Source organism: Pungitius pungitius, chromosome 7 (genome assembly GCF_949316345.1).
Source record: "Pungitius pungitius chromosome 7, fPunPun2.1, whole genome shotgun sequence".
Classification (NCBI taxonomy): Eukaryota; Metazoa; Chordata; class Actinopteri; order Perciformes; family Gasterosteidae; genus Pungitius; species Pungitius pungitius.
In genome coordinates, this window is record NC_084906.1 from 14,421,301 (window position 1) to 14,565,479 (window position 144,179).

General features: G+C 42.0%; 6 protein-coding genes across 13 annotated transcripts; 2 read left to right on the forward strand and 4 right to left on the reverse strand.

Annotated features, from left to right (window-relative positions):
- Nucleotides 1-34,627: 34,627 nt before the first annotated feature.
- Nucleotides 34,628-56,747, reverse strand: xxylt1 (xyloside xylosyltransferase 1). The gene is made up of 4 exons (XM_037469198.2): nucleotides 56,101-56,747; nucleotides 53,766-53,913; nucleotides 48,321-48,453; nucleotides 34,628-43,649 (listed from the first exon to the last, which is right to left on the reverse strand). Exons 1-4 carry the CDS (start codon nucleotides 56,638-56,640, stop codon nucleotides 43,253-43,255), a joined length of 1,218 nt encoding a protein of 405 aa, XP_037325095.1. The 5' UTR covers nucleotides 56,641-56,747; the 3' UTR covers nucleotides 34,628-43,252.
- Nucleotides 56,748-58,100: 1,353 nt separating this feature from the next.
- Nucleotides 58,101-65,347, forward strand: LOC119216396 (serine/arginine-rich splicing factor 11-like). Of its 8 annotated transcripts, none has more exons than XM_037469191.2 (12): nucleotides 58,101-58,461; nucleotides 59,958-60,091; nucleotides 62,367-62,476; nucleotides 62,898-62,987; nucleotides 63,063-63,109; nucleotides 63,217-63,350; nucleotides 63,519-63,600; nucleotides 63,719-63,832; nucleotides 64,028-64,117; nucleotides 64,194-64,265; nucleotides 64,350-64,527; nucleotides 64,659-65,347. In XM_037469191.2, the coding sequence occupies exons 1-12, from the start codon at nucleotides 58,340-58,342 to the stop codon at nucleotides 64,863-64,865; spliced, it is 1,380 nt and encodes a 459-aa protein (XP_037325088.1). In that variant the 5' UTR covers nucleotides 58,101-58,339; the 3' UTR covers nucleotides 64,866-65,347. The 8 variants fall into 8 exon arrangements, with proteins under 8 accessions (XP_037325088.1, XP_062419286.1, XP_037325091.1 ...); XM_062563302.1 differs by having other exon boundaries at nucleotides 58,328-58,461; nucleotides 60,001-60,091; nucleotides 60,343-62,476; XM_037469194.2 differs by having other exon boundaries at nucleotides 58,328-58,461; nucleotides 60,001-60,091; nucleotides 61,356-62,476.
- Nucleotides 65,348-66,164: 817 nt separating this feature from the next.
- Nucleotides 66,165-85,633, reverse strand: LOC119216395 (ankyrin repeat domain-containing protein 13C). Its single transcript, XM_037469190.2, has 13 exons — nucleotides 84,405-85,633; nucleotides 82,873-82,914; nucleotides 78,424-78,528; nucleotides 75,227-75,312; nucleotides 74,312-74,357; nucleotides 73,672-73,738; nucleotides 72,600-72,744; nucleotides 72,385-72,516; nucleotides 71,571-71,732; nucleotides 69,093-69,172; nucleotides 68,661-68,759; nucleotides 68,191-68,291; nucleotides 66,165-68,019 (listed from the first exon to the last, which is right to left on the reverse strand). The coding sequence occupies exons 1-13, from the start codon at nucleotides 84,763-84,765 to the stop codon at nucleotides 67,889-67,891; spliced, it is 1,557 nt and encodes a 518-aa protein (XP_037325087.2). The 5' UTR covers nucleotides 84,766-85,633; the 3' UTR covers nucleotides 66,165-67,888.
- Nucleotides 85,634-86,316: 683 nt separating this feature from the next.
- Nucleotides 86,317-94,191, forward strand: LOC119216398 (cystathionine gamma-lyase-like). The gene is made up of 12 exons (XM_037469196.2): nucleotides 86,317-86,582; nucleotides 87,616-87,697; nucleotides 87,840-87,935; nucleotides 88,101-88,210; nucleotides 88,446-88,580; nucleotides 88,698-88,755; nucleotides 88,903-88,980; nucleotides 89,306-89,458; nucleotides 89,881-90,002; nucleotides 90,482-90,534; nucleotides 91,626-91,764; nucleotides 93,099-94,191. The coding sequence occupies exons 1-12, from the start codon at nucleotides 86,397-86,399 to the stop codon at nucleotides 93,114-93,116; spliced, it is 1,230 nt and encodes a 409-aa protein (XP_037325093.1). The 5' UTR covers nucleotides 86,317-86,396; the 3' UTR covers nucleotides 93,117-94,191.
- A 30,924-nt stretch (nucleotides 94,192-125,115) lies between these two features.
- ptger3 (prostaglandin E receptor 3 (subtype EP3)) lies at nucleotides 125,116-127,068 on the reverse strand. Its single transcript, XM_037469890.2, has 2 exons — nucleotides 126,163-127,068; nucleotides 125,116-125,571 (listed from the first exon to the last, which is right to left on the reverse strand). Exons 1-2 carry the CDS (start codon nucleotides 127,015-127,017, stop codon nucleotides 125,251-125,253), a joined length of 1,176 nt encoding a protein of 391 aa, XP_037325787.2. The 5' UTR covers nucleotides 127,018-127,068; the 3' UTR covers nucleotides 125,116-125,250.
- A 1,117-nt stretch (nucleotides 127,069-128,185) lies between these two features.
- On the reverse strand, nucleotides 128,186-132,283 carry zranb2 (zinc finger, RAN-binding domain containing 2). Its single transcript, XM_037470097.2, has 10 exons — nucleotides 132,115-132,283; nucleotides 131,369-131,421; nucleotides 131,165-131,273; nucleotides 130,881-130,963; nucleotides 130,710-130,786; nucleotides 130,401-130,544; nucleotides 130,139-130,308; nucleotides 129,634-129,693; nucleotides 128,975-129,124; nucleotides 128,186-128,758 (listed from the first exon to the last, which is right to left on the reverse strand). The coding sequence occupies exons 1-10, from the start codon at nucleotides 132,168-132,170 to the stop codon at nucleotides 128,701-128,703; spliced, it is 960 nt and encodes a 319-aa protein (XP_037325994.2). The 5' UTR covers nucleotides 132,171-132,283; the 3' UTR covers nucleotides 128,186-128,700.
- Between the last annotated feature and the right edge of the window lie 11,896 nt (nucleotides 132,284-144,179).

Consider the following 144,179-nt stretch of genomic DNA (forward strand, 5'->3'; position numbering starts at 1 on the left):
ATTGTCTTCCAGGTATGAATGACAAGCAGTAAATATGTTTGATGTTAGTGTTTGCATGTAAGACGATGTGTTTGTCCACATGGTTCAGTGGAAGTCTGTTCCCCTCGCTGCTCCGGGTTCAGCAGTTTGGTGGCCTTAAATCTAAACACACAGCTGTATGAAATCAAATATAAACAATGGAAAAATACAGCAAGACAATATAGCTCGGACTCTGCAGGAAGTCTGTTGGCTTGCCAAAACTCTAACTGTGCCAAACACATAAGTTAGGACATGTTTCTGTGGGATGTTGTATAAACCACTGCGTGAAGCAGCCAACCGGGATCTGAGATCCAAATGAGTGACGTCACGGCAGATGACTCAGACTGTCGCACCAACAGTTCCATGACTTTTTTGATCTTCAAACCATCCAATTCAACACTACTACATTTGCTATGACCTCATCAGTCTAATCTAATTTTAACTACAAGGGAACGCTCCCTTCCAAAAACATGTCAACATATATATCAATACACTTCAAACCAGGATACTCTTTTTTTTAAGTTTGGACATTTGTTATTTATCTTTACTGCCTAGCCTCATATTCATAACTAGTTTAATACACTTCATTTTCCTTCAACCTGCTTAGCAGCTCCACGGCTGAACGAATGCCTCAGAGAAAGAAGGGAAAATTAGATCAACCAAGCCTTCCAATAAGGTCAATGGTACTCGACTATACGATGGGCGTGTTTCATAGCATGCATTTCACATCCTCAAAGGAGGGCCTCACCAAGAACTATTACAATGGATCTGCTCTCTTTAATTGTCTAGAGTAGTACCATACTCTAAACTTTATGGACATCCTTTTATTAATCTTTTTTTGTATCTTTGATGACAATAAAAATGAATTCAGTCTCGCATGTGCACTCATTCAACCTACACATATTATTACGAATAAGTTTCTAATTTGTTGGAGGTTTCACATTTTTTGTTAAGCCATTAGATTCTCTAATTGTCCCAACAACACTGTATACGAGAAAACAAAAAACAAAAGCAAAATTTGCCACCTTCCATTCAGCAAAATTTGGCTTCAAGAAATCGATTAACTGCACTTACTTTTAGCTCCGATTGGACGTACACATAGAAGTGGTGAAATTACACTTTTATAATCTAATAGTGATTCATCAAAAACATGACATGCTAAAGAGAAAGAGATATGTTGGGATTGTGTTTGTTTCATTGAAAGGTGTTACACCTCCACAAAGGATGCAATTTTTCTACCACTTTATTTTAAACATAAATAACATGAAACAAAAAAAAGATTCTCGATGGTGTCCGCTAACACAACACAACTATCAGAAATCCAGCAGGTTTTCACCACTCACGGCTCCCAATGACTTAAGCTATTATTCCACACAGAAACAAACATCACACACATCTCTGACAGTTTTCCAATAGCAAAACTGTACAACTGGCAGAAAATGCCAAACTTTCTTGAGTCCAATTTCATCTCATAGGAACAGCCTGCTGTGTACTTATTTATTTATCAATTCATCAATTGCTTTCTGAGCTCTTGAAGACAGGCCCTGCAGAGTTATATATGCTATTTGGAACCGAATTCTTCAGCCTCAACTAGGTCTAGTTCAATGTCTCTCGGAGATGTTTGGAAGATGTTAGTACATGTACCGTATAGACCTTTGTCTATTGATCAGTTCATTTCCTGCTGTGTCTGAAAACATGTCCAAAGAAACCCTGCTGTGCACCATGACAGCATTTCCTAGAAAAAGAAGCAGACAGATCATGAATATCAAACCATCTAATGTTCATCATCAGTCACATTGCAGAGAGGTCAAACTCAGTGCATTACCAATCAATAATGTTCAGTGTGAGAAGTTTCGTTGCAGTGAAATTAAGAAAATTAAGTTAGTTATGCACCAAAAATCCCTTATCTTGTGATAATTTTTTTCATTGGGTACAAATAATATTTGTTAGAAAGTAAATATTGGACTCCTGATTCCACAATATGCCTCTCCTCCTTTTCATAAAGATGAAGAGGAAAGTCTGGAGAAAGCTTGTTTCTGTGCTTTAAGATTTGCACGTTTTAGATACGGAAGTTGGTTTTCACATTGCAATGGATGTGAAACTGAACCGCAATTTCAAATGCAACATAAGTGTCCTCTTATAAATGACAGACATTCATAAGTGGCGTCCATGTTTCTCTTCTCAAGGGAAATCAGAGCATCTCGTTAGTCAAACAGTCGGGGTACTCTTCCTGGAGACCTACGTACTGCCGAGCTCCGAGTCCTGAGGAGGAAAATGATTCAGGAGAGCTATAAATATCTGAAGTTGGTGTCGATTTAGTTCCACAGAAACAGGTCTGGTTGTTGGTTTAAACTGAGCCCAGTTACTCACGAGACCACCTTCCCTCCATGTATCCCATGTGGCTGCTACAATTCTCCATTGACTAAAGCCATCAATCACTACAACGTCCTTTTCGTAGAATTTCACCACTGAGATGTCTTTTAGGTGTTATGATTATATTAAAATAGGGTTCCACCCATACCGACTACAAAGTGAAAGAAAAGACTTGTGTCCCAACCTTTAGATGGAAGAAATACAACAGCCGATACACCGTAAGCTCACAGGAACATTGATTTGTTAGTTTCCTGTCTTATGGTACAGTCCCAACTGCTTACAAGCTGCTTAAGGAGAACAGGATTATAATCAGAAAAACACAGATATATCAGCCCACATGATTTCTGTTTCTAAATAATAACTTCCTGTGAAACAATAACAGTGCTCCTTAAATCTTAACAACCAGCCAGTGCTGACACAATAATAACCTCCTGTAGCTGCTCGGAGTCGATACTTTTGGAAACACTGAAACAGACATTTATTGTCACAACTACCTGCATTCCTTTTAAAGACATCCGCAGAGACGTGAGCAGCACATAGGGACATCTCCACACAATAAGGATCTTTCCTAAATATTATACATACATATGATCGTTACACTTCCAAATCCAATTATTAACACTTTTTTCTATTTATGTTTCAGAAAAACACTGGTTGTTGTTAATATGCATGCGTGTTCATATATATATATATGTATATTTATATATTCATATATATATATGCGATCACTTGATATTTTGGTTTAGAATCACAACTCACAACGCAGCAACCTGTTAGCTTTTATTGTAAAGAGTTGTCTTTCTTTTTAGAAAAACTGGAAGATAATCTGATTTTTTTTTATCCTGTTGAAATAGAAAGCTTGTAATCTAGGTTATTTTATGGTTTTCTTTTTTAATATATTTTGAACCGTTGTGGTATAATGGGCTTTTTTCCACGATTTGTTTTTGCGTTTGATAGACAAAACAAAGATAGAAGGAGTCATATTGACAAATTCTCTGCTATTTTCAAATAAGCAAATGCATTTTTACATGAAATTATAAAGCAGACTTTTATTTTACACAAATATTTATATGCATATTTTACATATATTATATAAGATACTGCCTTTTAATATGTTAGCTAACAAAATACAATATAATGGATCCTTGCTTTGATCATTGGATATCCTTGATTTTGTGTGATAATAAAAGCAACACAATTCTTTCAATATAACATGTTATAACAAATCTGAAGCTTTACTTTTGCAGTGTTCCTCATACTTTTCAAACAAGAACCTTTATTAGTGCATTTGGCGACCTGCACAAAGGGCTCCATCACCTTTTTCTAAAAATAAATCAGAGATGGGGTAAGCTGCTTCCAAGGAGGCCTTTGTCTTGGATCAATACAGCAGCTCTCAACGGGCTCACATTGACCGGACAACGCGCTCTGGATGCCGGTGGCAGCGATCAGCTCCTGCAGGATGTTCCCTGACCGGACAAGGTCACCTTGAACATTAAAATGAAGAAAAGCCTTAACTAGGGATACCAGAGCCAGTTCAGAACTGCAAATTCATCTTCTTAATGTTTGGCCTTTAGCAGATTTAGACCTCACTCTTGCTCAAGGACTTCAGGACTCAAACAAACGGTCCCGGCTACGTGTGCATGGTCACATACACACAGTAAAGAGATAAAAAGATTCTCCACGTGGTAAACTACTAATAATAGGACCATGCCAACGGGGTTCTTTCGTCCTGTCATTACTCTCTTATAGTTTTCCTGTAATGAAGCGTCCTTCAGTTTAAGTGTTGTCATGCAGTGTTTTTTTTAAATTAATAACTTTATCATACTTTCTTGAACAACTGCTGTAATAAAGTGCCCAACGTAGGACATACTATCTTTACCCTGCCACCTCCATCCACATTATACAGGGACATAGAAGACCTTTAGAGGCTGCATATGGCCAGTGTGTGGTTACCTTCAATGTATCCAATTGCAGGTTACTCTTCTAATGGCAACCATCATGTGGTGGAAGTAAATGAGATGGCTGTGAAGAAAATGGGTTGGAAGCAGATATAGACAGACAGCAGCCTCAGCATGACCTGTTCTATAAGTACCATGCCAGGGTCAGATGAATAGTCTGAAAATAATCTGCAGCTATGATGTTCTTGCTGCTGCACAATCTCTAATGTCGAAAGCATGAAAAAGCATTCATGAAAAAATAAAGACTGCTCATAACGAGCAATCATTCATAGCAACAAGGTTGTACGCCCTCCTCAATGCTACTTTATAATATTCTCTTGGGTAAGCTCAGGCGGTGATAGTGTGCAAACTTCCTTCTCTATAAGTGTGTAAGTCTTTTATTCATTTAGTAATAGATAATTCAGTCAAAAGCATTGTTTAAAATAATCTCTATAAAGGCACAAAAGAAATCAGCTCCATTATCTTAGTGGCAAATATTTGCTTCTTACTTTTGCACAATATTAGATAAACAACGTTAAAAAAAAGGGTATTTTACAAGCAGTATTTAAACTGAATAATTGAGAATGATGAGTGTCGCGGCCCCACACTGAACAAAGACAGATACATTGATCAGTGTAACAAAACACATTGTACAAGTGCATTGCTTTTAGAAGACTAGTGTCTGTTTGACACATCTGTTTGATCAAGCACCATCTTATTAAAAGCACCTGACTTCTGTGACATCTTATGATTTATTAAATCCCCTGGCCACTTGAGAGAGATAATAACGTGAAAGTAAAATCACCCTGCGGGGAGTGAGAGGTTCTATCGGTCAGAGCCAGGCTTCCTTTTCCTCCTAAAGCCTCCACCTCAGGAAAAAACGTAATAGGTGGAAATAAGTCATGTGGATTGCAAGAGAAGAACTGATACAGGTAATCTAGCCGTTTCAATTAGGCTCACCAAGTAGCCTGCGAGGCTATTTTGAGTGAAGATGATTTCACACACCACTTCACGTGCATTTCCGCTGCAAGGAAGTTTATGTCCTAAATGATGAAAGTGCTATTTGGCGTCCAGCCATAGCATGCAGATAAGCCCTGAAGGGGAAGTAGAAATAGGGGGAAGTTCTCTTCTGTTAGAGGTGCCAAATTTGACAAAAAAAGTGTAAGAACAAGGAGAGTTTGACTTTTAAAGCTTTCAAGGAGTTATTTGTTCTTCCATGATGTCCCAAAACACAAATCTGTCAGCTCTCAGGGACACTCCAAGGTAATCCAAAAAAATAAAATCATATATTGATTTTTTACAAAGGTCAAATAAGGAGGACCTTTGGTTTAAAGATTAATCACATTTCTGTAAAGTGGAAGAAAGGAGATCACATAAAACACACCTCTTTCAAGTGTTCTTTAGAGCAGTGGATACTTTAAGTCTACGTGAGAATAACACAGCTGCCGTGGAGTCTGATAAAGCCACTTCACAGTAAAAGTGACATCATCTGGGAGCTGATCCATTGGTCTGGGGTCACACTTCATCACAGTAGACACACATCCCAACACACATCACACACGCATCAAAACATGGGAAACTCAGTAAACGTTTCACAACATTAATCTTTAGGAAGAGACTTCAGATGTGGACTAAACCTCCATTTATCAGCAACTCAATGTAAACAGATCTTTCTGAATCTGCCACATCTAATAATAGCCAAGAGAAAAACTTTCATTTTCAAAACACACAATTAATAGAGTGACTTCTCACTCGTGGGCACAACTTGAGGCGATTCTGTCTCTTTCCAGTGTTGCCATGTGTGACAGCAGCACATCCAGCCACTAGCTGTGATAATGAGTCCCTGAATAGATGATGAGTAATGATGAAAGGAGTTTCTTGCTTGGCCTTTGACCGCAGACACCTTTACGCTGTTTCCCTCATCTCCATCTCACTGAATTTGAAGTTTTGATCAATGAGCCAATTGTTTCCCATGAATCAAATGTCTGTGTCGGACTTCTCGAGGATGCAGACGATGAAGACGAGGGCAGCTGATTGTGAAGGAGTTTGGGGATGATTGATGCGATTGTTCTTTTTTTCTGTGACCGCATGTCACAGAGCCACCCTCTGTTCTCTGTGACCCCTGGTTACCCCTTCTCACCTGCCGTCAGCAGACATGGGGCGGCCATCTTTACTTCAAATAAAAGATTGACAGGGTTGTTTCTCAGTGCTTTATACCTGTGCTGTTGCATTGTGGGTAGTGGGAGAAACCAAGTGTGGTGGGAAAGGAGGGGGTAAATTGTGTGGGGTTAGTGAGGTTTGCTCCCTAATCATCGTTAAAATTACTTGTGGATGTGTACGGTGTTATGATAAAAGCTGTTAACAGAGGGAAATGGGGTAGGCAATCTAGTAAGACCCGGTCTGCACAAGTATCCCATGTTAATGGTCATTATTATCCCCATGTGATTAGGGCCCTAGAATTGGTGGGACCCAGGTGTATAAATGTCTCACCTAGTGGAGTAATCGGGAGGTTGGTGGGCTACGCCTGGTGGGAGCGGTTGCACCTGTGAACACCTGCACGTTACGGCATTGGGAAGGATGTAAATAAAAACTTCATTGGCATACAACGTCCTCCGTCTGTGATTGTGGAGAAACTCGGGATGTCTCTTTGACAAATGGTGTCAGAAGTGGGATCATTATGCCACCCAAGACCAGGCAAGACCGAGGTGCGGGCACAGAGGAGCAGGGGGGAATGGAGCAGGAGCCGGCCAGCTCTACGGAGTTACAAGAACCAGCTGCTGTTGGTAGGGGTGACGCCGTAACTTCGCCTGCTGTGGGCCCAACAGAGGGAATTGTCTCAGAACTGGCGGGCCTGGTTAAAGTCCTCCTACAGTCCCAAGTTGCCCGTGACGATCGAATGGAGCAAGTAATGGCTAAACAAGACCAGCGTTGGCGAAATATGCAGCACCAATTCCAGCAAATCCAGCACCAAGTGGGAGAAATCCAGGCCGGAGGGGACCAAAGGGCAAGTCAGGCCGTGTCTACCGCTGCAAGCCCAGTGCCAACAGAAGAAGGTACGTCGTTTGGAACTATCGAGCCAAGGTTAAACCCCTTGACCAGAGAGGACGACATTGAGCAGTTCTTAACAACCTTTGAAAGAATGGCTACGGCATGCCGGTGGCCCCAAGCTAATTGGCCGATAAGACTGGTTCCCCTGCTAACGGGAAAGGCACGTGGGGCCTATGTAGCCATGGATGGGAATGATGCTGAGGACTATGATAAAGTGAAGGAGGCCATACTTATAAAATATGAGATTAATGCAGAGATTTACCGGCAAAGGTTCCGCTCAGTAGAGATTCGGCCAGACGAGAACCCCCGTGAGCTTTATGTACGATTGAAAGATCTCTTCTCAAAATGGGTGAAGCCAGAGACGTGTAGTATTCAGCAGATGTCTGAAATTATTATCTTGGAGCAATTCATGCGAATGATAAACTCTGACATGGCAGTGTGGATTAAGGAGCGTGCTCCAGCCACAGCAGAAGAAGCAGCCAAGCTCGCAGATACATACCTGGCCGCCCGCCGGGAGACCCAGCACAGCTTTGGAGGTCGAAGTCAAAGGTGGTCAAGTAAGTCTGGGGGGGAAGGGGGTCATGCCCAAGGTATAGTGAGTGGTTTTGGTAAGCAAGGGGATAGAACTAATAAGCAGGAAGTTAGATGTTACTATTGTGGGGAGATAGGACATACAAAGCCCAGTTGTCCATCCAGGAACCTTAAGCACTCGGCTTTCTGTCATGTTCGTCGCCCTTACGGACCACACACTGTATCACCTGAGGCTAGGCAGACATGCACCAGCGACTTTCCAACGTTTGATGGACCAGATCCTGCAGGGCACCAGGGAGTTTGCGGCCGCATATCTGGACGATGTGGTCATCTTCAGTGAGACCTGGGAAGAACACTGTCAACATTTGCGGCAAGTCTTGGGAAGAATTAAGGCAGCCGGTCTTACCATCAACCCAAAGAAGGGTACAATTGCCAAGAGAGAGATCAGCTACTTGGGATTTGTGATTGGAGGAGGAGTCATTCGGCCGCAGCAGGAGAAGATAGAGGCCATTCGAAGTTACCAACCTCCGACAACTAAGAAACAGGTGAGATCTTTTCTGGGCTTGTTGGGATGGTATCGGAGGTTTATACCTAATTTTTCTGGCAGGGCCTCTGTGCTTACAGATCTCACAAAAGCCACCGCGCCCAACAAGGTGGTCTGGACGGAGCAGGGTGAGCGAGCTTTCCAGGACTTACGAGAGGCATTATGTGGAGATTCCGTTTTGCTTAGCCCAGATTTCCAGAGGCCATTCATTCTGCAGACGGATGCCTCTGGAGTCGGACTGGGGGCGGTGTTACTACAGGGAGTGGATGGAGACCGCAGACCGGTGGCATTCCTGAGTCGTAAACTCTTCCCTCGGGAAACCCGTTATTCGACAGTGGAACAGGAGTGCTTGGCCATCAAATGGGCCACGGATTCACTACGGTACTACCTGTTGGGAAGACCCTTTGTGTTAGAAACCGACCATCGGGCTCTACAGTGGTTGGACCGCATGAAAGACTCTAATGCCCGGATAACGAGATGGTCTCTCTCTCTCCAGCCCTACCAGTTTACTGTGCAATACTGCCTGGGAGCCAGGAACAAGGTGGCTGATTTTTGTCGCGGATCCCAGAGGAGGAAAATAACTAAAATGGGTTGGTGACCCCAGCTCGTGGAGGGGTGGAGCGTTGACACTTGGGACGACAGTGGTCGTCTGCAGAAGGAGGAAGAAGTGTCACAGAGCCACCCTCTGTTCTCTGTGACCCCTGGTTACCCCTTCTCACCTGCCGTCAGCAGACATGGGGCGGCCATCTTTACTTCAAATAAAAGATTGACAGGGTTGTTTCTCAGTGCTTTATACCTGTGCTGTTGCATTGTGGGTAGTGGGAGAAACCAAGTGTGGTGGGAAAGGAGGGGGTAAATTGTGTGGGGTTAGTGAGGTTTGCTCCCTAATCATCGTTAAAATTACTTGTGGATGTGTACGGTGTTATGATAAAAGCTGTTAACAGAGGGAAATGGGGTAGGCAATCTAGTAAGACCGGGTCTGCACAAGTATCCCATGTTAATGGTCATTATTATCCCCATGTGATTAGGGCCCTAGAATTGGTGGGACCCAGGTGTATAAATGTCTCACCTAGTGGAGTAATCGGGAGGTTGGTGGGCTACGCCTGGTGGGAGCGGTTGCACCTGTGAGCACCTGCACGTTACGGCATTGGGAAGGATGTAAATAAAAACTTCATTGGCATACAACGTCCTCCGTCTGTGATTGTGGAGAAACTCGGGATGTCTCTTTGACACCGCAACTTATTGAAAGATAAATGAGAGAACATTCGGTGAGATTAAAATATTACGTGACACATAACCCAAGAATGTTTTTAACCCGTTAGGCTGCTCCTTCTTTTTTAAATTTAGTTGTACTTGCTTATGAATTATAAAACATCCTGAGTGAGCTTGCAAAGTTTTAATTGAAACACCCCTGACACATTTGAATTAAAAAATAGTTTGCACATAGATGACATTTATATTTTAAATGAGCACAAATTGATTTAGTTGGTGAAACAAATATTGGACTGTTTGGGTGTGTAAGAAAAACTATTAGAATGAAGCTGAGTCATATTTACGTCTGGGAGCCGCCCAGTACAACCTCATTCCTCTACTGTTGGTCACCATCAAGTTTTAATTCATCGATCATTTGACATACGTAGAGTATCCTCCCTCATATGTTATGAATTCCTAGATGTGTTAACATTCTTAAAATCATTACAATAAACAGTAAACTATAATAAAAGTATAGAAAGTGGATTTATAACACCAGCAGAAATTGAAGTGCTCTGCATTTATTGACCCCTTTTTTTTCTACAATCAAACAACATTTATTATGCTAAGACTAGTCCCAGCTAAACTGCTTTGTTCCAGCAGTTCAGTCTACATGAGGAGTAACCGGGTTTTCCTTTCAGCGCCGCATCATGCAGTATATATGAGATCTGAGTCACGCGGACATTGCGTGCTGAAGGCGGCCAGGAAGCATCATCCTTCCAGTCAGATGATACTTGTGACACAGTTAGCTAACTTCTACCTCAGTTTGGACGCGTGAGCTCGTTCTGGAGGACTAGTCTAGTCTGCTCGGGTGCAAAGACAAAATGTTTGCTGCCTGAACATTATCCATTTGATGCCATCACATAGAATACTAAGAACAAGTTGGACTTACATTGAATCGCTCTGGAAAAAACCTGCACAAAACTCCAATGTCCTGTCTGATTATTATATAGAACATTCTTATTATTATATATCAACCAAGGGGCCGTGGAGAAGTTGCTATTATCACTTAAAATTCCAATACTCCAGTGTTGTTTTGATTTCATGATTGTTGAACTGGTAACATCTGAGATAATGTTTCATTTGATGTGTTCCATTACATTAAGTTTAAAATAATGTCTCATCCCAGACACACGCAAACCCAGATGTTCACAGTCCTCGTTCAAGTTGTTCTCTCTCTTTATTGTTTTTCTATTCATGGTAAGTTTGTGAGGTTAACATGAAGTATGCATGTGTATAAGACTACAAGACTGATGCATTATTTAGTGTTTCACCGTTGGTGCTATTTCCGTTCAGTGTGTGAGGTTGTGCTGGTTTTGAATGATTTTAGGATTTTTAATGATATAAACAAGCAGTCTTGTTTGAAGACATTTATGATGTTATTCAATGTCCCTGTTTATTTGTCTTAAGTACATGTACTAAACTGACATCATTGTGTAATAAACAATCCAGGTATTTATTTGTGAAGAATAAAATGCAACTAGTTGTAAAATCCTGTGTAAATAAGTAATTATATTCTGGCCCCTATACTGGTAAATTACCGAGAAAACCAGTTATCCATTCCAGTAAGTTACTGATATTTGTGAAATTGTTTAGAGTGAACACTCTCCTTTCCTTTTTTTACAACCCAGATATTTTGAGTTGACAGACAATAGTAGACGGTATTGCCAGAAGTGAAAATCCTTGAACTGTTTAGAATATGAGTCAGTTTTTGTTTAAAGACAAGGGAGTAGTTACAACACTGTGGTGTAGGAACAAAAATGAATTGAACAATGAAGAATTACTGGCAGTGATATTTTTGTTCATGTTTAATTACTATCATCTTTCTATCATGACCTAATACCATTTTGTAAAATAAAACATAAATGGCAAATGCTACAAGGAGTTTGGGAAGATACTCTATGCTCATTGCCGAGACTGAACATCGCATTGGTCCGTGTGCGCTGATGTGTCTTTCAGCTTTTTGTGTCACTTCCTGGAGCACCTCATCATCACATAGTGATGGGCAGATTCTCCGTAATGTTTTTCCAGGCGGGTTGCTGTGACCTTCCCAATCACCCGGGAGAAAGAGCTGCTTTTAGGGCCCCTATTTCTATTGAAAATGTGTGGCCTCGTTTCTACTAAAAAGTTGTTTATTGATTTGAGCAAACTCATTATGACAAGGTTGTCTTTTCTTGCCAACTGTTACCCTGACCCAAACTCCCAGCATGAATTATTGGGCGCACGGTATAATTGAGCTTTGTGTTCATACAGACTCATTAGCTGTGCCAAAGATGGGCTTCTGACCGTAATTGATAGTCAACCCGTGTTAATGTGGTCCCTGCAAAAAGTTTATATAAACATGACCGACCAATTACCGGGGAGAAGTGAACCACCAAATCCTTGAACAATGAGGATTTCTATGAAGAGGCTGTTCTCTGACATAAAGAGAATTGTGCAGAAGCCTCACAGAAAGCTTTCCAACAACCTTCAGTCGATCGCTTCCAGTCTTTTGTGTTGATATAAACAGTTGGGGGAATCTGCTAAATCTGGTGCATGGCTTGGAAAATGTATTTCTGACCCACATGAACAACACCCAGATGGGCTGTTTGCATTTCCTCGGATCCATCCCTCCATTCGTCTTCATGGTTCATCACAACCGAGGAACCGTTCCGCCTCCCTCAGGTGTCAGCGAGCAGCAGTGAAGAAAAATGCAGTCCCTCTTTAGTTCGTGCTTGTGTCTGTAAACAAAAGAACAAAAGTGGACTGATATCTTCGGTGTCATTTGAGGATTCGAACAGTAAGAGCCAAAAGGCTTTATGGCTTCAATCGAGTACTAACCAGTTTTCAGTGAGCATATGATTTTAACAGATATGTGCAGAGGTTATACTGTACATGAACACATGCAAAATAGTTGACTGTGTAACAATGTTAGACACATTATCAAATACACTTGCATCCCAAATTACTTTTACGTGTACAAAGACCTATATTGCTGTGAGAAATCAGGAGTAGGCAACAAATCAGATCCAATATTTAACATCCAAAGCAATGCAATATTCCAATGCCCCGAATTATACCAACTTCAATTTTCCTCTCCCTTTTACCTTTTCAAACCAGTGTTGGAATATTTAAGAGTAATGATTGAATGTTTTCATCATCAATTGAATGTGTCTATTTTGCAGGTGTTAATCATTTTATGCTTATAACAGTAAAATTGATGCTGGTTCGTCCATTTACATTTTTGTTGTTGAACTAGTGTGGCTTGTGTACAAGAAGGTAAGCTTGTACATTTCCGAATAATCGGGTTTCACCATCAGATATCTACTTATGTGTTTTTTTTCGAATCCTTCAAGCCAGTGGAATGACTCGGCCTGGGACGCTCATTTAGACGGTGATTCAAAGATTTAAGTTACAGCCAAATGCAGAAAAGGAAGTGAGATAACGGTGGCTTTTACGAGTGCAGGTGAGAGTGCAGACATTGTGTTGATGGATTCATCTGTACCTCTCACTGCATATTCCACAGGGTTAGCACCGGCCCGTTTGAGTGTTAAATCCTTTAACAGTGGGTTCCTTGTTTTATGGTGTAAGTCAACACCTCGGCCAAGCATTCCTGGGGCCTGCACTGATTACCAAACGCAGGTTGTAGGCCTGGTCAAAAGGCCTCTCATTTAACCCAACAAAACTAAAGCTAATACACATGCGGGACTGGCTACCTGGTTTATCATAAAGTTATTATTTGTTTGTTAGAATTATATTCACAGGTAGATTTGAACTAATTAGCAAACCCTTTATGTTATTGAATGAAAACTGTTTGCGTCTCATACTGGATTACCTAATAATAATAATAATACACTGTAAAATGTTGTTTTACATATTTTTGTTTTGGTCAAATATGGTGAAGAATAAGCTAATGTGTGGATCAGTGAGCCTTAGAGATACTCGTTTTTGAGTTGAGTCTGTTTAACTTTCTACTCTTTTTGAATGACTCTGTTGTTGATGCTGTACCGTCAGCATACTGTAATACAGCACTTCCCACAAAGAAGATAAACCTCATGTCTTCCCCCCATGAGAATTTCCTGCCAATAACTTGTAAAGTGTCGAACCAAAAAATATATTTAAAGTTGATTAAGGGGAATTTCCATATCAATTGATTTACTTTTAGATATGGCACCAGACCAATTCAGAGATAAATTATCATGAATCATTTACTTTATAAGAAACCGTGCAAAAGTTATTTTGTTTTAAACACTTTCAGATGTTTTATCAGTCAAAGATATTTTGTTGCAATCCATCTGTCTGTTCCTAATGTTTGCCTTAATTGTTTTAACCTGATGTTTTCTTTTCTTTCTCACTTTTCCTTTCCTTCAAACTCACCTTACCTTGGCACAGTTAACTGCGTAAATATTTGAAGGTGGTAATAGCTGTTACAGTCAACTCACAACCACACACACACACACACACACCCACACACACACAAGGAAACCACTGTCCCACAAAATCAATTTGCTTGACTATTAAGTAGTTTTGACCCAGTCGCACAAAGACGGAAACACGCGGTATCTGACACTCTATAATATAGCCACAAGATGTACTTTATCATTTCTCAACACGTTTAGAGGCTCACGCCCGTGACCTTTGCTTTCTGTTCCTTGCCTGTTTCTGAAGTGAAGTATAAAAAATAGAACATGTCATGGATTACAAAAGCGTGTGGGTTAGTTTTTGGGTACATGCTTTCTTTTTATGGTCTGGTAACCTTATATCTAAGTAATTAATCACTTCCAAACAGGAGTCGGACTATAGAGGACAATGAATTTGTTGAGGGAAAGGTTAACAGTATTGTTTGCATTTAATGCCGTAGAATTGTGTCCACAAAAGAACAATATAATCTAATCATTAATGCACATTCATTTTCCTTTCCATATTTTCCACATTGTAATCTTTTATTTGATCAGTTTTGATGTGCAGGCCTATTGTGTCGCTGTGGACATTTACAAACATCATTTGAAAAGTAACAAAAACAAGAAATAAAGTAGCTGCTTCATTTGTCTTGTTTTGCAACAAGAGGTTTGCACAAAATATGATTTTTAATAACTCAAAAACTTGCCTGGAGGCAAACAGGAACACGGAAATATCAGAGGACACCAGGGTCACAGGAGAAAGCAAGAATAGCACACGCACCCCCTGACGAGACAAAGGACATCCATGGTTTAAGTACACTGGGGAGGTGCATGTGATCGGCCACGAGTGGGAACAATCCAGGGACGAGGCGGACAATCACAAAGGGGGAGGAAGTGAAGTTAACCCTGGGACAAAATGAAGCCAGGACAAACCAACACCGTGACATTCTCAGATTACTTTGGCAACACTTTCACTCCTGAAATGGGTGAATCCTATATTCTCATCAAATCTCTACATACAAGGTATAATTACTCTGGCAACTGTTTTCATTTGAAACAGAAACAAATGCCTGTACGTCTTTACTTTGTTATCTTCATGCACTCTCCGTGCTACAGACCTGCATCATTTGTGTAATGTGCATGCAAGATAATGCTTAAGATTCTAGCGGTCAACCAAGGCAATGCAATTTTTGACTCTGAGGGTCAACAGAGACGATGAATTATACAGGCGCTGACCCTGGACCTGCTGCGTCTGCTCCTGTGTGATATGAGCTGTCCAGGATTACGCCTGCTCAAAACCTGGGGCCTTCAGAGTCGGCCAGCTGTGACTCTGATAGAGTTACTACACAGTATCAGCTCTCACAGGAGCCCAACTGTAAAATAATGTCTATATGGGTTTTGGGCCACTCGCTATAATAACATCCCAAAAACGTCATAGCATAGCGCCCGTGTTGATTTGAGGTGTTACGTAATCCTTGATTAATTAGCTGGCACTTCTACTGCCCCTTTCACCATGAATGACCCTATTAGAAGTGTGGCTTTTCCTGAATAGCTGTTCTAGTTGTGTGAGTCTGTCTGTGTGCTGGCTTTGCTGCCCCTGTGAAACCAGATAGACTTTTGGGAGGATAAGTGATTGGTTTTATAAGACCTTTATTTATAATATCAATATGTCATGTCAATTTCCCATGAGAAGCAGATTAGGCCCATGTATCTTTCCAGAGACAAAAGTCGACATACTCAAATAGTTTTCTTTATTCTAACAGTAGTCCAAACACCCCCTCACTTCTATATGACAAAAAGGCATAAAACCCTCTCATTCAAAAAGTTGCTACTAGTGTCCTTTAAATCTTTTTGTTTATCTTTTTAATGTTATAGTGTTGTTTATATGACATCTTATTATCCCTTGTATTGTTTCTGTTTTTACCCTGTAAAGAATACCCTTTAACACACTATACAAATAAAATGTGTTAATGTCCAACAAATCGCATCATAAAATCTAGTGACATTTGCTTACATTACAGAAATGGCTAAAGGCCAGTTTTTAAAATCAGATTGCCACTGTTGAACGCCTGAAATATCTCTTTTCATGTAATGAATTACTCTGTTGTTGATGTTGTACCGTCAGCATACCGTAATACAGCACCCACATAGCAGATAAACCTTGTGTAGACCCCATGAGAATGAAAAAAAATGTCCTGCCAATAACTTGTAATGTGAACAACACTAATGTGATTCATTTGAATGAAATTAGAAGCGGTTGTTTAATAAATGACTATAAAACATCTATCAACTATAAATCACAGGATTATGGTAGCTAATTTGATTACAACTTGTTGTTCTTTTGGAATTGAATTTTGGCGAAAAGGAGCAACACAAATGCATTTTTTCTTCTTATAACTGTAACACCAGTGATTTACACTTTCGTTTCACTTAGAAACAACCATTTCCTTTTTTCAAACAGCATCATCTTGGTACGGAAATATCGGTTCTCATGACATCCCTAATTGATCTCGCATGACACGCCTACACAGACATCAGTTTGCTATAATACTAAAACTGTCTCTCTAAGCCGTCACAGATATGGAGGCTTGAGTAGCATTACCACAAAGCCCGTTCTGTGCAAGGGTTAGCCGGGTCGTTATGGGTTCGTAGATGTAATTTATCAGATCAAAGTTCATGTTACAGCTGTGTAACATGAAGATGCTGCTGATGAAGGGCGGACAAAGCTTTCTTTTAGGATATTGGCCGGGTGCTAGGGTTGGCAGCTTCTTGTCTCGACATGGTGAGGGGCAGTTAAAGCCGTATGAGGTCGACGGCTACCACACAGACGGGGAGCAGAAGACTCAGAGGGATACTACTTTTTTATTGCCTCCGTGAAAGCATAATTGAGTTTAGAGGCCCGGTCCAGCCAAGTCGGCGACCTCCTGATCTGAAAAGTGGACTGAAGTCTTAAAATACTAGTCTATCTAATGGCCTCTGTTTGCAAGAATCCAGTATGAAGGGAAGTCTATCAGAAAATGACTCCAAAAGAAGCCAAGGTGGACCCACTGTTTGCAGCCAATGTGAAACCTACAGGGTTTTTTTGACTTTTCGGTCCAGATGGACAATAATTGTGTTTCTTATGGTCGCCAGAAAATGTGGTCCCATAAAGTTATACTTATGTTGTTTGCTCAACTGATGCTGTTGTCTCCTTCTTTCACCACTGCTGATATTTTGCACCTGAGATAATTATCTGAGATCTGGGTTTTGTTTAAGAATAAACCCAAAGCCGACTCAACGAAGGAGCCTCATAAAGCAGCAAGCAAGTATTTAATGCCTTGCTCAAGTAAAATCCTGAATGGGACACGTTGCCTGATCACAGGAATATAATTATTGGCGAAGAACGATGAATTTGTGACAGAAAATTCAAATAAAACGGATAAATGAAACATCAACAGAACAGACTGAGCTCCAAGCGACTGTCTATAAAACCAGTCCTCTGTAATGAGGCTGTGATCGGGACTTTGTAGAGCATGAATAATGTGTTACATGAACTTAAACAACTAAACAAGTTCACTTACATAACAAGGACTGTTGGAGTCTCATGTGTGAGTCCTAAGCCAAACACCCAGGGGCATTGGATGTTTGTCCATTGCCAAAAGGCCTTTAGGAGCTTCATTAGATACCAACAAGTCAGTGAAGAAATTAGGGTCAGCTGGGTGGAATCTATAAGAGCTCCAGTGCATCTGATGGTAATTTGATTTTAGGACATGTTGAGTGACAGGGAGCCGGAGATTCAGAGAGACACCGAGACATGAAGTCGGAGAGAGAGAGAGAGAGAGGCCGCGGCTCAATACGAGAGAGCAAAGCTGGTTCCCTTCACGACATCCTACACCCTGCAATCTTATTAAGCAACTTAAAGAAATAGAGGGTCGGGATAAAAGTTCCCATCACTCAGAATGAGGTCCCTCTAAACTCATAAAAAAATGAGGAAAACTCATAAAAATGTAAGTCCCTTTCGAATGGTTTGTGGTGAGAGTGTGCCTCGCCTCCTCTGGGTTCTGTATTGCAGAGGCTATTGATCCTGGCGCTCTAATGCAATCTTTCCAGCCTTCCACCACTTATTGACACAGGCGTTTTAGACTAATGCCCGGTGACTAAACACTGATGTGATCGTGTACAATAAATAAGAACAATTGGGGGAACACGGTAGCAAGGGGAACAGCCGTACGAGATAACAAGCAACATGTGGGAAAAATGAGATCAATTTAGTGTGGAATGCAGCCTTTGTAGGATCAGCAGTATCACCGCTCAGAGGAGACCCAAGCGAGCCGATGAATGCACAAATTAACATGCGCAGATGATGCAATGCCTTTGCAACTGTACCCGTCGACTGCTACACATGCCTTGGAGCTCAGTATGTTTTGTTGCTTACCCAGTACATGAGTACACATGTTGTATCCCTTTTCTCTTGTATGGTGTTTGATGTTGAAACAATGTAGATTGTGTGCATCACACACCATTCAGATTGTATTGTCTCCATTAATAATGAATAATCCTATTAATGAGGTTTCACAATTTTTTTTTTTTCACAATTTTTCACAATAGCTAAAGTTGTTAGCTGAACATCAATGGCAAGCCCATGAAGCCCATGAGGAGGCTCCACGGTGTCATGTTGCACTTTGTTGAAGTTTGGTAAAATGTGACGTTGGCGTGTTCTTATTCGTGGCCCAAAGTTACAACTTGTTATTCGATGCTTTCTTTTTTAAGTGTATTCCTTTTCAGTCGCTTTTTAAAACCAAACATACTCTTTTTTAGATTTCAGGAGTCGCTACTATTGTTTTATTTTAGTTCTTCGAAGTTCTCAAGGGAGAAGAGAGGTGGTGAAAAGCATGAATTTGTTAACTCAATAAAGCCTAATCCATTGCAGCTTTACAGTCATATCATGCACCCGTCTAGTATGTCTTTGTACTGTGTACTTTTTCCATACAGCACTTTTTGTTCTTTCAATAATATCTGAGTTGGCCGGACGTTCACCCCAATTCCATTTGCCGTATTGAGTTTTCTGTCCTCTATTTACATAAAGTAACCTCACTCTCAGCATCCACCCATTTATCCAATCAGCCGGTCCCCAGTCAGCCATGATTAAATGCAATAATCTAAAGGGCTCCAGGGATTTGGTTTATCAAAACTAAAGTGAGCAGAGGGCAAGTGGAGGCAAAGAGGCTGTCCTAGCTACGAGATGAGTGAGTCAGTGAGTCAGTGTGTTTCTGTGTGTTTGTGTTATTGAGTTAGTGTGCTTATGTGTCGTGTGTGTATCTGCGAAGGAAGCCATCAAGGAAAGAAACTTAAAAACATGGACAACATTGTGGTTTAGTCCTTTAGTGAGTTGCCCTTTCCGTCCCGCTAGCATCTGTTGACTTTGGACACTGAACCACAAACTGCTCCTTGCATGAATGGGTGTGAATTAGTTGGGCAGATGCATGAGTAGATGTTACTGTGCACTAAAGCACATGATGCGGTCCGGAGACTTAAACAAATGCAAGTACAAGACCATTTACTAGTAATATGTTATATTGTTATTATTGAAATAAAGATGTGTGATTGAAATTGTGTCCCTTCACCTCGTGCCGTGGTCTTTGAGTCTCAGTGACCGCTGACAGCTTGTGTTTTGAAATCTCAGAAATGCCAAACCACACATGTGTGCTTCAGAGTGATGTCTTCCTTCGGGGATTATTATCCAATGATTCTGTTTCTTGTTCCAAATGTTAACCAGTTATCCTGTTGTTTCTTCTGACTTTCATAGATTTTAATATCTTAAAATCTACTTTCTGGATGGTGGGATAGGTTTAGGGTTGGGGTTTGTGGTGAGTGGTGATGATTTTGAAGGATGAATGTTGATAAATGATTGTGAAGTTTGAAAAATGTGTTTTTGGTATGCCTTTTTTTCAGATTTAGCTACAGTTGTCACAGATTTTGGGGCAGCATCTATATGAAGACATGCAATTGTGCTGCATGAGAGATGCCAAGATCAAAAGGGCCACTCATTAATGTGAGAAGGGAAAAGTGACAAACCACAATTGGCACTTCATTATCACCTTGGAAACTGGAGGCATATTTCCTTCCTGCTGAGTTGAAAGTCCCTCTCCACTTTTACTGCTCGCTCTCTCTCTCTCTCTCTCTCTCTAGCACGCTCTTTCTCTACTCTGACTCCATTGGTTTCATGTCAAATTATCCGTGTGAAGCCTTGACTGAGTGCAAGCTAATTATGACAAAGACAGACACAGGAAAAGAAGGGAAGAAGTGATCAGTCTGGCCAACTCTTCACTTTTCCCAATTACGCTGCAGTCGGGTAGCTGCCCCTGGCTGACTGGAGCGCCAATTAACATTCACAGCGAGAGGCTTTAGGAAACCTCTCTCTCTTAGTCCAGTGACCTGATATCCACCCCTGCATCACTGTACGGTAATGACCAGCCAATGAGAATGATATTTCACCCAGGGAGAGGGTGTAAAGTACAAAACATCCCTCAGGACAGATCTTTGGCACAACATACTGGCTGAATATCCTACATGAGCTCGGATCCCAATTTTGGACAATGCAGCTCACGCAACTGCAGTGCATCGGCAGCCTGTGCCCAATGGTGACTGGCACCATATGCTACCACAGTGCCCCCCACAGGACACCTCGTGGGACTCGGGTTATTTGTCCTCTTCAAGTAAATAACAATAGATCAAAGGTCTGCTCGGTAGCCTCCAACGGTATATTTGCTGGAAGCCTTGAGATGCGGTTGAAAAGTTCTGAAAAGCCCTGAGCTTACATTTAATACATGAATAAACATCCATGCACAGAAGGTTATCCTCCAGTATTTATTTACTTGGTACGTTGTTTTCATCCTGAATGTGAATTTCTACATGTTCTAAAATCTCTGTCTGGCACACTGGAATACACACACACTGGAATACATATTTAACAGAATGAGCATTATTAGTCGAGACTGTAACTGAACCTCATATGTCATTAAATATGATGGACAGGTATGAACAGAAACTCATTACTCTGGATGACCAAGAAATGATTTATAGAGGAGTTCATGACCCTTTTTGTGATGTTCAGGCTCCTATCAGACATGTGTAGTCTGAGCTGTGCACAAAATCCAGGTTTTGTATTACATGCTCAGTGCAGAAACACTTTTTGGCTCACAATCTTTAGAAAAACACATTCAGGAGGACAGCACAACACTTCCATGATAAATAAACTGATATTTTCCTCCTCTAGCACGTGGAATTTCTAACCAACACATACAAACTTTGCATTGATTACTCATTATTTAAATTGTAGTCTCACACACACACACACACACACACAAACACAAACCCAAATCCATGCGCAAACATACTCCCAGATCGTACACCATACACATCAATCCGTACAATTTAATACAGATATGTGTAATTCCAATTTTACAAAATATAGCTTTAAAGAACAAGGAAAATGTTAACAACGGTATTATGTTATTATGCTTTGTAGCTGTTTTACTTTGTTGAAATATATGTTAGTGTTAGTTTTCAATTCTGGTACAGTCATGAAGCCCAAAATGAAAGTTTGACTCATGCCTCTGGTGTTGCCTGGCGCTGACTGACATGATGAAAATAGGAAATTGGAGGCAAGAGCACAAAGTGTTCCCCCGTCGCTGCAGAGATCAGTGTCATCTAAAACACATGTTAAGATGTGGGGAGATGTGCTCTTTCTTTCATTCATTCCTCCACCTACATGAGCATACAGCATACAGCTAAAGATCCATATCCTTCTTTAGTTCTGTGTGTCAAATGTAACTCTTAAATAAAAAATATAAAATAAAATATTATTCCAATGCTTAGGAAAACATATCACACTCACAGAATAAACCATTGGTCTTATTCAGTGGTGTATAATACAGACATATTTTTTGTATTTCATCAGGCCCATATGCTTTTTAAATGTATTTGTTAAATCGTTCATAGTAATATCCAAATCTTGGGGATTAGTGTTATCTTTGATTATCAATTCCATATTTGGAAGTCCTTCAAGATATTGTTTGCTTGCTGTGTCAGTTCTTGGTGGCCCTTTTCGACCAAATAAGGTCCGAAAACGACGACTACTCCATCACGTCTGACCCGCTCCTCCGGCTCAGTCTGACTGATAGTGTCACCGTTCAGCTCCCCCCTCTCCCCCCTCTCCCCTGCCCCGCCTGTCTCTCACTCGCCCCAATCAGTTTACCCAGCACACCTGCTGGTCACAAACACCTCGTCGGCCCAATCGCTCTCACCTGTCCACCTCTACTGCACTCGCTCCCTCCGGCGTTTAACCCCCTCACCCACTCACCCCCTCGCCGCCAGATCGCTCCCCGCTTTGTGCCAGACTTTCCCCGCGTTTGCCCCTCTGACCGTTGCCGACCCCTCCCGTCTGTACTTTGGAAAACCGCCCCAGCCTTCTGTCCCCCGACCACGAGTATTGACTCACACCCCCCCCCCCCCCCCTCGGCTTCCCGTCTGCCGCGTTCTCGTATAGGCAGCATCCGACTGTGCTTTGTGCGTAAGAGATCTGTGAAATAAGGCCTGTCCGCTGCCTCCATCGCCCCGGGTCCTACAGATAGAGGCCCGCTGGTGCGCTTTGTTATTTTATTGAAGCGCTGTAACTATATCTACATTTCCTAAGTGAATGTTTTTTTTATGATGATCTTTGAGTGAGAGGGTGATGTGGTCTGATTACAGCGTGTAGGGTTTGGCCGTGAATGCACTGAATGGGAGAAGGTGTCTATGAGAGTGATCGTATATCGTGTCCGACGGTTAAACAATAACTGAGGCCTCCCAAAGTCCCTTTCACTTCACCGTTGATGATGTACGGGCCGAGGCTTCTGAGACGAATTTTCCGTTTATCACAGTCAAAGTCTCGAGAGTGCTGGGTAATGAAATAGTCTCTTTGTGCCTTTTAATCCCCTGCACAGACCTTGTAGCATCTGTTGGAGCTCCTGCAGCTCTGAGACGTTTTGGGTGAAGAAGTGTAGGTCCGCTGCTGTTGTGGGACGGTTTCTCTGTGTGTGGTGTTTTTGGGAGGCTGTGGGGAGGCACAAGCAAATCGGTATATATACGGGATATGGTCCGAGGAGCGCGGGGCCTCTTGTCCTGTATGTGGCTCCTCGTGTGTCCCTGACGCGTCCATCTGTGTCCTCCTTCATCTTGGTTATCTGGGAAAGCAGATACCTTCTTCCGCTGGAGGGTTTAGATGGTCTGTATGGGCTCACGAATGCGTGCATAAAGGGTTTAGGAGTGAGTGCAGTTCTCTCTCCTCCTCTTCTTCTCGACTCCCCTGGTCCTCCAGTTTCTCTGCCAACACAGTAAAATACCTCTTTCCAGTTACTTTGTAGAACAAATAGCTTTGTATGTTTGATGTGGAAGATATTGTTCAACTTATCTAGAAATAACACTTGGCGGGATATTACATTGGTCTGCATTCTGCTGTGTGTGGTCTCCATGGCGACTCAAGATACCAACTAGTAACTGTCAGTGTCTAGCCCTTAATTTTTGCATCTGACATTAAGATTTGTAGTTTTAGAAAGGATTTACGGAGAAGTCTTCTGAGGCAGAGCTTTCAGTTAGTTGGCTAGATTCAGTTATTTGTTTTCCTTCTCATTTTACTCAATGTCTAGAGATGTATTTTCTCCTGTAGTCTTATGATACGTCAAAGTCTTCTTTGACATATCTTTATGAACATACTAACAAATATCTAACTATCTCTGTGTTTTCTTATTCATCAAAAATGTGTTTCAAAGTTTAAAGCTCTTTCAGGGAAATTAGATTTGTGTGATGTTATAAAAGAAGCTCGTAGGTGGAAACTGGTGCAAGCTGGTTTTTTTGCTCTTTCTCTCTGTCGCTCTCTGCTTGATTTCTTCTTTTCTTTTGACAGGATCCAGGTCACAGAGTAAAAATAACTATTTCCTTATAATGGCACCTTTTCATGGGTTATAGAAAACTGAGTCACAAGGCTAATACTCACTCCTGGGCAGCTTATTCACAAGATTAAAGCAAAGTTTTCCACTAGGATGTCACAATGCAAATATATATAATAAATACATCTCACTTAACACCTACATAAATCTAGTCTCTAATATTATTTTGTTTGCTAAAGCAATTGGTATTTTTCTACATGGAGATTGTGTACATATTTAGATAAATTAGGTGTTTATGGCTCTGAAAACTTGAGTATCTGAGCGAGATTTCTATACATGGCGTCAGTGAGGATGATGGTCCAGAACAGGAGACTTTGTCAGCTGGTCAGCCTGTTTGTTCAAGTATATTTTTAGCCTGTCATCCCGACAGCAGAACCAGGGATTATTATCTCACTGTTATAGGAACCGATTGCCTCCGGAGTGTCACAGGGTGAGGTCAAGTTGGGTTTTTGTCGGCATGTTTTGGTCTTGTCATTTCCGTTTTATTTTGAAAGTAGTAACCTTCCTCTCGTTTCAGGTCACTTGCCCTTCCTCATGTCACCAGTCCAATCGTCTCCCCTGATTCCTGATTGTGTCCACCTGTTTCCCATTACCCTCATGTGTCTTATAGTCTGCGTCTCCCTTTGTCTTGTGCCTGAGTGTACCACCGTGCGTTCACCCAAGCCTCGCCACAGCCACAGGATTTGTTTATACCATTGCCTTGTCTCGGAATGATTACCCCTTTTGTTTTTCCTCTGAGTAAGAGTGACCTTTTGTTTGAGCTTCTTAGATTTAGTTTTAGCGCGCTTTCGAAGCCGTTCGTTTTCCTTGTTTAAGAGAGATTTTAGTTTGTTAACTTTCGTCGGAAACGCTGATAGCTCATAGCCGTTTGTTTGTTTTTTCACGACGCGAATAAAGACGCCAAACCCTCTGCATCTGAGTCCTCATTTTAATCTGGTCCTGACACGGAGACAAGAGAAGGTGATAAAGTGGTGCGAAATTTAACAGCATAGCAACAACATTGAGAGTGACAGCCAAGCCGTTATGTTCTTTTTCTATGTGATTTCGTCTCAAGGATAGAGGGGGTTGAAAAGCTGTACTGAAAGCTCTTACCCTGACACGGTTGAGTGTATTAGACTTAACACCATCATAATTGCCACGTGAGCCGTCCCTTTGAATTTATCACACTTTGGGTTGGAAATTCTACCAGGCGTGTGTGTGTGTATATATATATTTATATATACATATATATAACAACTGATCCTGGATTCTGCCCTATCTGTCAGGTGCGTTGCTGCTTAGGAGAAACTGTGATAGAGATGAAAAAGACATTGTTAAAATGTACAAACTAGCAAAACAAATGATTGAAATGTGCAGCCTGATGTATTTGCAGATGCATTTTTAGAATAAAGTTGCATGTCTTCATGTCCATCAGGTGGTGGGTTAGAGAGAGATAACCAACATACGTCTTTAATGGCAGAACATATGGGAACATAGAAGGGCAGAGATAAAGACAGAAAATATGTAATTATCCAAGTCTTACTGTGAATTGAGGATTTCCTTTTTAGAAGAACAAGCAGCACATAACAGCCGATCAGAATGACTGCAGTGCTGTAGTGACCAGAAGAATGAAAAATTACAAAGAAAGATTTTTCTATGATTGCCGAGCTGGTACACGCACTTTCGAATGTTCTTTTTTGCAGGAGTGAGTGGGCTGGTCTATGGAGGAAAAAAAAAAAGTGAAATAAAACTTATAAAACCGCACTCTAAAGAAAAAGGTGAGATTTTAGTACTTTGGCCAGCTTGCTCAAATGGAATTGCTGCCTTTATTTTTTTTTGCCTTTAATATTTTCAATATTACGACATTTTAGATAATAATGGACTACAAATAAAATGAGAGAGTTCATTTAGTTAGTGGTTTGCCAAACCAAAACCAGCCGTAAAGAATTGGTGAATTTTCGAAAAACAAACTGCGACTGCTTTGAAAAGTTGCAGTTTGTTGGAAAGTGCAGCATCAAACGTCTTGCGTGAATAGGTGGACAAGTGCAGAGGACACAGTAGTAGCTCAGCGTAGACGGGGTTGCTGCATCTGTGAGCGCATGCATTTCAGATTTGGGTAGGTGGGCGGACGGGTTGTCAACCCACGAGCTCGTGTCATGGCCGCCTGCTGTGGCACCCTGGTGTGGAGGGCTGATTGGTCCCCTGCTTCAAGCGAAGATGGACAGAGTGGAAAGTGGAAGGGAAGAGGAAAAACAAGAAAAGTAATAATGATGAAAAATTAAATATATATACAGATGGGAAAAAACATTAAAATGTTCATTGTTTTATTAAAATTATCCAACATCCGACATTTTCACAGTTATTTTCTTGGAAAACATCTTTTTGAGCACATATTAGATTTCTCCCACAGAGGGAACAGTACTGTATCTATCTTTTCTTCAAACTGATTTTTTCTTTCTCCACTAGAAGATCTATGAATCTGTACACAACGGTGTGTGAAATGGCACTAGAAAGGACGACAAAGTGATAACAGAATGGAGGGATGAAGAGAGGAAGGTTATGCAGTTGTAAATGTAGGTCAGCAATTCAGAAATGTATGTCAGTGTGTTAGGAAGGAGTGAAACAACTTTAGAGAGCAGATTGTGAGATACAAACAAAAGAACAAATGGCCAATGAAACTCTAACAGCCGATAAGAGGAATAATAGGAGCGAGTGAAAAAAGGAGGATGTTTGTTTAAGGGAGGGAAAAAGGAGGAATGAGAAAAAGCACAGTAGAGAAATAAAAAGAAGAGTATGTTGGGCTATAATTTATGAAAAATCTATCATCTTAAGGCCCCAGAATTGATTAAGGATCGCTGTGTGCAACCATGCAATTAAGTGATTTGAACTCTTCAATAGACCATTCAGAAGCACTCTCAACCATATGACCATAGGTATTGTTGAAACACATTCAAATTCTTTTATTTAGCCGGTTATTTGACTGACAGTGTAAAATACAGACCCCTGTAGACAGCCGTCTTGTTCTGAGCAGCTGTAGTCAGTTCATTCATGCACGTTATGTAACAGAGACCATTACTAATGGTATTTTTATATCAGAAAACCACTGAAATCATTAAAAGCAGTTGGTCTAATGATGAAAATACAATAGCTAATGTTGATAAAGGAGTGAGTGGCCAAAATTATATTATGAAAAGTGTCTTCTAACCACATTTTAGCTGCACTGCTCGTGTGCCGGCTGCAACGCGGGATGTCTGGGGTCCAGTCTACATAACATAAATTGTATGCAGTCCTCTTTGTCAGCACTATAGGCAGATAACAAATAACACAAACACCTATTACGGGATGCTGCACACGGACATCATGGTACTATTTGAAAGAACTGGGCCGTGTGCATGTTAATGGATGGTCCCATTTGCGGCCCACGGGACCCGTGTAGCTCATTTTGTGCACCATGCAAACAGAACGCGGTGCATGGCACAGTAGACTGTGTGTCTACGTGCTGTACATCCCTACGGCAAGCAAGAGTGTCAGGCATGGGTTATCTCTTTTTGCTGTTTTAAAAGAGATATAGTAATTACCTTGTCACAGTAACTTTTATTTAACTTCCAACATCTTTCTTACTCTGCCTGTTTCACAAAAACATGAATAAATATGTATTTTATCCATTTATTCTTTGCAGCCTCAAAAGGATTACTGTTTTTCATGGAACATGTTAGATTTGCTGTAAATATCCAGGTATGAGATCCAAAGCAAGAAAAGTGACAGCCCAACAAACGGGATGTTTGCCCAATAATCGCTCAGGGAGGCCTGATGGTGTTTTTAAGGATTATAAATCTTCAGTAAACGGCCTGTAAGTGAAAAATGCCAAAGCAAATAGCAAAACAGCCCTTAACCAGGAATCAGGAAACGTTTATTGCCATAATATATTAGACAAACATGGAAATTGTCTTGGCGGTTGGTGCATGACGGAAGAGACCAATAAAGCAAAAATAACTTGTCGGAGCCCTTGTACATAAGACAAATGAGAAAAACATTCAGGAACAAACATGATGTTCTGTCTGAAAGCGAATGCCTGTTGCCCTAACCACTGAGCTGGCATGGAGTGGAATGAGAGCAGCTGCTAACAAACTGGCATTGATAAATTAAACTTCCCCTGCAGTGAAAAGAAGCCATAAATAATGAGCCAGCGTTATGTCACTCAATTAACTGGAAGCCCACCAGAAATCCATTTGCAATTCTAGGAGGAAATGAACACCATCGGCCTTTGAACTGGCCGCCGCTGAGTGCAGGAGACGTTGGGATGAGAATAACCTTGCATCCATGCAGGTAGCATTAGTTTGCAGGGGCAGCTGTGCAGTGTGTGCATTTCCGGCACATAGAGTATGCATTTATGCACGGGGTGCTGATGTATAGAATGTCTTAATAGAAACAAATTCACATGAACCATAATCGGTTCAATGGGACTGCGTGTACCAGTCATAGTAAATCGTAGTTTCTGTGTCTTCAGCAGAAGTTTCATCAGAGCTGAGTGGGTGGTTCGGGCTGGATGGGGTGTTGTGTAACGGCTAAACGGAGGTTAAACAGCGCTGGCAACGTCACTGGGGCAGACGGAGGAAGTGTCACTGCCATGATGGGGTGTGTTGGGGAGGGAGCGGGGGGGGGGCTGTGAGATGTATATCGAGTCCCTTAGCTATAACGCTACCTGCGTCTGTAATGAAAGTGTTAAGGCATTATTTGAAGTAATTTATCAAGAAACAGTGTGCATTACAGAGAGTTAAACTAAGCTGGGCTGATAAGTTATTTGCACTGTTGACTGAGCACACATCCATCTGTGAATGAGAATGTTCTTCTATTCTTAGACACAGAGACAGTAAGAGACAGTGTACAGAGGGATGATAGGTTGTTAAGAGGAAGCACGAGCCACAGAGAACAGCGACTCACAGAGAGAGAGACACACAAAGAAAGACAGAATGAGCGATAAAATATGTTCAGCATCACCACCCACACATTTTCAATCCGCTGCAGCTGGTGCCATCTCCATTATGACGATACGTGGCTGTACAAAATACACAGAACGACATTAAGATGCATCATTGGGGATCATTCTTGTTCCAGTTGCACCACAGTTATGGCACAGTCCTACCAGTATTTAATACATCGATGTACGAAATTGTCACTGGGGTTTTGATTGCATCACTGCGGTGGACCTCATCTCCAACAGCAGACGCACTAGAGACACAAGGTCCAACATCTGGCTGAGAGCAACGCCACCAGAAGGACTTAAACGCTCACCACTCTACATGAGGGCGGAGGATGTGGAGAAGGCTGACAGAATCAAATTTCCTGGGACTCCACATTACTAAAGCCCTCACTCGGTCACTGAACACATCACACCTGGTGAAGAAAGCCCAGCAGAGGCTCTTCTTCCTCAGGAAGCTTAAACAGGCAGGCCTGCCCCTCTGAACCTCTGGTTAATTTTAATTCATGATGCTTGTGTAGGCCTATAAGTATTCCCATGGAGTGATTTTAAAAAAAGTATAGTGTCACCTATTGGCTTAGGTCAATGCAAACATTTTACAGTTAGATGTCCATCTCCTAGCCCTTTAATCTGAAGCTCGGATCTGCACCTCAACACCTCCAATCAGCAGGGGAAACTGGCATATCGAAAGTGGGGAGCAACTTATTCTCTACCAACACCCCCAGTGTCTGGACTCCCAAAATGGGGGATAGGCCTCATCTGATCTTGGCAGCCCGGGTCCATCCGACGGATGGATGGAGTCCAAGCCCCAACGACTCCAAGGAGGGAAAGAAAGAGGGAAAGAAGGTAGGCGCGCCAGAGGAGGCGTCCGAGGAGGGAAGGGAGGGAGCGCTTGCAGATGATCCTCGTCGAGATTGCTCTCTAATTACTGAGAAGTCCACGCACTCATCACACATATGAGGTGCTGACGAAATCTTCTTGTAACACCAATCAGGTATTTGAGTCCATCTGGAGAAATTGTGGCAATTTATTAAGAGCACTGTCCAGCAATCGTTGGGGCTTGGACTCCATCCATCCGTCGGATGGACCCGGGGCCGGGCTGCCAAGATCAGATGAGGCCTATCCCCCATTTTGGGAGTCCAGACACTGGGGGTGTTGGTAGAGAATAAGTTGCTCCCCTCTTTCGATATGCCAGTTTCCCCTGCTGATTGGAGGTGTTGAGGTGCAGATCTTAGCTTCCAAAGGATTGATGGCCAACTTCCAGGCTGAAGTTTGACCTGACAACCAAAGCCAATTCTAAACTATTATCAACAATCATTATGTTCCCCCTACTCTGTCAGTCCCGGCTCCCCCCCTCCCGTCACTCGGTCCTCTCCCCCCCGCCCTTTGGCGTTTTGGGGGCCGGCCCTCTAGGGCCGACCCCTCGGCCGACCTCCGGAGACCCCCACGCCTGGACGCCGTCCGGACCGGCCTCTGGAGGCCCCGACACATGGCCGCCATCCCGACCGACCTCTGGAGGCCCCGACGCATGGCATCATCTGCACTTCCCTTGTGTATTTAAGCCCTGTGCGTCTTGTGTCCCTTTTCGCGTCATTGTTTGCATGACATATGTCGTTTACACCTCAACACCTCCAATCAGCAGGGGAAACTGGCATATCGAAAGAGGGGAGCAACTTATTCTCTACCAACACCCCCAGTGTCTGGACTCCCAAAATGGGAGTGTCGACCCCCAGAGACCCCCACGCCTGGACGCCGTCCCGACCGACCTCTGGAGGCCCCGACGCATGGCCGCCATCCCGAACTTATTCTCTACCAACACCCCCAGTGTCTGGACTCCCAAAATGGGGGATAGGCCTCATCTGATCTTGGCAGCCCAATGTCTTACACACGTCACGTGTACACCACACGCCACAGTCAGGCATTCACTGCCCAACACACTGTCTCACACAATGTCTCACCCACGTTACGTGTACACCACACGCCACAGCCGAGCATTCACTGCCCGACACACTGTCTCACACAATGTCTCACCAACGTTACGTGTACACCACACGCCACAGCCGAGCATTCACTGCCCGACACACTGTCTCACACAATGTCTCACACACGTTACGTGTACACCACACGCCACAGCCGAGCATTCACTGCCCGACACACTGTCTCACACAATGTCTCACACACGTTACGTGTACACCACACGCCACAGCCGAGCATTCACTGCCCGACTCACAGTGTCTCACACACTGTTCCCCAATAAACTGATTCAGACGGCCAAACCTGCAGTTTCGGTGTTATTTTCCCTCCTCCTTCTGGTATGTCCGTTCTCAATGTCCCTTACTAACATCTTCCTCCTCAGTTTTTCCAGCTCAGTGGCTCTGTCTTGCATTCTCCTACCAAAGAACCCTAGAGTTCTTTTCTTCATCCAGAGGCAGATGTCCTCTAGGAGCAGCTGTTCATCCTCCAGTCGCTCCCTTTTAATCCGCTCAGCACAGAGGATTGTCTCCAGAGTCCTGTTTTCTCCATTCAGAGTCTCATACTCTGTCTTCAGAGTCTCGTACTCTGTCCTCAGAATGGTATCCTCTGTCTCATATTCCGTCTTGACCTGGGCAAGTTCGGTTTCTTGGTTTGTGAGGAGACTTCTGCTTTCTGAGAGGCAGTTCTTAAGGGAGTCGTTGGTTAACCGTAGAAGATCTGCCTCCTGACTAACCAGAAGCTTTTCTTCAGAGAGCTTCTGAATATCTGCCGCGTGATGTTCAACCACCTTCTGGACATATTGGAGTCTCTCATTCAGAGTGGAGATTTCCAGCCCTTGTGTCTTGATGGTCTGATGAGCCTGGGTCATTTCTGCCTCATGATCTTTGACCTCCTTCTGGAGATCTGGGAGACACTGTTTCAGACTGGAGATTTCGAGCCCTTGTCTCTCGATGGTCTGCCGAGCCTCAAACATTCCTGCTTCATAATCTCTGGCTTTGTTCTGGAGATCTTGAAGATTTTCGTTCAGACTAAAAATGTTTTGCCTTTGTCTGTCTATTGTCTTCAGAGCCGTGTTCATGTCTGTCGTGTGAAGACTGGAGGGAGATAGAGTGATGGAAATCGTAGAGGGGGAAAAAGGGGCTAAATACCCTTCCTCCTGCGCTTTTCGCCTGATGATATGCTCCTCCCAAAACTCCATTGTGCTGTGAAACTCTGGTGCATTTTGCTTTAGTTTCTCCAGCTCAACGTCGTGATCCTTCATCTTCTCAATGTCACCCCAAGACTTTTGCCTTAACCTGAAACAGGTTTCCTCAAGGACTTTTCGTTCTTTATCCCATGCCACTTTCTCCTCATGGAGCTTGACGATCTGGTTATTTTGGTCAGCTTCAACTTTCTGCATATGAGTGATTTTTTCCAAGCCTTCTTGGATTGTTTGTCTTAAAGACGATTTTTGGAGGTCAGATTGTTTTTCGAGCATCTCCAGTTCAGTCACCCGATCTCTCAGATTCATGATTGTGTTTGAGGACACAGTGAGCTCTTCCATTACAAAAGCCATGATCTGATTATTCTCTGCCATTATTCTGCCTGTGTGTCCGCTGTGTTGAACTCGTGTACTAAGTGTGTGGGTCCGTCGTGTTGAAGTCGTGTACTAACTGTGATCGTTGAACTCGTGATCGTGCGATCAAAACAAAATGGGCAGGTTCTATGATGACGTCTTGGTTGTCATGTGAACATCAATGCGAAAGGGGCGGGGCCTAAGATGACGTGTTGGTTGCCACGCGATCACCAATTCAAAATGGGCGGGGCCTCATATGACGTTTGGTTGACAGTTGGACATCTAAATTAAAGGGGCGTGGCCTAAGAGAGGCGTCGTTTATCACCCTGAAACGGTTTAATTTTCCGCTATTGTTTTTCCTCCGCATCAAACCTGGAAGACATAGCGACTCTGTACTTATTGTGGAAGTCCACCTAACGTCGGACCTTCAAACTGAGTCGTGATTTTGTACTAAATAGCATCCGTAGGCGCAGACACCTCGATGAATTTCATCGACTTCTACAGAAACTGCGTCTGGATGAGTGCCACATCTAGCGGTAGCCGGTGCTAGCCGTTGCCCGTTTGAAAGCTCGTTGGCTCGGATCGGGCACCGGACTTCACCTCTTTCGCATTATACTTCCACGCCGAGGGAACTGTCCCGTGGAGAGACATCGTGTGCATAAGCACATCCAAACACACGTTATCATTGAACAAACGTCCTTAATAATAAGTATCAGTGTGTAGTTAACAATAGAATTACACACACTTTATTGTACTGTATTCAGTGCAGTGAAGGGATGCTGTTTGTTAAAAGTGGCGAGGTCTGTCCCGGACCGGTCGCAATATAGCAGTTAAATGGAAACTTAACATTAGTTATACGATAATAGCCAAACCGTTTAAAAATCTGTTGAAAATTGAGCAAGTTATGGTTATTTAAAAAGTACACTGATCAATGTTAAGGTGAGCGAGCTGACTGCACCAAGACGGCCGCCATCTGCTATTTGATTTGGACCTGGATTTTCTCTTCCCTCCCCTACGTCACTGTTCATCTCAGATCTCAGCTTTCCAACTCTATCATTGACTCATTTTTAGTTGATTAATCTGACCTGTATTGATAATGTTCACCTTGATCGGATTAATGTCAGGAGACCCGTCTGATCCGTTGTGTCTGTTGCCTCTGTTTAGTCTCCTTCCCTTGTGTCTGTAATCCCCTGTTGGCAATTTGTTTTAATTTCCAATTAGGTTTCTGAAGAAGAACTGTAAGGCAGACAGGTTTATTGTGTAATCTCATCACAACGGGGGAGGCTCAAGTACAATAAAGCCCAGTGTAAAAATGATTAAATCAACTATTCTGCTGTTCAAAGACATTTTACACAACACTACATCTTACTGAGACATTTAGAGCTGTTTTTTAGTATTTGAGTTATTATGAATAAAGTCTATTATGTAGAGCAAAGTAACAGTTGTCGATGGACGGACAGCTGGAACGGCACTGCAGGTATAAAGAAAGTCTGTGTTGTGCGTCGGATGGTAGAAAATGTGTGACACCACATGCATGTCAGGTTACATTTATATTAGGATTTGAGACACGTACACACATGATACACATACCAGCAGAGCATTAGAACCAGGGCAGCTTTTTAGAAGACACTGTTGCTTTATAATGCGACCATGTGGTGCTCATATGAATTCCTCATATGCTCCAAGGTCACCTGTGTCCGAGCGAGTTACAATAAATCCTTTTCAGGTGCATCGGAGTTCAAACAGGTACCCTTTTCCATAAAGGGCTTTGCAATTCTCTATTATAACAGTCCACTGCTCCACCGCCATTGCTTATTTTCATTTAATCAAAGCTTGGAACATGAAGGATATATAGCTGAACATTTAGTGTCAGTATTTTCGCCCCTCACCTTTCACCTCGCTGCTTTGGGAAGCCCATTCACCTGATGGAGAGGATTCATTTTCATTAGTCATCCCTCTTGTTACACAGCAGGCTCATTTGTGGTACACAAAGAGAGAAAGAGGAGTGAGATTGGAACATAGGCACACTTGTGTGTTATTGTTTGGACACAGAATATGGGTCAAACTACCAGAGGCCTGAAAGAAATACCAAATGTAATGGGTCCATTCTTCATTTTTTTATTTTGTGCATTTGTGTAGATGTGAATGTTACAAAGACAAAGACATGATTCTGTTTGCATCTGTTTGCTCATCTTCAGCCAGAACACAATAGATTCTAATCACTCAGGTGCTCGACTGCACACATCCGCCTCCTTCTTGCCCCCCTTTTCTTCCTCTTTTTACTTTCAGCGTCATTCACAGCATCAATGTAAAAAATATTAACAAACCCCTGCGTGACATGACCTACATTTCTGTGGCTGAATCAGTCAGGAAAACACAATTCCTTTCTCATTAATAACGTGACAAGTCACATAAGAGAAAAGAAAAGAGGCGACGGTGGCGCGCGGAGCAGTGCAGTGCGCTGGGCGCCGCAAGGTTGGTGGTTCGAATCCTGGCTGTGCCATGTCGAAGTGTCCCTGAGCAAGACACCTAACCCCTAATTGCTCCCCAGGCAAAAATGTAATGCATGGGTTATAATGCAATGTAAGTCGCTTTGGATAAAAAGCGTCAACTAAATAACATGTAAAAAGAGAGAGAAAAATCATTGAGAAAGCTGCATGCTTTGTGGAAGATGTGACTGGTACTAACAAACGACACAGCGTTGTGTCCGTTACTGTTCTGCGAACTCCACTCTGATCACTCTCATTTCAGCGGCAGGGTGCTGGTTTAAGCCCAAAAGCGCTGATAAAATCTATTTTACACGATCTGCCCCACACTAAACGGCACCTGGACACAGTGGGGGAATTTAGATTGTGGACATACAGTAGTAGAGTATTAACAGATAAAGAGCATTTCCCTCAGAAGTTTGTGAAGATTAAAACTGAGCTAAAGAAATAAATACTTGACTACATTTGCCAGAAATCAGAACTATGACAACTCACAAGTTTACTCACAGGTTTGCTACAACAACACTGCGATATGTTCTAGTGCGCCGGCGTGGTCCAGGAATATGTGAGTCAGCTTGGAAATACCAAAATCCCAACTACCACTTACAAATATAGCGTTTTCTGGGGGGTCGGTAAACTGTACTACTAACATAGTAAAAAACAGCTATATTCAACATTGGCTATTCTCGCCTGTAACTCATTTCAAGAGATTCAACATCCTACATCTGTATACAGGCCTAAGGAGTCAGAGATAACATGCATTAGTTTTTTGTGCACAGGGTGTTCATGATGCTCTCCAGATCTCCGGGTTCTATGCAGGAATTCCATCAGCTGTCGTCTTCTCTGTGTTTCTCTTTGAGCACACAGTATGCAAAGCAGAACTAGCATCGTACGAGATGGTCACAGTGTGGGAGGCTGGGGGGTCATAGTTAACTGATCACAGATGACGTTAATTTCTCGGACAGGTAACACCATGACAATAAGAAAGCGCTAAAAGGGTTGCCATGCAAAGTGTCTGTGTTATTTTGTACGCAGCGTTTGATACATGCAGTTTGTCCAATTATTTGTGTGTCCTGTATCAAGATAATAATTGAATAGAGAAATGTAATTTTGGTAGGAAGAAAACTGCTGAGATATTCTAGTAACAAACAAACACTCCCTTAATAGGCATCAATTTGTGCAGAGTCAGTCGGCATCATAAAGGGGCCAACCCGTCAACCTGTCAATTATCACCGATATTTCCCATGTTGGCGTCCGGTGTGGTTATGATGCCTCCCTGTCAGTGATGTCAGTCTGAGAACAGCGTGCGCACAAACTAAAATGGCTTTGACTATTGAATTTGACACAAATGCCAGTGAGTCATCTCCACCATTGCTTTTGGCAGAGACGCGGGGTGTGGACGCTGTCCATCTGGGCCGAGTGAAAAGCCGCGGACACACAGACCGCCCGCAGGGCGAGCAATCATTTGGTGGTGGCTTATAATGACGCTCACAACAATACAGACTGGGCTTCAGTTACAGTTACAGTGCGTTCGTTGCTATGGTAATTCTGAGTGTTTGTGCCAAGGATCTTGTTCAGGAATTGAACACTGATTATTGGATTGATTGATATTCAATGTGTTATTGCAAGAATGCATTTTATATAGTTATGCTCCATTTTCATACAAGAAAATGAAGTTGCTGGCTGGGGAAAAGGGCAATCATAAAGTCAGACTCAGCTCTACATGGTCTGACGACGATCTTAGTGAGATTGAATTGGCTGAGCTGCATTTGGAGGTGAAAGGCAATTCTATAATATAATATCTTTCTTAGCTGTGGCAGATGAATATGCTCAATGTGTGGCGACATGCAAATGTAACAGATTTTCCTTTAGGATTTTAGTCACTTAGAATGCTGATATTATTATTAGCATACAATATTAGCATTCATTTAAAAGCTACAGCTCCGGAGAAATTAGTATTTTTTAAGGTGTATGGAGACTATCAATGTCAGTTTGAGTTCATATCGCTTTTTATAGCGCCATTAACTGTTGTTTTCCACTGGCTTTGCCAAAGGTGTATTGCCACATTTGATCAGGTCACTGATACTCCAAAAACTCCTTGTTATCAGTTGATATTCATTCCAAGTAATTTAGTTTGATTGATAATCTCGATAAAGGCCGATCAAAAAAGCTGTCTCCTGTTCTCACGCACCATTACTGCTGTTCAGGCCATGCTGCAGGATTTCTAACGCTGGAGAAAATACAGATTCTGAATTGATTAAATGATGATCTGTGATGAAGTTGTTCCAGCCGTGAGCTCTGTACTTGCATCATGATAGGAAGTGTGTCACGCTGGTAATATATGCAGCGTTGTTGCCTGAATAGCCGTTAATCACCACTAGAGCATCTCTACTGCTAGCCTGTTCCATCTTCAGTAACACACTAACCTACTTATGTGGTCTGCTGTTTGTGTCCTGACGTAAGGGCGACTAAATAGGCCAATATTCAGTACAGACAGCGTAAGCCTGCTGGTAAAAGGTTTACATACAGTCAAGCCCAAGTTGTTTTATAAGCACAGCTGACCTTTAGCTTTACAGCGAAACACACACACACACACACACACCTGTTGGCCATCTCTTCTTCGTAAATGCAATCTTTTAATCTTACAAAAAGCGATGCACGTGTTTTTGATAAGCATCCGATTTCATACAAGAATTTCAAAATTCAGGGTATGTCAAGTCAGACAATAAAGCATTTAGAAGCTAAACTAACATCATAGAGCATCACCCATGTGCCACTTCACAGTGCACACTTGGGAATAAAAAACCCTCTCACTTTTTCAAAGGGAACTAACTGGATTTGTTCTACTGACTAATGGAGCGTCTCATGCACTTTTAGATAAAAGCCATTTAAACCGTGATGTCCCTCATCTGGGTCATGTCTTTTAACATAACTCAGGACCAAATAAGTTATCTTAATTGATGCTTTAAGTCTGTATAGGGTCTTAAAATAAAACATATTGACTTAACAAGAGAGGGCCCAGTTTGAGTGGAATGATATAAATTTTACTTGATCAATCTCCACTTAACCCACCGGGAGATTCGTTTTCTGCTCAATTACTTTCTCTATGGCGTAAGAGAGTAGAGTACCTAAGAGAGCAAGAGAGTTGAGCAACAGTAGAATATTGCTATGGCTTCCTCCGACTATATTGGACAAGTTGATTGAGAGATAACGTTGTTCTCTACCAGTGATGCGCAAATCCTTTTGTTGAGAAATACGTTTTTATACACAGTAGACATAACATTGGACTTCACCCATCTTGTCTTATGATGAGATTACCACTTCAGATTTCACCATCTGCAGCAGAATACAAGATTAAACGTAGGAAGTAGGGCAATACACAGACCTCAATTCTGCTAAAAAAGAGCCATATATTATGTGGGTCAGTCTCCCGGCCAGTTTTTCACAGTTTGCATCCTCCAGGAAGGTTTTGTGATTTCATATTTTGTGAACAAATGGCTGTGATATGTCTTGGTGTAGCCCTTGAGACCGTCTGCTCATATATCTCACTGTCTGCTCATTGTGTATTCCCTGTGGTGCTTGACGCAACTCCCAAATCCATCTCCTTCGCCCACCTGATCTTGCATAGTTGATCTGGTGTTTTGGACATGATTAAGATCTGAACCAACAAACATATGATTGAAATGGGCTCCCATGTCTCAAGCGTTGTTGGACTTACCATTGTTGTACTTTAAATGGAGAATTATTTCACAGTAGCTGTGTTCAATATTTGCAAACCTTATTTATACTTTCAACTAGTCTGAGAAAGGCTTAGATCATAATGTACTTAAACTTATTCCATAGTACAGGTCGTCACCCAACCTGTGTACAATGTGTACTTACAGCCCTGTAAGTGCAGGATGTAGAAACGAGATTAAACTCTTATCATTAAACTCTAAAATTGCAATTTCGATCTCTATTTCATTAGTTAGCTGCTCAGGTAGAAAAATTATATATTTTTTAAATCATTTTAGAAAATCTGCAAAACTATTTGCACATGGCCCCTGAGATCTCAACGATGGTGTGTAGTTAAGTGGTTCTTGGTAATATTGTTCATCCAGAGATTTCAGGTTATCATGTTATCGACAGCAGTGAATGTCAGCTTGGATAAAAGCATCAAATCTGTCACAGGGACAATTGAGACCTGATGTTTATTTAAACTAATGAGCAGCAGAAACTATGTTGACGCTCAATGGCCAAAATTTCCACCCATTTAATTTTGGCTGATAAGACGCTCTGCTGTCATTATAATCTTCCCTCTTGTTTATCAGTGACAGCTGTTGTGACACTAAGAAGTGGAAAATAAAGCAATCCCTGAGGAACACAGATGGTGACGGTGTTTGTGAGTGTTAATTTTTGACTTTTATGCATCAACAGGTTTGGGTGCAAAATAGGAGCATCATCAACGCAGCCAGTAGAAGATCTCCATTTATGGCAATGTGATCTGCACATCTGCATTAGGTAAATTCACCTTTACCTCTTCTGTTCTCAGCTGTTCTCAATAAAAAATAATCAGAGCAGTAATATAACAGCAAACAACTTGGTGCTTTGTGAAGATATTCTGGATAATTCCCTAAGCACAGAATGACGTAAAACTCCCTCTCCGCGTGTTGTACTGTGAGCTTCTCTGTGTTTGTTTTAATATTAAAGCTTTGTTAGTGCACGTGAGTCCCAGTGTGTGTGTCCCACTAACCGTCGGCGCTCTGCAACGTGCTCATATGGTGCTGATAATGCCTGGGTTTGCATCACGGCTATACGAGTAAGTGGCTACAATCGCGGAAAGGACCAAACCAACAAAAAAACAATTAAACAATTTGGTTTATAGATCTGTGGTGAGACAAAGACTTTGGCAGGTCCGCAGAGTTTGGGCAATCAATGGGAAACACTCTGTTCACATTGTCAAGGTGAGTCAGAGGCATTGGTGAAATAGTGTTGTGAGAAATGGCACACAGCACCGGGGAATCAGACCACAGCTTAATAAAGCAAGAAGGTCGCTCATTGTTCGGCTTTTTTTTTTTTTTAACAGACCGCCCCAGGGAGTAAGTGGTGGTGAGAGACAAACACGGGAGAGAGAGAGAGAGACTTAAAGAGACACTACGAAGTCTCTTTCTGAGGGAAGTTAGGAAGATACTGAACTACATTTTGTCCTGTGAACAACTGTGTCAACAACACACACACTTACTTTCACAAAATGATTCGTAAGCCGCCTGTACCTGGATGTATACGGTCAGAATTCAAGCTACTCACACATTATCACACAAATCATCTGGAGTTCACGCCATGCAAATGCCTTTCCTTTCGAAAGTTACAAACAGTGAAGGCAATACAGTGTTTTGGCACGGCAGCAGCGAGGCTAGCAGCAAGGAGCAAACGATGCTGACAGCATCAAAAGAGCACCTAACAACAATAGTTTACCCGCTTCTAGGACGATGCCAAGGTGCCTTTGAGCAGTGCAGGGCGGCCATTAGCTAGCCTGCGGGGTACAACAGAGAGGATCACATGCACTAAAACGCACGTGCGCACGGATGGACCAGCTACACAAACAGAGCAAAGAGAAGCTCGGACGCACGGAGGGACTGGGGCTTCAGTCTCTGCTCAGGACGCCATTACTCCCCATAGCTTTACATAGCAAATAGTTGTTTGCTGCTATATTAGTATTCAGATCTTCAAATATAGCAATTTCAGTGGTGTTATTCTGAATTGGAAACAAAGGGGGAAATATTTTACAATAAACATTTTAAACCTTAGTAATTTTAAATAATTTTTTGTTTTTGTCTTGTCCCCAAAAAACATCCTTGCTAATGCAACATGGCTACAATTCAAGCTCAGAAGATAGATAGTAAATGTGTCCGTGCCGTCTGCTAGCCGTGCCAAAGTAGAAAAGTCCAGCGTTCCGGTTGGTTCAAAGCAACACTGTCGGAAACAAATGGAAGTAGTTCCCAGACAAAAACCAGGTCGGTCAATTTTTGACTTGTTGCCATGTGCAGAAAGCGTGCTCCTACACTTGCAGTTCTCTTTGCACAGGAGTATCACCATGCTGTGCTTCTGTTGGCTTTGAACGTGTCCCTGACTTAGTGAGTCATGTATGATTAGCCGTTAGAGCAGCAATAGATTGTGCCGAGCATTTGTCTTCACTCAACTGACAATCTGTAGGAGTCTCACTGAGCTCCATATCGAGCCGTTTGTGGTTCTTGGAAAAGACATCAATGCTGCTGCTCCATCAAATCTAAAGCAGCCTGCTGTTTCTGCTGCTCGCCCGAAGGTACATTTCAAAGTGTTTGGCGATGAATCAAGGCATAAGGATTTTTAGAAAGCACGGTACACTGCAAAGCTACTTAGCCCATGACTATCATGCCAAGCCCTACTAATAGAAATTAAGCAGTATAGAAACTGTTCCTGGGGACCAGGCAGTGGAACTTAGTGTAACAAACACCATGTTGTTAATGTTGAAGGTGGGTTTTTGCAATGCTGGATGAAGAGTTCAAACTTTGTGTCTTGTTCGCATGTAGCTAACGTTGTTAAATATCCTCACAAACCTGCACAAGTTGGAGCGTTTCAATGGCTCATGAAAATCCTGAGGCACAATAAAAAGGTAGAAATGCTTGAATCTCCTTATTCCTCATCAACTGTCTGTATTATTGTGTCTGTTGTATAACCAAGAGGATATTTTCAAAAGGGGCAAACTGATTTCAATGCAAACAAACAAAATACCTTTTATTATTAATGCATTTCAGCTTCAGCTGTTAAAATTTCCCTTTTCATTCCAAAGAGGTTTCTGGAAAAAACTACATATGCTGTACATAATTTGATACTTATAAAGGAATTGTTTAATTGGTAATAATTATTAATTGCTGGATAAGGGTGACTATCCCAAAATGACGGAACTAAAGGTACTCTGTTGCTGTCCCATGCGCCAGCCGGAGCAATGGAGATAAGTGCCAGTCAGTAAATTATTCATTGCTGGCATATCCCAGAAGGTATTTTAATTGGATCACAGAAGATCATAGTTATCTACAGTGAAGATAAAAATATACTGTATATATATATTTTCTAAAGAATGAGCTGCCTATAATGTACTATTCAGCAATATATAAATATACATGTTTAGTTTTAGTTATTCTTTTTCACGTGGTTTCAGTTACTTAAACTAAACGGTCAATCAATGGTAAAGGTTTTTGGGAAATTCATCAAATTGCATTTTTAAACAATATATCAATATCAACATAGTTCAAATACAACGTTCTTCTGCAAACAAGTATCCTTTGATGAACAATTGCTAGAGTGTGAAATCATTTGAAGCTACATACATCTGGAGAGGTCTAAAAAAAATCTATTTAATTCAATAAATCTACCAGTCTCGTCAACACAACCCTTGAAGATAAAGATTGTGTTTGGAAGTTTTAAAGTGCAAGTTTTTTTTCAATATGTACTACGGTATAAAAATCCTATGTGTTTTACAGCTATAAAGATTTAAGAATTTTGCTCTGAAAGAGCCTGAAAAAACATTGACCAGTTTCAAGGTGAATTAACAGGAATCATATTGATTTGTAATGTTTATTCCTCAAGGGTTTTCGGTAGGAGGTCTTTGACCCCACTCGCGGTGAAGGGAAGGCCTCCAGAGCTTCACTCTCACTTAGTCTACACGTGTGCGTCCTCACTGATGAACATTGAGTGTTGGCATTGCTTTGAAACCGAGTGGGGGGGGGGGGTTCAGTGAGCACAGCAGGAAAACTCAGAAGTGGGTTAGTGTCCAGATCACCGCTATTTGTGAAGTATAGCCTCAGCTAAACTGCAAACATTGGAGCACAAACAAAAACCATAATTTTTAACCCTTAACTCCAGAGCCCTCCTTTGTATGCACTGTGGTGGTGTGATGTGCCTTAGCGCCCAAAAGGCTTTATAAAAAAGGGGCTGTGTCGGCCAATCACATCCAGGCAAGGAACTGGAAGCTCACTTGTAAAGTGAACAGCGTATTTCCAATCTTCGTTAATTATATTTCATCTTCTGTTTCTTGAGGAAGTGTGCCAACTATTGCAGCTCCTCGCTTTCCCCATGGCCAGCAGGGGGCCGAGTCTGTGGCTACACTGCCATTACAGTGGTCAAGAAAATAAACAGTCTCCAAAAAAGCAGAAAAAAAAGAAGAATTTTCCATTATCTACATTGATTACGTCATAGCCTCCTTTGCTGTTCGGGCATCAATCATCTGGAATAGGAGAGTTACAGTTGCCGTGGTAGATATAGACAAGTCCTTCACAGCGATAATACATCTGAAAAACGTCTCCGTAGCCGTGGTCCCGCCACCACGTGCACAGCTGCCGGTTCCACCCGCAGGCCAGTGAATGAAAGAGTTCCGGGTGCTCCATGCCGATCATGGTGAAGAAGTCCTGGTCCCCCAGGTGGCCCCTGAAGCGATACTGGTCTGCTAGTTTGGCCACGTTGCCCGGCTCCAACAACTGGTTGTAGAGCGCCGAGTCCCTCATAGCACCGAGGTCCAATAACATCACGCCGCTGTTGAAGCCCGGGAGGCCTTCGGGGGGCGGACCACCTACTCTGGTTTGAGGGTTCTCCTTGCGATACTGCCAGAAGGTGTGTCTGAGGAAAGACAGAAAGGTTCACACGGTTCACAAAACAGAGCATTCTAGGTACATCCGTCTGTTGAATAACCTTCACTGATTGTGCGGGTCGGTGGTTCATTAACTTTACAGCTAGTCCTCATCAAACCTCCAGAGCTACCTTTACTGCGAGAACACACAAATGCTTCTTGCATTCTCTTTTTCTGGTGTCACTACTACACAGGGTGCGTTATTTTTCCCTCCCAGACAACAACCAAACAAATATTTTAGATGGCGGGAATAGGTACTTTCTTCCTTCTTGTGTTGAGTACAAAGACTGTCTCCGTAACCCGTCCCTCTGCAATGTTCCGGAACTTGTACAGTACAGCAATGGCGAAATGTCTCACTGATGCGTATGTTTGGGCTGAGGCAACTCTGTTTCGGTCATCGGTTGCTGAAAAAAACGTGTTGTTCCAGGAGTGTCGGAGCATGCTCGAGTGCCAGATGTTCGTGCCAACAGCGCCCTGTTCTGCCAACAGACCAGCTCTTAAGTAGCTGAATGACACACAGCGCTCCCTTCAACAAACATTTGTCCTTTATATGCACAACGATTACTCGTGTCCAAAAAAAAAATGTAAAAAGGTGGCAAACCTATTCTCTATTGCATGTATGTGTACATGAGATGAGATTAGCGCTGGCCAAGCCTGAATAAATCTACTGTAGATTAACAACAATTAATCTAGGAGTGAGTTGCTTTTAAAACAAGTGGGCAATTCATTAGAAAAGAAAAAAAAGATATTGATACAGATAAATGTATGTGGGGAAAAAGATGTGTAAAAAAAGAAAGAAAAAGAAAATCTGATTCATATTGTGGAGGGGACCACTCGCTCAAATCTAGTGGGAGAAAGAGATTCTCTGAGGCACTCTTTGATATTAATGCTGACCTACATTCTGCAGCTGTAGCTTGTCCACACGGTTTTAAACAATCTGTTGGTTTGGTGGCCGGGGACCTGTGGCCTCGAAGGAGCATTTGTCATCTTTAAAGACATACACTGGGTCTACGTGCTCAGTGACACAGTCGGGGGGAGTAGGTCATTAAGGGAACATTGACACTGGCTTCTTTATTACGATGACCCTCTGAGCCACTCTGCTGGCTGTGTTCTGGCTCTGGATGTTTTCCTGGTGGGAGGAGCTGGCACACTCACCTCCCCTACCAGCCCATCTGATTGGAGGCTCCAAGGACACAATAAAAAACAGCACTTCTGGGTCTCTCTCTCTCTCTCTCTCTCTCTCTGGAAAATGTTTGTGTGTGGCCTGCCGTATTGTTGCCAACCTTGAGCCAGGGGGTAAAATTATGTTAGGAAGGAGATGGTGGTGCGTGGGGTAGTGTGATGTGCTGGGAGCCGCAAGGTTGCTGGCTCGAATCCCGGCTACACCATGTGCCATGTCGATGTGTCCCGCAGCAAGACATCTAACCCCTAATGGCTCCCCAGGCAAAATGTGAAGGCCAAATGACATGTAAGGTAATGTTAGAACAGCTAAATATTAAATTTGCTTTTACATGTCATGGTGGCCGTAATATAAGGCTGACAGCAAAGTAGCCTTATAAACCAAACAGTGCCTAGGCTTTTTTTAATGAACCTAATCAAACATTTTAGTACATCCACTTAGGGGATTATGCAATCAGTTGCGTGCATGTGTTCGCCTGGGAGTGCACGACAATCTCTTAATTTTTCGGTAAAAAGCGGCATAATCTTTTGGGTGACCGAATATAGCCGCTATCCCCACAGTCTCTCCTGGTTGCTGTGACTCCCATGTTCTCAAAATAACTTTAAGTGCTTTATCAGGCTGCCTGCTGCCTGCTCCCTCACTCCTGGATGGATGACACAGCTGAGCAGCACAGCGAGGAGCACTCAGTACCCAGAGAAACACTGGGGGTCAAAGAGACGATGCTAAGAGCCAACAGATCTTCCAGGAGTCACACTTCTGAGAACCTACGTGGGAGGAAGGTTGATTTAGATTAATTAAAGAGTTTTTTGCCAGGATTGTTTGACATGTCTTCAATTTTGAGTGGATTGCTTTTCATCAGTCACGCAGTTAGAATAGAGTGTGTGTAGAATAGAGTGTCTCGATGGCAAATTGTGGGTTGTAATTAATCAATCACACAATTTCCTAAAGATCATAAATACTAGGGTATATTTTAACAAATATTTATTTTTTAAATCAGATGATGATTAACCATTAGAGAAAAATGATAAAAATCCCTCAAACACACAGATAATGAAGCAAACTGATTCTATGCTCTGAACAGTTGCCTGGCAACAAGTGGAGGTTGCAGGAATTCAAGAGTATTTCACAAAATCTCACTATTCCTCGAATGAACTGAAATAGGATAAAATCATAATAAAAATCATCAACAAATCAAGACACGTGCTAATTTTTTAAGGTAAAAATGAAAGTGACTTTTATGTGGGAATCCTGAAAACTGCTTTGATAACAATCTACTTTGGATTATTTTTCTTCCATTTAAACCTGGGAGGGAAAAAGCATACAAGTGTGCTTTCTTTTAACTATTTAAAGAAGAGATGCAGTTTAGAGAAAAACTAGACTACTAGAGAAAAATAAGTGGGATGCATCACATAATGGAGGCTCTGTAGACAGAAAAAAAAAAAAAGAGTGTGATTTGTTCTGGCCAATGTCTCTCATTGTGTGTGTTTGTGGTTTGGGTTTTGACACTTATGTGAGTGGGCCTTATCTCTTGGGTTTTTAAAACATTCCAAATGCAGCTGCTGGGAAAGTACATGTGGCATTTTTTCGAATGCAGGATGTGTTCTGAATGCAGCTGGTGGGAGGACGCATTCTCAAACATTACGCTCTGTCTATTAGTACCTAAACAGTGTGTGGGAGCAGAGACCTTTCATTTAAAGGAAAACACTTCAGGTGACATAATAAAATTTAAATATTACTGGTCCCGAGATGTGCTTTAAAACTGTGACATTGAAACAAATCTGATGGTAGAACGAGTTGCTGCACATGGTCATCCACACCAAAAGCGGTATGCAAAGACAGAGAACCAGTTGTGACAGTTAGTGTGAATGTTTTGTTGGCGCTTTTGATTGTCAAACAGGGAGGCTTTGCATGCTAAGATGCACGATCTCCTGATATGTTGCTGTGTGTTTTTAGATGATTGTCTCCGGGGCCGCAGTAACAACAGTAGCAGGCTATTCCCAGGGTCAGTAACCCATCGAGCCGGCGCAGATGCAGGCCGGGCGTACAGATCGGTTTGGAGCTGCTGGTTCCAACTGGATTCTGGCAGGAAAAACTACATTTCACTTCCTAAACTACTTTCGCAGAAACCTCACTCGCCGACATTTAAAGTATGGAGACAGAACTCTGTCGCACATGCACACACAAATACTAATTCCCATTGATGGCTTTTTACATCATGGCATATTACATGTATAGGATTGAGGATAACGTGTTTATGACATTATGCATGATGGATAGCGGATCACACCATTAAAACATATTCCTTTTGGAGAGAACCAGAAGTTGTCATATGTAAGCGATATGAAGATCGATATACACTTAGAACACTGAAAGCGTAATGCTTTAAAACATAATACTATAATATAGTATATTTAAAAGGTAATATGAGGCAAACGTCCACAAACATTGACCTGTACAGAAGTTGTTGCTGGGAAGAACAGTCTTAACGTGCATTCTAACTCCAATGCAACGTTCCGATTTAATGTTTGATTCACAGTTTTAAAAAGCCGTGAGTGGTTTGTCCATCTCAGTAACCAGCTGCTTCTTGAAACCTTTCACTGCATCTTAACAGATGCTTTTTTTTTTTTTTAAACCCATACACAACACACACACCATCACGCGGGCATCACAAACATGTGGTGTGATCCTTTATGCGCAACGATAGCAAGCTAACACGATCGCCTATGCCAAAGTGACGCTCCACTTAAGTGGCTGGAGTGACGTACGCCCACGAATGCCACAAAAACGCTACGTCTGACGGAGTGAAAAGGAACTTAGTCAGTTGCTGTGTGAGCTAACTGCAATTGAGAATGAGGTGAACTAAAATAGACCATGACTAGTTGCATTACATCACTCAACACCACACACGCTCCTACACCTAACGGGGATAGCTAGGCTAGGTGAGTGGCAGTTAGGTGGGCGGGTATTAGCCTGCTGTGCACAGACACACACACTCACACCCTGTTTTGATGCTGTGGATGGGATGGAAAACAGTGACTGACACAAACAAAGCCGACATGAAATTTTGGGGTCTTAGAGGTGAGATGGTACAGTGGCCGTTATCCCATTAGTGGGAAAGCAATAGACTTTTGATGATCTTGCCTTTCAGAGGATCGTTCAGGCAAAATTATGCACAGACCTCGTCAAAAGGAATAAACAAAACGAGATCAGACCAAGCGTTAGATTTTTTGCTACGAACCATCTTTTGATTGCTTTGGACACATTTCAGTCCCTCCTCACGAGGAGTTGTGTGTCTTGATACTCAGCCCTTGTCACAACTACACTAGGATATGTGTTGCAGTCAAATGTTGGACAATTATCTACTTAACATTCCCTGTGTTTCCATATGGAGTTGTGCATTGACTTTTTTTTTTCATCCTAATGTATTTTGTGCGACAAATGTGCATTGCTTCCATCTGAGGTGTTGTGCCACACTGCCTACCTGTAAACTGGCTGCATCTCTCTGGCAATACCTATAACCGCTCCTGGAGGAAACTGCTCAAATTCTTGGAAAAGGTCTCTGATGTTCGTCTTGTATTTCAGGTCCAGGTCAAGCTGCACTATTCGTGTCAGACCTGAGAGAAGAAGGAGCACAACACAGTGGTAAGGCAGCATCACACCGTATCATTCAACATAAGATTTTTATAAACATGTGTAAACTGATTCATAATTATCTTTCAAAGGACGACAAAAAGAAGGTAGTGCTCACTTTTGCTTTCTGCTAAGTACATATTGGCCTTAACAAAAGTGAATCCCAGGAAAATGTCAGTACATTCTGGGAAGAAAGGTTTAGAACGTTGAGCAGGTCTATAAAAAAAACAAACTATAAATGCTTGACAACTGTGAGCGAACATGCAGTAAGTTATTAACACTGTTGTTTGTGGATGAAACGGTAACAGTGTCCAGGATATTCAGCCCTCATCTGTTCATTGTTTCAGCTTCCTGTGTTTTGATGGTTGGCATGGTGACAAAAGGTTGGGAAATGCTCAGGAATGCTGTGCCAGGGAAAATTATTGAACTGATGAAAACAATGGTCAGCTTTAGACAAACTGTCAGATATAGAAGGCTGGTTTACTGGAGAATTGGTGCAACTGGTGGTTAAGGACTAAATAGATGAGAACTTAAAAACAATGATCTGCATGGGTTGCTTGCATCATTTCAGATCGGTTTCAAAGACTCATTAAGATCCAGCAACCAGCAAGTTTAGAATTTGTAAGGCAATTCAAATTCCAGATGGACAAAATGTAATATCATACATTTTGTAAATTAAATACAGTACGTAATAAATAAATAAATAAATAAATAAATGTCTGGCTAAAAATGGTTAATCCTGAAATCCAGGATTATGCATGTAGAGTGTTACAAAAGTGTAACAAGTTCAAATTTACTGGTCAAAAATCCCACTCTTATTATATTAGGTTACAAATGAAATGTGTCCAATGCAGGACTGACTTCAAAATGAACAATGAAGAGTATGATTGTAACTATTGGGAGGTCATAGCTGTGCTACACATTTGCTGCAAAGATCATGTTGGAACAAGTGGTGGAGAAAGAAGACTCAGCAGTGCGGCGGTGACCTGTTTTCGGCGCTCTCCAAACAAGGAAGTTGCCATCACAATGCCTCCATGTGCAGCGGGACAGAGAGGGGCTTTGCCGGGTAATCTCTGAGTGGTCACCGCTGTTTGTTTGTACTAACGGGGATTAACTGGTGACTAAATAACAGGAAGAGAGCCTTGTGCTGTTAAAACACTGTGGTGTGTTTGATGTAAGATCAAGTGCTGTTGGGCCAATGGGCAAAGGTTCATTGTAAAACTATTAAGAAGCAGAAGGGTGTATTCGTTTTTAAGGCTAGACAGCGTTCCTCGTTTACAGTAAGCTGCGCATGACACAAGAAAGAGTAACAAAAGAGGGAAGACAGAAGGTGCATTTCTATTATTTGCATCTTATTCTTGTCCCACCGGCATCTCTTTCAATTCCCCTGTGCAGCAAGTAAAGCGAAGAGGAAAGCAACAGGCTTTTCTTTGTGAAATAATAAAGCTGACACAGATGAATGTCTTCTGCAGCGCTGTCGGTCAATGTTCATTGGTGCTAATTGCTCTTTTACTGTATTGTTGTCCTTCAGTTTTAACGCCTGACATTAGGCTGTTGAGTTCACCAGAGATAAACACGTATTACGCAACAATATTTTAGGAGGTGTTAATTATGTCTAGCAATATGTCAAAAGTCATCTTTAGAACTTGACTATGAAAAGAAATAGAGTTACAGATTTTTTTAGGGCCTTTTCCTGTGTTGTTTAAACAGACCTTTACCTGGGTTCACTCTGTTCCTCCTGGCAGCATTTAGAAAACCCAGACGGACACAGACAAATCGAATGGAAAATAACGAGGGGTAAAAATCCATCTTGCTTAACAACGTTATCGCAGGAATAATGTTGTTAGCGTGGTTTGAGGGGGGCCAGAGGCTCTGGTCAGTAAAACTCAACTCGGCAACAGCAACTAAACAACAACCTTCTTTCAGGAAAAAAGTAGGTCAACCCCATTAAGCCCTGATGTTAGTCTCACGTTAGCGCACTGGTTTCTTGTAAGGGTCATTGTTGTCTTCTTTCTCCAAGAAGCTAAACATACAACTAAAATGTGCTATTCAGTATTTTAAAATGTTTTTTCGGTTTTAAGTAGAATATTTAGTACATATTAGTATGATATGTTTCCAAAAGGATGCCTTTGTCTCGTTAAAACCATGACTCATATTACTCTGTGTGTTCATTAATCATAAAACCGTGTACAGACCTGCTGCAAAAAGGTTAGCAACAGTATGACCAGCTATCCAAGCTACACCAAGACACCGGTCAAATCAATAGAGAGTGTTTAAGGTCAACCCTTTCAGAAACCACTCACTACACCAACAAAGTACTTTAATTGCAGGTGGAGAAATGTAGAAAAAAGAAGTGGGATTTACGTCCGATATTCAAGTTAGAATTTTCCTTCTAGGGATGTCTTCTAAAGTTCACTTCATTGTTTGCGAAAGGAAGTAGACTGTGCGTTTCGAACCAATAGAAAATATTAAAAGGATTTATCTCAAAAGCCATTAATATTTTGGTGAGTCGCCTGGAAATTTCATAAAACTATTGCAATAAATCAGCATTTGTGCCCTCCGTCTGCTGCGCCACTCCACCCGGTGTGGAACATAAAAGGCAGGGTTTCAGGAGGGACTCAAGTCCCAGCATGTTGAGTGACCTCTAGAGGGGAAACAAAACATGGAACGCCTCTCCGCCAAGAAAAACAGTGTTTCTTAGGAACCGAATCATTGATAACATGTTTCCATCGTGCAATTTTATTCCTCATCCTCCAAGGACAGAGGGTGTCAAAATAGAGTGCTCTCTTTTAAAGCCATTAGTCGAATCATCGTCACACGCGGTATATCACATGTGCAATCTTTACAACATATGAAGCAGTTTTGCGATATTTAATAGGTATAGATAGATATTCTATTAGGGTTTATTGACAAAAATAATGTTGAGTACCATAAAGACTCTGTAGTTCTAGTCAAAAAATAAACACAGGATAAGTAACTATTTTAACATTTATTTCGAACGGACACGTTTTCCTCTCCAGGCTGCATAGGTGGCCAAAGGGCTGCACAATTTCATCAACTGCTGCTTCCTTCTATTTTAATAAACTAAATTAAATCTGCCGAAATCTGAACGCCGCCCACCTCACAGGTTAAAAGAATGTTACATCTCAAGCCCTCCCACTTACAGCTGCTATTTTTATTTAGGGATATCACGTTGGTCTTCAATCATAAATGATGTGCCGAATAAAAAGGGTCAGGAAATCGGTCCCCCCCCCCCCCCATCCCACTCCCTGTGTTAGGACAACCGCATCATGCCCTTTAGAGATAAAAGGGTTCTTTAAATATGAATGTGGGACCACAGAGCAGACGGCCTCCGTGGCTGATTGATGAGTATTTCAGGGACTCAACGTGAGACCCTGTTTGCGGCCACAGACGGCCCCCTCTCGCGTGTCTAGCCCTTTTAGGTTTGGTTTGTTTTACGTAAGCCAAGTCAGATCTGTGGCCCCGCGTACGAGCCCCCTTCCTTCTTTGATACCTGAAGAGCCGGATTCGAGTGGCACCCAGTCAGCCAGTTAGTCGGGGCAGCTGGGATGTCTCATGGAATGCTACCGTGTCTGTGTAGTTCTATTTTGGCTTCCTTTTGGGTTAAGTAGTAGGGAGGGAGGGAGGGGGGGTTGCTGCCATCGGTCAGCATGCATGCAGGGGGCACTAAAAGTGGGCAGCAGTGACAGAGCACATCCTCCCTCGCTCGCTCGCCCGCTCCCCAGGGCCTCTGCGGCATGCCACGTGTCTGTTAGATACTGGTTCCATGCTGCCGTCTCCAGCTGTGCACCAGCAGTGCCAGGATGGAAAAAAGGGGAGTATCTGAGTGAATTTAAAATACGGGCTACGGGAGAATGAGAAGAATCCTTTTAAAGTGATGTTAGGAAACATTCAATATTTAAATATATAAAAATATTTATTTATTGCTGCCATATACACTCACCGGCCACTTTATTAGGTACCCCATGCTAGTAACGGGTTGGACCCCCTTTTGCCTTCAGAACTGCCTCAATTCTTCGTGGCATAGATTCAACAAGGTGCTGGAAGCATTCCTCAGGGAGTTTGGTCCATATTGACATGATGGCATCACACAGCTGCCGCAGATTTGTCGGCTGCACATCCATGATGCGAATCTCCCGTTCCACCACATCCCAAAGATGCTCTATTGGATTGAGATCTGGTGATTGTGGAGGCCATTTGAGTACAGCGAACTCATTGTCATGTTCAAGAAACCAGTCTGAGATGATTCCAGCTTTATGACATGGCGCATTATCCTGCTGAAAGTAGCCATCAGAAGTTGGGTACATTGTGGTCATAAAGGGATGGACATGGTCAGCAACAATACTCAGGTAGGCTGTGGCGTTGCAACGATGCTCAATTGGTACCAAGGGGCCCAAAGAGTGCCAAGAAAATATTCCCCACACCGTGACACCACCACCACCAGCCTGAACCGTTGATACAAGGCAGGATGGATCCATGCTTTCATGTTGTAGACGCCAAATTCTGACCCTACCATCCGAATGTCGCAGCAGAAATCGAGACTCATCAGACCAGGCAACGTTTTTCCAATCTTCGATTGTCCAATTTCGATGAGCTTGTGCAAATTGTAGCCTCAGTTTCCTGTTCTTAGCTGAAAGGAGTGGCACCCGGTGTGGTCTTCTGCTGCTGTAGCCCATCTGCCTCAAAGTTGGACGTACTGTGCGTTCAGAGATGCTCTTATGCCCACCTTGGTTGTAACGGGTGGTTATTTGAGTCACTGTTGCCCTTCTATCAGCTCGAACCAGTCTGGCCATTCTCCTCTGACCTCTGGCATCAACAAGGCATTTCCGCCCACAGAACTGCCGCTCACTGGATGTTTTTTCTTTTTCGGACCATTCTCTGTAAACCCTAGAGATGGTTGTGCGTGAGAATCCCAGTAGATTAGCAGTTTCTGAAATACTCAGACCAGCCCTTCTGGCACCAACAATCATGCCACGTTCAAAGTCACTCAAATCACCTTTCTTCCCCATACTGATGCTCGGTTTGAACTGCAGGAGATTGTCTTGACAATGTCTACATGCCTAAATGCACTGAGTTGCCGCCATGTGATTGGCTGCTTAGAAATTAAGTGTTAACGAGCAGTTGGACAGGTGTACCTAATAAAGTGGCCGGTGAGTGTATGTTGTCATTATTGTACTGTCTTCCATCATGCACCAACCGCCAAGGATCTTTAAATCCAAAAGTTAAATCTGTTATTTAACAAACAAAAAATGTGACACAATATGCTTTTTCTTACTTTCAGGCATGATGTGATGCATGGCAACCGACAGGAAGAAGATGGCGTCGCTGTAGTAAGCCCCGGAGCCAGCGCTGAAGTGCTTCTGCATGGCCTCCACGATGGGGAAGAGCTTCTGAGTGAGAGCCACCACGTCATGAAACAACACCTGCGGACCAAAGCAGTGGAATCATGTTAGTACAACAGAGTCCCAGGAATATATAGAACTACGACAAATACTTTGCTGCTACACACCACCTTATAGGAAAGTCTTCTGATAGCACTTCTGTTCTTGATGGACACACAACAGACACCTACCTGCCCAGTGCAACCTCTCTAATAAAACCAAGCGTCTTTGATTATCTTTTAAGGGTTCTGCAGGAGGAAGAATGTGTGCTGGTTTGGGACAAACTGTATATCCAGAGACATGTGTGTAGGTTAGAGGCCTCCAATAAAAGCTGCACAATATAGCTGCCATAAATCAGGCCCAAGTGCCTCCCCAAAGTGTTTCCCCTAGGTGGAGGAGAGTTAGTAGTCAGTCCGCTGGTGCAAGTGCCACGTGCACACATATTTGTGGACATGTCGGTGCAGAACTGCCTTGCGTGGGAGAGAAGATATTCTTTTTAATTCCAGATTATTCCAGAAAATTCCGAGGGAGGCGGGGAGGGGGGTTATTTGATGATAAATACTTCTCACACATTCAGACTGCAAACGCTCAGTGTTTTCCATACGAGAAAGCCAGCGTCGACCAGGACTAATTTACACACAAATCAAGTGTGTTGTGTGACCGAGGGTCCGCAGTAATGAGCACAGCCTCCGGGGCAGTGGGGCTGTGGGCTGTTTTTTGCGAGTGTCATGGGGGCCAGATTGAATTCACCATTCACGCGATGGGGCTAAAATGATTGCGTAACTGATGCCTTAACCCCCCCCCCGCTCCTTTTTAGATGAATAATGAAAAGGAACAAAGCTGAAGTTAAGCAGACAAGAATGCCAACGTGCTTACACACTCTGCCTCCGTCGGCCCCGGGGGCGACCCGTATGTAACTTTGGCAGGACTTCAGTGTGTGTGTGTGTGTGTGTGTGTGTGTGCACTCCAAAAGAGGCAGAGGCTCTTTATGGTGGTGCTTGTGTCGGGGGAAATGACTTCATGATTCATCTTGTCAAACCATGATGTTAAAAAGCACTGGTCCATGACAGTGGATACCATAACAGTTATAATACCACTTGGGGGGTGGGTTGATATGCGTATTATGGAGAACTTTCATTTTCTTCTAATTGTTTTACAAAAGCCCAAAAATGTGTGGGAGAGTTATAAAAACGTGTTTACCCAGGTCACAATGTACTAACTGGAGCCTGACTGACACATGGCCTTCAATATTTTTGCTGAGTTATAGTTTATCACAGATGTAGTAGCCTCAGTGTGCTTGTTGGACCAACTTCTGAGGGAGGACAGTGCAGGGACGACAGGAAACACAGAGAGAGAGAGAGAGAGGTTGCCAGAGTCCAACCAGGAAGTCGTTTGTCGGTTAACAGCTGCGCAATAAATATCTTGGTCACAATGCTTGTGATGCACAAAATAATAATTTAAAAGAACTGATCGGTCAACTTGATCCGACAACATCACACTAGTCGCACATCTTCAACTGTGCGACTAGAACACTTACAGAGTACAGAGAGTGAGATAAACAGGAAGCAAGGTAACCCACAGGCTCCAAACTGCAAATATGCCAAGCTGAGCAAACGTCCGACCGACCCACGCTGCTTTGGGATCAGCGGGAGCCGACACGCAGCTGCAACAACACCAGATGTGGTGGACGATAAGAAATTGCTGATAGAAAATGCCTAGCTGGCGGAGGAGAACTTAGAAAAGCACAGTTAACGTGTAAACAAGTTCATGATCTTGCTGCTCGCTGACAAATACAAATAAAACCAAACAACTAACGCTTGCAACAGAGAAGGGGCATGAGAAGCGCCTCTTTTTAGGAAGAGAGAACATAGGAGACGCAGGGCGTCCCATTAAAGAGGGATTCGTACGACAGGCCAACACTGCCTCCATGTGTTTTAACTTTAAATTGCACATCCAGCTCATTTTGTGTGGGTCTAAGCCTCCTGTGTGTCATAATGGTTTGGGCAGAAGATTACTTGTGGATGTTCTTTTGCATCTGATTTGGTTGCATTTCAGTAGAAAGAAAGGAACTCAATGGAACTCCAGTGATTTCAATTAACATCAAGAACAACATTACTGCAAATAGAAATCATCATTAGACCAAACATCGTAGGGGTTTCTCCTCGTTGCATTGAATTCATCACATAACAGCGCCACGGTGTAGTGCAGACACATTTTTAGACCGCCTACCTCATACTTGAACGTTGCGTCGAGGAGGAACTCCTCCAGCATCCTCTCTCCCAGTTCTCTGCTGGTCTGGTCGCACACAAAGTGAAGGACCAGCACCTCTCCTTCAAAGAAATGTCCATACTTAACCATGGACAACATAGCCACGCGGAACTTGTCCTGCAGGCTCCTGCTCTTGTCCACCTTGGTGAACATCATGAGTGCGTGGTAGCGTTGGTCCCCAGCGTCCGCGCGGTCCCTTTTCCTGGACCTCGACCCCTCACTCCCTCCTCCTACATCTCGGTCTTCCTCGCTTCGCTCTTCCACTCCAGCCGGGTGGGAAAGCCTGGTGTCCACAGTCAGGTCGGCGTCATTTCTGTTGCCGTTGTGGGTGGCCTGGGTCTGCTTGATCCTCTTGGTGGTACTGGAGAAGTTCTGCCTCTCTGAGCCGAAGTAGTAAAAAGCTACAACAGCAAGTGCCGCAGCCAACAGAAGCACGAACTGATAGGACCTGAAAGTACTGATCCTACCCATGATTCTGGCTACCAGCCTTAGGATGCCCATAGCTTCTTGTTGTTGTCATGACAACGGGAGTGTAAATGGGAATACTTTCAACATTTTGGGTATTTTCAGTTTAGTTGGGGGTTTTTTTTCGGGGGGGGGGGGGGGTAGTTACTAACATGCCCCTGTGAGAGAAAGAATACCTGTTTTAGTTTAGAGATGGCGCTGTAGGGCAGTCATACAGGTTGTAAACGTGTGCAGTGGGTTCAATAATGTCATCGTCACATTTAGCTGGTGATTTTATCAGCTTTTAAGTCGTAAGAATGAACCCCACTTGCCTGTCTCACGTCGTTAAGGTGTGCGCTTCCATCTTGCAGCTTGTCAGTCGTGTCACTGCAGGCTTAACGCTACGTGCATGTATCGATGCTACTCTGTTGCTAATGTTACACCGAAATGCAACGACAAGCTACGTTAACGTTCACCGACTGTCGTATCATAATCAAAAATACGTGCAGCAACAAAACACTGCAGCAAACTATTGGCGTGTCAACTGGTCGCGAGGACGTTGATTGAGAAAGCGACGACGTTATTACGTCCCATGGTTAGCGTTGAGTTAAACCCGAGCACATAGCCACCCGCTGGTGGATTGTTACGAATGTTGATAAATCATTGCATGCATTCACCGTTCTTTCGATAGCTACGGCGTTGGCGTTGCTCTGCGATGTTGATGAGCAAACAGGCACTACGCCTATTTGAAGAAATCTAAAAGCAAGCTAAAAGCTAGCAGCCTAGCAACAAAATGCTGTCACGAAACTTTAGCCACACCCACTTTGGCTTTAGCCGCATTCAGAACCACGCCGCCTTTAAGTGTAGTTGGAAAAATGTTACTTTGCACGGCAAAGAAATGTATTAATTGACGCCATTTGAATTTCTTGAGTACTTCTTTTTTGTAAATAGTAAGTTCGGGATTCTCCCTGATAGTTTTCAAAAAGTACTTTAACAACAACTACCAGTTAGGTAGCTCCTACAATAGAAATGTTACTGAAATAGGTTTTACGGGATAGTTTTACGAAAATATAAAACAACTAATCCTAAATGTATTCTACACAGGAGGCACATATTCTTTTATCTGTTTCTGGATGTACAGTTTGGTTTTTTACGGAAAAATTTTATTTTTAGTCCCCTTCATTTATTTGACAGCAATAGCTCTTAGTTACTTTCTATATAAAGATTAAGGTAACACAGCGATAGCAGTATATTTATCTGTCAATAAGTAAAAAGGCATTTCAGTAAATACCACACCATTCATAATTATGGTGTCTTGCATGTTAGACAATTTGTCAGCCAGTGTATGTATATTTTTATAAATCCTTATGCAATGTTTTTAATATCACAAATGTTGATCTCAGTAGCGGAAAGAAAATGGAACCCTTCAAATAAGATGTAAACGTATTTTCAACAGTTTGCATTTCCTAAGGTAAAACTTATTAGTACGAGCTTCTATTCGACACTTGAAAGCGTCCTTGGAAAACGTCGTTGCTTTGCGACATTTCACCAGCAGTATTGTTGATCTCGGCTGACGGTCGATGTTGGTTTGTCACAAGCAAACAATAACCACCTTCCATCCACAGGAATAATGCAAGCTTTTGCAGTTGCCTAGTGCTGTTTTCTCGTAATTATTACCTCGCAAATTCTTTTTTAAATTTTGATTCCAGACTCGTTGCTAGCAGAAAGCTAGTTAGCTTGATTAGCATACGCGAAAATGAATTCTAGCACGCACGTCATTCAGGTGACAAATGTTTCCCCGAGCACAACGTCCGAACAAATGAGGACTCTGTTTGGATTCCTCGGAAACATAGAGGAGCTGAAACTGTTTCCACCTGAGTGAGTATTGTGATCTGTAAAACGTTGTCTTACCAAGCCTGCGCTGCTCTCGCTGGGCTTCTCCCGAGGCCTGTAATGCCGAGAAGGCCTCGCCGCACGGCATGCTAATGCTAACGTTTCCCCGCTTCCTACTGAGCGCAGCAGCAGTCACTCCCCTTAAGTGTGTGTTTTATGTAAGAGATTTAGCCAATTCAATTAGTTACATTTTTTTTCCAAAAACTGCCGGGATACAACTGTAAAGAAAAAAATTACGCACGGCAACCGTGTTCATTATTAATTAACATGTTAGCTGGCCAACACAGTATCACTTCAACTAAGGATATTCATACTTTGGATTACTCTTTTACCACCTACGTTACCTGCCACTAGAAGTAGCCTAGCGATGTCAACTTTAAACGGTTTACTAACCAAATAACGTTACATCTGGTTTGTAAAGATGTTCTAAACACAGATATGGCCGCAAATTCTCATAATTGTGTAACTGACACCGGCATACGGACATTTTTGTATCACAGCATTACGACAATAGACCTAAACATTCTAGACATTGCTTTGTTCAAGCCTTTTTCTCTGCTTTACATCCATGTAAATTGAGTAATTTGCATTTTATTTTTTCAATCTGACGTTTTATAGATTGAAGAAATCGGAAAGTGGGGTTGGATTAACACATATTTTAAATTAACATTAGTTGCAATCCTATATGCTGCAGGGGGTTCATAATGTGGTTTAAACGAAATGGAAATAACACATTATCTAATGTCAATATTGTTTCATCAGTGACTTCCTGTGGGCAATCCCATAGGTTCACTCCATCTCACTTGGGATGTTCATGAGCTACTTCGATCTACAGTATTTTTAATATTTATTCATTAGGATATAATTGTTCTCTGCTTTTGTATCTTTCTCAATTGAAATACACCTGACTTCTCAGCAGGTAGTACATGCCGAGGACTGTAACAACTACACCAACGGCTCAAAGCGTCGGTGATTGGCAGTGATATTTGATTCTCTGATTGTTGATGAGCAATGTTCTTATTAAAACACAAACCTTCATTAAGATGTATTGTTGGTCTAAGCAGACAACGTGCAGGTTATAGCATTAGATTAGATTGTGCAGCCTGTACTTTTATTATTAATGTATGATATATTGCATTGTCAGTCGGTAAACAAACACAACCTCAGCGCAGAGGTGCCAAAACTAATCTTTAAAGAAATGCAGTACACCACCGTAACAGAAAAGATGAGCAGGGGAAACACTAAATGACATACAAAACCTGTTGGTCGTCAAATTCCGCTGCTTTGTACCATATTGAAGATTAAGGGTGCATGTCTAGAGCCTTGGTATCCGATGCAAAGGGGCGTTATTAAATTACCTGGCAATAACCAGTCGTTAGTTGTCCCAGGGGACAAAAACGATCATTCAGGTCAGTTTGAAGAAGGGATGTTGCGTCTCCTTGTTTGTATTCTTTGCACAACATTTCTGTATTTTCTTCCAGTGACTCTCCCTTGCCTGTGACTTCACGTGTCTGTTTTGTAAAGTTCCTTGAGTCTGAATCGGTGGGAGTTTCTCAACATCTGACGAACACCGTCTTCGTGGACCGAGCCTTGATTGTGGTTCCTTTTGCTGAAGGTGGGTGTTTGTTTTATTCTTGTCTCACTCTCATGGCTGTATCTCTGAACATGCATCACAATGTGTAGCTTGTATGATAAAATTGTAAAGCGGTATCGGAGCCATGGTGAGTTCTTTGTGACCCAGCAATATTCGCTAAGCTTTTCAGTGGTTGGCATTTCTAAGTATATAAAATGGAAATGCCAATTGTGTCCATGTCTGACAATTGAGCTGTAAACTTCTCTCTGTTATTTGTGTTGTGGTTTTCATAGTGGACAAGTCATTTGCAGAGAGCCCCTTCCTTGATGGCTGAAAGTGGTCCTCTGCTGCCATCAGGAGATTAGAAACAATAATGGCACCAGGCTTGCAAGCCCCCTTCTCTCTCTGTGTCTCTCTCTCTCTGTCTCTCTGTCTCTCTCTCTCTCTCTCTCTCTCTCCTTCTCTCTCTCTCTCTCTTTTTCTTCCGTGTTCTGCAGTAAAATATTAACTTTAATTTTTCTCTGTTCAAGGGATCTTTTATTTAGCAAAAATAGCCACACAACTCTTTAGCAAAAAAGGGGTATGGACTTGAAGCTTGAACCATTTCAGATCCTCTATTTATATTTGAACTGTAAGAGCCTTCATCATTTATGTGGCATGTGTGTAATTGATTTAGTGCCACATCAGATCCACGAGGAAACACCTTTGTCCTTTTTGATATTTAATGCTAAGGAGGGAGACATCAATCAAGGCCCCACACAGCTATCTGGTAATGTAATCAGCCAAATAAGGGAAGGCTTCCTTAAGTTCAATACTGTCTTGCCCTATTTAAGGTAACCATGGCCCGATTAGGCTATTGGGGTGCATTACAAAAAATATATAAATACCGGATCTGGACGTGGTATTAACAGAATGCTGATTTTTAGATTTAGATGTTGCAGACATCCCTACACCTGCAAGCATGCAGGATACATGCTTTGCATGCTGGGAAAGATTTTGAAGGTGTGTGCCAACGTCTACAAAGTTGCTTTGAGCAGATGTGAATTAGCATATCATTTGGTTATCAAGAGAAGCACAAAACCCGCCGTTGGCATTTACTTGCTCCATGTGCCAAAGCTTTGTATTATTTTATATTTTGCATCTGTATTTCCAAATTTTCACTAACACGCAAGAGATGAAAGTAGTCCGTGCTCAATGGTACAGTAAAGAAAATGCTTTATATTGACCCGCTCAGCATATGACTCCTTCAGAGTTGAATGAATCACACGTTTAACAGTGGTGTTTCTTTTGTTGTTGTGTTTTACAGTTCTTTTTCCTGGTTCAGCCAGCCCTATATACCAGGCCCTGCTGAAAATGCCACCAACAGTTTTGTCTTCTGCAGCCTTATCCTGTTTCTCAAGTGTCCTGTGTGTGTGTTTGTGTGTGTGTGTGCGTGTGTGTGTGTGTGTGAGATATCTCCCTCTGTCTCTCTCTCATCTTTTTAAAATGTAAATTGTCAGATAAAAAAACTAGCCTGTTTTCAGATTGCACCATGGATGATCATCTCCATAAGATTTCCCCTTTTGTATTTACTGTTTGTTTTCTTCAACTTTGGGCAAATTTGTCATGATTTTATCACAGCTTTTGCTGGTAGGAGCCCATAACTGTTTAGTGCAGTTTATCCTTGACATTGTTTTAGTGTTTTAATGACATGCTGTTGGCCAAAAGCTAGCGGTACTGTAGCAGTAGAGTACTTAATTTGGTTGGCAAGTGTTTTCTTTTTTTTGTGGTTGGATTGTACAAAGTTACCTCCGACAAAAGCCCAGAAAAGGTAATATGTCTGAACCTTTTCTGTTTTTGTAATGGTAAGTAATGTTGAAATGTACCCTTGTCTACACCCAAATCATGAACTTTGTTTTCTGTATCTCAATGTTTTTGTGTGCTTTATAGCGAAGCAGCCGGCACGAGTCGCTTGTTCATAAAACATCTAATGAAAGTTGAGAGCACATCCCACGGGACAACTGGCTGTGCTTGCTTACGTTTGGTTCATGACTTAAAAAACAAGTACAGGTGAAAAAATCTTGGCAGTGTTGACCACAGTGTGTTTTGTGACTTATAAATTCATAGCTGCTAATCATACAATCATACTTTCAAAAAAAAAAAAGACAAATCTGGGATCAAGATTTACAGACAAGACAAAGTGCATTCTTTTTTTATTTATAATTTATTCATTATTTGAATACAGCGTAGTTGGACAGAGGTGGCTTGTCTGCAAGTCTTGTGTGAGTGTTCATCAATGTTTGCTTGGAGCAGGTGCTGAAATGTTGTTTTTCTCCAGGAGTCATTCCTGATGAATCTAAAGCTATGTCGCTGCTGGCTCCAGCCAACGCCGTGGCAGGAATGATGCCCGGGGGCGGCCTCCTTCCAACCCCCAATCCTCTGGCAACAGTGAGTTTGTGTTTGACTGAACTGAACGTTTGGTTCTTTTCCTTTTGTGATGAGCTTCGTGACGGTTTGCTTTTAATCCAGCAGGCTTTATTTGAACATTGCATTCCTTACTGTTAAACAATATGTAACACATATATTAGTCTTAAAAATGGATCACTTTATCACTATTTTCTACATTCGGAAAGCATAAAAGAGGCCACTCAAATCGTCTTCCCAGCCATGCGACCCACAGGGAATTCCTGGCAATCTCAAAACTTTCACTGTTGGGACTGAAAAAATATCACAATAACTGTTTCATCAAATCACGCCGCTGATGATCAAGACATGATGGCGTGCTGCGTCTGCTGGATGCTTGACAGAAATCTTCAGTAGCGAGTGCGGTGTCGTCGGCTCCGCTGTAAAGGGTCTGCCTTTGTTTCAGATGGGAGCGACACCGTTCGGAGGTCTTGGAGCTTCCAACATGGAGCAGATGGCTGCCATGGGAATGCAAGGCCCCAACATGAACCCCCAGGTGAGTGCTTGATCAGTCACATACGTGGTCGCATGCGTAAACAAAATGTCTTTCTCATGGTCGTTTCCTTTTCAGGCCATTTCTGCAGACTTCCTGAAGCTCATGCAGTCCATGGACCCCAAGTAAGACACTGTCCATGCTCTCATTAGGGATGTCCAATCCACTGAGGCGAGATAGTCCTGTCTTTTTTGGATGGAAAACAATACTAAATAATTGATTGCCCTTGCAGACTTAATCCATTAGCGGCCGGACTGAACTTGAATGCCGGGCTGAAGAACGATGCCTCCAATAAGGAGATTGAAGAGGCCATGAGGAGAGTCCGAGAGGCCCAGTCGCTCATCTCTGCAGCCATTGAACCTGGAAGTGAGTGCTCCGTTTCCACGTGTCCTCTTCGCAGAAAAGGCAACTTGTTTTATGTAGTTGTGGTTTGTGGTACATTATGATGACTGAAAAGGCTAATGTTCCAATTGAACTACACCCGGTACTGGAATTGTCTCCGGGACACGCTCAACGTTCAACATTGTTTCGCAGATAAAAAAGATGACAAGCGCAAACGTACCCGCTCCCGCTCGCGGTCGAGGCGCCGCCGGACCAGATCTCGCTCGAGACACAGGTGGGGACACACCGGCATGATGAGCTCCGTCTGGGCTTGCGGTACCAGCTGTAAAATGGCATACAGGAGAAGATGTTTTTGCTAGGTTTTCAAATGTGACTCGTCTTCGTTTTGGCAGACGTTCGAAGAGCAGGTCCCCCCGGAGGACCCATTCCAGGAGCAGGAGGAGGTCCAAGAGTCCACGGAGGAGGAGGTCCCACTCCCGGGATAGAACCCGCCGCAGTAGATCCAGGTCAGCACCTGCGTGTTTGTCCTCAGTAGTCAAATCACTGCCTTGTCAATGCTATTGGAAGTTCCATTTGCTTTTTCTAACTTTGCCCTTTCTTACGCCATAGTTGGTGCAGTTTTAACTTTTTATAACTTTGAGAGCTGCCAGTATACCTTTTTAGTTTTGCTCCTGTCAACTTTGCTCTTTGACTTTGATCAGGGACCGGAGGAAGGAGGAGAAGTCTAAGAAACGATCAAAGACGCCCCCAAAGAGCTACAGCAGTGCCAGGAGGTCTCGAAGCATCACTCGGTGAGCAGCCTGAGCCCCATGGTCAAGCAAAGTCCAAACAAGTGTTAAGTTTTATTTATTCAATCTTTTGTCTCAGAAGGCACAAGCGAAGCCGCAGCGCATCTCGGTCCCCCAAGAGGAGGTTGTCCAGGTCTCCATCGCTCAGACGGTAAGATGTCAAACAGCGTTTTACCGGCAATGTATTTAGTTAAATCCCGGTGAAGCACTCATATCCTACGTTTGCCCCGTTCAGTCACAAGAAAGAGAAGAAGAAGGACAGGGAGCGTGAGAAGGACCGGGACAGAGACCGCAGGGAGGTCAGAGCTCGGAGCAGAGACGCAAGAGAACGCTCAGCCAGTAAGAAAAAGAAGAGCAAAGACAAGGAGCGAGACCGGGAACGCAAGTCCGATAGTGAGAAAGGAGATGTGAAGGTATGAGAAGCATCTAAACATCCCACATGATGGCGCTTCCACTTATAGAGCTGTGAGGGGCCTTTACTGTTCCTCTTATCAAACAGCAGAAACGCTACATGGAGTAATCTTTATAAACATCGTCTGTACAGGTGACTCGGGACTATGATGAAGAGGAGCAAGGTTATGACAGCGAAAAGGAAGTCGAGGAGGAGTATGACGACGAGAGGAAGAGCGACTCTGACTCGGCCTCGTCCCCAAAAGGCCAGGACGAGCGGTCCGAGGGCCAAATCCCCAAAAAGTCCAAGTTGAACGGCGATGACCACCACCAGGAAGACATGGAGATGAGTGACGAATAACCAGGCAGCGTTATCTTTCCACTTTTATATTTTTAATATTGGCCACGACGCGTCTGTGCAGCGCCGCAGAACGAGGGGCTTTAGAAGGAAAGCGTCAATTAATTTTGTAAAGACGAGGACTAAAATATGAACAACATGAGACATGATTTTAAATAGTTAATGTACTTTTTTTTTTTTAAGATCCTGTTGTTTTTTTTGTTTAAACTTTGTCTTCCTGACAGTAGACTACAAAGTGTCTGTAAATATTTTACTTGTTTGGTTCTTTTCCTTCTGTGACTGTTAGGTCTCTTGGCACCAACTTCACGGTCCTTTATTTGTTGCTGAACGATTTTGGTTTAACTGTAATGCACGCAGTCCTGTTTCAGATGCCCTTACTATTTACAGCCCATGGTAAGTGTACACTGTAGATTAAAATGTGTCGTTGCAGTCAAGTACGATTTGAGGTTTTCCAAAGGAAACTAATAAAATTGGGTCAAACTGTTGACTTGTTTTTTCAATGAAGGAAAATATTAAAGCAAAAGAACTGTATTCTGTGACTTAAATCTTCACCCGTTACCAACCGCTGTGTGAAAAGACACAACTTTGCCATGACTTCCTGTAGTCATTTTTTCATGGCACACTAGAAAGATCTTGACATTATCACTAAATATATCAGGGCACATATTCCATTTACATTTTTTAGGTTTTAATGACATAGTACAACTTTTATAAGCTGTAACTGTTTTGTATCATGACATGCTATGATCATTTGTCATTTTATAGCACGTTATGACTATTATCAACCTATACGATGCGTGGAAAGAACAGGTTGAGGCATCAACAGCCGTTGATGTGATATTTTTTGTATATACTATGACATTTCAAGACCAACAGTATGGATATTTTATACTATTTTAAGTTTAGTTGTACACTCTGGACTCTTAAATAACATACCATTAATGTTTTGACATTTCTGAAAGACTTTTTGAAATTGTCCTTTAAAAAAACATTTTGATAGATCGGGAATGCAATGACATTCATTTCACGTCTTTAAATACATGACATCACTATGTCCTTTCTGACAGTTTTATGGCTTGCCTTTGACTTTTACCTCTAATCTAATTTTATCACTAATGACATACTTTAATTATGATCTTAATGGTATACTATACAGTACTTTGCTAGTATTTTCCTTCGCATACTTTTAAACTATATTGTGTTGTACAATGTATGTTGGCATACTTATAATATATAAATTGCGTTTACATGCATTTCAATGGTGTTCTGCAATGCGTCACACTAAGTTTAATGACTCAAATTGCTCCTCTTTTCAGCATTTTAAAGAGGTTCTAAAAAGTCACAGTAGAAAGTGATATATTGAAACATTAGTCCAAACTCTTTCAAATATGCGGAATTTTAATGTTAGTACATTGTATATGAAAATAGTTCTGTAGACTTATACAACCGTCTTTGCTGTACAACATGTAGATGGATGACACATTTCCATCTGAAGACATGGAAACGTCAAGCAGCTGAAATCAGGATGGAGCATGAAATGAAACGTATAGCAACATGTCAGTAAGGAGGCACACTTCCAGTTCTGTTGGTTGACCTTGTCCTCATGAAATAACTTAACCAATGTATCAAATCAAATGTACAATGTCTGTTTCTGCTGAAACTGAATAAGGATTTTTAAAAAGCCAAATGTTCCAACAACACTGAGCCACCACGTCATTCTAAACATGAGCACAACATACGTATCAACGGAGTTAATGGCTCATGAACCGTAGCAGCAGCTATAAAACAAGAACTTATCCAGCCAACGTTTGGACTTTGTTTCCAAAGGAAGCTCGATGCTTTGTGCTCTTCACTCAGAAGGTGACGGTTAATCAAACCCGCGGAAGGTCATGAGGTTCATCAGATAGTCGGTAAGGGAAAAAAAAAGAATTAGATCTATTTTTTTTTCCTCAAAATTACAATTACGTACAAAAATATTAACTGCCACCATATCAACAAACTAAATTAACTTGTGATGCTACATTAAAACCAAAAAAACAACTCATTTTACAGAGGAGACCATACAATTACCAACAAAGAAAAAAAAGACATAAAACAAGTATTTACAAAGTGTGCAATGAAAAGCCTGGTTCTTGTTATGACGTAAAAACGGCACGAATATGTACCCACTATACAATCCCTAGTGAACGTTAGCATGGTTGCAGATGGTTCAAAAGGTGTAGACACAATTACTTCCAAACACTAAGAAGACTTTGTGGTACCGCAGAAATGCAGCGTGCCCAGCGTCGCCTCGAGTGAACGGAAAATGATTCAAATGCAGGATTTAAGGTGAACCGCAAGAAGTTCAACTGAATGCAGAGTGGCCGCTGTGGGTCTTTTTAGTGCATTTCCATGCTTATTAAAAGCCATGTCTCATGAACAAACACTAAGGAATTCTGCAAAAGATTTTTATGGTTTCAGCCTCGAAAAAGACTCCATTTTCCAAAAACTGATTTTCACCGCTGTGAATTTCAAATGGTACATCTTTGGGAACACTTCAAAATTCGATATTGTTAAAGAATTGAGTGTAAAAAAAAACACAAAAAAGAAAACGAGTGTCATTATTCTTGTACACACCTGACAGGTGGGTATTAGATTATAAACAAGTTCATGTCAGGTTGAATTTTAAAAGTCTACTTTAGCAGGAAAACGTACCTAAAAAGATTTTTTGGGGGTGGAATTCCTCTCTCACGTCTCCCACAGTGCTTTACCACATTCCCTTTATAAACATTACTTACATACTTAAATACATAGAATCAACCGATTGTCTGTCATCTGCATATACCCCATGTACAAAAAAAAAAGTCAGCTGCTCTGCGGTCACTAACTTTCACTGCGGAGGTTTCCACCTCTGTGCCCCAGAGGAAATCCTCAAACTGTCACAGAACCATTATTTGTTTTTCTTCCAATTTTTTAAAATTTATTTAAAAGTATGTTTTGTAGCATAAAGTTCCCTTTGTCGCAACGTCCGTTTGCGGTCTAAGAGGCTAAAGGTCAGGGAAGCGGCTGGGGTCTTCTTTATAGTCATTGGGTATGGTAAAAATGGACTGCTCAAACTCGTCGTAGCGAAACTCCTGGAAGGTCACGGTGGCTGTGATCGTAGGAAACACGGGGATATCTGCAGGGAGACACAAGCAGGACGGTTCAATACGTTTCATTTTGTTATACCTGCCTGGGCTGGATGTCTCTCTCCGTGCTTTAAAATGAGTTGGGGAGAATATCACATGGGGAAGAAAAAAAAAATCAAGCCCCGTGTAATGCATACTTTTCGGGAACGACATCTGCTTACCCAGTTTGACAGGGAAGCCCGGAGGGAGCTTCATCTGAACAAACTCCCTGAGTTTGTTAAAGTGCTTAAAGGGGGCGATCACCTCCAGAACGTTCAATAACCTGAGCAAAAGAAGAAATGGTTACACACGGGACACTGACAAGAATTAAGCCCACAGCTAAAAGTAAATGTAGTATTTTATTAGTTCTTAGATAGTGGCATATTTCTTTTATTATTGTTTATTTCTATATTCAATGCAACATTATTAATTTAACTCTATCAACCATTTCAAGCCCACGGGACAGAACTGTAACACATAGCGGATAGATGAAATAAACAATAGCAAAGTTTTTAGTAAATATGAAGGAAAAAACATATAATGGTTTGTTTACACAGATCTCTCTCTGGGATAGAGATAATAATCTCTAATTAAATAATAATGGCTTTCTGTGTTTTAGTTATCTGGATACAGAGTTAAAGAGAAGACTCACGATTCGATGCCCAGAGGAAAGTCTTGACTCATGGCTATCGTGGCTTTGAAGTTTTTCTTGCTCTCTTTGCAGACCAGCTCTCTTCCTAAATGGGGAGCCCTGGGCGGAGAGAAATTATAACCGGTCACAATACAATTTCAATAAAGAGCTTACAGATGGTAAATATGAAGAAATCTCCAGAGTGCATTTCTTTTTGCCCAAATTAAAAATGGATGCATTTCATTCAATTGAACTAGAAGGTGTGTCCAAACGTTGGACTGTATTTTCACATCAATTGAAATGTTCAGTCATTTTGCATCAAATTGCTAACAAAACATGAATACTTTTAAATAAACTTTCCATTATTTAAGGGAGGGAAATAAAATAGTAATTTAATCACAAATACAATTTGTCAATTACTGCAACCTTATTATCCTGAAAAAAACAAACTACCTTCCGTTATCAGCAGTAATGTATTCTTCCCAGGAAGCAGTGTTGGGTGAAGGGGCAGTTATAGATTGCCTCCTCGCCGGCTAAAGAGCAAAAACAAAACAAAATAATGATGGAGACCAAACTTCTGCGGCGTCAGACCCAAAAGAACATAAAACAGAGATTAAAATCCACACACACCAGACAAAACAATGATTCCTGATTTAACCGAGAGGAGTCGAACGCTAAGCTTTTCCACCCGTTTGTTTTTATTTATTGAGCTATTAATTAGTCAACTATTCGGTGGCCAATTTATTGCTGAGCAGCAAAACTGACAAAAGTCCCATGATCGCTTCAGTGAAGAAATCCCTAAAATAATATCTGAACCCCTTTTCTATTCCGCCAGTCAGCATTGATGTGTTAGTACACAGCACAGGCCACTAGAGGGCCACCTCGCCTTTTCAGCTCAACACAACGCGGGACACACTACGATAATTCAGGGCACCACTAAACACTCGATATCTGAGACGTGGAACTATTTCAGAGTGCAGTCTAATCTAGTTTTGTGCAGCATTCAAATATACAGCAGCTGTTAACAGCAAGGCCAGCAATGAAAAGCAATGAACATGTCCTCTCGGGTCATTTTCATTTACAGCCAAGATGAATATTTGCAAAGGTAGAAACTTGACAAATTTACAATAATAGGTCATGCATTTAATTTTGTTACAGTTTGCTTTTTTTCTGTTCACCCTCTTCTTTCTTGAGTGCAGTAATAAAACATCTACAACAAGCACCCAGGTTTGGGGGAGAAAACAGAAATACTCATTATATGAATGTTAAACATTAGGGTGACAAGAACAAATTCATCAGTGCTTCAAATCCTTCAATGAATCACTCAAAATATTGTGCTCGCTGAAGAGTGGCCATTCCTCCTCATAGCCAATAATTGGAGGAAAAAAATGATTGGATCAACTGTAAGAATTTGGACGTTCTGCTCTCCGACACCTCGAATTTCTCATTTAATTGACTTTCTGCTGCTGTGACCTCCCTGTTCACACCAGCTGACTCTCTCTTTTGTGGGAATAAGGGCAGAACCATCTGGAGGACGAGACACCAGACCGTTCCAAGAGTCCGCCGTGTGCACACGGGAACACAAACCATATATCGACATTTTAGTTCACCTTTGATCGCACGTGCGCTGCATCATCACCACAGTGCTGTTTTCTCGCTCTCACCCCATGTGCACCCGTGTTGTTGTGACGAGGACAGATTACACATACACGGCCCGCCAAGGTCCGGTATGCGGACCATCATTTCATTGCACGGGAGGTTTAAGCCTTCATCCATGTGACCAACAGTGTCGAGCCCTGTTTAAAAGCCCCCCCTCCCTCCTCTTCATAGAGTCCACAGGCGCAGCTCTGACCTGTCCCCTTCTCTGCTGTAAACACAGCTACGTCACGGCAGATGTTTTTTTTTTGTTTTTTTTCCTCTCACGCTGACTTTCCGTGTATAATTTTCCACTGAGGTGGAAGCGCAAATTATTTCCAAATTGATACAGAGACCTACTAAATTACAGGCTTTTTCCCCTGAGCGGACACTGACTTAAATGAGCGCAAAATACACTGACAGACAACAGGGGACACTGTGAAGAGACAAAGCCCGGCACATAACAAGGGGGGGGGGGGGGGGTAGACAGAAAACAACCAGTTCAAAGAACCCATTGCGTGCAGAGAGGCTTTGACTTTGCGAGCGGCTTTATGGTCAGTGTAAAGACATGAGCTTGCTAAGCAAACTCTGGAACGTGCTATGGCGAGGTGATGGTGGGTGGGACTCATGCCCGTAAACGTGAACACGTGGATTTGCATCTTTTTTTTTTTTTTTTTTTTGCGCTGGGAAGTTCATGCTTAGTGGATAAAAAGGGGGGGGGGGGGGGGGGGATTCTGTTACCACGTCAAAAAGAAAACAATAAAACATCAAAGAAACAACAGCACAGGAATGTTTCAATAAACCTTGCAAAGTTGTTCGACGGGTTGTGGCAGGATTTTTTTTTGTTGGTACCGCAGTGAGAACTGTGAGCTTTATTCTGTCCGAGACTGGTGTCCTACCCCGAGGTTCCAGCAGGACAGGACAGTTTCAGGACCGGGCGGGTGGTTACGTTGCAGATGTAAGTAAACGGGATGTTGAATCGACAGTGAGAGTACACGGCTGCCCTATGACAAAGATTCTCAATGTCTGTGACTATGCGTCTGGCCAATAGAGGGCCACAGAAAAAAGGTCAACTTTAACGTCTGTTGACGTTCTCGTTCCTTTAATTCTCCAGTTCCTGGACATTTTTTTTAATTAGTCGAGGCAGGGGTCAGTAAAGATTTGGTGTCTTTTCGTAGTGGATGATGATAGCGGGGGCATTGTGGACCGAGGCCGTTCATTTGAGTCTCTCTCTGCTTCCTCCCATCACACTGCACAAACGCAAGCACAACAAATCCTATCAGAAGCCCCACTCACCTCAAAGTTCTGCTCTATGAGATTCCCTCCTTTGCTCAGGCTCTCCATGATGGCTTTGTTCCTCAAGATGTCCTCCTCGCTCAGATGCTCCCGTCTCTTCCTGGACTCGAGCACCAGGCCGTTCACGGAGTAAAAGTCGGCCAGAAAGTTTCCCACGCGCTCCTGGAGGTAGAGGGAATAGATAAGCCTTCCCCTCCTCGTTGATTTACCAGCTTCCCATTTAAACACGTCAAGAGGATGGAGAGCAAAGCTCATCCAACACACCGTGGTGACGAACAGGACAGAAAAAGGCTTCTGGGGTGAGATAGCGAGATGGCATAGAGAAACAACATTTACAGGTCAGGCTGAGAATCATCATGGTGTCCAAACTGTTTCAGCCATAAAAGATGGAAATAAAACAAAAGAGGAACAAAAGAAATACTTTTGCCCTAACTATTGCTAATGTATCCACTATATTTGCGATGCATGCATGCAAGAACAGTACAGGTAAAAAGTGAGAGTACAGGCAGTGGTTTGTTATGTAATAAGTCACATCGTGCACTTCCAAGATCAGACTAATATTTTTATGCCTTTTCATACGAGGGCTCGACAGTCTGGGTTCCTCACATGTTAACCGAGCTGAGAACCATCCGATATTTATCTGTGCGGCTTCCATTCCCTACCTTACCCAGAGAATTAATCAAATTCCCAACTTTCCGTCTGGGTCAAGCTACTGAAAATTCCAGAAATTACACATCCAGGAGAAACTCTGTGACCCCCCGCTGACTTTGGAAAGGGTGTGGCGGTGGTGGTGGTGGGAGTCACGGCCACTGACCGTCTTGTCCTCTCTGAACAGCCAGCCGGTCTGCGCCCTGGAGAAGGTGATGGACTTGGTGGAGAGCGTTGCGGAGTACACGTCGCTGCTCATCAGTATGTCTACTTCCTCCTCAGTCTCCATCTCGGACTCCTGAAAACACGGGACAGTGTCGTCAACAACAACACAAGGCACAAGGTATAAAACGCACGCAGAGGCTGTGAATGTGCGCCCACCTCGTGGTGTATCCGCTGGTAGACTTTCTGCTCGTTGTCCAGCACCACGAACGACTCGGCGGGGATGGCGTTGCCATTGAAGATGAAACTGAGGTCCCCGCGTTGACACTTCATGTCTGTGAAGTCTATCAGGGTGGTGTCCAATCTACACACAAACACACACACACACACATGCAGAGGATAGGATTAGAAAACAGGCAAACAAGTCAAATCGCTGCACTGACTTTGGCTGCCACTGAGACATCAGGAGACACTGTGAGTGAAAAGAAGAAACCGTGATGGATGTCGAAACCTTTGCTCGGAGAGTTTAGAGACAAAGTGCATGGTAATCATTGCCATGGGAGACTGGCAGCACATTTCAGGAATCGGCTTTTCCCCGAAATGAGAAAGCAAACCCAGGAGCTTACGTGCTTTTGAAGAGGCGTGTGCCACGGGTATGACAGGCCCGACACGCTGTGGCGCTCCAATGCAAATTGACTTGTTGTGACAGTTTTTTGTTCTCTCTCTCTCTCTCTCTACAAGAGGGTGTTTGGAATACCAAATTAGACAGTCAGGAACAGTTTCTGAAAAACACTGAGACGCTTCAGGTTGATACTCAAACTCACTCTTATGTGCCACGTTGATAGTACAAATAGCAGTAGTTATACTGTAATGATATACAAATAAAAGGCCTGCCAGGGTTTGTCCACCAGTAATTCAACTGGAACCCAAGTGTTGGACGCCGGTGCCGTGGAACACAACTTGGTGGAGTCCTGCTGAACGTTAATAACTGTGACTTTGTGTCAGCTTTCCTCAGGTGACAAAATCCAGCCGGTGTCCTTTGTTAGAAAGCCAGGCAGCACATTACCACATTAATGAGGACTCGGGAAGGAAGAATCATACGGCTGGGTGCCGATCTAAAGAACCAAATTACACTGAAGGTAGAAAACAGGGAGTTATACAGGAGAATAAGGGATGATGACTCAAAAGTAATGAAGTACCTGTCCCGTAATAAAGCAGCTTTTTAATCTCTCTGGCTTTGTCTTCACACTTAGAAAAAGAAAATCACAGCACATATTTTGACTGGACTTGCCTGATGTTGAGGCCCTGCTTGTAGATCTTACAGGCATCTGAAGGTAGGATCCTGGAGAGCAAAGGCACTGCAACATAAAAACAAAACAGTAAGGACGTGTGAAACACAGGAAGCTCACCCAATGTTAATAAGCCTCCTCAAAGCATCAGCAGCATATAGCTCTGTAGAGTAGACGTTAAATGCCAGGTATTTTAACAGTTGAAAATAATCTCACGAGTCTGATGGTTTGAATACAGAATTCAGTTCTGGCTCACACTCTTAGGGCGGACCTTTCATTGACTATGCAGACATATTTAGTCATTCCATATGTTACATCAGCTTCTGAGAACAGATTATGAGGCAAACGTGTAAAATGAGTTCGGCTGGGATGTAGACATTCCTGATATATTCATAAGAAGGAGGAATGTGGACGTTAGAGGATGCTCTGTCAATTCATTTCCAGCAGGGGAATTCATTTTCAGCTAACGTGCCTAATGGTACACATTATAACCAGCTAACTGGACAGACGTTAAGGGATTCTGTGAATTTCAGTCTTCACTATCGTCGAGGATGCATGGTTCATTTCCAGAGTGGTCTGGAAAGAAAAAAAAAATGCTTTCTGCCACTATTTTAAGACGGCAAATGGGGTTGATTGACTCACCCCAGCTCTGGAAGTCCCAGTGAAGCTCCAAGTAAAAATCTCCAAGCTGGAAATGAAGACAAATACATTTCACATTTCAATCACAGGCAAAAATATGGAAATACTATTTAAATTATGAAAAATCTTTATATTTGTTCGACGCCAACCATGTGTTTTGTTTGCGGGCAACTGAGAAGCGATGACAATAGGGAAACCTCACAACTGTTGCAGGGTGGATGCCAAAATGGTGCGTCAAAGACTTTCTGTTTACATGGACCTAAAAATGAGCCGTTATGTCCATTTTCTGACAAGTTGTATCTCACTTACACAACTCAACACTGCCTACTCATTCTGTGAAGGACTTAGATGGAATGAAATCCCATCAGTACCACTGGGGGTCTCAATCTGGCATCTGGATGAAAACGAAACGAAAACCTCCTCTTGGCCTCACCATCCAGGAACTATCCCATCCTGTCACGTCAAACAATACACAACTGGTACTGACATCAGAATTAGGCTTTTACATCCAGACTGTAGCCTGTTATTTTGCGCACTTGCTCACCTGCTACCTGACTCTCTTGTGGGAGGGGTATTGCTGCAAAGTTCACCCAGAAGCTAAAATCACCAGTCGCCTACAGTGCATAATTTCACGTTTGTGTCCAAACTAGTGCTCTGAGTCCTTCTGTGCATGACAACATGTCTACAGTGTGTGTGTGTACATGTGGACACCATGCCACAGCAAAAAGTTAGCCACAATGTTTAACTCCAGGTATTAGGAGTCTGGTGTATAACGTGTGTCTCCTGGCTTTGCTGTGTTAAGATGACTAGATGGAAAAAAGACAACTGACGCGGGAGCGGACCTGAAGGCAAGAGACCCGATGAGCAAAGGACAGCATCCAGACATCGGGAGCAAACAACTGAGGAAGAACGACTCACTTCGTTCAGGGCTTTCAGCAGCTTGGGTCGCTTGTCCTCCACGGTCTCCCTGGACTGTTGTTTCAGCTTCCTCAACAGCGCTGTGACTGAAAGACCAAAAGAAAGAAGACAAAGAAAAGCACGAGTGAGACAAAATGCTTCAATAAAAAAAAAGCAATGCTTTCAGCACCAAACATTAAATAAGCAAATGGATTTGTTCCCATTACAATTTTATTTCCATTTTCTTCGTATTTATTATTCATCCGCCACACTGCTCTTGTTTGGACATAATTGTTTACCTAGCATGCAAGACACAGTCTCCTTAGGATCATCATGATTAGGTGAATGAGGAAAGAAGTCAAAAGAGTGGACAAACCTCTGACTGGTACTGCATAATGTAAAATTCCTACCGCAATGCCTAAAACAACTTTTAAAAGGTCCCAAAATAAATACTGCCCTGAAGTAGTAAACTATTCCGGTAATTTTAAAAAGTGTATGTTTATGCCTGTGTAAGTGCTCTGAGCGTAAAGACCATTATTTTAGGAAAAGTCTATGCCTATCCCATCAGTCATGTGACATGCTAAAGGCAAATATCAGCGGTTTTCAGTAACGGCGGTTTTCGGCATAGAGACACGCTGACTTCCTGGGGCCCGATGGGACCCTCGCAGCAGCATCGGGCCAATCGCTGCACACCGCACGCAGAGATGAAAATGTTCCCAGGAGGGGCGATAAAGGGCAACAAAGGGCAAAGGCAACAAGCCTGGCAGGTATGGAGCTTCCTATAAATGAGCTGCGCTTTTAACTCTCATGACGACCCCCCGGGGTAGAGATCTACTCGCATTCACAAGCATTCACAGCCCTTTAGCCCTTTGGCTGCAGTTTTTGTTTACATGAAGTGACCAGGGTAAAAGGAAAAAGAACCACACCCAACTAGCAAACTCAAATGTTATTAACTGAACAGGATTAGGGACACATAATTGTGGTGATTTAGTAAGGAGGGGATCAAATGAGGACATGACTATGCCACTAATGGAGACCATAAAACCAAAAACAAACCAATGGAAAAATAAGGACAAGGGCGTTTAGTTTGTGCGACCCAGACAGCCCCGTATTTGAATACGACTCAGAGCAATAAAGAACATGTAGCATTAAGTGACTCCTGTGCTCCATGTGCTGAGTCAACATACACTGTCACGTCGTACGTATTGTCTTATTGACAAGCCCGACGAGGCAGGGCCGAGGGCTTGACGGTCTAACATGGATGAATGAGATTACACACACACACACACACACACACACACACACACACCGAGGTCCGGCTGCCAAATAGATGTGGACAGGCTCTCTAGGTGAAGCTCCTCCTGATCCCCGTTGCCTCTCTGCAGGACAACAATAAAGGTACAACCTCACCAGCTGCTCAACCAATGAGAACGTCTTTACACTAAACCCAAACTGACACGCCACGCTGGAGTCAATTCACTGAGGAGCTGGTTAGACGAGTGAGAATTATAATTCACATCGATGAAGAGAGACGGACGGGACTATTTGTATTCACATCTCAATAAAATACAACTATTTAACAACATAAATAGTGTACTGTTTGAATGTTATTGTGTTTTAAAATGGAACATGACCAATACTATAGCTGTAGACGTCTACGGCACAAGCTAGCAACCAAAATACAATATGTAATATTACAAATCTTTGAAATGTGTGGTGAAATACTCAAGTTGTTTGTAAAAGGGGACAAATGGTTACTACATGAATAAAATTAAACCCTTATACCCTTAAACCCCAAATACTCTTCCAGAAGGAAAAGTAATAAGTTGATGAAATAATAAAATTCTAAGTCTTTAATAAGTCAATTTATTTAACTACTAATTATGGCCTTGAAAAGTACAACATTTCCTTCTTAATACTGTCATTCAGAGACACATCTCGTTGCCTGGATACCACAGCGCGGTGATAGCTTAACAATAATCTCTAGTATTTGATCTTCACATTCTAACAGACAAATGTTCTCAAAAGTGAAAAACAATGAAAGACACAAGGTGAGAAATAATGAAAGCCAGCCAGCAGTTTCCCGTCTAATAAACACCAACGTGACTGTGGCTTTTAAAAAAGGCTCCTGACACAGAAGACCCAGCTGTGTGAGTGGAAAGACAGAAATAGCTCTTAGTGAACCAAACACATGACAAAAAACTATTTCGGAGCCAGGTTTGGCCTCATTGTTCAAATGATAAAAACAAAATTGACAAAAGCTCTGGTGACAAATGTGTGTTGCTGAGTTAAAATGTCACAAAGTAAAGGAATAAAGAAGTCTGTGTTAAGAGATGTTTGTCAATTACATTCATGAACTGACTTTACAGAGAACCAGACGTCTAAAACTTAATTAAATGACACATATGGTTTTCAGCAGTGTCCAAACCAGAACATACAGGTTTTAACGTATGTTATCCATTTATATTGTTATCTTATGTTATTTTATTTATCTTATGCACCAACTTCCAATAAATGGCTTTGATCTGATAGGACTTACACCCCCCCCCCCTTTGCCCTGTACTCTGGACACACAATAAATAACAAAGATGTAAAATAGGGTCAAACAGTAACAAGCCCCCCCAACCCAGGAGCAGCAGGTTCACAGTTTACAGTTTTTCCTAGAAGTTCTGTTGATGATTAGGAAGTTAAACACAATAGGTTGTGTAGCTGCAAGGCACAGTGGTCTGTATAAGCCTGACGAGGGAAGGACCTGTCAATGGTAAAGTAAATAGTGCTGCCGAGTTCATTAAGGGCTTCAGTCAATAGAGACCCCACACCTGTCACGGCGAGGTAAGTGGCACTAAGAGAGTTAACGGATGCAGTCAAATTAGTAACTTTAGTCTGCTCAGTGTCAGTACTCAACTATTTCATTCTGGTGGACTCAAACTTTAAATATTCTTGAGAAAATTCAACCGTATTCTGGCTTTGAGCGTTAACATACTCTTATTGTATTCAAATGCAGAATCCGTAGTGGCTAAGCAGATGGGGCAGATACGTTATTTGATCATATTTACATTGAATGGTTCATGTGGAGAGTCATTTCCAGAACCAAATGTTGTTCCGACCCCACGTACCTCTGGTATTACAATACCAGTTCACACACACATTATTCAGCCAATATTCACATGAAAGTAGGCTTTGGTTTCACTCTCGGGCACTTACAGTCGGCTACTTACTCATTTGTCGATCCCCGTAGCTGATGGCCTCGGCAAGGGGACTCCATCCCTGAGCGTTCTTCACCTTCACAGGTGCGTTGTGGGCCAGCAGCAGGTGGGCACATTCTGTGCCAAGGACAGGAAGACAGTCAGATAGTCAGAGGAAGGACAATGATGTGTTGGTCTTCAAATGTTCACAGCACGGCAAAAAAAAAGACTATAACCTGAAACATATAAAGGTTTAAACCGACCCAGACCCCCACATTGCTCATCACTTTCAACGTTGCTATGGTGACGTTCATATTTAGCCTGACAACACACAACAGCACCAAATGAAGCCTGTTGTTTCCGGCTCAGCGGTTCCCCTTTTGCCGTGACATCATTAATGAAATCGTTGGCCGTCTGAGCGGCTCCGTCCGTCTCGGGGCTCGGCAGGAACTGCCAGCCGCACGTCAACGCTGGCAAACCGCGCGGATGCAAAGCAAAGGCGAACCGCTAACGGGCTGCTGCCGCGTGGAGACGCAGGGGGCGGGATCACCGTGGCTGCTTGACCGCTCTTTCCAGCGATCGTTTACGCTGACAAAAGCCACACGGAAGCTTGAACTGCAAGCCTTTGTTCACTGAGCGAAGCCCTTCGTGCCTCGTATACAAATTCAAACTGGTCGCCGCACTCATGTTCAGACTTGTTTCTCCGCTCAACATGAGTATAGAAGTTAGGAGTTAAAAAAGCCGCCTGAAGTGGTGGAGTTAGGGAGCCAAACCTGGCTAGAGATAATGACTTCTGCCTCTTCAAAAGAAGTCACAGTTTTAATGGCACATCACCCCCTCAGATCTACGTACGCGATGATTTATTAATGACAAAGAGGCCAGGGTCTCATGCATTCTTCATGAAAGAGAAGAATATATTTTGAAACTCTTCCTAATTCAAAATAATATCCAAACAACACAATTTATTTTCTTACTGAATTCCCGCCCGGCCTTGCTCTGCTGAGCTAAGCTCTGACCATTGTCCAAACTCAGCACTTCAGAAAAACCAAATAACATCGGCCATACTGCATGCTATTATTAAATAAAGATGCTCCGTCTTCATGCATTAGTCTGATCCGTAGCCTGCCTGGGGATGGAGCAGCTGATTTGGAGAAAAACACAGGCGGCCATGTGCATGAGCATTGGCTCTCTAATGTAAGATATGTATTCCCTCTCGTCTTTGACCGATATATCCACCAGCTAAAAACAACAATTGTGGAATAATCATGATTACGTTAAGCATACAGTACCATTAAAACCACAGGGTATTCTGGTTTTGAGGATTAACCAATTTTTTGTCAAATAAATGAAATGAGTTAAGTCCCGATACCGCACAGACACATGGGGTGTAACATGGGAAATAGCCGTTCCTGATAGTCATCTGCCAGCTTACTTTACAGCCCAGTTGGAAGTTGGGGTAATTTACTCATAGTGTGCTGGGAAACAATTAAAGAGATGAAGGTGATTTATTTTTAAGCCAAATCAAAGGAGATGCCCGGATACATTGACAATTAGCCTTTAACTCTAAAGCAGCGGTCTGCCGTCTGATTCGATCCGTCGCGCAGTCGTCAAAGTATTGAAATCAAGTCTCCCTTTGAGCTTCGGGGTTAATTGCATGTGCAGTAGCATGGAGGTCCTGCGCAAGACACACATACGGTACCAAGTGTAACAGAGGAATGGGGGCGGCACGGCAGGTTGGAGAAATAAAGTGCTAATCTATCGGATCACTACGTGCAGCGGCTACAGATGGGGCACTAGACAAAAAGGCTCTGTGGGCTGTTAAAACCCCCACAAACACCACCCATTCCGATCTAGGCCGAGTACATCTATTAAGAAAAAAAGAAAGAAAGACGCTTGCGTCCTTGCCATCAATCCCACACTCGGTGACCGGATGAAATAGTTGAAGAAACCCCATTGTTGCAGCCTCCGAATCAAAACGGATCTTCTTCAATGTCTCTTGGTTTGCAGATGTTATGCTTTAGGTACATAATCACACTGCTCTCCTGATTTAACAGGCTGCTCTTCTCTTTTTGTTTTGCGATGACCTGATAAAATAAGCATTGTGTGGTTCTTGGGCACCAAACACTCTCTGGGATGTTTGTTATCTCTGAAAGCAATTTGAAACCTCTCGTGGTTTTATCTTTGAGGCCAAAGGACAATCAAAACCCCTGGACAAAGGAATGATCCTTTGAGGGGACACGACAGGAAACAAGCCTCACGAAGCAACCTGTTTTAACTTACAGCTCGGAAGATGGCATCAAAACAAAACCAGGTGTGAAACACAGTTAGTAGCGTACAATAACTTTAGATTTTCGGCGAGTTTCCTCAGAAGAGAATTTGTTGTAGGACAAAAATAATCATTTAGAAAGAAACCAGAGGAGAAGAGTATTCATTGTTGTTGTTCATTCAGTCATCATCAATGATTCTGGTGTTCTTTTAGTATTAATTCTTGGTTTTATCCAATGAGCATATCTTCTTTATCAATTGGACTACCGTGTGATAATTATTTGATTTACATCTCTTTTACGTGGAGCGTTGGGAAGACAAAACAGAAACCTATAAAACAAGTCCGCTTGGGCTACGAGAAACCCATCACTGCTGTTACTAGTCTGGTAAATAACAAACAAACGCCGTGCTAAAAGAGAGCCTTGTTCTCCTGGTCCCAACAGACCCGCCGCACCCAGACTATGACCTCATGCTGCAAACATCCAGCCTGTCTGCTCCGAGCATCCCTGGAGTACTGCAGCTCAGGCAACAACATCAGCAGCATCCACATCCACATCATCATCATCATCATCATAAAATCCACAGCGTGCCATCCGGCCACCTCTCTTCGGCAGTCCACTGACTGGATTACCGATCAACAGGGTCGGGGGGGGGGCTTCCCTCCACTAACAGGAATTGGACCTGAATGGGACATCAATGCGCCAAAGACAGACAATAAACAAATGGGAATGTAGAGCTGCAACTAACGATTATTTTAATAATCGATTCATCTGTCGATTATTTGTTCGATTAATCGATGAATCGGATAAAAAAATAAAAAATGTAAAAACATTAATTTCCAACCCTTTATTGAAAAATAGAACTGACTGTGCACTTCTTAAATATCTTTTGCACTAACAGATTGCTCCTTGAACATCCCTAAGTAAACAAATAAAATGGACTAACACAAAAAACATACACACATTGCATGATGTATACTTTACAGCCGCCAAATTAAATATATTAGGCACAAAATCAGGAATCATCCCCGTGGTGCTCCCGTGCCAGGCCATGTCGCTTTTGCATATCTTACAATCAGACATGTCAACCCTCCCGAATTTCAAAGCCCCTCCCGAAAATATCCCGGACCGACCTTTCTCCTGATTTCCACCCGGACATCAATATTGCTGCACCACCCGTCACTGGGCGCGCTGTTTCAGACCGAACAATAATAAAGGTTACACCTTGAAGTCGAGCGCGGCGATTAGAACGTAAAACTACTGGCGCTGCAAAGAAAACCGCAGCACCCCCCCCCCCCCCCCCCCCGTTGCCCGCTAGGACCCGCACCCCCCATTTCAGTGTGAAATATTTAGGTCGCATTGGCTTCTCTTCCTCCGCATGTTTCAGAACAGTAGTACGGGTCTCTCCGATGTTCTGCTGCGCGAGCGCTCAACTTTTTTTTCTCAGCTCTGCGCGGCGCGCGCAACTTTCTTTTAAAACTCAAACATAATAGTCGCGCGACACAACGAATCGATAATGAAATTCGTTGCCAACGCTTTTAATAATCGATTCTAATCGATTTCATCGATTCGTTGTTGCAGCCCTATGGGAATGCGCACAACAAGTACTCCTATGCTTGAATTGTTGACTGAAAACCCGCAGAAGAGTGAAGGGTGATTCATCTTTCAATAGCGTGTTCTGAAGCCTCCTCGCATTCATATGTTATGCACACACTTTCAGTCCAACCATGGCATTTCAGGTAAAAACAAAATCATGTAAAGACTTGATACACCAAAAGATATTCATGTTATACTCCCAACTCTTACACTTTCGGATTCCACCGTGGGATGAAGTACACAGCCGTGCCATTCGTAAGAAACGTGTTTTTCAAAATCCACAACGATTAAATATGTTTTTTTTTAATGCAGTCAATAGAAGAGAAAGCCACACACACACCAAAAAAAACAAAAAACATCTACAATAATTACATTTTTGACCAGGTGGTATTTCTTAAATCGGGATGGGATTTGTGTGACAAATCCCAAATGTGACGAATGTCTGGTGCTGCTTTATGTGTGCAGACAAATCCACACACTAAAAGGCAGCAAAACAAAAATAAAAACACACAAACGGAAATAAAAACAACAGAAATTCAGACCAGCAGGGAGATTAAATTATAGAGAAGCAGAGAGACGGATTTGCAAACCACATGGAGAGGCATCTTTAAACATTACTCACCTTTGTTTCCCATCATTACAGCAAGATGCAATGGTGTGTTTCCTGAAGAAGAAAAAATAAAACCATAAGAATGTGCCTTAGATCCTGGTCAAACAAATGTTTAAATTAGAAGGCTGGGTCCACTAAATTCTAAAAGATATGGGAAGTATATGCCCATTGAGTGTTATCCTACCATGTGAAGAAAAATTATATAATGTATAAACCTACTGCTCCCCAGAAATATACTGCATTCTGATTTTAGGTAAAACTACAACACAGAAGTCACGGTTTGTCACACACAAGAAAATGTGTCACCCAGCCAAATTAAAACCAATACTCAGCAAGTAGATTCAAAAAGGGGGTTCAACATGCTAAGCATGTCTCATGTGCTTCATTTAGCTATTATTTGCAGCCTGCCCAAATCCACAAAGACACACACAAGTCAGGCCCCCCTTGTCTCTCCCAGCCTGTTAGCCAAATTGACCAGCCAGCTCCTCCTTATTTTCCAGGGAGAGAGTGGTGGGTGAGCTCCAGAGTAAAGAAGGCCTGCCTGGTAGAAGCCCCGATGGGCATAAACATCCGAGCTGTTAAATCATAGAACAGCGATGCCAGATTGTAATGGAGGTGAATGGAATTGTATGTATTATTTAAAAACATAAATGAACATTTGGCAAACACAGATTAATCAAAGATGTGTGATTAACCAATAATACAATGATTGTTAGTTGTAGCCGTTTCAACCAGGACAAAAAAAAACTGAAGGGAATTGGAGATATTGGGTGGTTTGCTACAACAACATTATCGCAAACACTAGATTTAACTCCATTACATGACAGCCAGTGGAGGATAAAAAAATCTGTGCGTAAACACACAGGCGGCTGCCACTGAACCAACGCAAACCCTGGAGATAAAGATGGGCCAAACGCACTGAACAGTCCAGGCTGAAGTTCAAAAACACCACCAGAGGCCAATGCCCCCTCTGACACCTTGTTTCTTTACCATGTCAGAACTTTGATTTGAACACAGACCACATTCCTGGGCTGACACTGAGCACAAGTTTACGCCGCCCCCAGTCTCGGCTCGTGAACCAGAACCACACAATCAGGTTCTTTTGTCAGGCCGGGGAGTGTCTCAGTGGAAATATGAGCAGACTCTGCAGTGCGGCCGAGAGACCGTCAGTGTGAGGGGGGAAAAAGGTCAAACAGTCCCTAAACACAGACAACATCTGGGGACCAACTTCTAAAGAGCAGTTATCAAAAAAAGAGACTTGTTCTACAGGGGGTTTGTGACCGATGGCGTTGGGAATAGCAGGAGGGAGTGCATTGAAGCAGCCATTCTTACATACTTATCATTACTAGTCTTTTGACTTAAAGGCCGCTGTATTTTTGTTGTTGTTGTTTTCAAGAAAACACGCTGGTCCAATATATTCCTCACTTGGGGCCTTGGTAGGGAGAAGCCTATACTTTGAAATCGCTGGATCGTGGGGTGAGTGCTGTGGGGATCCCGCCTTCGGGGGGGGAGATAAACACGACCAGCCCGCTGTACACACTCACCGTGGACATCTTTCTGGGCGATGTTCTGCGTCCTAATGAGGGAGGACAGGCGTCGGACATCTCCTCGGAACACGCACTCGTGCACCAGGAAGTCCGGTCCGGTTGGGATGATGGGGTTTTTGTTGCTGTCATCGATGACGTCCGGTGTTGACAACGTGTTGGTGTTGGCGTTGATCTGCTGCTGGGTGGAGGCGGACTTGATCAACTTGTGGTTGCTGAAGATTTTACTCGCTCGGCTCTTGTTGCTCGTCTTGGAGGCGGTGAAAGTCCCGGTGGCAGCCTCCTCGTCCGGCTCCAGTAAATCCTCGTCCTTGCTCGGCCTGTGATCTTTCCGCACGGAGCGGATCTTCTCTCCGGTCATTTTGTTTCTTCTTTTAAACAGTTATGGCAGCAGAGGGTGTCGCCGCTGACGATGACCCTCCTGGGGCGAACTGATGCTATTCGCCAGTTGGAAGTCCTCGCGTAAACACGCCGCACAACATGAAAAACACACACTTAAGCGTCAACCACACACAGGCAAACCCGAACAAGTAGCGACCTATCACCGGTTGGCTGTGAACACAAAACACTCCACGCAGTCCTCCAATTCGGTTGAACTGTCGTCGGTTGCTGCACAACATAAGCGGCTCCGGTTAACTCGCACGGATGATTCGGCTGATGTCTTCCGCGTCGTAGTATCGCGAGAGTTCAGTAAAGGTTACCGCCATTCACGAGCCGGTACACTGTAAAGCCCTTTGATACGTTTTATGGAAAGTAATACAGTGTTGTAAAATTTTGAAGATATTTTACAGCTATGAAAAATGTAGTTGTTACCCCCCCATAATCTATGTTTATTTTTTATTTAATGTAATGTCAGTAGAAGTTACATACACATATAACCGTTTGAGTTCAAAAATACTATCTGTACAAGACACGCAACTTGAAAAATATGTATAGTACAATACACAACATATTTCAATGTAAGTAATTTTGTCTAGACCCATACAATCAACAAAGCTAATGTATCTATATTCTCAATGATGACGCATCCATACTCTTAGAACAATATTAAATAGTTCTTCCGTCTTGATCCAATGTCTGCGTGTTTATTTACATTTTGATTACAAAATGTTTTAAAGATCACACCGGCAGCACCCCCAAGCACACAGATGGACAATAGACACAGTTAATAATTTTGTTTGTAAAAGAATACTTTTAATGTAACAAAACTGTAAATGTATCAATTACACAATATACACTACAGTTGGAGTAGGTTCTTGTCTCTTTTAGTTTCCATGTTCAGTTTCGATTTCCATTAGTTTATATTTTATTCAGTGTTCTTGTCTTGCTTCATTAATGATGTGTTACTTGACTTTGATATCTATCTGAATCATCAATGTGGCCAGGATTAGGCAGAGAGAAGCAAAAGAAAGCCTTAAGAAATACCAACGAGTAGACAGAGCACTTCCTCCCTCTATGGCTCAAGATTGGAGTTACAGCCAAACGTCTCTGTCGTGTACATTACAAGGAGCAACATTTCACAAAGGAATTCAATGTGTAATTTCATAACAAAAAACGTGGTGGTTAGGTAAATATCCATAATATGGTATTCAGTGATTAAAGAGAACTTCAAGTTGTGTTCAGTATTTTTAGCTTTGAGTCATCATTATTCAGTTTGAGATAGTTTTCTTTGGCATTTATAATAATCACCCGCTAGAACTCGGTTCATAAAGTAAATTTATATTAAAACGAGAGCGGAAAAGTCAAAAATGTCAACGTGAAACACTATTGCATCACTACCGCACAGCGCGAGCGTTCTCACGGGTCACGTGTACTGGACGCCCCTGGCTATCCACCAATCAGGGTCTTCGTTCTCGTGTTGATGGGCCCTGATTGGCTCGCGGCGAAGCGTCTGGCACAGGACAAGATAAAACCGCTTTCTCTCCCTTCCTATAGCATGTAGACGCGCACTCGCTCCCCGTCTCCCCGTCTCCCGTTATCAGCACAAGAGCCATGGATCAGAAGCGCAAACAGAACGAGCAGAGCGATTTGTTCGCCGGCTTCAGTACGGCGTACAAATCGTTCGCCACAGAAGCCATTCACATCGGGCAGGAACCGGAGCAATGGAAATCAATGGCTGTGGTGCCGCCGATTTCTCTTTCTACAACGTTCAAGCAGCTCGCACCAGGAAACCATGCCGTAAGTAGTCCTCATGCCGTGGTTGCCTAATAAGGGCGGGGGCAAGAGAGTGCGTTTAAAACGCACAAGGAGCTACCCTCAGTGAATAATCTCAGGAACAGTAAACTAATTGAATGGCATTAAATGGTATTTACATGGCAATTATACTGAAGTACAGCGAGATTTGGGCATCTTAATGAGTTGTGTACTAAACAGAACATTGTTAGAATACCAATGCCCAACCCCGGTCCTACATCTGTTAAACTTGTCAGCATGTCAGATGTGAATCTTCTTCTTCTGCTTCCTCCCCCCCCTACTTCTTCATTACCTCCTATTTGGCATTTAAATACCACAAAGATTAACTGCCATTTGTTTCTGTCAATTATTATAGTTTTGTCTAGGTTACTCTTTAATAGTCACAATCAAATGCAGAGAGCATTTAAGCTGCAGGCAGCACATAAACGGGCCCTTTCATCCTCCAAGATGATGGGACCCACATTACACCAGTATTAACTTTCGTCAACCCATTCTGTGACATCCGGTAGTGAGTAGGTTGTCGTATGACTATTTCTCAATATGGACGTGTAGATGTTCTCCAGGCGAGTACTGTTATACACCATGTGGGTTTTAGGGAATGTTGGAATTGTACCTTTTTTTTAAGTTACAAAAGCTTCATGAGGTCTTAATAAGAGCTTGACAGAGTTTGCATGAAGTTCAAAACTTGGAAAATGGTTTATGTTTTGTACAACACAAAGTCCTCAAAGTGTTTTGTAAAGTGAAAATAATTGCACATAATGGTTTACTTGCTGTCTGGCGAACAATTTCCCAAACTCTTTTAAATGTCCCTCAAGAGGACTGCAATGATCCCAGTAAATTTCAGAAAAAATATATTTTCAGACACTCATGGTCAAGATGTAATTACTTACAAGTTTTGTGCACACGTACACAAAGACGTTATAAACAAACAAAGGCATGGACATCACGTGACCGGTATGGATGGTGTATCCTGTTAGAGATGTTCATTGAGGTCTTCTATTCCTGTTTTTGATTATAGGGGTATGAATACAGCCGGAGTGGAAACCCCACAAGAAACTGTCTTGAGACGGCTGTGGCTGCTTTGGATGGAGCAAAGTATTGTAAGTGTGACAATTCTAAGTGACGCTCGCATAATCGTGACCGGCATATTTCCCACAAAGAGAAGATACCGTACAACACGTTAATCATGTATTTAGATGATGTTTAACAAGGATTCTCCCCCCCCCCCCCACCTCCTTCCAGGCATTGCGGTGGCCTCTGGGCTGGCGGCCACAGTAACCATCACTCACTTGCTCAAGTCGGGTGACGGAATCGTCTGCATGGATGACGTGTACGGAGGTGGGACACCAGTTTGTGAAATGACTGTGTAGAAAAATAATGACGGCAACATGTGCCATTAGAAACGTCATGGACAAAATGGTCGTTGCTGTGAAAGTGTGTGGTTTGTTTAAAACCAGCTATCTCTGGAACTGTTAACTTAGGTTCAGCTTCTCATTTGCAAAGGCACAAACCGCTACTTCCAAAGAATTGCAACTGAAGGCGGTCTGGAGGTGTCCTTCGCTGACTTTACAAAGCCGGAGCTGCTCAAGGCCGCTCTGAAGGCCAACACCAAAGTAAGTCTAGGACTGTTTTTTTGTCTTGCAAAAGAGACACACCCGAGCACAATATGGTGTATTGTTCTCTTTTTGGCAAAGTTGAAGCCATCATTGTGAATCAGCATTTAGTGTGATGTTTGACCCGGCAGGTGAGGTGTGTGTGTGTGTGTGTGTGTGCGTGCGCGGGCGTCCACGCGCTTGACACTCCCTGCTAGACGTTTGTTTGCTTATACGTTGTTGTCTCTTTGTGTAGCTGGTGTGGATTGAGACACCCACCAACCCCATGATGAAGGTGGTTGACATAAAGGCTTGTTCTGAGGTGGCCCATGAATACAACAAAGACATCGTGGTGGTTGTGGACAACACCTTCATGTCTGCCTACTTCCAGGTGAGAGGGGGACATATTTGCACTTTCTGCTTACTGTTTTTTTTTTTTTTTTAAAAGAGTCAGTTTCCAGGACACAAGTAATTGATTAACGTGTGTGTTTGTCTCGTGCACTCTTAGCGTCCTTTGGCTTTGGGTGCTGATATCTGCATGTATTCAGCGACCAAATACATGAACGGTAGGTTGTGTACATTTTCCCATTTTACTATGATATCATAAACCTGACTCGACTCGAAGCACAAACCAAAGAGCTTCTACTTCAAACGACTTTGAAATGTGGACTGTATTAAAGATCAACCTTTACTGCATGTGTTTGATTTGTCAGGGCACAGTGACGTGGTTATGGGTCTGGCCTCAATGAACCGGGATGATCTGTATGAGCGACTGAAGTTTCTGCAAAATGGTGAGTGCAAATGAAAACGTGTTGCATTGTGATGTAATGTCCTTTTTCTGAAGGTCAGTTCTGTTTCTGTAAATGGGTGCAGGTTAAGACCTTGATCTCAAGAACTTCTAGTCTTGTATAATCACTTCATGTCCTGCCAAGCTGGATTTTTCAACCTGATCTGCATTCATTAATTTAACAACCAAAACATCAAACGTGAGACTAAAGTTCAGCACCATTTAAGGGGGAAGGAGGGGGGGGAAGTATTTGTTTCTGCTTCTTTAGTTTGACTGGTTCTGGGTGGCGTTAAAGCCCTTTTGTTCATTTCCTCCCCAATGTCATGCAGCTCTGGGCTGCGTACCGTCTCCCTTTGACTGCTTCCTGTGCAACCGAGGACTGAAGACGCTACACCTGCGGATGGAGCGCCATTTCAAGAACGCCATGGCCGCCGCAAAGTTTCTGGAGGCAGATGCCAGGGTGGAGCGAGTCATTTTCCCAGGTGATCGCTCGGCACTGGAATGCAGCAAACGTGTTTTGATATGTACCAGCGTATTGTTGGGGCGTGTCTGTTTCACTCGGCCAAATCATGCAACGTTTTATTCACACACACAAACTGTGTGTATATGTGTGTGTGTGTGGCACACTGCAGAAAGCTTTTTGTAACTTGTACGTAGGCATAATCGCTTGATCAGCACACCTACCTGTGGCGTTGTTCTCTGAACTTCTTACACGCTATAAAAACCCACAAACCCTTCGTTTCATGTTAGCGTTGCTAATCATTCACAACGGCTGGCTTTCAGATGCCATCGACCATCCCATTGTGCGCATTAAACAATAAGAAATGCAAGTCAACAAGGGTCCTTTGAGCTCGTTATGCCCCGCTTTACTGTTTTTCCTCATGTTTTCCCTCTTTCAACACAGGCCTGCCCTCTCACCCCCAGCATGCAGTGATGAAGAAACAATGCACTGGATGCCCGGGGATGATCACCTTCTACATTAAGGGGAAACTCGAGCACGCCACGGCCTTCCTCAGTAACCTCAAAGTAATCTAGTCGTGAAATCTTTAAACCTCAGTTTCTGTACTTTGATGAAATGCCTTCACAACCCTTCCCACTTCCAAAGAATGTGCTACAGACATAATGTTGCACTTTGCCAATGTTAGAACTGACATAAACCTGAACTCAATTCAAAGACTGTTTTGTCTGCATCCAAAATCTTAAAATGTTTTCTCCTCATAGACTATCTTCAATAATAGGATTTCTTATTGGCTTCTTAGTGATTTCAAACCGCATGCAGCTGTTTGTTTTGGAAAAGATAATCTAAAGCTGTTAGACTTTGTCACAAGATTGCACTTGCTGACAGACCTCCAAATTCTTTAAAAAAAGAAAAAGGACCTGACCCACAATATCTCTGCAAAAATATTCTGTGTACGGTTACTTGTCTTTTGTGTAAATTCACTTTTTCTATTCCATTTTTGTAGAGTTTTACAAATTGTTTATTTCATATCCTGTCTTTTTTTCAGTTATTTGCGATAGCTGAGAGTCTTGGTGGCTACGAAAGTTTAGCAGAACATCCGTAAGTATCCATGGAGATTTCTAATCTTTACTCTATATATATATATATATATATATATATATATATAATCTTTTGTATTTCAGGGAATTTGTACATTGAGAAAGACCAACATTTTAAACTGGGTCCATCTCACTGGCTAAAGTACAATTCAGATCAAATCCAAACTTATAAAATACTCATAAAAGCATAAAAACAAATGGCCTTAAAGGAACATAAAACACTAGCACCTAAAAGGAAAGCAACTTCCCACTAGATGAAGTGCTTCAGGTACATTAAACCGTTATGCAATCCAAGCGGCCTGCAGTGCTGACCGTGATTTGGTAGGCGGTTGACAGCTTCAGGATAATTGCTCTTCTGAAACCTGAATGTCCTGCTGTTACTGCTTCTCAGTCTTTTGTGATAAGGAAGGAATATGTTTGTTAGCTGGGTGAGATGAGTCTTTTCGAACTTAAACTCCCTGCTAATGTGGCATTTATAGATTTTCTGTAGCAACGGGAGATCACATCCAATTATTCCGATCGTAGTACGCACAGCTATCTTGTGATCTTATTCTTTGTTGTGCTTTCTTATTATAATAGTTGTGGTGTTCCATACAAATGACCTTGACCGAGTTTAGGTGAACCCCCACAGGTTCTGGGAAAGTGCACTCATAATTCCTTGGCTTTGATAACCCTCAACTCCTTGTTGTTTGAAAGAAAAGACAACAAAAACACTAATGTGTGGTCATTGGCAAATTGAAACCTCACGTCAGACGGCGAGTTGGGTCAGGGGTGGGAAGAGTTCAGATTCTGGGAAGCCCCAGTGTGATTGTAGAGGATTTAGGAGAATACCATACATAAGCAAGTAACTTTTTTACAAGTTGAACTACCTGCAACTTCCAATAAACCCTTGCCGAGGTGTCAATGACAGAGTAGCACCACAAGGAGGCAGCATACACCAAGCATAAAACATCCCTATGCGACTCTCTGACTGATAGTGTCTCTGAATTGAGACACTATTTCCAATGTCTCTGCTCGCAATTCTCTTTAAATCAGCAGGATGTCTGTGTTCATGACTCATGTAAGGCTTGGCATTGTCTTATTGTATTTTAGGGCGATTATGACCCATGCGTCGGTTCCAGAAAAAGAGCGGATTGTCCTGGGCATCAGTGACACACTCATCCGACTCTCTGTGGGTCTGGAGGATGAGGAAGACATCATTGAAGACCTGAATCAAGCACTGGCTGCTGCTGTAAGTATCATCCAGCACTGGAGGAGTTCCATAACGTCCCATTTCTTTTACAAATTAACAGTTTAAATTATGACACCACGTTTATGGGGAACTGGAATTACTTTAATGTATGTTTATTGATATATATAAGTATTCACGCTTTAAAGTGCAGAATAATGCACGGCTGTCAAAATGTGGACTAATCGGGCGTGAAGAGGTACCAATTGTCCGGGGACACATTTAGGGAGAGCCAGGCCAGGAAGAGTAAGGGACCAAGATTGAGTTAAGTATGTAGTGGTTGCACACTGTGAACTTTATTAAGTGCTGTGGTGGATCCACCACAGGATCCACTCCATATCCCTCATGCGCCGTCTAGGCGGCTGTCTGGGGTCCACTGGGCATTTTCTTCCATCTCCACATTGCTCAGCAAATACAATGTTAAAATTTCAAAAATAATAGATTATACTTAATAGAAAATGTTCCAGTATTCCCGAGTTTCACTGCTGGTCTTCAGATCCGGCCCGATCCAGCTCAGACATTTCTATTTTTGTTACCTGTTTTGCTGGTCTTGGTGTGTGAGGTTTTATGGCACCTTTTGTCTTTTATTCTGCCTTTAGCAGGCTCACTGTATAAAACAACTTCATAATATTTCGATTGAACTGTTGGCATGCAACGGCTGGTTTGGAATGCATTCGGCATATGAAGATATTTTACGACAATCCTGCCGGGGAAGGAGTCATCCCTAATTCCCCCCTATCAACTGCATTACCATCAGTAGGGAATTAGAGTTTCCTGGAACACCTTTTTTGCCAACTCATGCAGCGGGTCCTTGAACGGCGGGCTGCGCCTCCTCTCCTCAGGAATCAGATAATGTCTCTGAATCTCTCTGCTGCCCATCTGCTGCAAATGGAAATTAAATGGAGACAAATATCTATAATGACTTTGTGGTCCAGGGAAAAGGCACCGCTGATGAGTGGAGCATTTCATTGGACTGGACGGCGGGTCAGATTGGGGCAGGGGTCTAAAATGTACAGAACGAGAGTCCTCTTCTTCGGGTTGTAATCATTTCAAATCGCTCTCCAGTGGGTCATGTACCAAATGTACGTAGCTGTGCTATTCTTCGTCTGTGGTGTTTTATTGATCAAAGTTCTCTGTAGCGAGGGCCCTGTGTTACCCTGCTGTTGACTTGCATTTCTTGCAGACATTTCACATGCCTCAGAGAGTGGATTTTCCTCTTTAAGGATGTTATTCATTTTCAGAGACATGCATGTCATTCATTGAAGCTTTAGTTCTGTCTGCTGGATGTTGAGTGAACATGTCATTTTTATTTTATGTTTTTGCTTTTCTTTTGATAGCACCCAAAGACCAAGTGAGATCAACAGGGGCTGAAGTTGAAGTCTGAGTCGGTAAGAAGACCGGAGCTACCAGAAGTCTCAAATCCTGGCCGATCAACACTTGGTACCTAGTATCAACGCTCTAAAGTTGGAGATCAAACTATCAGCGATCAACTTACAAAATACAAATCCTGCGCTCGGTGGATCATTTATATACCTTTTTAAATGAGAATTGTTTTGATGCCTATTTTACTTTGCCATTATTTGTAATCTAATTACAAATGGATTTGCTATGTTGGAGGGATGTTAATGGGGTGTTTATTCAATGAAGGCTAAAATCATTTAATTATTTAGAGTTAGAAAATCTTTCCAGGAAACTTATTTACTGTAGACCATTCTCCCAATATCACTGCAGCTGTAATCTGTATTTATAATGTTTTAATTATAGCTGGCATAGTTTCCTCTGCGAACAAATGTGTTGATGATCCCATTAGGTTCCCAGACTCAAACAGGCGAAGCTAATGTCCCCATCTACTGTCAAAGAACAACAAATGGGTCTTTTCTGTCAACTTCTGTTTTCACATCCATAATCCAAATCATTTTATTAACAAACAAAATCTCCTTTCAAACATACTGACCAGAAATCTTGTGTTTTTGCTTAAATAATATTGATGATCGATATTATTCTATAAGTATATGCTTGGTCATGAAGAGAAGAATCCTGTTCCTCATGTTTGAGACTAATCCGGACATGAATTAGTTGTAGATAAATTGGTGCCTGAGTGAGTATTTTGTAGGCATGTGTCTTGTTCAGAGCTGTTTCCCTGCAACAACTGAAGGCTGTTACAGGAGTATTTCTCCTAGGTGTTTCTAATAATGCGTTAGGGTGGACTGAAAACGCTAAATTTCCCCCAGGTCTGAAAAAAAAAAAAAAAAAAGTCAGAATAAATGTGTCACTGAGCCTCTCGCCCATAGTCCCATCCCTCCCCAAGAATACGCTTCATTTGGGACAAATCACTTGCGATCAATTGTCATTTATATAACTGAGAAATCACTTGCGATCAATTGTCATTTATGTAACTGAGAAATCCATTAAAATGAGTTTGCAGTAAAAGTCTCCGTGTCTCCTGGCTTCCGCCAGTCCGCCATTAACATTTTATGTGAACCAGGGAACCTCTCAAATGTAATATATGCCTCTGGCTAATGTGTCAATTTAGCAACCGCAATCCGCCTTGGAAGACTTCACGAAACCTGTTTTAGGGGAAAGGTGGTCTAAATGGAAAGTGGACTAGGGCCTATTTTGGATAATATATCTTCATCAGTTGAACCTCAGACATGAGTGCAACTCTCTGATGATACAACTAATGGAGACCTGAGAAGTTTTGGTTTTTGAGAGGTTGTTCAATTTACAAATATTGATATGAAATCATGTGAAATTACTGCAAGCAGTACAGTCATGTCCGTTTTTAAAGAATGACAGTATATTACTATAACATTCCAAAGAGATTAAAGAGGGAAAAGATTCAGTGGTGAATACAGCTGTTCAATTCTCCATTCATAATATTTATTTTACAGATTTGTACAGATTTCTCCCTGTTCTAAGTCTAGGGCTAAACCAGAGGTCTAGCCATTCTTCACAGCGATGCAGGATAACCTCATCGGAGACTGAACTTTTGCAAATTGAGTTGCTGCGTGAAATTACCTACACTATAAAACAGGGAAGGCGACGATCCAATGAGACAACCAAACGAACCAAACCTAAACGATTCCAGCTGACCTTCAGAGTATTACTCTGTACACTTTCGTGGGATATAGCTCGGTTGTAATGGACATCAACATTCTTTTTTTTTTATTGTGTCTGCCACTCCGTGTGTGTTAAAATTGGTCCTGGAGCCCTGAATGTCATTCCTGCCAGCTCTCACGCTGAGATACCATGAACCCAGATTAATCTCAGACGTGTGTTTTAGGAGAGCGAGACTTGACAAGAAAAAGTAATAATAATTTGATAGATCACTTAGTTTCACCAAAGTGAAAACGGACAGTTCAGTCATTCATGAGCAGCCACCCACTGATGCGGCTGCTGCTCGGCAAGCTAACCCAGTAACATTAGCACAATGGCTTACTAGATCGCATAAAGGCTAACCCGATGGCATTGATTGATTCCTAAATTACTAATACAAAGCTACAAGGGGTTTTTTAACAAATATACCGAGCTCCGTGGTCTCCCGACTCAGTCTGTGTGTGTGTGTGTGTGTGTGTGTGTGTGTGTGTGTGTGTGTGTGTGTGTGTGTGTGTGTGTGTGTGTGTGTGTGTGTGTGTGTGTGTGTGTGAGCGCTGGTGTGATTGCATATAGAGAAGCCACTGAGTGCACATAAAGGTTGGTTGTGAAAATGCTTCATGAGTATATCTATTTTTAGCTCTGAGTCAATTATGGCCTTACTGAAGTCCTAACAGTATAGGGTGAAAAGAAATAATTACTTAATTAGTCCTTTTCTCACAAGTGAAAGATCATAATTAGTCCTGTATTGGTCAATTTTGCTGTTGTTCTGAGAAAAAACACAGAACAGCAGACGTTTTGATCATGTACGTCAGCAATTTGAGGAAAGTTGTTTTTTCATATTTTGGATGTTTTCCTGTAGTGTTGTATGACTCAGTCAGTAGATGTCTGCTGAAATACTGCTGCCATTAAAAATAATGATGTTAAGACCGGAAAGGGAAAAACCATTAAGCGCCAGCAGAACAAAAAATATAATCAAATGCACCCAACAAAGATACTGAAATAAACGCTTTAATATTTAAAAACACTCTACAAATCCCACATTAGCTCTCGCTGGCATGTCTCCAAAAAATGTAAATGATTTTAAAATGCCAGTAAAATGATTTACTATCATTATAAGAAGTGTGGCAACCTTTCACTCTCTATCCTTGTTGCAGTAGGTATTAATCCCTGTATCTTACAAGGTTGAGGCTCATGAAGGATGCTGGCGGGAGGCGGACCCTCAAGGACAATACGCTGTGTTTACGTACGCACTTGGAGGACTATTCTATCTGTATTGAGTACAGAGTTCATTAATGCTTGGCATGAGCTAAATTTGCATTCACAAGCAGCAGCAACTCTGGGAAAGTTGCCTTGTTTAATTTCATTTTATAACATCAGTGTGTGACGTGGTGTTGTTCTGAATAATTGCCCTAAACACGTCATAAAAGGATTGTCCCACTGGACTCGTACCGTGAACACTGTAAACTAAACCACCCGAAGGCACCATATGCATAAGAAAACCAACACACTCTGTTTTCTGTTGCAAATTGCCACTTGAGGAAATGTTCTGAGCAGCGACACACGTCCGACCGCCTGTTCTAGATGGATTCGAGACCCTTTGCATTTCTCGCCATGTCAACTTAAAGTCATTACATACGTCATTACATATGCATGTTCCTTACTTGGGGCTAAAATCTGTACTTGCGCGCAGCACGTGCACATAAATGCTCCCAGATGTCATTAATACTCTATGTGTTTGCTCTGCCTCCTCATGGAGAACAAGGTCCAACACGAGTCCATCAAATCATACGGCAGAACCAAGCACATTTACAGTAAGGAAACACGTTGTCCGTGTTAACACAGAGGAGATTAATTCGTCAGCAGATTGAACTGGCTGGAATATTTCCGCTGCCCCCGACCCTGTCGAAAGGAGGGTTTGCGTCATTATTTATACTCTGAGGTGTGTTGAGTTGCCGAGAGAACATACAGAGCAGATTATGCCTTCTCTCCGTCTCAATCTGTTGTTTCATTTGTTTCCAAGAAGTACTTTTTGCTGTAGGAAATTCATCATCCAGTCAGTAAAAATATAAACATCCCATTTGGCCCACTAACAGCAAGAGTTGCTGCACAGATCTTTGTCCTCCCAACTGAGTCAAACTGAGCCAAAGACACAATTCATGTTTTGTCGAATCGGATGAAAATTCTTGAGTTTCTCTAAAAAAGGTGCAATTAGCGAACATCAGCAACTGTTGGACATTGTTCAGAATTCTTGCATCTTCCTGCTTAATTTTGTAGTTTCATGTCTCTTGTTCCTGGGGTTAGCTTCACTTCCTGCTGTGTCCTGTGATTGTCTGCAGTGTCAATGATTGTTTCCACCTGTGTCCAATCTCATGCACCTCCCTTGTGTATTTAAGCCCAATGTGCGCGGTGCCCCATTGTTACATGTTGTTGGTGTTTGTCCCTGGTCTCTGTTGATGATTTGGTTTTGATCTATTAAACACAACATTGTCATAAAAGGTGAATAAAAAGCCCTTTGCCAGAGCAAAGTGTTTATGAAGGATTAATTATTTTTTACGTGATATCTCTAGTTGTGATCCATATTTTGAATTTCCTTGAGTTATTCTTAATTAATTCGAAGTGTTTGCAGCAGATCCAACCGTGTGCGCTTTGAAAAAAAAGCCTCAACTGAATGCATCTGCAGAATAGTTTCTGGATTCAAGGATTTTATTTGCCACATCGTGTAGCAAAATACCCAGAATACAATAATACTTTGCTGTGTAAAATGCTAGTAGGAGATAAAAATAATAATAATGGGAATGAAAATAAAACTATATAAATATTTCCAAGACAAAAATGTATAAGTATATTTAGTGTAATAAATAACTGGCCATGTGTTATCAATTAGGGTGCCTGGCACCTCAGCGCCGCCGAGCCAAGGACCTTAAACAAGTACCAGGCCAGCAGGACCAATGTGTGTCACACTATAGTAACCGTAATAGCAGGCTCTCCCAAGCGGATTAGTCCAATATAGATCAAACAGCACATTGTGCAGTGCACAGGTTTACATGCACACAAACCACTGCTCCACCTGTTCACTTCAAACTCTCCCAGTGTGTCTGTGGCTTCTGGGTCCTCCTTCCTTAAACCTTTGTTCACTAGTCGATATCCTGTCTGGGATGAAACTTTACCTGCAGTTTTCCCTGAACATTGTCTTGTTGGTGAGTAAAAGTGGTAAAATGGTAAAAGAAAACCAATGATAAAAGAACTAGTTTGGAAGTTGTGTTTAATCTGTTCTGCTTTTTCCTCATATAATGCCATATTGTATTTTGACTTGACTGTGTCTAACTAAGGCAGAGGGATATAAAGTAGCTTGTTATTTGCGCTCTTAGGGTTAGGATTAGTGTCTCCTGTTTGTGTGCCGAGGCGGACATTCAGCACAGTGGGCACTTTACTGACTCACTGACTGCACACTTAAAGTAATGAAACTGACTCTGTAGCTACAGAAATGATCCAAAATGAATCTTTTGTCTCTTTTTATCGACTTTCTGCACAAGTGATATTTAAAATGGGATCTGTTTGATGTTTGAAAGTCACTGGTCCTCAACATCTGTGTTGGCAGATACGAAGTGTAGTGGAGGACATGGGACACGGACCTGCTCTCACACTCTCAGGCTTGTCGCATTTCCATCTGCTGATGAGAGAGGCTGCAGATTTATTATGGCCTGATGTCCTTTGAGGGGTTACTACCCCATAAAATCTATGTGGGAAAAGACACACATAAACATTATCTCAGCCAAAGTAGATCAAAATGTTGGATGTTTGGAGCGAGGAAGCCGCAGAGGAAAAACATCAGAGAACATGAAGTAATGGGGTTTCTATGAAAGAGAGTGAGGTGAGACAGAGCAGTGCTGACGAGGCAGGTGGAGATGTGAATGTGTTCATTTGGATGTTAATAACTATCAAAAAAAAAAGATCATATTTTATAAACCCAGACATGAAAACCATTCGAGAAACCGTGATCAAATATTGTGTTGTTAATCATAGCCTAATTGTTAGATTTATCTTTCTCATAATCACTTTGTAGTTTTTAAATCTTTTATCTGCACTGCAACTGTACTGTTCTTCAGGGACACGTTTTTCTGCACTCAGGTTTCTTTTACAAACGAGACACTTGACCTTATTGAATAAAGGTTATATAAATGCATATGCAATAACATGACAGGCATACCTTTCAAAGAAATTGCATGCAAACTGCAAGGCCCGGCCTGGTGTGTCCGTTTGACAAATAAAGAGCACATGTATTCAGCCAGTTATCCCTTGAAATAATCTTCATATTTGACAATTCTTCATCTCACGATTTACACCGAATACGCCAAACTCGGTACCAATGCAAGACGCAATGTGCACTTTATGCAGCGAGGTGTCGAGTTCGTCTTGCTTATTGGAAGATATTGGAGTCGATGACCATTTCATTTCTGCAGCATTTCCTTTTCTGTGTGCAGATACTCTAACGTAAGTTGACATTTAGAGTAAAAGGGCTGTGACAGAGAAGTGAAAGTGCCGCACTGTGGCTGCTTAGAATTGAGTCAGCAACATAAACCCAGATTATTTCACCGTATGAGTTATAGGGCTCCTTACTATATCGGACAGATCTGCACTGGTGTTGAATTTGTAAAAATGCTTTTGAATCTATTTCAGTTTTAGCACCTCTCTATTTTTTTTTACACCAGCAAATACTTGCTAATCTGACACTGTCACAAACCTCTGTCACATATTTCTTTAAAAAATGAACATATGATGGACATTATGGACAATAATGGACATGGACACCTGAGTTGCAAATATTCTGTAATAGTTTAGATTTTGTAGTCATTTGATTTAGTTGAGTATGCCTTATTTTCTCCAATCAATCTTTTTTTCATTTTGGTACAGATGTACAAATCCTGCAAAACCAAAAATGCATACAGATGTCCGATCTATGGCCCACGAAAAGATGACACCATAAGCCAGCGTACCCTTTCCAGCTGCGAGGCCCGCGGTTAAGATCAATGACAAGGGTCAAATATAAAACATGTTTGACTACATTTATTTGCAGGCAGCTTGTACTGAGCCAGTGAAACGTGCACGGCATTCATCCGATGCCGACTTGACTGATTGAAGCCATCTGGTAGAAACAGGTCAGGATGAGGAACATTGATATTGATGAGTTAATGAACGTGTCTCTGCAGCGAGTAGTCAAATATTCAAGGTTTCAGCTTAATTCTAATGTGTTTAAACAAGAGCTCTAGCTTCCCCTGGCAGCAGTACCGCAACTCCATCTGTTGTGGGTTGCAGGTTTTTTATTTCTGGGGAAGAAGCGCAAATCCCCACAACAGTCATTAGTGTCACAATTGATCAGGGATCTGTAGCAATTTAACCGAGCAGTTAGTAAACCTCAAGGTTTATTTTCTACGTGATGCAGTTAAAACAGAGTGCGAGCCATGCAAACACGTGCAGGATTGTCCTCTTGCAGACAAATGTCAATGAGAACGCAACTGGAGGCTTGGTCAAAGAACTCAACCTGGTTGGTCAGATGGAAAAATTAGAATATTTCAAATTCTGTTTCTCAGACACTTTTTTTTAGAAGAACAGCTGATGTTTCATTTAAGAGTATTTCACCAATACACATTTGTTCCTTTACTTTAACTGTACAAATATCACAAGTATAATTTTGAGTTCCCCTTTTACCTTCAAGCCTCAATAAGATAGACCAAAAAAAATGTAATCTAGCCAAAAAAAACAAAGAATTCTATAAAAATGCTGCCAAAAAGGACTTCCCTACTCTCTATTAGCTGTTAGCAAGTTGTGTTGTGATCTGCGATTTCTCAGCCCTCTCTGGTCTCATTTTTTCCAGTGTTTATATTTACAGCAGAAAAGTATGTCATTAATTTCCTGACATCATCACATCACATCATCACAAATGATTCAGCTTTCCGTCTTCAATTTAAAATCATGGACCCATCAGTCGAGAGTAAAACTGAAAAACTGTTATTTAAAAACACGGCACAATCAACTAGAACACAATTTAATATATACATATACATATACATATACATATAAAGACATGGAAATATGTGATCAAAATGATCATCTTCCATTTTTTTCATTTTTAGACACGTTTTTTTAGTTTATAGATACAGACAAATGGAAAGTAAATGTGCATTACAGTTTCCTGGCCAAGAGACTGGAAGTCATTGCGGCGAACATTCGAAAAATGACACCTAGTTTCTGTTGGAAGTGTTCCAATGCATTCTGTCAAATGAAAGCACTCCTTGGTTTTACAGTATGGTGCATTCTGCCATTATCTGATTCAGCTTGTAGAAGCTGTGCCAGTCAGCTTCCATTTGGTTCAGTACAGGCTCATTGCAATTCAGTTCAGGCTCAGGTCAGGAGCATGAGACCTTTTACTGAGACACTTTACATTGCGATATATTTACAAGACACCTTGAAATATCAAGAGCTACAGACAATTGGGGATGAGATGATTCACTGTATTTTTTTTTTCTGTTGGAGTGTACAATGTGTACCTCTTAGCAAAGCTGAGGCTTAAACATTTTGTTTTCACATGCCACTGATATTCCATTGTATAAAATCTATAATACATGGTGTAGTTATACTGCTGCTTATTTATTTATTTTTCTTATGTTTTTATTGATTTAGTATAGACGCCGACATCTTTGAGGGAATGAGATTGCTGAGGCAGCAGCAGCAGGGGCTCACTAATAATGGTTACACAATAACCAAAGCGAATGTACCAAAGTGGCCGTCTGTTTCAATGTAATTGGTTTATGATTTAACTGACAGCCTTGTACCTAACGACCTGTAATCAGAAACGCTGCCCTCTGGTCACAACGGCGACCGACCCTGATGTGCGAAAGCCATTTTATTGCAATTTTTAATAGTTGCTTGTGGAGCATAACATACGACTCTGTGGGCTTAGATAAGCTGCCTTAAATGTCAGTAAATAGTCCCACTTTGCGTATCTTTCTGCAGGAACAGGGAAGATTGCAGTCACGTTTTCCTTTTTTGGAGAATAGAATATTGAAACTGTTGAATTTTCCCACATTGACTTTTCCAGATTAAAACCACAGAGGCTGCAGCTTATAAGGACTCCTGCATCCTCTGAGTAAATAACAATAACAGCTGAGCAGAGAAGATCATTTCATTGAAATAAACTACTTTTAGTTGTTGTTCGAAACCGATTATACGTGGACCATGACTTTTCTCCCTGTGAAGAAATTAGAAAGCTGTCCGCCACTTTGTGATGTCAGGGCATTAGTGCTCTGCAGACATTTCCGTGACCGATGAAAGGTCTGCACTGATTAAAACTGATGCACGGCGGTGGGTGGTTTATTTATTATTCTATCCGGGGAGATTTCTGTGACCGAGTATGAAAACAAAGGTTTGAAAACCATCTGTTTTCACCAGCGCCAAATATGTTCCTCTGGGCTACCGGATTATTTATCTTGAAAAGCCAAAGTGTATCATTTCTTTGCTGCTGTACAATCTTACTGGAAATTTAACCTTCAGTCAGGAATTTTGGTCACTTTGAAGCCAGCTGGTTTTGCTCAGTTCGGACCGGTGTGTAGCTGATTCAATGTGAAGCAATGCTTTTCCCCTTCACACAATGTCTCGTGGTGGAATATTGATTATATGATCCTTGGCAGATCCCTGGAACAGATATTCTCTTTATTCCACCTCTCAGCGCAGCCACAACTCAATGGTTTCAATGTTTTTGTCAAGGTTGCAGGGACCAAAAACCACCGTACCAGCTGTTAAAATATGCTCTGTAACTTTAACTGTTTTTTAAAAGTGTACAATTCATTACATGCTACGATTAAATTACACAAATTGCCCAAGACAAAACAACCATATAGTATATTTAGAGTGGTAAAACAGATGCTTCCCAATCAACATTTACATTGTTACGTTGGTCCAGACCGAGACATCTTAGACCTCAGTGGCTCATGTACACATTCTGGGTTCACATTTAGAATAATTGGGAAGCAATGTGTCCCTATGGTTAAGGTATGATTAGGTCAACATTTTAATTTGTTTAATACCTTAATTTGTGACTAAATGCATGGGGAACTAAAATGCTAAATTAAGACGTTAAACACAGTAACACAGTACATGTTAGCTTTGCCGTTTTGAGCAAATAAGCATGCGACTTTTGCATTTAGCAACTGCGCACGTTTTGGCACAGGTAATGTCTCATATTACTCATGCTGCTGCTCAAAGAATAAAGCCAAACATTGAGTTGACAGAAATTGTTGTTGTTGCATGAACCAAAACATTTTTTCAAATTGATGGCAATCCATTAGCTGATCAGAAAGCTGATGTATTGGATGGGTAATAAGCAATCGTGTTCCTACAGGTGCTCGCTTCTGAACGTCCACCTGCACTGTCACAAGCATCCAAATGCCTTTTTGCATTTTCTTTACAAATTGTGGTGCTTTGCGTTATCTTCCTAACAAGGCACAGTGTCAGACAGCAACACATTTTTATTTCTACATTTTTTAACGACCTCCCTTGTCTGTCAGGTGAGAGCCAGCTGAGTGAGGTACTAATTCATCACATCATGTGAGCAATTGCCCACATTCTTCTGTGGTACCATGATGAGAGTAAAGTAGTTCAATGATTCAACAAGAACAGCAGGGTTCAAGCCCCAGGGTTGGCAAATATCCACCCTTTTGAAGTGAGAGGTTTCACCTTGTGTGAATACCGGTAATACACGTTTTTCATAACAAATGGTGTTACATGAACAATACAAACGTGTGCTGTTAATTAAATAGCTGCATGAGATGTGTATTGTTGCTTTGGATCTCAGGAAAATGTGTTTTAAATGACAATGCGTTGAAAGGATATGTGAGAGTGGTTTTTGAAATATGATTAATCTTATAGTACAGGGAAAATGTTATCTGTTACATTATCGGTTGTATTTGTATTTTTAAAGCACAAAAGCTGAGGCTTTTGTCCAAAGCTGCTTACAATAAATGCATTGATAAATGATTCGAGTCAAGTAAGATACCCGAGCGGAACCTGCTCTGTGAACTATAGGACTGATCAAATAATAACACAATTATTACAGTACATGTCATTTAGCTGATTTTTAACCCGTTAGTTAGGGGCAGGTGTCTTGCTCAAAGACACTTCGAAATGGGATAATATTAAATATTAAGCTTTGATTCAAATGTAATGAACACGTTACAAATATGTACACAAACTTTATTTACGTTCACATTTACACATATTGGTCATGATTAAGTTTTACTAAATATTTTGAATACATTTTCTTTATTTTTAAGTAACCGTAACTCAAATATCACATGCCATTTTGTTCCCATTATTAAAATGATTTAAAGTTCTCTCAATATCTTGTGTCCTGAGTTGACTCATTTATGTTTGATGTGTCTACAGTTCATTTCACAGCTCAAGTTGAGCTTGTCAACAGTACAACTCAGATAAAAATATCCAAGGTGCTCAGAATCCCAATTCACGACCTTGTTGCTTGTACGATGTAGACCCTTTGTCGTATCTCAGCACTTGCAGCGTTACAGCTGTGTTTATTTAACAGTTAGTCGCACTAAGTGGGCAGAAATCAGCAGTCTCCTGGCTAATGTGTACCTTCCAGCTTCCATTAGTGTTGGCTGTGTCCCCGACTAACCAGTGTCAGACTACTTGTGACATAACTGTTGATAATTTACCAGCAATGTTGATGAATTATCAACATTGTCTGCCCACGGTTTGATGTAAAATTGTGCTCATGTATATCTGTGTTTCTCAAACTGTGGGGCGTGGCCCGCTAGAGGGTTGTAAAACAGGTGGTATTACATAGATACAAAATACAAATCCAAGTTACCTGCATTCAGTTGATTTTGATCATGTTAAACATGATTTCAAATGAGTTGCATTGTAAAACTCCTATTGCCAAATATTTTTTCCACAGGATGCACTTTTTTGCAGTCTAACAAAATGGTTGGACATATTTTGAAGGATTTTTCTTCCTCCAAAGTGGGTCAGAAAAGGTTTGAGAACCACTGATGTATATCCTTATGTCACTATTGCACATATCTGTGTAAACCTCTGCATTAGTTTACAAAAGTGTTGGAGTACGAAGCTACTGTAAACTTTGTGTATATGTTGTTTGACACTGTATAAAGTGGCCTGAAAAATCTGCGTTACTAACTTTTGTCTGGTTTGTGTCGCCCCCGACTCTCGCTGACAGCTTCTTGGCTCTTTCGCTTAACTTAGTGACTGCCGGCGGACGCAAAAAGATAACAATCCGCAGTCTGGACTTCTCAAAGGACCTGTGACCTGACAGCATGGTGGAAGGGGACACAAGCACTGCTACTCCATTTCCCATTGGAATATCCCAACATTCATTGAAGGATTGGAGGAATATGTGCAATCAGCTGTCCCTACTGATGAGTGAAGTGAGCGGATTTTCTTTCCATTTGCAAAACAGAAGGAATTTTAAAACAAAAAGGTTCATTCAGTGCAAAACTTTGCCAACATTTTTACACAATTATTGCTCTTTCGATGCAGCTGACCCTAAACCAATGCTTCATTTCATTCATCATGATTATAGTTTTGGCTGCAGAAGATCAAGATCAACAAAGTTAGTACACTTAGATCCACAACATCCTCATATACTTAATGTAAAAGAATAGTGTTACAAGAATGTAATTAGATTATTCATTACTGGTTTTGGTAAATGTCTTGGCTATGAAATACCTAAATCATGTTACTCTTCCGTGGTAATATTACAAGAGATATTGCGCAAGGAGAAAACGCTGCTGCTGTCCTTGTCGGAAACAAGGATCAAAGTTTTTACATCGTTCAGGCATGAATCTGTGAGGGAATGTGCATTTTGTGGTGTTCCTCACCCGTATGTATTAGATGTACGTTTAATAGATCTTAAACGTGCTCAATGTGAAAATACGTCACTCAGTAACACTCAGTGTTGCCACAGTTACTTCGAAAAAGTTTACTGACTACTGATTACTCCTTTAAAAAGTAACTCAGTTACTTTACAGATTTTAAAAGTTAGATTACGAGTTACTTTATTGGTTACATTCAGCAGCAGCCGAGAACACCCGCCGCCTCAACATAAAAATGACAACTGGTGATGTCATCACATATTTCCATCTTTGGCTGACAAATACTCAAAATAGTGATTGTATTTCTGACTCAAAATGCGCATCTTTCATTCTCTCTCTCTCCTGCTGTTGGTGTCGCTGCGTGGTAGGTGGTCGATGTATGTACACGTGAAGGGACCCTCATGCTGATTAGCTTCTACATGGCTTCACTCCCAGAGACGCAAGAAATCAAATATATATATTTTACTATTAATGACAAAATAGTAACGCACAGTGACTTGGACAAGTAACTTTAATCTGATAATTTTGGTCATACTAACGCGTTAGATTACTTGTTACTAAAAAAGGTGGTCAGATTAGAATAACGCGTTACTAAGGCATCACTGCTAACACTGTATTAAAATCTCCTCTGTCAAACTACCACAGAATGTGATCTGGATGCCAAGAAACTCTGCAAATTGTTAAATAATTGCTAAAACCTTAGTTATGATCAATAATCCCACCAGATGTATTGTGCCTATTGCTATGTCGCACTAAAAGTATTTTTGTGTCAAACGTTAAATAAGAGTCTTATTTTGGAGGATATTATCTGTAACTGAGAGGTGAAAATATTTGGTATATATCTTACTTTGGTACAAGCCTCAGTGTGAAAACACAAGGGATTTGAACAAATATTTTCAATTTATCAGATTTCAGTGTTTTGGAACTGGCATATGTTGCCTGCATACTCGAGGCAGCTCTCAAATAAACTAAAGTAAATTCAATCACGCAATCCGCAATTTAAACAGAGTTATTATCCTCTGGCCTCCTTTGCTTTAATAACAGTATAGGCAACATCCGAACAAATACTTCTGGGGGCCATTGTGCCTTTTTGGCATTGATACATGTAATGAGAGATGTGGGCTTCCATCTTTGGCGAAGACTGACGGACAAAGAGTATTCTTCTGCTGCCTGAGAGAAGATTGTTGTTTTTTGTTCGATAGGGAACATTGAAAATTGGCATGGACAGGACACGTCTCCAGGGGGATATCTCACATTAAGTGTTTTCCCCAATTCAAGGAAGTAATACAAACAAATAAAGGAGGATGTCCCGCATTTGTAAAACAGCAGTCCAGACAAAATATCATTAACAAAATTACACTTTCTCTGGTTTCTCTGGCTGCATTGTGAGTTTATGTCTCAACATGAAAGCAGCAGCCAGGACCCGGAGGGACAAACTAAGAGATGAGTAGGATGAGCTCAACCTCCCTGATGTCCTCTAAGAGCTCTACAATTTTCCATTAGGTTATCATTAGTTTAACTTCTGTTCATATGTCTGTGTTTGACAAATTGTAAACGTTGCGGCATCCATGATCTTGGAAATGCCTGAATCAATTTGAGCCTTTTCGGTTATAATACTAGAACCCGTTTCCATTGATTAGCTTGATTGTGTTTAAAGGTGTTTACAAGATTGTTTTAATATGCCATCTAATTAAAGGTGGGGAACAGGTTGGTTTGTTGTCAGAGCGGAGCTGCTGCGATTGATCCCACACTTTGCTTTTCATATGTCTCCCAGGCGAAAAACATTCATCAAGAAGATCCATTTTCCTTTTCCCCCCTCTGAAACCACAGTCGAGTAATTCCCTTATCCAGAGGGTAATTCAATTTTAACGGCAGAAGAAAATTTGGTAAACAACAATGAACATAACACACGGGTTAAACTGACAGACAGAAACTCAATGCCCAGCTATGCCTGCACCAACGCAACCGAGAGTAGGAACTGACGCTATGGAGCCATTAAGTCTGCAGGAGGAGAGGGTCAGGTTGATTAAATTGTCAGCAAGCGCTGAACGTGGGAGACTGCTGCTCATTTCACGCGTTCTACACTTGCTATTTTCATTCTTTTAGCCGTGTCTATGTGTTGTGCATCGCCTTAAACAAGTTTTTACTCCAACTCGAACTGCGATCTCTAGCTGAACCAAGATATTTCTGTGTTTTAATCGCACTGTGGTTGTTGCTTTTGAGCGCACGGGCAAAGGAGGTAATTTGTTGTTTAATTTGTTACCTTGTTCTAATTATACATTTCCCACCTGTGGTGCACTACTCAGCGGGGGGGGGTGTCCCTCACCGTCAGAGAGACACAGCTGTACAGTGACACACATGAAGGGTTTTGTCAGGGCCGGCTAAGCCTTCTCTGCAGGCCTAAACAGAATCAGTTATAGCTCTTTTATGATTACATTTTTTGTCAATACACTATGTGTGTTACAATGATTTTTTCCCATTAGCTTGTTCTCGCATTTCACAGCTCCAGTCTTCACTTGTTGCTCTGCTTCCAGCCTGCAGCGATACTTCCAGTGTAGCTTTGTTTTAAAGAGAGCTTTTATCCAATCAGATTCAACCGATTGTCATCGTCTTCTAAACAATCAGGTCTTGAAGGTGAGATTCTTGGACATTTAAACAGAGTGAGCCTCGAACACCCATTCCCATTCAAACCCACATAGAAAGATGGTCAGAGTGGCTTTCAACTATGTGGACATCTCCTGCAGATGTAACATATTGACTATATATATATATACAGTATGGTTTTGGCATTTACCATTAAAACGAGCAGTGAAGCATTAAGCGTTCAGAGTAAATACTTAAAATATGAAAGATGTGATGCTTCATGCAGATATTGCGTGGGAACTTAGTTCAGCTTAATTTCTGTATCCAGTGTAGCATTAAAGCAAGCATACTGCTTTCATTCATACAGGATATGAGTCGGAAAGCGGAGCTGCTGGACAGCTTCTATTCATTATTCTATCGTCGTACACCTTCATGGAAACACATGACTTTAATTTGTTCTTACCTCTTCCTCTGCCTGTGTGTCTTTGGAAAGTTGTCATCATTTTGTTGCCAGTCAGTCTCAGTCTCCACAATAAAAGCACTTAGTTTTGCTGTAAAACTAACTTTAGTTTCTGATTTCACCTGGAGTGTATTTAATGAGCGGGCAAAGCGTGACGTAAAAACGTGCAGTGAAGCCTCTGGTGACATGTTTGATACCTACAATACTTTTGTTCCATTGTAACTAACACAACTGGTGCTGAATGTTTGGTCCTTCTTAAACCACAATCATGTATTGAGTGCAATTTCACTTGTTTTTGACTAAAATCTTGGTCTACTATTGGAACCATTCTTATGCCTTGAGCTTTTTTCCGCCTTTTATTGTGAGGTTTCCCAGTCATGCTGCACAATATCTCACAACTGAACATATAGTAAATACATTTTTGGCATCTTTATTGCTTAAAGGCTTTTTCTCCCCCCTTCCTTTAGCAGAGTCAGCTCTCATATCAGGTGACTTATTTTTTGAACATAGTAACAAGCCGCCAACGAGTCATCATAGCAGCACTGCTGTGAATATTTTGAATGAAGTAGGAAGGGTTGGAAGGTTGACAAATGTTTGCTGATGTATTAGTTTGGAAATTTCCTTTGTTCTTTTGAAAAACTGGATCCTTACGTACAATTCTCTACTTGAAAATGCCCCTTTCTCAAGTCTTTGCACTATGACTAAAGCAAAATGTTTTCAAACACTTATCTTCTCAAGGGGGCTAACAAGCCTTGACCCTAACTTCTCAAGAAAACCTTCTTAAAACTTGCAATCCACTGTGTGACCATGCACAGAAGGTCAACAAAGAATTGGAGGCTGACCAAAACTGCCCAGGAAGTGGACACGAACTCCACAAGAAACCGTGTGTGGCGGCTCAAATGGGCAGCAGACTTTAAAATTCTAAAGAATTCTGAATCTCATGGGGGTGACGATGCGGGAGACTGACTGTGTTCTTTAACAATCTCAGACTGCTTTTTATAACCATGGTGTTCATGCTACAGGAGAACAGATGTGTGACTAATTATAAATCCGAAAATTCTCAACGTCAAAAACAAAAAAGAGAATATTTACCAGAGAAAAGAGTCTGATTATTCTCAGGAATAAGCTGCATTATTTCATCTGAACTAAGACTACATCCTCCCAGGAGGTCACACCAGGAAGACGTGAGGCAGCAGGCTTCACATCTCACTCACCGTGGGAAGGATGAAAAACACCCGATTCATTAGCAGGTGGTGATAAAAAAAAGACTATAGGTTACATTATTGTGATTAGATGAAATATAATTTCCTTTAGGATTAAGGGATAAAATGGAATATGTTATGAACCATGTAATAAGCAATGCTGAGCCATGCAAGATAATCAAGACACTTTTTTCCTTTTATATAAAATCAAAAGATGAAGCCAGGTGCACACTGTAAGTGTGATATTCCCTCTCTGTGTTTTTCTCACTCACAAGCAACAGGAGCTTGTTTTCACCCTTGAAGAGGATCAGACTCTTTTTTTCGTGCACTTTCATTGGCCCTTTTTTCCATAGTGCAACGGAGAGCTGTGTATGTATATATTTATGCTTGCTGATTGTCTTTGGTGTCTCGGCTCATGATGAAACGTTTCCTTCATGGGCAACGTTTCAACCTAATGAAGAATGTTTGCTTCATTTACGTTATTTTTAATAATTAATAATGTAAGAGACAATATTTAAATCACTAGAAAAATCAACTAAGCCTTTAATATATAAATCACAACCCATCTGAGAAATTAAATGCTCTTGATATATTTCATGAGAAATATTTGGAATTGCTAGGAGATGGTTCATCCTACCTTGTACTTATACCAAGACAATAATATTGGTATCAACTCTTTTAATGTAAAGTTGTTCTGGAGTACATGAATGAAGCAGTGAATTAATCAGTGAACTCACAGTGGTTTATTGATTTATTCCGATACCATGGATTATATATAAAAAGTGGACTTGGTCAACGTGACATCCCTTAGAGGTTTGTGGAATACAGGTTTAAAGCCTTCAAATCAGAATTTCAGCAAAATGAACATTATGCTGCATTTAAAAGATGTAAAGCTGGCCAATAAGACATAAAGTCATATTTACAATAATTTCTGATATCAAGTGGTCAAGAGGTAGGGTGATTTTATTTTTTACTTATTTACAATATCACTTTTTTTCACCCTCTATTCATTTAATACATTTTTCAAATCAAGCATTAAGATAAGTTCCAAACATATTTGATATAATGCACATTGTAATAGCGCTACATTGGTTGGCATTTAAATCTACACATTGTGCAGAGTCCGATCTGACATCTGTGTCATGACAGTACCATCCTCCCTGTTAAAATGACTAAATTTATATCAGCAGCCCAATATTAACAATTATTAGATAATCAAGACAGCAGAAATGCATTTAATGCTGAGAAAATGTGTTTTACTACTTTTCTACTGCAATCTCCCACGGAAAAACTAAAGGGGTGTTCAGGCTCATCAAGATTGCAACCATATGAGTAATGATTGAAACCCATTTGGTAGTGGGGAAAAAAGTGAGTTATAGATGCAGCCTGGTCGATATAATATTATGGAAAGCAAACATAACTGCCACTGGTGAGTGAAGTTAATAGGCCTGTTAAAAATGATCAAACAGCCATGAATCAGGTTCGTCTGAATGGAATGGAGGCGCAGGGAGACGGTTCATCTGTAAATAACCAAAGCGAGACTTGTAATTGCAATTTTCAAGGTTTCAGTATTAGTTCGATTTTTGTCAGCTTCAGATGATCATTTATGATCCAGTAAATATCGAGAAATATTGTGACACGATTGTTGTGTTGTTGCAGGAGTATTTCCACTTACTTTTTTCAACAACAGTTAATATTATAAATGACTTCACAAATCAAGATTTTTATAATATAATATAGTTTCTTAAATATAACGCTGTTTTATTAATAACATTAGCAATTTTCTGCAAAATGTATATTTTTACAATATGGATTTCCGGTTAATAGTTTTGAACTTCAATTTAAGATTTAAAAATCATGTTCAGAGTGGTGTTTGGGTGCTTTTAAACTGTTTACCTCCGTAAAACACCACTGCTCTCAAAAAAAGTGCACCTGGACGCTGTGATGGTCATCAGTTTTAAATCCCTGTAATAAACCTTTTTGAATGATTACATTTTCATTCTGTAGTCAAAACGATTGAGGAAAGAAGAAAAAACTAAACCAACACTGCAGCAGAGCAACCAAGGAGGAAAAGCAGTGCTTTAATAAAGATGTATGAGGTGCTGAGGCTGCGCCAGCAGAGCTGAGGATCCAAAGCCGTTCACGCTGCAGATCAATATACCAGCGGAAAAATCACATTTTTGTGCCTTTTTGGCAGAAAATATTACCACGAGGCAGATTGAAATAAGAGGAAACATTGAGAACTTATGTTTTAGGAGCAGAGCTTAAGGGTCCAAATTTCATCTCCAATACATATTCGAAGCTGCATTCGTATGGTTTTCTTTATTGCAGTGTTTCCCTGGAGAATATGGCTGCAGTAAAAATCAATCACAATTAGGTGGCTTTCTCTGGCTGGATGTGTGAAGTACCACAATGTTTTACAATGGTTCCACACGCTTTGTTACTAAAGCAAGTTAATTACTAAAGTTTCCCCAATGTACCATACATCACATCCACATGAATTTTCGTTTTGTATTCCATCAATCAAATCATTTTCAGCTAGATAGACAAACCTTGATGAAGACATTTTTTGGCTCCCTGAGGATAAATCTTAATATTATGATACGCAAATCACAACATTATTTTTTTTTAACTGGTACTGTAGCCCGGTTACCATTTAAAGAAATTAAACTAAATCTTTCAGCTTTCTAACATTTTTCTCATGATTGTTAAGAGATTCATTGTATTTAAGTATAACATTTCCACTCATAAGGCATATCTCTAAAGCTACATTAACAGGTTGATAGCGTGGCCTGTCAAGTTTTTTAGGGTACATGTTTGACCCAAAAGTTAAGTTTGAACAACCACGAACAACAGCGTCTGACTGCGCAGTACAAACTGTTGGAGGTTATTTAAATTGGCTTTTCTCTGGCTTGTATTGATACTTAATTTTTTGGACATTTCTGCTTATGTGTTCTCACTGGAAATCATACTTCATCCACATTGTCATTCATTGACAGCATACTCCATCTTCACGTACCTTACCAACCACTATATTTGGGGCCATAATGCGTGATTGCCTGAGAACAAATATTTTCGACAGCAGCTGATATTTTGTGTTCAGGAGCTGTAGGATCCTCTCCCGGTTGCTTATCTGACCTGAGCATGAACACACTCAAAGCCCAGCAGCATTGTCTTGCAATACTCTGATAACAACCCTCTGTGAACAAGACCTGTACCATACATTCAACGTATACATTAAACGCATAATCGAGTAAAGTAGAATCTCCCATTGTTACGCCCTCCTCTAAAGTGAGGATACCGTAACTCGCCGTCACACGTGAGCTGGTCACAGGGAGGGTGATGTGAAATAAAGGGAGTGGGCGCACAATCAGGACAACCAAAAACACCGTACCGTTCAAACCAGGTTTATTTTGAACTATAATACGGTAGTGGGGGAAAAGGGGCTGAGCGGAACCAAAGCAAAGAAATGAATGAAAAAGACCCCTAATCTACCTAGTCTAAACACAAGTTTGTTAAACTCTCTAAAAAGTACAGGTGGGTGGTCCGCCCAGATCTTACCTAGTGTGTATAGACAGAGGTTTATCTACGGGTAGTATGTAAACCCCAGGGTCTCTTACCTACACACTCCCATTGTGCGGTCCCCTTTTCCCTGGGACAAACAAAACAAAGAAACTGAATAGCACAAACAACGTGATAACAGAATAACAAAAATAACTTAACCTTCACTAGTTCAAGTGACCAAATATATACATACACCAAAACAAACAGAAATGTCACTTGAACGCCGCTCAAAACAATTGTTCGGTTGCAACAAGTTGTTTCCCGACAGTCCTTCCGCTCTCTCTCTCCAACCGCTCTCCTCTTCTTGTCTACTCCGACCTCCTTTTAAGCCTCTGCATCCTGCCGTTGATTGGCTGTGATGGAAGGTCATTAGTGGCTGCAGGTGGGAGCTGGCAGGGGAGATTATTGGCTGGGGGGGTGCGTCAGAACACCTGTGGGAACAAAATCAAAACACACACACCCCCTCCCACAAGCAGGCCGAGGCACGTAACACGCCCACCCCAAAAAACACAAACCCTTAGTTTGTGTAACAAAACACATACCACCTAACACCATGCGCGGGACAGAGCATCCGCCACAACATTATTGGAGCCCTTTACATGGCAGATCTGCAAATTATATCCCTGGGCCATTATGGCCCACCGCATCAGACGGCGGTTCTGGTTATACATCCTGTTTAGGAAAACCAAGGGGTTGTGGTCAGTAAAGACCAGCACAGGCAATATGCTCGAGCCAACATATACCTCAAAAAACTGTAAGGCTAACAACAGGGCCAGAGCCTCCTGCTCAATGGTAGAGTACCTGGATTGGCAGGGGTTGAATTTTCTCGAGAAGAAGAAGCTGACAGGATGGTCCACTCCGTCGTCATCTTCTTGTAAGAGCACTGCACCTGCCCCAACAGCACTAGCATCCACCTCTAACTTGAATGGTTTCTCAAAGTTAGGGGCTGCAAGAACTGGGGCCCTACAAAGCAACATTTTAGCTGACTCCAAAACAGTTTGACACTTTGGAGACCACTGAAAAGCTATTTTTGGGCTAAGCAAATTGGTTAGAGGAGCTACCACAGTTGAAAAATTCTTACAAAAGGTACGGTAGTACCCAATCATCCCCAAAAACCGGCGTAATTGGCGGCGGGTCGTAGGGGCAGGAAAGCTAGCGATAGCCTCCACTTTGGCAGCCACAGGCCGCACCTGTCCACGTCCAACTTCTTTGCCTAGGTAGGTGACTGTAGCCTTTCCAAAGTCACATTTAGCCAAATTTAGGGTCAATGATGCTTTCTCCAACCTCTGAAACACGTCTGTTAAAGTGGAGATATGGTCAGACCACATGGCGGAATGAATGACTACATCATCTAAGTAGGCAGTACAGTTAGGGACCTCACCTAGTACAATATTCACCAGCCTCTGGAACGTGGCCGGGGCGTTGCGCATCCCAAACGCCATTACATTATACTGTAAGAAGTTGTCTGGAGTGACAAAAGCGGAAATATCAGAAGCACGAGAGGTTAGAGGCACCTGCCAATAACCCTTCAGTAAGTCAAGCTTAGTCACATACGCCGCAGCACCTATGGTGTCGACGCAGTCATCAATACGTGGTAAGGGAAATGAGTCAGGCACAGTGACAGCATTCACTTGTCGATAATCAGTACAGAACCGAAAAGTACCATCAGGTTTAGGTATCAAAATACAAGGAGAGCTCCACGGACTAATACTGGGTTTAGCCATTTGATGTTGTAGCAGATAACTCACTTCTTGTTTCATTGCTGCCCTCTTCACAGCGTTCACACGATAGGGATGCTGCTTGATCGGAGCGGCATCCCGTACATTCACATCATGTTCCAAGACGGATGTACAACTTGGAGCATCCCTGAAAAGGCTTGGAAAATCATTAATTAAGGCAACAACATCCCTTCTTTCTTTTTCATCCAAATGTCCCAACTGGGAGTGAAGAGTTTTTAACAGTTGTGAGTTACACAAGCGTTCACATTGCTGGAGAGTGTTACGTACCACCAAATCATCCTCCTGGTTTTCTTCTGGTATAGACTCTGAATGCAATCCCACAGAAGCCATAGGCACGACAGTAGGCTGTGCCGCTTTATCTGAGGACTTGGGACGGGTCTCTCGAACATGGTACGTTTTTAACATGTTAACATGGCAAACCCGGGATGAGCGTCTCCGGTCTGGCGTCTTAACCACATAGTCTGTTTCACTGATTTTCCTTTTAATTACGTATGGACCAGAAAAACGTGCTGACAAGGAGGAACCTGGAATCGGCAACAGAACTAAAACCTGATCCCCTGGTTTCCAGTCACGGCTAACTGCTTTCCGGTCATATTGGCGTTTCATTCGCTGTTGAGAGTTAGACATGGACTCTTGGGCTACTGCACATGCATCATGCAACCTTTCCCGCATCTGGCTCACATACTCCAACACGTTTTTATCAGCCGAGCCAACTGAGTCAGAAGCCAGTATCTGCTCCTTTAAAACTTTTAACGGTCCACGAACAGTGTGGCCAAACACAAGCTCAGCAGGACTGAAGCCCAAGGACTCCTGCACGGTCTCTCGTATGGCAAACAGGACAAGTGGCACACCCTCATCCCAGTCTTTCTGGGTGTCCATACAGTACTTGCGCAGCATTGACTTAAGTGTTTGGTGCCAGCGTTCCAAGGCACCTTGGCTCTCCGGATGATACGCACTGGATACATTGTGGGATATCGACAATGTCTGTAACACCTTGGCAAACAACTTTGATAGGAAATTGGTTCCCTGATCTGTTTGCAACACTTTAGGAAGTCCAAATGTCGAAAAGAACTTGACCAATGCTTTGATCACAGTCCTAGCAGTTATCTTTCGAAGAGGAATAGCCTCTGGATACCTAGTGGCACAACACATTACAGTTAATAAAAACTGATTACCAGACGTGGTTTTGGGCAATGGCCCAACACAGTCCACTATGACTCTCTCAAACGGTTCTCCTATCACAGGTATAGGGTAGAGAGGAGCTCGAGGTATCGTCTGGTTTGGCTTTCCAGTTAATTGACATACATGACATGTCTTACAGTACCTAGCTACATCGGACTTCAATCCTGGCCAAAAGAAATGTCTCAGAACACGGTCAAACGTTTTAGTTATCCCCAAGTGACCCGACCAATTGTTATCATGAGCTAGAGACAGCACCTGCTGCCGAAGCGGGGTAGGAACAACTACTTGGAATACGGCCCTCCAAGCACTGTCTGCCTTATGGCCGGTCCACTTTCTCATTAATACTCCTTGGTCTAAGAAGTATGCCGTGTCCTTATTTTTCACCTCTTCCGGTGACACCACAGAGGCAAAACATGTATGAAGACTGTGATCCTCTTTTTGCTGTTCAATCACCGTTTCAGGGGTGATTCCTACAAAAAGGTCACTTGATTGGGGCCCCTTATCCACAACGTCCCTGTGAGGGTGAACCTCGTTCAAACGCGCAGGCTCCTGAGGAATACACGGAACCTCACTCTCCACAGCTACTGGGTCAAACAGAGACTCAGGCAAACTTATAACATCATCCAGTCGTCGTGACTGTGCGCGAGTAACCACACAGGCCGAAAACACAGTAGGAAAATTCTTTGACAGATCCTCATCTTCTGGATTGAGGTTAGGTTTATCCAACACTTCTAACAAGGGCGTCACCTTTCCACCTGCTATGTCATTGCCCAACAGCAAAGTCACACCTTTCACAGGCAGCGTGTCCATAACACCAACACGGAAATGTCCTGAAACTAAGTCAGACGTCAAATGGACCCAATGCAAGGGCACGGGCAGTGTCCCCATCTCAATACCCTGCAGCAAGACTTGTGAACCACAAGACGTCTCCGAAGACCAAGGCAGCGCATCAGTAAGAATAAGAGATTGTGCAGCCCCAGTGTCTCTCAAAATTTGGATGGGCCTTTGTTCAGTTTCCATCCCAGATAAGGAGACCAAACCTTTTAACAAAAATGGGCTGTAAAGTCTGTCTGGTTTGCTTCGTGCAGAGCATGCACCGCTTTTCACCGGGTGACTCCTGGAACAGACCAGACCAACACCTTTTGGTTTGCTACTGGAAGTCATCAGTCGCCTGTCTCTGTTGCTCAACACAGGACAGGTGGCAATCAGATGCCCCTTTTGATGGCAATAAAAACACTCCCGCACATCCTTGGGACTGGGTGAACGGTTTGGTGAAGGACGAGCAGGACTTGGGACCGATGGCACAAATGTTCTGTCCCCGACACGAGGTGGCGTGAACGCACTCTTATGTGTCAAGGTATATTCATCCACCAACACTGCGGCCTGAGCCAACGTTGCCACCTTTTGGTCACACAAATGAACCACCTGACGCTCAGGTAGAGTGTTTTTAAAATCTTCCAACAAAATTAACTCTCTGAGACCAGCAAAATCTATAACTTTGCTGGCTGAACACCAGCGATCAAACAAAGACTCTTTGTCTCTGGCAAACTCAACAAAGGTTTGATTCAAGGCCTTTTTGTGGTTCCTAAATCTCTGCCTATATGCTTCGGGAACTAGTTCATACGCGCGAAGAACTGTAGCTTTTACAACGTCGTATTTTAAACTCTCTTCCAGGGAGAGAGCAGCAACAACTTCTTGGGCCTTCCCGGACAGTTTACACTGTAAGAGAAGTGACCACACCTCGAGTGGCCAGTGCAGCGCTGCTGCCACACGCTCAAAAGCAGAAAAATAACAATCAACTTCTGATTCCCTAAATGGCGGTACTAAAGCAATATGTTTACTCACATCAAAGTGAGCCTGAGGCGGAGCAGAAGACGGACTCACACGGGAGCCAGCCTCTAGCTCCAGTTGTCGAATTCTAATTTCTTTATCTATTTCCAATTTCCGAATTTCTAACTCAAACTCTCTTTGTCGAATACTCTCTTTTTCCATTCGCTCCATCTCCAACCTGGCCAGCCTCATTTTGAGCCTAGCAGCGCCATTAGAATGACCTGAAGGAGGAGACAAAGGGTCAAACCGGGGCAACGTAACAGGAGTGAAAGCAACGTCTTTCTCTACGCCATCCTTTGTTTTTGCTTCAGAGGATCCATCAGACTCCTCTCCTGAGGCACCCCTCTCATCCTCTTTCAAGGACAAAATTCCCCTCTCTGCTAACCCTTCTGTTACTAGGGTCAAAAGCTCAGCTTTAAGCTTTTGTTTAGGAACAGGGATTTCATAGTGTTCCGCTATAGCCCGTAACTCTACCTTTCGAAATGTAGCCAACACTTCAAAAGTAGGGGCTTCAAAGAAATCGGCCAATGCCGAAGTCGCCATACTGAAAACAATGTACTACACCAACAACTCACTAAATGTACAGACTACCGACGGATAACAACGCACCAACACATACAACCACACCAAGTTCCCAATGACGTGCTCAGAGTAACGGGTATTAGATCCATGATCCCGGACGAGCCCCCATTTGTTACGCCCTCCTCTAAAGTGAGGATACCGTAACTCGCCGTCACACGTGAGCTGGTCACAGGGAGGGTGATGTGAAATAAAGGGAGTGGGCGCACAATCAGGACAACCAAAAACACCGTACCGTTCAAACCAGGTTTATTTTGAACTATAATACGGTAGTGGGGGAAAAGGGGCTGAGCGGAACCAAAGCAAAGAAATGAATGAAAAAGACCCCTAATCTACCTAGTCTAAACACAAGTTTGTTAAACTCTCTAAAAAGTACAGGTGGGTGGTCCGCCCAGATCTTACCTAGTGTGTATAGACAGAGGTTTATCTACGGGTAGTATGTAAACCCCAGGGTCTCTTACCTACACACTCCCATTGTGCGGTCCCCTTTTCCCTGGGACAAACAAAACAAAGAAACTGAATAGCACAAACAACGTGATAACAGAATAACAAAAATAACTTAACCTTCACTAGTTCAAGTGACCAAATATATACATACACCAAAACAAACAGAAATGTCACTTGAACGCCGCTCAAAACAATTGTTCGGTTGCAACAAGTTGTTTCCCGACAGTCCTTCCGCTCTCTCTCTCCAACCGCTCTCCTCTTCTTGTCTACTCCGACCTCCTTTTAAGCCTCTGCATCCTGCCGTTGATTGGCTGTGATGGAAGGTCATTAGTGGCTGCAGGTGGGAGCTGGCAGGGGAGATTATTGGCTGGGGGGGGTGCGTCAGAACACCTGTGGGAACAAAATCAAAACACACACACCCCCTCCCACAAGCAGGCCGAGGCACGTAACACCCATAACCAACCTGATTAATTGCGTTAAAGTCATGCCGCTGCTCTTTCAAGAGAGGTCCTGGAGGAGCAATTATGTCATTTAGAAAGAACAGACATTTATCTCTCTTAGCATAATTGTCTGTGGTAAGAGAACATTAGATAAATAATAGTAGGAGTGGTCTCCTAACATTCTTCAAAGCCACAGTCCAGACTATAGAAGTTCTAAGATAAATTCCCATTGAATGCATCCTTCAGGGATGCTATTGATGCGACAGATGTTTTATTGTGTGAGTGCTTTGCTGCTTAAGGACGTGGGAATGAATAAATAACTTAAGCAGTGCTTCTTTTAAAACACTCGGTGGTAATGGGGAGATGGCTGTGATAGTAAAGGCCTTAAACATTTGTCATAGTAGAGACACTTCTGCTTCACTAAAAACAAGAATCAATCAATTAAAGAAGCCGACATCGGTAGAGCCAAAGACGATATTTCTTCACCTTTACAAGATAAGAAAAGAGGCAATTTGCATTTCAACTTAAACTTGGGATTTATTTTTTCCTTTTCCTGCAACTTTTACACACACACAAAGTGAGTTTTATATATGTAACTCATATAAACACAACAAAATAGGACGGAAAGTTGTGATATGAAAGTGCCTGTGTCTGTGCTTTCCCCCATAACACACACATCCCCAGTTTATTGAGCTTAACAGCAATAAATAATGGCAGGATCAAGCCTTTAATGTTCCAGATGCCGAGAGTACCCTTACTCAGCAGTAAAATGGCTAAATGGTGTACCAAGACACTGAGCCTTTGGACTTACATTATTCATGACTAATCGATTTAAATGGTCAACGGTTTTTGACAGATTCCTCTATAGGACAATGGAAAGGCAATACCCCTTCATTATTTATGAATATTATATTAAATGGGGATTTCCACTAGTTTACTGTGTGCTTCAGAGAACGTCAGAAAGCTTTTAATAAAGCTCATTAAGGCTAGCTTAAGGATCAGCTGATTGGAGTAAGATTGTAATCACATAAGAGCTCAGGGAGTCAAGACAACTGAAAGTAAAGTACAGTCAGAAATTTTATTTTTGTTCCAATTAGTAGTTTTGACATCAAAGAGTCGGCCGCTGCCCTTGAACATGGCCATATACTTTACAAATGGACTTTTGAGAACATCATCACACTCAAAACAAAATGCTCAGAAGACGGCCTGAGACAAAATGTCCAGATTATGAAGGCAAGTATTTAATGATACAGTTTTTTTTCTTTGATTTACATTCATCACAGCCTTTTCTCAAAGTCCACATAGCTGGCCACAGGTGAAGGACACGAAACCAGAACATTCAGAACGTACAGTTTGTGCAGGTGAATAATTTCATGCAGAATGCGTTTACAGATCAGAGAGCCCAATATTACATTTCATTACATTACATGTCATTTAGCTGACGCTTTTATCCAAATCGACTTACAATGAGTGCATTTCAACCATAGTCGAATATAACCAATATTAGACGGCGACAAATAGACAGGATACAAAAACAAACCTCCTTTCACCGAGGAAGGACACGACTATGAGAGACAGACATGATGGCAGGCCGAAAGCCGGTTGTGTGAACACAATACAGTTCAACGGAGGGACAACCAAGAAAGAGGCAGAAAATCAAACAAACCTGGCACACATGAAGAATGGCTTACAAAATAAAACAGGAAGTGAAAATATTTTGGTGATAATTAGCAAATCAAAAATATTGTAATAATGGAAAAAGCTTTTCTGTTGTAGTGCAATCTTGTATCGGATTAATGTTTAATACTTCTTATGTTTCGGTTTGTGCAAAGTACGATGCAATCAATCTGCTCTTCAGAAAAACTAGGAATGCTGGTGCTCCGTTATCCGTCTCCCCATAACTCAACACAAAGGAGGTGTTTATCTGAGGAGACATTTTTATGTTGCTTAATACATCTGATTAAACAGTTTTAAGCCAGTTAGGTTTAAAATAGAATGCAATATATAAAGCATAACGAGTATTGTTTGTCTTGCATATAATATGTAACATATTAAGATGTATTTGTATACATAGGAATTACTCTAGCAAACAGAAACCTTGCATCATACCTCTCAATGAAATGAATCCATGCAGTTTACCACATTGTTCAATTTAATGACTCATGGGACACACAGAAGTGGAGGTCAACAAACAATAGACGTCTAAACATGCTTTTAAATGTTCAGCAGCAACAAGATTCGCATTCAGCTGCGAGAATACGTTCACATAATAATCAGTTGAATTATTTAATCAAATGACCAGTAGTTTCATTGTGAGTATTTTCTACACAAGGAGAATTAAAAACCATCATCAACCAGTGAACGTCTCCTCTTTTTCATTTGGTTCATTTAATTTTAAACCCACTGCTTGTGAAATACTGTGCAATTTGCGGGATCAGTCATTAATTAGTACGATGGTAGAATTGTATAAATATTTAATTAGAAAAACATGCTTTAGCAGCCACAAAAGCCCAACATGTATTGAAAAACATATTCTGTATTTCCTATAATGGAATTACAACCTTACACCACCACATCAGCCAAGCACACTGCTGCGAAATGAACCAAACGGGTGCGTGTAGAACTGACACCAGTCCAGTAGAAAACAAAAACATAAAGTACCAAAAGGACACAGATAGATATTCACCTTATCTCAGCAACATGTTACATAACACTGTCTGTGATAGATATCTCAAGGAGAAAAGGGTTGCTAAATGTACCACATTCCTTACTGGAACAACAGAGAACAGAACAGAACGAGCGCATTGACAAGGAAACAACAGAAGGCCCTGATGTGAGAGCCTTCTGAGAATGACAGTTAGCTTTGGAGATACTTCCTTTTGAAGAGTTGGTAAACTTTCAGAAGCATGGAGGCGTAATGTGAACAAAACATGAGGAAATGGACATCTGATAGACATCAAAGATGTTTCACATTCATCAGTGGCTGGTGGGCCCAACCTGTTTCCATTGTACTTTGTGCACTTGTGATACCATCATGTGCTCCTTAAATAGAGGCTGCTCAACCACCTCTGCAAGGTGACATCTCGGGTGGACGCTCCACAATGCAGCAAAGAGCCTTCACGTTCTTATCAGCGAGCTGCTCGTGCAACTTGTCTGGGACGCATTATTAACATTGTACATGTTAATTATGAATTCAGAACTTACAACATTTTCCTTATAACATTTTCCTTATACAAATTGACAGGATTTAAGCATGTGTGCAAACATTCACAATCTGTGCAATCAAGCTTGAGATTCACGTGCAACAGCATGTTTGCAGCAAAGGGCAAATTCAGTTCTGACAGAGCTCTCAATGAAGCCATCGTCTATCATTTTTGATGAAGATTACACTGAGCGGATCAATACAACGCAGATTTTTTTTTATCTCCTGTGTGTCTCCCCGGGTTCTCATTAAATTGATATTCTGCAAGAACCTGGTGAACTTTCCTCGTTAACACTGTGCCCCATAGAGAGGGGAAATAAATGGTACTTTCTATTCACAAAGAATGAATTGTTGTTCTGCCGTTTTCTTTTCCCCGGTGGCAGTTGGATGAGATTTAATTCACTGGAAAAATCAAAACCAAATGTAGGGCCATTTAGCTTCATGGGGATATTCCTGTGCGTAATTATTCTGATGAATGGGAAGCCTCAGAGTGTCCTGGGCAAGGAACTGAGATAATTACATGACGCAGATTCATATGGAGGCTGATTGAGTCAACTGCAGCTTGAAAACAAATGTAATCAATGTTTTACATGCATGGATGAAACTCCGTATGCTCTAATATGTTTCCACAAGCTCAATAAGTGGCGCATTCATGAGAAATAAACAGTCATATTAGTGACATAACACATGAAACCCATGATTTGCTGAGAACATACACTGAGGTTTTTATGCGCGTTTATAGCTGAAAATGAGCTTTACGATAGTTCTGAATTATGCCAAATTCTCGATTTGTGTGCAACATATTACTGTTTCCTTCTATATATTAGTTTTTGCTCATAACCAAAGGTAATTTTTTGAGTGGGTATCTAATGCAGATCAGGTTCTCAATCAACACAAATTAAATCCTTTTTTGCACTCTTTTTCAGCTATCAGTTTCCGTGAGGCTCATCATCACTGAGCTTATAATTATTATCATATTACCTAATTGAAAAGTAGCTTGAACCTAATCTAGAGGTGAATTGCACTGTGCCCAGAAATGAACAATAAACATATTCTTAGAGTTAGCATAAAGGCTACAAAGACACAATTTGCCTGATAAGAACAAAACATTGGAATACCCAACCTCTTAATCAACAAGTCTGAGTCATCACAGAATTAAAAGCATGAATTGTGCAATACCTAAAGAATGTGTTGATGGAGATACAGCCACTGTTCGACTACACACAATAATCTCTTTTTTTAATTGTGATTTGAACAGTTTGAACACGGCTTCCTTCGTTCTATTTTTTTCTCTTCTTGTCAGCCATGTACACAAAGACCTCCCTTCTCTCTACTTAAATTGTTTTACCCAGTGAAAATACTCCGTAAATAATGATTGTTTCTCTCCATAGACATTTGGCTGGTGGAGTTAGATACACTTTCCATAATCTCATAATGTTCATCAACAGAAATACAGTAATTTCCCTCAAACACTTCTTCGCCAGACGGTAATTGAAGCTATACATTACTGAGAAGACTTTGCACTAAAATACAACAGTGCACTGATTTTCAGCAGGGAGAGTGGAGACTAATTGAAAGCTTCACATTTTATAGTCCTGGCTGCTAGCCGAGGAACACCACGTACTGTACATTTTACAACTTACATCAGCTGATACTCAGCAGGTTGGCTTTGTCAGCACTCAGAAACAAGTTGATTGTTATTACTACGGACACAAATAAATAATCTTATTATCAACAACCCGGCTCTTGTTTAGGATGAGCTTTTTTTTTTCAGTGACCACGTTGGTTACATTTCAAAACGTGGCACTTTACAACTTCAAATGAGCAATAATGTTTATTTCTTAATTTACAGATATTCACAAAAAAAGCAACCCTTCCCCTTTGCCTGGTTTATGGCTTCAAGTTGTTGAAAGTAAGGACTCATTAAGAAACTAAAAAGAGCAGGAGATGCATTGCTTCCATGTAAGTGAATTCATACTCACCCATGTTCAGTTCTTGGGTCTTGCAGGTGTTGCTGTTACAACTGAAAGGTAGCTATGGGTCTATTCCCCCCCCCCCCCCCCCCCCCCTCCTTCCCCACCCTGCAGCCAAACGCAGGAGCTGACACGGTCATGCATCCTTATGCTGGTTAAGTGACTCTAAATGGAATTAGTTTTCAGCAAAAAATAAAGCCACTCCGAGCAGAGGTGGCCGCTTCTCATTAAGACTTTAACCTTCTCTCCCGTCGTTCTGGAAGAAGATAGCGATCCCCTGTCAGGTTTGACTTAACCTGTTTTCTGAGGGTTGATGTCGCCTTGCTTCTGCTCATTAAGGACACCCAGGACGGTCTGGGTCCCTTTCTCTTCCTCGATGGAGCAGTTGGACACTGCATTAGCCACGATGCAGAACTTGCGGAGGAGGATCTCCCTGAGGAGCAGATAAACCCACGGGTCAAGGATCTGGTTGAGGGAGGCCAAGCGGATCGCTGTGAGAAAAAAGTCGCAGTCCAACTGGACATCCGGGCCTGAGGTGCGATTGGAGGGCAATGCGGTTAAACTGCAGTCGTGTGAGGATACCTGGTTGGAAACCATCCTCAGCATGAGCACCTGAGGAGAGAGACAGGCCAAAGGTGTATGAACCGACAGGATAAACTCTTCTTAAATTCATTGAAACACTGTCTGGGACATAATAGTTATTATAGTCAATGTGCCAAGTCGGCAGATAATCCTGAGGAGATACAAAATCACCCGTTACTGGTACGATGGCACAGTGCTGTGCTTCCTATTAAGGTCCTGTGGCTATTAAATATGTGTCTCACATGAACTCACAGCACACTGAGCAGACCCCCACCCCAACAGGACTCGGCTAGGTGGGCAGCTACCGTACATGGCAAGGGAATCATACATGACAACAACAGAACAGAAGAAGACTAAATAAATGAGTGATTGGGGGTGGTGGTGAGGGGGGGGGGGGGGGGGGGGGTGTCTACTCATCCCAACAAAAGATGAAGTCTCCCCAGACATCTGCAGTTGTTCATGACCAGGCAGCGGGCAACGAAACCCAATCACACTTGACAATATGAAACCAATGAATCACATTGGTGCGAAGGAGAAAAGACGTCGGCATTAGTTGAAGACTAAGAAAGTACTTTGCACCGTCGGTTCCCATTCGGCCCCCTGTCGACTGTGGAAACATACCAGCAGGGGAGACCAGCACACAAGCAGGACGCACATGATGCCCAGCAGCTGAATGACGGTCTCCGTGGTCAGCCGCTCCCACTGCTTTGACGACTGAGACGCGCCGGACTTTGTTTTGCACCGGACGATCAGGCCCCGGATGGTCACTACATTGCAGAACAGCGTGACAAGGAGGGAGAAAATCCCGAGCCCGGCGAAAATGACGGCGAAATACATATTGCCCGGGACTTTCCTGTCGCCCGTGCTGATGAAGCACCAGGTGCCCGGCCACTGGCGGGTGTATTCACCGACCCCTGCGGTGGGCAGCAGCGCAAAGAGCAACACCAGACACCAGGTGACTGCCAAAGTCTGCTTTGTCACACTTGTCTTCATGTGATTGGAGTACCAGTGGGGGTTTGTTATCGCCAGAGCCCTTTCAATTGCCATGGTGCTGGCCAAGAACAGAGAGCACAGGCCGAAAGTGGTCATGCACACACCGAAAAAAGCGCACAATTTCCCCGATGAGTCGATGCGCTCCCAGTTCAGATCCGCCCGGTAGACTGATATCACTATTGGACTCGTCAAAAGCTGTCCAAACAGGTCGGTTAACGCCAAAGATCCAATGCAGAGCAAGAAAGACTTTTTCCTTTTGTTTTCCTTCTTTTTGTAAGATATATACACCAGCATAAGAGCTAATGAGTTGCCCACCATGCCAGTGATCATCATGGTTATGGGAAAACCAACTGATACAGATCCACAGCTGGAATTCTTGGTGATATTTCCTTCGCGCAATGGCTTGGAGAGGTTATAGTCCAACATCTCTCCAAGTGTGATTTGCAAATTATCCAGATAATCACAGCCTTCCGTAGACGTCATTTTGAAAAGGATGAGCTTCTGTGCAGCTGATAGCCCATGTGTGCGGGTCCGGCATCCTCTGCTTCAACTGAATGCCGTGCGTAAACTGCGCGTCGGGTCCTTTACGCGATGGAGGCGGGGCTGTGAATCGGGCTTCTTCTTCGGCCCCGGAGGAAGCGTTTTGGACACACATTGGAATTTTTTCCTTGTCCAACTTTTGTGAAGTTAGGTTATGTTGTGTTTAGAAGAGACTTTAGTCATCATAGGTCACCTGATTCGGAAGAGTCCAATTTTCAAGAGATTATTATATTTTTAGTGAAGTGATTACAAACCTGGTGGATTTATCCGAGATTTAGGAATGAAACAACCTGCTCTTCACCTGTAGCATGTTGTATTAGACGTAAATCTAACAGGTGTTGGGGCTAAAACTATTCCTTTATGTGACTTCTCGGTGTAACAGTAGTAACAAGCGCCATCTGCTGACCAGAATAGGACCGGCAACGCTGGTGTGGAGCTCATTCAGAATTGATCTACTACAACTATTTAGGGCTAATCACATACAATATCGTTAGACAAGGTGGAAATAGGGATCTCTGGTGACAGGTGATAGTTAAAAATTCACATTACTTTACTAAATAAACCCTTTATTGCTACCACCAACTAATTTCAATACAATGTGAATGTTTATTGATCACATCGCATTGTTATGGGAGAGTAATTGAATGTTAATTGTGAGCTAACAGTGGACAGCTGTATAACTTCATACAACTGCGTTAAATCCCCACACTTGAGATAATGGCTGAATATAGTAATAGTGGAATAAATCACATTAACATCGCAGCCTTGGAACCGTGGAAAAATAAAACTTACAAAGTCGTTGCAAGAAACCATTTCAACAGGAGTTTATTTACAAGTGTACATTTGTGTTGTTTCACCAATAAAGTATTGCCACACTACTCGGAATCAGGATATACTGCACGGTGTTGGTTATTATGGGGTGGGTGGGTGGGTGGGGTTGGTAGTAATCTGGAGGACGAATAGCTTTTTTCTCTATGTAATAGTTACCCCAAGTTACAAATTAAGAGGAATAATTGAATGGTAAAACAGTAATCACCTAAAAGAATGTTGAATTTACTCCCATTTAGTCAAAACAAGCAATATCATAAAGTAAAATACTTACCTTTGAAAAAAAAAAAAAAAAAAGGAAAATATTTATATTCATGAAGAAAATACGAGGCCAGAATTCATTTCTGTATATAAGGGCAATATTCCACTTCGGTATTGTAAATGGATGCTTACGTACTTCACCTTTTACTTTATTAAAGAATGCTCTCTAAGAAAAAGGATTAAGAAAAAAAGACCCCCATCAAAATATATTTACTTGAATTTTCCCCTGAATGGAATAAAATGTACTGCAACGAAGATATTGGTTTTAAAATGGCATACGAGGCTGGCTTCACAGTATATCTGTTCTTCTATGGGACCACACACTTGTTTATTGGACAGCTGCGTACGGCCACAGGAGCTTGTAATGATGGGGTAACGGCAGGGAGAAGCCCTGGTGCCTTTTTTGAAAGAAATTACTTTTTTTTTTTTATTAGGAAAATGAACAGCATACTGAAATGATGTAGTTGTATCCTTGAAACACAACATGCACTTTTCTACTAGGGTTCCTTTAGTTGTTTTAAAAAGGCTCTAATCAAGTTATTTCTTTTTTGAACTGGAGCCAGAATCGGATGATCCAGAGGACGGGGCACGGCACCTGGAATCACACAAACACCACGGGAAGAAGATCTAGGTCAGCGAGTTCAGCAGTAAACACTCATTCATGCATAGTTGAAACAAGTACACAGTAAAAAAAAAAAAAAAAAAAACAATGGAAGGCTAAATGTTTCTGTAAATCTGAATTCCCTTAAGCGAGGCGACAGTTGGCTAACATTAAGACAGTGCCATTGTGGTATTCCACAGAAACCCAAACCTTTCGGACGAATGTGATCTAGAACGCCTCCGCTTTTTCTCTCCAGATGAGGACCTGGAGCGACTGCGCTTCTGTCCCCTCTCAGGGGAGGAGGAAGGTGAGCGGGACCTCTTCGGGGGAGAGGAGCCCTTTCCAGACTTGGAACTGGATCTTTTGGAGGAAAACCAAGCACTGCGATCAGTAAAGTGGATACAGCGTCTCAACAGTGTGGGTACTTATCAAGCTTCTCCCATTAAGAGCACTTATTCAGAAACTAGTGCTACAGAGAACATTTTAACCAAAGCAAGAATGCAGTTTTTAAGCTTCCTCTGGATATAATGAAAGCCAGCGGTGCTGTTGATGCTTGATCAAGACCCTAGATGTCTATTCAGATTTTTTGTAATTTAAAAATCAGTTCAGGTAGTACACAAATTGCCGTACTTTAAGCATTTTGGCCTAATTGCAACCCCAAAGAACCGTACATCAAAATGATTGGAGAAAAAGAAAATAGAAGGATTTTCCTAATGACGTTAGCTCCAAATGACCATCTGAAGAATAACTAAGGACTGCAGTGGAGTAAGCCAGATACAGTCTTTGTTCAAACTTAAGCTGTTGTGGAGCTTTCAGTCAGCCCCATACATGCACTCTCTCGCTCAGAGAGTGCATGTCACCTCATTCACCTGGAGTGGGACCTCGAGCGAGATCCAGACCTGGAACTGGATGAGCTTCCAGAGCGGGACCTGAAAGACAAAAAGCAGACCCTTTCCAGTATTTCCTGAACAAGAAAAAACGTTTGCTGGTTCACACAGCAATAAACAGGTTGATGTTACATTGTGAGTAAAACTTTCTGCTTATATATTCTAACTCTATGGTTTTGGAAAAATAAACCCAGAAAATAGGAAGAGAACTAAAACCTGGAGAGGCAACAAGTGCAGACAGTAAACAAAAGTGCGTTTCAAAACTACAAAATGAATAATTAATACATTCCTTCCATCTTAGGCATTATCCAGAAAAATAATTCAATTTGAACAGCAAGTATCTAACACCACAGACAGGGAGGGGTTGAGAAAACAAAACAAATTAGCAGAATACAACATGTAATTGATGTTTGGATCAGTAAACCAGAAGGAAGATTGGCTGATACTGACATTTTGCCTGGAGTTACCCGTGACCTGTACCCTTTACCTGGACCTCGACCGTGAACTGGAGCTGGAGGAGCGCGAAGATGAGCGGGACGAACCCGAGTGGCTGCCCTTTTTCTTAGCTGGTTTGTCCTCATCATCACTGGCATCCAGGTCGTATTTTGACACATCTCCTTCCTCCTCGTCTTCATCATCATCGTCGTCGTCGTCATCCTGAGGAGGAGAAGTGTGTAGTATTCCATTGTTGTTGGCAAATATTATAGTACTTCTATTCATGAATTCCCAACTCCCGCCAAAGCACTTACATCCAATTTGTATTTGGAAAGGTCACCATCTTCTTCATCCTCTTCATCTTCCTCATCCTCTGGAACCTTTGCTACTTCTTTCTTTTCACTTTCTTTGGAGGGTGGTGAGCCTTTTCCACGAAACTTTTTCTTTTTCCTACCAAACTTGAATATTAAAAAGAGAACACAACCGTGTCAATGCAAAGAACTTTTGACAAAGGAAATTTTTTGGACAGGTTTGACCTGCTAAACATTTGTTTGCTTATCTTACAGTATGTCAGCTGCGTTGTTTTAAATGATCAATGGACAACTTTTTCACGTAAAACTCACTTCATCATATTCACCATCGGATTCCTCTCGTTCAATGTATTCTACGTTCTCCCTTTCATTGAAACCTCCACCATAACCTGAAAGGCAAATACAAGAAAAGTAATGGGAATCTAGAACAGTCTTTCATAAGGCAAACAAAAAACTGGCATTTTTTTTTAATTGTTGGGATACCTGTTCTCTCTTCTAGCTTGGCATATTTTGGGGTGTTACACATGTTGCACTCTGACCTCCTAGCCCAATTGACATTGCCACATCTGTATAACGACGGAGGGAAAGGAAAATAAAAAAAACACATGAGAACAGAATATTGTTTGTCTCAACTTTCTAAAATGTATAATTTCGATTCAGGAATTTAACCCATTTGGGAAAATCTTTATTTCTCTATTTACACCACACTCTGGGCTAACCAAACATTGTGATAGTGCTTGATTATGATTATTTTTTTTAAAACATACGTTTTGCATTGCCAATCGTTTGCACTGAAGAGGCCTCTACTCTTCTCAGCCAGAGTTTTCCCAATCTCTGTGCCTCCAGCTTTCATCATCTTCGCCTCTGTGGTTTTCTCTGTGGAAGCAAAACAACGGAATTTAATACAGCTGCTTTTGGACAACACGTATCAAGCATATTCCAAGATATATTAAATTCACATAACAACTCACCCCTGCCACATCTGTTACAACTTGTTCTTCTAGCAAAGTTCACGTTTCCACACCTGCAAAAAGCATGCAGAATAAATACATTGGGGATAAAGATAGGGCGTGAGTTTGTTACTTCATCCCTCAGCCATGAACCCAGCGTGCTGCATAACAGACGAGTAGCGTGGAGCAGGTCTATTCATGGTGCATGTGCCCCATCGTTAGCTTGTAGTCACTCAGACGTCAGACGGTCTGTGCACTGACGGCCGCAGCTGGCTTGTCATTCACAGAAGACATTTGTAAGGCAGTTCCAGCGCAACACGAGAAGGCTTTTAGGTTGCACTGTAAACTCATGACAACTTGGCTTCTCCGACATTGTAAACACCGCCCACAACGCCGAGTGGGGCCTCTCACCCGACAGAAAGCTAACGATAGCTAGCTGGCCACCGCGGAGGTCTGCGCACACCGACAACTACCGTGGAGACTATGCCACGCAAATTCAAAACATAACCCCTCAGCCCGCAATGCTCGATTTATTCCCCGTGTTTATTTAACATTTAATGCAGCCAATGGAGTATAAAAACGACGTTAGCGTTGAGCTAGTTTACGCCGCTAGTCCCCGTTAGCGTGAAACGCTAAAAGGCCTACTGTTTAGCTACCCACCGTTTGCATGTTAGCCGACAGCAGTTTAAACAAAACTATAGTGCTGCGTTTAACGAGCGAGCGCGTGAATGGCTTAAAACCTTTGTCTGAAACAGAGGAGGGCTCACTTCTTATCAGGACAAATCCAGTCCCCGTCGCTAACTCGAAAACTCTTCCCCGACATGGTCGTGGCTGTTGGCTGACACTGGCTGGCTCGTTGGTCGAGTGTGCTCGCACTGCTCCTGCAAGCAGCTAACAGTTAGCCACACTCGGAGCCGCCTCCTCCTCCCCCTGAAGCCTCCACTGATGCCTTCAGGTGCATCTCTGCACAACGCTAAACTGCCCTATACTTTGGACTTTATTTGGAAATAATGAGAAGCTATCTGTGATCAGTGTTTGCTTTCCGTAATGTAAGTCAATTACATGAATACAAAATGCTACTAGTTTATAACAGAATTATAAACAATAATTTGCCCCCAATTGTTCCGACCCCTATTGGAGACGCAAATGCAACAGTGATTTATTAGAATCGTAAAATAGTCTCCTTTATATGTGGTGGCGTGGTATTAGCCTAATAGGACTCTGCCAGTTTGATGTATAGGGTTATTAATAAAAGCTATATCCAAGAAATGTCTCACCAACTTATCAGAAAATATGCATGTTCTTAGTAATGCAGATTGCAATTTGGCTATGAAGCAGCAAAACATGAATAAAAATATGAAAAATATGAAATTAAACAAACTTTACGTCCCTCCAGCTAACGTGTTATGCTTGAGTTTATCATATTGATTTCTTTATCAAATACTTGTTATTTATGAAGCGGGAAATAGGGCTAATAGACAGGTAGTATGAATTTCAATATTGGGATTTAGAAAACTGAAAGTCTGCATTGCCTTTGTAGATTTACAAGCAGTAACAGACAGTAATCTAGCTCAATTAATCAGTTTGGAAAGATGAATTATGTTTCACTCTTAATCCAAATAAAATGAGTTTCTTTCCAGTGTTGTTTTACTGCAATGCCAGTATTAGCCACTAGATGGCAATTAATGCTAACGTTTAAGATTGCACAAAATAAAACCTTCCGATTAGTTTTGTTCTATGTTTTCTCCCCACCGATTCTTACCCATTTTACTTGTTCATCTCAATCAGGGCAGTGTAAGGTGATGTGAAGATTAACTTTTATAGAGTGGCTATAGATTGTATGCTTACAGGTAGTTCTCTGAATTCAAGATACAAATGAACATAAATTAGTCTTTTGCATGTCCAATATAGGATACATTATAATTACATTTTGATTAAAAATTATTTTGAGAGTTTTCTGTACAATATACTCTTCTTTTATTGTCACTTTCACAAATTAAGAGGATTACTGTTAACTTACCAGGTGTATATTTTTCATTTTACTGTATTCAAATGCTGTGGACATTTAATATGATATTGCATATTTAAAATGATATTGTCATTAATTTCATATTCTATACATGTTTTGTTTTGCTAAATAACTGTGTATCTGACTAATTGTACCGCTCTTATTACCCGGGTATTTAAAATTTAGAAAGTAAGTCGCAATATGTTAAGATGTGATTGAACAAAGGAAATGCTTCAGGTTGCACTGTGATAATACATAATACAAGCTATGACTTAGGTATAGCAGAGCCTAGGCTGCTCTGAAGGCGCCCTTGTCGCTCCAATCTGCAGTTGGTGAAAGTTAAAGACTCTCGGAGGTCACCGTCACAGCTGGTCCATGAACCCGAGGCCACACAAGTTGCTATTTCAGTGTTTCAACCGGAGTCTCCTACTTGCTTTCATTTGCCGTCTTTTCCTGTTGCCCGTTTTTTACAAGGCTCACATGTTTATTGGTGCATGTCTTTTATGTCTTGGACACGATGGGGTTTATGTAATTGAGTACACTCAAGATGAGCTGAACAAGACTTTTTAATCATACATAGTTTTAATCATTATGTTTCTGTTAGGGAGACATGCACTTGATTTATGAGCCCCGCGCTAGGTCTTTTAGAGCTATGGGGCCAGCAAGAAGAATGAACCCGAAGGGGGAAAAGGGGTATTTGTGTTCAAGGAAATTACTCTTGGACTTTCATCGATATAATTTGCACACAGAAGCCAGAAGTGGAATATTGCCCTTATGCTGTATACATGTTGTTGTTTGTTGTTCCCCAGTGAATTTCCTTTACTTCATTGAAGCAATTTGTTTGCGAAGGAGACCCCTGTTCCTCTCAGCGGCAATGCGTGAGAAGTCTCCCAGGTCTCAGCTGAGGATGTCCTTTCAGGCCTGCACAAAAACAGAATGAGCAGAGATGTGAAGCCAATCAAGCCATAAATCACCAATAAGTCGACACTGCCAATGCTATGGAATGTTTGGTCATTGCACAGTTTCATGAAAGATTCAGTTCGGAGTCCGGCAATTAAATAGCACTTAGGTAAACAACAACCAATTACTGTAAGTGACCTCGCCCAGGGGCAATGCTTTCTTACCTTACACTTTTTCCTTTTTGGCGCCCACCAGCTGATTATCTCTAGGGGTCAATAACACTACTAAGAGGGATTTTTCATTGTGTCAATGGGGCTTTGGCTTGGCCCACGCTGTTTCCTAGCCCAGTGGTTGGTTACGGCTCAAGGTTCCTGCACAGCAGTCTCTGACAGGGAAAGGCAGCCATGTACTGTATAAAGGTTTGTAAAAACCTGGAGCAAGCCACAAGGGCTTTCCAACACCGACAGATGGCGGGGAGCAGTTCCTCGAGAAAATGGGTACTGTGAGAGTGTCGGGGGCCGGTGGACATTGGTGCACTCCACCCACCTCTCCTATCTCAGAGTGATGATTCAGCATTAATCACCGGGATGACGTGTATTTCCCAAGCGCCGTACACAAGTCCCCTCTGGGGCTGTTTATTAAGTCAATTTAATTTGATTCTGTGCCCTCGTGAGGGCAGTCTGTATGTGTATATGTTTCTGCACATTTGTCAGAGGACTGTCAACCACAGCCAGAGAGCTGGCCCTGTGTTCACACTTTAGCAGTGAACTGTAAGGTACCAGCGAACCCTATCAGAATTATATAACACAGACTACTGCGCAGTGAAACAGCTTGTGCTGGGTGATGCGCCGCTGCATTGTGCCGTATCTCACATCCTCTCATCCGGTCCTTATCACTAAACCGCATTCATTTTTGGAGCCAGAAAGCACACGTTCTACAATCTAGTCTCACCACTTGATTTAAAAGCAATCTACGTGTGCAAAAAGTGATGAAATGAATCCACTGTTTAGCCGTAATAAAAATGCAAGACGGAGCGAGTAGTACCACTGGATCAGTTGTGTTAGTGCATGTCGAGCATTTAACCATTTTTCTGAAGTTCAGTAAAAATGAACTACGAACAAGAACATTTCCCAAATCACATGCTTGTAACAACCGTTCTTTGAGGTAGCAGGTGGTCTCGAGCATTCCTCGCTGGCAATATTATTGTGTCATGTGCAGTTGATCTGAAGTGACCCAAATACTGGAAGAGTGATGCGGGCAAGCCTGAGAACTGAGGTTGTTCTTCAAATGGAATCAGACAGCCCCACAGATGAAGTGTACAAAGCGGTAAGCAGGTATCCGTACCAAGAGCATTGCCTGTACCGTCTGCTGCCATCAGGACGAGGCCCGCGGGACGTCCTCCAATGTCATTTCTCAAAGGATTTTGTCAAGTCTGTCTTGCAAACTCTTTTTAAATTGCCGCACATCGCATTCAGGGGGATGACTTGTAAGGGAAAGAAATCAATGATGCTCCTGCTCCAACCCAGGCGAAATCAAGTGAGTATCACTCAAGATGGACCCCAACACTGGTGCCATATTAAAACATCTTGCAACCCTTTTTACTGTAGCTCAATTGAGTGTAATTAGAATTATTGTAATAGGCTTATTGATTTTGTGCCAAAGCAGTTTATATTCATTTGATTGTAATATAACCATGAAGATGCTTCATACTGAATCAGCCTTTAATCAGTTAAGAAAAACGATTCATGAAACCATCTTCCCGGTCTTGGATTTGCACATTTTTCACTCTCTACGTACAATGTGTTGTTTTGTTGGCTGTTGTGTGTTCTTGTTGCACAAGAGAGAAAATGAAAATGAGATAGAGGCAGAGTGAGGGGAATCTGACAGATTGACAGAGAAAAAAAGAGGGGATGGGTTCACAGTAAACAATACTCAGTAGATAGACTGTAATTAAGTGACCTGACTTCAATTAGAAGCATTATGTGGGGAAATTGTTTTTCTGGTGTGACGCAGCCAACCGTGAATTTGATCCCACATTCCTTCTCCTGTTATCTTTAACCTCCCCCAATTCATTGCTCTTTATTCACTTCAAGTTTCCCATCACAGCCTCACTGCTGGGCTGACAGTTACTGAGGAGCTAATCCGATTGCCATATATAATAATGGCTAATGCGGGTAAATGGGCGGCGGCTTCGGCGCAGCCTCGGCCGATGCTTCATCTGGCTCTGCACTTGGCAGTGCAACAGTTCTGGCGGTGCAGTGATTAATGTGATAGGTGGAATTTGTCTCGTTATGTTGACACCGGCTAATAAATGCCTTGTAAACAGCCGGTCACAGCTGTTAATGCATCATCATAATCCAGGATTAGGAGGTGCCAGGCATGGCCAATAAATGCAATTAGGCACTGACAAAATGAATTCGCCCCATGCTGTGACATTCCTGCGCCCTGTCCATTCTGGAGGGAACTCAAGAGTGTCGTGTGCTTCTCCACAGGGTCCCAAGGGAATGAGCATGCTGTAAATCCCCCCACATTGAATAAGGAAGATCCAACTTTGTTTGCGCTAACTACAATCCATGATTAGTGGAATATAAACTCAGAGTTAGATTGAAATGAAAAAAAAAATACCACCACTTTGCTCCTCTGATCTATAGAGGAATTACGGAATTACAAACAAGGCAGTTTAACACTTTAATACTTTAATATGGAGTATGTGTGAAATAGGGTTAGGGTTTCGATCTAAAACTTGAACAGAAGACTGAATTTTGTCAGAGGACTGCCATGACAGGTGACTTTTGAACGGGACTGGTTGTCAGAGAGGTCACCAAATCGCTCATCAATTTTATGTCCCTCATCTCTGTCACGCCTCATTGGTGGAAGTCGTGATGCATTTCTTCATGTTTTTACTCATCCCGCTGTTTCTTTCCCCGCACCTGGGACTTTGGTGTGTTTTTCCAGGGATTAAAATGAACCCCCCCCTCCCTCGCCCCCTCATACCCCAGTCAGCCCGTCCTATTACCAGAATGATGGTCAATTGAGATGATCAATTTGCATAATGGAGCATTAAATTGGGCCCATCACAACCCACCTCTCAGCAGCGTGCTTCCATGGAGGGCTCCCTGAAAGTGGCAATTGCTCTTGAAGGGGTGGCATGTGGCCTCCTTGCTGGAGTATTCCTCCACCGTGCAGGCTGGTGAATAAAGCAGCAGTCACTGAATAATGAAGGCCCTTATTCATGAGTAATGTTGTACCGGATTGAAAAGTTCATCCAAAAGAATGTAAGAATGACTTCAAACATTAAAGTAGAATCAAAGCTCTCGAAAAATTGAGATTTTTCTGTTCCGTTTTCTTTTGCCATATCGTCCAATATGCTTTGCTACAGAAAAGTAGAGCTCTCATTAATCACTTCCAATGTCATCTTTCTCTTTTTTTCTTCTTCAAATTGTCAAAAATGATCCTGGCGGCTGTGCCCATCCGTTCCTATTAGCTTAACGATATACTTAATTGCAACGTCCATCCTCATGCTGACCACTGGTGATTTCTTGGACACAGAGCAGATCCTTTTGATTAACATCCACCAAGGAAATCTATGACCGTTGTCTGAGGCCGATTAGTTGAGCTTTTAAGAAGCATGTCAGAGCCTAAAGACCTGTGACGAATTGCATCCAAGGAGCTGTTCGGGTCTGAGGCCGGCGGGCCGTGATTGATGTGTGAGCCGTGTGAGTGGCAGGTAGGAATGAGATAGAGCCGTCATGGCCTCCCTCTTCACTGCGTTGCCTTTGTTGGATGGGTTCCCTCTGGGGGGGGGGGGGGCTGCTGTCCGCTGAACAATATGGCAGAAGCTCCTTGGTGTGCAGGTTTTGTTAACTGGCCATTTGTAAATGCCCATTTGGCAAGGTGAGAAATAGTGGCTGGCAGCTAAAACAGATTGGACTCAGATGTTTAAACAGCCTCACACACAAATCAGGGTTTTAAAAAAAACAAATTTGATTCAAACAATTAAATCGAAATAAAATAAAGCCTTTAACTACATCTATGACAGGGATCTTGGTGTACACGTGATTTGCTCATGCCATGGATATTTACTGGAAGTCTACCTTTCTCTGCCACGGGCTTCCCTCTGTTGCTGCTGGCAGCCTATGAGCCGCGCACAGACAGGTGATTGACATTAAAGAACTATTTAATTCAGAGGTAGTTGTGAGGCATTGGTCGGACTTGTTTATGAAAAGCTTTTGTCAGCGGCACCGCGAGCAGGCACTTCTGTTTGTATCTGTCTCGTCTGTGTGGGTCTGTGTTTGCGGCCCCATACAGCGCTGTTGGTGGGGAGATTAATTGGTAAGGCTCTGCATGCATGAGTGCCACCTGATTTACCTCCATCGGTTGACACACAACAGTAAAGGTCCCTAACAGGCAACGGTGAAATACATCTGAAGGCGTCACTGCGGGTTCTGTGTCTGGTCTGGTTAGTGACTTGGTGCCTCGATTCAAAGCTGTCAATGAGGCCAGAGCTAAAACATCCTGCAATCTGATTGGTATTGAGCCCTTTCTTCATTCCATTTTAAATGTCACGCCTGAAAGACAACATGGCCGAGTGTTTGCTCCTGTATGCTCCAGATCCATACCATTTGCATAAATGGAGAATCAATTATTTCAAGCCTGATCGAGCTGATTATGCACAGACAATAAAAGGCACGAGGAAGAAGTCATAATTACAAGATGACCTTTGTCGCCTTTCCACCACCACCAGTGTACCACCACCATGTTGGTATTTCAAGGGCGAGACGGTAATTACCTGATGAGAGCTGCTCGGAAAATGGGGGATGCAGAATGGCCCCTTTTGCATATATTTTACAAAACACTCGCATTTCAACATGGAGGGAGTCATTAACTTTTGCAACCATGGCCCTATACCCACTCAACACGCAAACGAAGACACAATCATCATAAGCAATGAAATGTTAACTCCTCCATTTACATAAGATTTCAAATTTAACTGATATTAACTGTATCCGATTCATCATGTAGCAGCACTTTGGATGATAACATCCAGTGAAGAGCTCCGTGGGCAGTGGAAAAGCAATTCAAACGGCTGTATCTCCTGAGGCAGAGGTGCTGTGATGTGCCAGGCACTCAGCAGCACAGCGCACAACCAGCCAGTGCACGAGAGTGGGTCTTACCACTTCCATGTCATGCCTGTCAGAATGAGAGAGGAGGTAACAGAAAGGCAGACAGAGCGAGGGAGGTAAATACGTGTGAAGAGAAGGAGAGGAGGAGGTCTACAAGGGTTATAGCTGCGCTGAGTAAAAAACCATCTCATAAAATTATCTCTGCTGGATGCCAGGGGAAATGTCACAGAGGTAATATGAAAGAGCCACTGTGACTATTTGCTAAATGAGAATTGTGCCCGGATCTTTTAGATTGATCAGGACCAGGAGCAGCTTCTGAGCCATTGACCCTTCTCCTTTTGGTCAGCCAACAGTGTCGCCCATGCCTCGGCTGTGAATGAACGCTTTTTAGGAGACCACCAAGCACCTGAAGCAGAATCAAACTTTCAGCTGTGATTTTAAGACAACGAAAAGCCTGTTGGAGTCATGGTGGGAAAAACACGGCCTATCCCGCCCTACTTACGAAGGATATTAGCAAATGCGTTGCAAGATTTAAATAATTTACATTGCTCCTCTATTTGAGGCTGACATTAAAGATTCTCCTCTCCTGACCCACGTAATAATGTTTGACTACATTAGTGCAAGCAAGCAGTATGGGTGCATGTATATATCAGCCAGAGCAGGGACCAGTGGGAGATCAGACACAACTTTGTCATTTCCACAGCTTGCTTTGAAGGGCCTTGGCTGCAAAGGATGAGATGAGAATGCAAGGTTATTTGAGATGACTTGGGTAACAGCACACACTCGCACACACACTTATAGATAACACAGGGGAGAGGAATGGTTAGTCAAGGAGAAGAAAGTCAAAGCAAGTCAAAGGTAATAGGATGGGAGAAATATAGATATCGTGTAGAGAGTCAAGCAAAAAGAGCTGTATTATGGCTGGGATTTGGCACAGTAACAATTGGAGGTCAAATGCTTGACATTGATGGAAAAATCACGATATTATATTCTTCTGTATTTTAACTGGTAGAGGTTTTGCAAAATAAGACTGCCATGCTTGTTTTCTTGACGGACATAAGAATGAATTCGATTTAATGGTGTAGAATCCCATTGTTGGGGACTGTACTTGTTATACATTTCAGTCCCAAACTTCCTTGCAAATCATGCCACATTGCTTCCATCTTTTGAGACAGCTGGGCGCAATTGTGTCTGGCAGATGTCAAGGCATCCTGGCAAAGCAACACAAATCAGGGACAGTTGGACTCAGACGGGCCGTCTTCTGAATCCATGCCTCCACAAGAGGACACTGTTGATGTATCACCTCGGAGGCTTGTTTTTATTAATATTGATGTCCCCACCGTTTTTTTATCATTTGTAACTGCTTGAGTTTAAAATAACACGCATTGGATGAAAAGGTAAGTGGGAATATGCTTTCATCAACATTGGTAAACAGGGTTATTAAATAATTGACAAGCCTCTTATTTCATATTCTATCTGAGAGTGGGTGTGTGCGCGTGGAGTATAGGGACGGACTATATGGCTAGCTATTTCTCTGTTGAAATTAGAGGTGTGGGGATTGAGATAACAGCCGATTATCACTGACTCCGGACAGCGGCCATGGCCAATTTCAAACAGGAAAAATGTACTGACTCAACCCTTATTCTATCCAGACTGCAACGGCCTGATACAAAAGATAAATCTTCTGCTGATTCCAAAATGATTTCCTGTCATGTTGATACAGACACAGGTGTTGTTGAAGTCCACAGGTGTGGTAAGTTATAAATGTCTAATCACTAAACAAACACTAATTGGTATATTCACAGTTATTCATGCAGCATGAAGGTCCATGAAGGAGTGTAATTATCAATGGAAAAGGTAGAGACAGAAACTTTCGATTCAAGCTGACACCTTGTCTCTCTGTACACATACAAACATGTATAATGTATTTTATTGGTAACATTATAAGCATGTGATGGTGGAAAATCCCTGGAAAAGTCATTCCCTGTATTTCCACAAATATCATATCAGGGTTACAGAATGAGGTTAAGTGTTTTGACTGAGACAAGTTTTCAATGTGCGCACAATACAGTGTATTTCTATAGTGCTGTTAACTCACACTAGATACATTTAGATACAGCTTTATTGGGTATTTCATCTTAATTTGGATTATAACTATTGACAGATGAATACAGTTCTTTCACACAGATTGATACTGAGCGTAGACTTGTATTACTCTTGATTCATCAAGGGTCAAAATCCAAACAATTTACTGTTACAACCAGAATACGGGAAAACTTAAGCATATTCAAAACACAGCTTTCATGATCATAATGAATATGTGAATAATAACAGTACATAAGGAATTATTAATTACTATTAAACAAAGTCTCTAAGCATACTGTTTCCATAATCAGTGTTGAATAGTCTATGTATGTTTTTTTTACTAACAGGGAAAACATATAATAAACAATGACAATGACATATTGAGTCTCTGTGTGTTGATTGACATTAATTCCGTAAAACCACAGCTACTTTTATTTTTACGCAATTGTAACCAATTAGTCAGGAGCCCTGCAGTCTTTGTGTATGTCTAAATTAACTCGTAGTCGAGATTCTAATCTTCCTTCCTAAGTCTCAGGAAGAAAGTGAATAAGTCCACATTCAAAAATATAAATTCAAATAACCAAGCAAATTAGTTCACTGTAAAATTGCATCCAACATACAGTTGATTCCTGGGCATAAAACAGCAGCAAACCAACACGCCTCAATTGAAATGCTCATAAACAAAAGTTATCTTCTATGCCATTGTACCTAATCACTGGTCAAATAATGACATAAAATAGAAACATAGTGAATGGGTACAATATTCCTGCATATACCTAAATTAGATAAAAAGATAAAAGATAAAATAATGCTTTGTAATTTGGATTTATAGTAGATTTTCATTGCTTTGAAGTTAATATTGTGTAGTATTTATAGACAGAAATGTATCTGGCACTTAGTGAAAATCGATTGACTTGAATTGATTAAAGATTGAACCTGACACTTTACATTGTCTTGTATTGTTTTTGGTCTGTGTGTGCGTATATTTAGTGTGTCTGTGTCATTGTGGGTCGTCCCTGGCATGTCCTTTTGTTTTTTGTGGTTTCAAGTACTTAACGTGTGTGTGTGCGTCTGCGCAGCAAAGAGCGACTGACATGGCTTTCAACTTGGCGGAGACCCAGCAAACCCCATCCGAACATTCACAGCTGTTGCGACCGTCCTCTGTGGCGATCCCTGACACACTTCCATTCTGAAAAACGCACTCACGCTTCGTTCGGAATCCATAACGAGCTAACCTCCATGTCACGTCGGTTATATGTGGGTAAGAGCAGGGAGCGCCGGGCGTTGGTTTCTCCCACCTCCTTCACATTACAAGGCCTTTGATGAATTCATCACATCGGGGTTAGCTAATGAGTTTGAAAGGCGAGGGTCTGCTCTGCTCGGAGCTTGCTGGCAGCAATGAGAGCCGGCGAGCTCTCCGCGGCGATGCCTCACGTGGGGAGCGGCCTTGTCGGAGTTTGACAGCCCTGCGCGATCAAAAAGCCACACCGAACAACTTCTTTGTTATGAACCAATCAATCCGAAACTGGTCATTCATTTATAGCTTCAGTCATTTTCGCTGGTCCCATGGCTCTCTTTTGTGCTGTGTGTGTCATAGTAATTCTAAAAAAAATAGCCCATTCAAACGTGTCTTAATCCCTGCCACCTGTTCTCTGTTTGTTCCTTTCTTCTGTTTTGGGTCTTTATGTTTCATGTTGTTTTCCATATTGTAAGGCTGGTGAAATATTCTCCACATTACTGATTGTAGAAACCAATTCTTATCCGTTTGCCAGTGTGCTCTGCCGCCTTCTACAGGCTTGGAGTATGCTGATGGGGTATAAAGGCCTGGCCAAGAGAAGGCCAGGTGCTGCTGATTGGAGGCACACAGCTTTAAACATCTGGTCTTTGTTGCTGCTGCCTTGTGTTTCGATTTCATGCTTGTGCAACTTTTTTTTTATAAGCTGGAATAAACCCAATTTGAGTTCAACTTTAACTTCATTTTTGGACATTCCTCATTTCCTGCTTTTCTAGCAGCTCAAAGCCAGTCTGTATTAAAAGGTACTCTCAATCAGCTACCACCATGGAAAAGGTCAAAAGGTCACTACACCACACTGATAGAAATATTATCCATAAAACTATTACTGTATTATTTTCAGCTATTTGGATGAGACTAGACCTGCGTGGTCCTCATTGCTTATAAGAAATATGTCACATGTCAAATGTGTCAGAGGTGTTTAGATCGCTTTGACACATTTCAATCTGGGGCACTTGATTGCTGTATACCACGCAATCCCCATGGAAATAATCTAGGATTATCCCGTTGCAATGCTTATCCCCCACATCTCTGAAATGGATTTCCCCAAGACATCAACGAGCGCATCTCAGCACACTGCATAGACTGCGCTGCCTGTCATCCTTGATGCCACCTTTGTACATACAGTATGTGAGTGAGAGCTCAGAGGATTGCTTTGTGCAACTAAACACAACATAACACTTCTGCCAGTTTCCCTCAGACACTGGATCATGCAACGCAGATATTGCCAGTCAGTACTTGCTGTTGCCGGGAAGCAGTTTAAGGAATACTTTTACCCAGAAAATGTATAAATCCACGACTCACCCCATAAGGGATGGAGTTTTGTGTTTCTTGCCTTCACGATCAACGGATTATAGAAAATCGAAGAAAAGTTTTGGTCAATTCAAGTAGCTGTAACTACAACAAAACTCAAAGCTTGGTTAT

Bases quoted from the DNA above. Each gene is read 5' to 3' on its own strand.
- xxylt1 (XM_037469198.2), bottom strand. From the start codon at position 56,640: ATGGGCATCCTAAGGCTGGTAGCCAGAATCATGGGTAGGATCAGTACT. The intron at 53,914-56,100 runs GTAGGCGGTCTA...TTTGGTCCGCAG, and splicing joins ACGCAACGTTCAAGTATGAG to GTGTTGTTTCATGACGTGGT. The intron at 48,454-53,765 runs GTAAGAAAAAGC...TTCTTCTCTCAG, and splicing joins GCATCACATCATGCCTGAAA to GTCTGACACGAATAGTGCAG.
- zranb2 (XM_037470097.2), bottom strand. From the start codon at position 132,170: ATGTCGGGGAAGAGTTTTCGAGTTAGCGACGGGGACTGGATTTGTCCT. The intron at 130,964-131,164 runs GTATGTTTTAAA...GTCGTTATACAG, and splicing joins AACGATTGGCAATGCAAAAC to ATGTGGCAATGTCAATTGGG. The intron at 130,309-130,400 runs GTAAGTGCTTTG...TCTCCTCCTCAG, and splicing joins TTTCCAAATACAAATTGGAT to GATGACGACGACGACGATGA.
- LOC119216396 (XM_037469191.2), top strand. From the start codon at position 58,340: ATGAATTCTAGCACGCACGTCATTCAGGTGACAAATGTTTCCCCGAGC. The intron at 58,462-59,957 runs GTGAGTATTGTG...ATTTTCTTCCAG, and splicing joins CTGAAACTGTTTCCACCTGA to TGACTCTCCCTTGCCTGTGA. The intron at 63,110-63,216 runs GTAAGACACTGT...TTGCCCTTGCAG, and splicing joins ATGCAGTCCATGGACCCCAA to ACTTAATCCATTAGCGGCCG.
- LOC119216398 (XM_037469196.2), top strand. From the start codon at position 86,397: ATGGATCAGAAGCGCAAACAGAACGAGCAGAGCGATTTGTTCGCCGGC. The intron at 87,936-88,100 runs GTGGGACACCAG...TCATTTGCAAAG, and splicing joins CATGGATGACGTGTACGGAG to GCACAAACCGCTACTTCCAA. The intron at 88,756-88,902 runs GTAGGTTGTGTA...TTGATTTGTCAG, and splicing joins AGCGACCAAATACATGAACG to GGCACAGTGACGTGGTTATG.
- LOC119216395 (XM_037469190.2), bottom strand. From the start codon at position 84,765: ATGACCGGAGAGAAGATCCGCTCCGTGCGGAAAGATCACAGGCCGAGC. The intron at 78,529-82,872 runs GTGAGTAATGTT...TCCTTGGCACAG, and splicing joins TGTAATGATGGGAAACAAAG to AATGTGCCCACCTGCTGCTG. The intron at 73,739-74,311 runs GTGAGTCAATCA...TTTATGTTGCAG, and splicing joins CTGGGACTTCCAGAGCTGGG to TGCCTTTGCTCTCCAGGATC.
- ptger3 (XM_037469890.2), bottom strand. From the start codon at position 127,017: ATGACGTCTACGGAAGGCTGTGATTATCTGGATAATTTGCAAATCACA. The intron at 125,572-126,162 runs GTATGTTTCCAC...CTCTCTCCTCAG, and splicing joins TGTGCTGGTCTCCCCTGCTG to GTGCTCATGCTGAGGATGGT.